General features: G+C 46.2%; 2 protein-coding genes and 1 long non-coding RNA gene across 4 annotated transcripts; 1 reads left to right on the forward strand and 2 right to left on the reverse strand.

Moving 5' to 3' along the window:
* Window positions 1–16482: 16482 nt before the first annotated feature.
* On the reverse strand, window positions 16483–61301 carry LOC142587578 (uncharacterized). 2 transcript variants are annotated; one of them, XR_012829578.1, is made up of 5 exons: window positions 61126–61301; window positions 43211–43347; window positions 43067–43134; window positions 37915–38001; window positions 16483–16931 (listed from the first exon to the last, which is right to left on the reverse strand). It is a non-coding gene; the product is annotated as an uncharacterized LOC142587578 (long non-coding RNA). The 2 variants fall into 2 exon arrangements; XR_012829579.1 differs by lacking the exons at window positions 43067–43134; window positions 43211–43347 and having other exon boundaries at window positions 16485–16931; window positions 61126–61283.
* Window positions 61302–76612: 15311 nt separating this feature from the next.
* On the forward strand, window positions 76613–85657 carry LOC142588199 (uncharacterized). The gene is made up of 3 exons (XM_075699726.1): window positions 76613–76911; window positions 82693–82752; window positions 85488–85657. The coding sequence occupies exons 1-3, from the start codon at window positions 76737–76739 to the stop codon at window positions 85655–85657; spliced, it is 405 nt and encodes a 134-aa protein (XP_075555841.1). The 5' UTR covers window positions 76613–76736.
* LOC142587577 (uncharacterized) lies at window positions 80242–82431 on the reverse strand. The gene is made up of 3 exons (XM_075698692.1): window positions 81810–82431; window positions 80922–81084; window positions 80242–80562 (listed from the first exon to the last, which is right to left on the reverse strand). Exons 1-3 carry the CDS (start codon window positions 82052–82054, stop codon window positions 80257–80259), a joined length of 714 nt encoding a protein of 237 aa, XP_075554807.1. The 5' UTR covers window positions 82055–82431; the 3' UTR covers window positions 80242–80256.
* Window positions 85658–104770: the final 19113 nt, after the last annotated feature.

Below are 104770 nucleotides of genomic sequence, written 5' to 3' on the forward strand. Positions count from 1 at the left end.
GGCAGTGCTCTAGAACACAAACTAAAACAGAAGTAAGTACTCTCACGCGAGCCGGACACATGCGAATTACAGCTGGTGTTCCACCGACGGTGACTTGGACCACAGGCGACGGGGCAGGAGTAAGGACTTTCTTGAGACGATTCCGAAGCTGAGCATTCATCACAGATATGAGCGCGCCAGTGTCAATCAGAGCCGTAACAGGTACACCATCCACGTTCACTTTAATGAGGTTCCGATGTGTGGGCAAGGTCAGAAGAGGATTTTTGCGTCGGGTCGGTTTGGCAGCATCACCTCCAAGTGCTGCACCCGTTAGTTTTCCGGAAAGGTGCGCCGGAAGGGGCTAGGGGGCGGTGATCGGCGAGATGGGGGCGGTCCCGAGAAGCGGCGACGTGGCGAAGGAGAGCGGCGAGAGCGGGTAGGTCGAGAAGTGTCGCCAGAATTTGCTGGCTACGTTTGCGGGGCGAACTGAGGAGCAGCATGGGGGCCGTGGGGTGGGTGGTTGGACCAGGGGGTTGAATTTCACGAAGAATGGCAGTGACGTGAAATATGGCCGATACGGCCACAAGGGAAGCATATAGGCCTGTCGTCTGGAGTGCGCCATTCGGCCGGATTGCGATACCGCGTTGCGGCATTGAGGCTGCGGGTGCGTATGACAGTGCTGGACGGAGTGCAGTCAGGTCGATAACCTGAGCAGACGTTGGTCAAGCCAGTGTTGGCCAATTCCTGGCACACGACGGACTGTATCAGTGAGACGGTCTCCTGGCAATTGTCGGGGCCATGGGTTGGGGTTGTGACGGGGCATGCGGCTTTTATTTCACGTCGGATGATATGTAGCACGTCGTCAGAGCTATCGGGCGTGGGCGGACTGCGGAGGACTTCGCAGGTGGACGTAGCAGCCGTGTTGGGAAGGCGGGGAAATGGCTGCGCAATGCGGTGACTCTTGACTTCTTCAAACCGCCGGTATTCGGTAATAATGGCTCACACAGTGGAATAATTCTTGAAAGCAAGAAGGTGGCAGGCATCATCTGCTATGCCCTTAATGACATGTCCAACTTTATCAGGTTCGGACATCTTCGAATCCACTTTGCGGCACAGGGCGAGCACGTCATGGATGTACGTGAGATAGGATTCAGTGCATGTCTCGACACGCGAAGCGAGGTCTTTTTGGGCAGCGCGCTGACGCCAAGCAGGCTTGCGAAACAAATCTTTCAGCTTCTGTTTAGAAGTGTCCAAGCTGGTAAGTTGCTCCTCGTGGGTCTGAAACCAAAGGCGTGCCGTGACCGCGAGGTAAAATATCAAATTAGCGAACATGATGGTCTGATCCCAGTGGTTGCTGGAGCTCACCCGCTCATATAGTTGAAGCCAGACTTCAGCATCAGTGTCGTCGGTGCCAGAAAAGGTTCCTGGGTCGCGGGGTTGTGCTATAATGTCGGTGGGCGTGGGTGCCGACGGACTCAGAGCATCCTCGCTTTGTGCTGGCATTACAGATGCAGCCAAGGAGCGCCCGCTGCTTAAATACCATCTTGATAATGACCCCGCTACCTCCACCAAAAATGTTATGGGGTTAACAACAGTCACACGTATATTTAAAGGATATTTACAATAAACGTAGTGACTGACAAGATGGTAGACAGCGCGCGCATTCTCAGAGTGTCGTCTTCTTCCGACCAAGCTGACATCTTCTTTGTCAGCGTGTCACAAAATGGGTAGGATTGTATATGCTGTTTTCAGTTTATCGGCCCAGTAGTGGAAGTCTCACTGATAGCATTTTAATTTGGACTTGCCGGTTGAACATATTATTGCCTGAACAACGCAAAGCGTAATGAATAAAATACTGCTCACTGTGCTAAGCAGATACGTAGCATGAAACAAAAAACAAGGAGCGAGATCTAACACATTAGAAATATTTCTTGGCTGCTGTAGAATTAGTGCCAGTGCTAAGTAGAATGTTCTACGAGGTGTTTTTGAAACCAAATTCGTTCGATGAGCAACACTGCAATAGCCAGCAAACCCCATAGCAAGAGCAACCAGAGAATTAGCCATATGTACAAAATTGTGGGCTTCGTTATTGAGAGATCCAGCAATCAATGATGTGGTTTAGGCTCTATTGGCTTGTAGATAAGAATGCTGTACCTGGTCACAGACTAGCAAACGCTACAATGCCTACTTCCACGAATGAGTACAGCCTGTGATAGAAAATATACTACACAGCCGGACATTTTAGGTCTACTTTTATATATAACAGCAGAAGGTTGACATGGCGTCTAATAAAACAAATGAGCAGCAAGTTGAATAATGTTGCATATATATTAAGCCTAATTAGTAAGCTGTGTTAAGAAATATACTAATAAACTTTTGCACGAATGATACCGAGACCCTGCTTCTTGGAAAACGTACACTTCCGGACCATCCAGATTATGCGTCGTGCTGCTGCAGCCACAGTGAAAGGGTTCCAGAATTTCTGGGGGCTCCTCCGTTATGTGAGCACCATTGTAGGTCGTGGTCTAAAGAAGTTGCGTGTTAATTTATGGCAGTGGTGCATTAAAGCTATCATATTATGAACACATGCAAGGAGCAGCCAAAATAGTCAGGAATACATTATTTACATATGTGACGGGTGGCAAATAGTTCAAGGTAGAGGTTATTCATTAATGTCATTATAATAGGCACCCTTCATCACAGTAAAATTTTAACACACATGCAACAACAGCACATTAAACATCTTTGTTTAGGTAACAGTTATTTTTTTCATGGAAGCTTAGGAAATTTTTTTGTCACGTTAAGTTCAAATTTTTGTCGACACACAAAGTCAGCTGAACTAGTAGCAATCTATTATTGCCTGTGTTTTTCGCCTAAAACTGCTCGTAAACCGAAAACCTTGTCAGCTAAGATCATTTACAACGTGGAAGCAACCATAAGCGAGTCAAAATCATTCCACCAAAAATCGGTGAAAAGACAGATGAGTCGTTATGCTGGAGTACACCCTCGGACACACATTACCAGCATGATTATTTCCAAACGTAATCTTTCTGATCAAAAGAAGGCGTTTATCAAGATTTTCAATTTGGCGTTGAAGAAATAAATTTGCGTAACTCAATTCACATGACCAGCGCTCAGCAAGCGCTCGTTTCACTGTTTACGTGGGAGTTCTATTTCGTAAGTGCGCAAGGCAGTCTATGCAGACACGAAAGCACGCACAACACGCATGTGGCTATCAAGCACGATTCCTTGCCGTTTTGAGTAGTACGACACGCTCGAAAAGCGCCCTCCAAGTTGCCGGTGCTGCAATGTTATTTCAAGCATACATGCCGTTGCGCAACTGACGATCACATTATGCATTTCTTTTCGGCCTCCACCCAACAGCCACAGTATGGCCACACATACTTATTGTTAAGAATATCGCAATGAAGCTGCATAGGGTCTTTCCACAAGAGGGCCCTCCTGCAGCAATTTATTCGCTCACACCCAGAGAAACCGCACGTTGTTCTCCTCCAAGAAATACTATCCCAAAACGTCGCGCTACCCGGCCCCCAGTCCGTCACGAAGCGCGTAGTAGGAAGAGGCGTTGCTGTCCTGATAAACAAAAAGCTGACGCGCGTCAACCACAAGCTCTAAATCAGGTCTAGCAGCATCGAATACATCCTGATCGAGATCAATCCCGGACCCGCCAGCGGAGGCAGCCTCTTCTCGTTTAACGTCTACAGCAGCCCAGAGGACCTGAGACAGCGAAACAGGAGCCTCGTCTCCAGACCAGCGCAACTCTCCAGGAACTCCCCCCTCGTCATTGCTGGTGACTTTAACACACCCTATCACACCTGAAGCTACCGTAGGACAGCCCCAAAGGGGACAACCTGTGGAGAAAGGCGCTCAACTGGGACCTGATGCTCGTCACCGACCCGTCACTCCCTACTAAATTCGGTACGTCTGCCAGCAGGGATGCCACTCAGGGCCTCACCTTTGTCATGGGGGCGGCGGAAGCTAAGTGGGCCAACTCAGCATAGACCTGGGCAGCGACCGCAACATACTGGCCACGGCCCTCTGCGGGTAGAGCAGAGAAGAGTGCGCAAGTTCAGGGTCACCGAGTGGGACAAGTTTCGCAAAATTAGGGATGAATATGCGGAAACATGGAGGGGAAGCCCGATCTCGAACGCTTGACTCAACAGATCGGAAGAGATATCGAGGCCGCCAAGGAAGTTAGCACAGATCTCCTGTTTGATGAGATGGATAGCAAGCTTGCGCATATGCTCGAAACCAAGCAGTCCCTGCTGTCCAGGTGAAAGACGCATCGTCTCAACAGAAGGCTCTGAAAAAGAATGCCGAAGTCACCAAGAAAATAGAGGAGCATTGCAAGGTCCTCTCCCGACAGCAGTAGGACGATGTCTGCAATTCGATATATGGTAAGATGCACAAAGGGGATCTTGGAACCACCTCAAGCACTTTCTGGACTAGACGAATACTAAGTAGAACTAACAAAGCACGGTGGCACGCATATTGCACGCAGCCAGGCAGAAATCGTCAGGTGACGGAGTTCTAGGGAAACTGGTCAACAAGTACCTACCGGTGGTTTTTCCGGTCAACTGACTACCTCACTCAATGATTGCAAGTGCTCCAACTGTCCGGAGCTAGACGCAGAGTTTGGGATTGAAGAAGTCAAGACAGGCCCTACACGACTTAAACGGCAGATCGACTTCCGACCCGGGCAAGATCCCGAACAAGGCACTGATGAATCTGGACGACGAATTAATAGAGTACCTGAACGAGATCCTCAACCATACATGCAGCAGCAGCAAGGTTCTGGTAATGTGGAAGGAAGCTACGACCATCCTCATTTCCATGCATGCCCGGCAATCCGGCCAGTCGGGACAGTGTAAGGCCTATCTCGCTCACTTCGTGTGTGCGGAAGGTGGCTGAGTGCATAATCCACAACAGGGTCTCCCATTACTTGGAAGAGAAGGACGCCTAGTCCCACAACATGATAGGCTTGAGAACAGGCTTTTAGATGGAAGACGCCATGAGGCTGATCAATGATGAGGTCATCGATGGCAACAAGAGACACAGGAGAGCCATACTTGGTCTGGACCTGGAGAAAGCCTTCGACAACATCCTCCATTCTTTTGTCTTGGGAACGATCTCGAGCCTTGGGTTGGGCAAACACTTTAAAGACTTCATGCGATTTTTTCTGGTGGACAGACAATCCATCCTCCAAATGGGAGACCACGCGTCAGACCCTGTCAGGCTCGGTTCCAGAAGGAGACCACAGGGGTTTCATATCCCCGACGCTCTTTCACCTCACAATGATCTGTCTATCGAGGAAACTCTCCGTAGTCGATGGCATTAACCATACGATATATACAGACGACGTCACGATATGCTGCACCGGTGGCAGCCATGGACGCTGAGAGCGTGCGCTTCAAGAAGACACCTAGGTCAAAGAAGATTACCTGCGAAAAACCAGCCTCCGATGTTCACCGCGGAAATCAGAGCTACTACTATAGAAACGCCAGCACAGGAACCCCGAACCTAAAGGCTGGGGGCCTGTAGAGAACATCGGCATTGCTTTAAGGACAAGTGAGGGCTCTTTCATCTCCAGGGTGGACTTTCTCCGGGTTCTAGGTATGGTAATCGAATCGAACGTCTCCAATAACTAGTCGGTACTGAAGCTCACAGAGAAAACGGAAAATTTTATCAGGTTGATAAGAGGGTTTCCTCATCCGGTTGGTCCAGGCTGTCATTATGTGTCACTTTACCTACGTCGTGGCCATGTACAAGGTTGGAACGGCACAAGCTGAACGCTTTGATCTGAAAAGGGGACACAAGAGCCCTCGCGCTTCTCATGCACAGGAGCTCGGACCAACTGCTCCACCTTGACATGCACAACACGCTAGAAGAGATAGCGGAGTCACAGGAGAAGGTGCAGGTTACCAGACTGCTTACGACTAGTCCCGGGAGAAACGTCCTGAGAGAGCTTCGAGTTTCCCCGACGGAGATCGAGACCAGCTGCTGCAGCATACCACGCATAGACAGCTCCTAACCGTTGCCCTCATTCCTCGGAATGTCCACCCCGAGTACAAAGTGCGCAGACGGAGGGCTAGGGCTAAGGCCCTCCTGGAAGAGGACGGCGCGCGCCCGGAGTTGCTGTTTCGTCGATGCATCCCGGTAGCCTGACAGAAAGGCGTTCGCTACAGTAAGCGTCGATCAAGAAGGGATAATTAAAAAAAACTCCTAGATGGTCCGCACGACAGCGGGCAATGTTGCGGAACAGACCGCAATATCGTTGGCTCTGCTAGATAACGGGAGAACGATGATGTACAGCGACTCAAGACCGGCGGTCCGAGCATTCGCCAAGGGCGCCGTCTCGAAACTGGTCTTGCGGATCCTACAGAACAAGAGAATGAAGCAACACACGAGCGTCTGGTTCTTCGCTCAAATGGGACAGATCAAGGGCACCCCGTCCAACCTCATCGAATGAGCCCACAGAGCTGCGCGAGGGGTCGTCGACCGCACAGCTTTCGTGTGGTGCAGTGCTGAGGTTCCGGACAATAGGGATCCCCCAGCCTCGTATAACGAACTCACAAAGTAATTTTATCTGGGGAGGCGGAAGCATCCGCGGTCGCACAGTAAATTGAACGGGCCTCAGGCATTGACACTGAGAGTCTTGCAAGTCGGGGTATAGCCTTGCCGCGCGCTCTTACGCCGAATCTATTCCGGTAATCCAAAGGTCAAATACTTGCACGCTTTGCTCGAACTTCACCAACTTATAGCACATGTTCTGGCGGTGCCCCGCATTATGGAGCGAAGAAGATGTTACGTCGTCCAAGTGCGAGGCAGCCCTACGTAGTCTTGATTTGGAAGCTCATCTATGGGCCGTCCAAAGGGCCACCGACATAGCGGAGAGGCTAGGTCTTTCTGTCTCAACGTGGGAGCGGCCCGCTAAGTGCTAGTGCACGTTCCGCTGGACCTCAATAAATGTTTTCCATTCATCATTCCATCCACGCAACTTTCCGCGACAACCAGAGACAAAGGTCCACAGCATAAAAATTAGAACACATTTGCGTGCACGCCAAGCATACGGCGATTTTCCAGGAAGACACAATGTATTTTCTGGCACTTTTGTGTGCGCGAACTAAGTCATATCCCAATATAAAAATCCCAAACCACGCGATTAGGCATACACGTCGCATCAGTTCGCACAACGCAAAATCAACCGGCACGTTGAAAACAGGCATCTTGATAGATGAATGTACGCTATGGCGGTCTCCTTTGAAACGGGCTGGTAGGTGGTGCCACAAACACGTTGCATGGGGCGAACGTAGACGTATGCCATTGTTGTGAACTCCGTGATGCTTAAAATATTAACCAGTTCACTCTCGTTTTCTCTCGTGTTACGCAAACTACTTACGCTGTTGCGATAAGAAAATGACCATCGAATGGTCTATTTCTCCGCTATACCTTAGAGAAGTGACCAATTCTACGAGGCATTACTGATCTTCAATAACTTGTGCCGAATGGAGCCAGAAAAAGCATAGCCTTCGAGATCGGGTTGCGTTATTCTGAGAAAGCCGTCGCCGGGGCACGATTTTAACGATTTGACTTTGGTAAAGAGGGAATGTTAGTCTTAAAACCCCACCTTGACGTTTTGCCCTTCTGCCTGTGTTACCTGTGCCATCACTTCGTGTCAAACGACAGTCTGCAGCTGACGTCAACATCAGCCTCTCAAATTCTAAGAATGATCTAAGATTTACACCTGTAGTGTATGCGATGTTTCTGTGCGCGTTTTAACTGGTTCGGTTGGAAAGCATGAAATCAACGATTGTTCACCGCTCGTGTGGTGCAGGTTACACCCATGTAGTCCACATTTACTTTCGTGTCGGTATGTTGAATCTATGAGGGTTGCACTCCTGTCGTCTGTGCCTTGTGTTTATCGTGCGGCCCATTACGACCCTAAAGAGACATGTCTCTGCAGTGTGCATGTGTCCCATCTGTTTTGTTCCACATTTTCGCGGTGGTGTACGACGTGTTTGCAGCCAAGTGCTGCAGCACATTCCAGTGAGTAGACGAAGCCGGTTACACACGGTTTTTTGAGTTTCTTCATTATCTTGGCGCTTTATCAGCATCTGAGATAGAAACCACAACGCGTTTCTATGACCTTGTATTGTGAATATGCAATTTTGCGCATTGTTCACCTTGTTCAATGAATGTCCTTTTAATACGTCTTTGCTTCATGGTACAAATGTCTGTAAGGGGGTTAAATTATTGTGACTCTTTATTAAGTGAGAATTGCAGCGAGTAGTAATTCGGAAGAGCTTAGTAATACAGCCCTGCATATCGGCCTATAAAACAAAATATCTAATCTTCTTCCAGCACGTGTACGTTTTATGTTGTGTCAATATCTTACCGTGTTGTCAGTGCCGAGGGCCTAGCAGTACGTTAAAGAGAAAGGTAAATGTCTACTCATCTGAAGTAGAGTATGTCGTTTTTTCATATAATTTCTTTCGAAGTACAATATTTTCGTGGGTGCACTGCTGTCTTTTTGAGTTAGACACTTTGCAATACTATTGAAGAGTATGTGATGCAGTATTCTGTCATAAAATCACGAGTATTAATATTTTGCCATGCATAGTTACTACATACGAGTATCTATATGAGTACACGATATGTGATTCTTCCATCGCACGCAGTTTGTAATTTACGAAAGAAAAAAACGATGCAGGCCTCTGACGAAAGAATCTTATTCCACACAATATGGTTGGTTTGGTAGTTGGCTTTGAAACTAAATTATTGTGTGTGTAGGATGTTTATTTGCATTTGACTGGACAATGGGACAGAACGTGGTACGAGCAGCAATCAGATCGCAAGAAAATAACCTCCTACGTCATACTACTCCTCAAACGGCATATTTACTGATGAAACGTGTATGGTTTTCTGATTTACACATGTCAAACCATCTGGAAGCAAACTGTTTATGCTTAGAAAATATGAGTCCATTCGAACCGTCACTTTGCAGAATTCTTTTCTGCTTCTGACATAATGTCCATTATAACCTAACATGAGTAAAAGCAAGCCTAAAATACATAGAGCTATTTGTCTGCCAATAATTATTTATAATGGAACTCCTGCATGTGCCAGAGAAAACACTGACCATAGACGTTTTCGTTCTTGTCGTAAAGGTTGAATTGTGGGGGATCTGAGCATTAAAATTTAATTGTAAATTGGCATACCCTAAAACACAAACAAACACACACACACGCACGCACACACACACACACACACACATGTTGTCATGTATCCTGCAATTGTGCAAGTAAATGCCCAACTTAGCGGTCAATGAAACTTCTTGTGTTCAAGTATGCAATGTCATAAGTATGCTTACGCTTTCTCTCGTAAGTTTGAGGCGCAGCTCTCATGCCATTGGTTCCAATGTAACAGGTCCCATCCTTGAAATCCTCAGCTTGTCACTCGGTCTTTCTGACGCCACAGTGAGTCAGCGGAGTTTTTCCATGCTATGATTACCTATGCACAATTTCTTTTACATAGCAGCTTCATCACAACTGGTGGACTTAAACTGACTTGACAGCATGCTGACTGAATGTGTTTCCTCATCACCAGATAAAGACATTTAAAGTATTTTTGTCCAGACTATAGAACTGTGGAATGCTTTACCCCGTCATATTCGTTCTTTGCCACCATGATGAATTCTTCGATCTTGTATATGTTAAGTGCTGAATCCACATTGTATCTTAATTTCTTTTTTTGTTTCGCGTTTTTATTCTTTACTAAATTTGGATTCTGTACTCCCTATTCCTGCAATGGCCGTTCGGCGCTACAGTATGTTGGAATAAAAGAAATAAATTGGTGTGTGATAGCTGTGCTAACTAGAAGGCAGCCAATTTAAAATTGAGAAAACCTTAATCGTACACAAACCAGAAAAAACTTCATAAAGCAAGGCAGGTGCGCGAAAACTAAGTTTACATCACAGCATATCAGCACGTGCACCAGACAGCGCAATCCTACAGTTATGTACCCACAAAGCAACACTCGACTACACTGTGGTGTGCACACCAGACAACCCTGTAGTGCACATGAGGTAGTATTAAGAACCCTGGTTTGCACACCGGATGACTCCAGACTACTCTGATGGGCATTCTAGAAAAAAAACAAGCCACTGTGGTGTGTTAGCAGAACACACCAGGCCACTCTGCTGTGCATACCAGTTAACACCACTCCATGCTTGTGTTTACACTAGAAAACACCAGAACACACCAAACCGGTCTGGTGTATTTTTTAAACTGGGGGTGATATATAAACGGGTAACTTCTGCGAAATAGTTCCATGTTCCGAAACAACGCGGCTCAAATCCTCATAAATGACGATGCTCTCGAGAATCACGCAAACGTCTTCTTCCACAGCTGCATAGAAAAAGAAGTTAACTGGATTAGCACAGCAAGCTGAGCGAGTTGCTGGCAAAATATTTGCTTAGTTTTTTTTTCTCAGGTCGTGTGGAGTCATCGATGTCTATTTCGGGCAAGCAGCAGCACAGAACTTCCAACTAGTGTAAACTAGAGCTGGTCCAACTAGAAATTCTCCTAGCACATCTCGAGGTGAATCGGCTGTTTTCTTATGCTTAAGTGTCCTTTGTCTGTATTGCGAGATTCTGCTGCCTATTGACGGTCTCGTCATCGTGGCCGTGTGACTGAAGAATCAAGCCCAAGATTCTAATTTGCTCGACTATTGTTACATCCTTACCCGCCACGTTAATTTTGATCTCCGGTGGCGCCTTGAACCTTAAGTGTTTCCGATTGCATATAAACAATTCTGATTTCTGCGGCGAGCATCTCGGCCGCGTAATCGACTATGATGTCGGCGACGGCCTGGAGCAGGCTTTCGGCGGCGGAATCACTTCCCCGGTTGACCCAGAGGGTGATATCATCCGCATATATACTAAATGTTAATCCCTCGAGCTTTGCCAATTGCTTGGGGAGTTCCCTCATAGCCACTTTGAAGAGTAGGGGAGACAGCACTGATCCCGGGAGCGTACCCTTATTCCCTAGCTCAATTCTGGGGCATTCCAGCTTTTGGAATCTCATGCAGGCAGTTCTTCCCGACAGGAAGTCCCTGATTTATCGATATGTCCTCGTACCTACATTATTCTTGTTCAGCCCTACCAGGACCACCCCATTCTTTAAGTTGTCAAAAGCCTTCGTGAGGTCCAGCCCCAGAATCGCTTTTGCATCTTTAGAACTTGAGTCCATTATATCATGCTTGATTTGGAGCATGACGTCCTGCGTACACAAGTGAGTACGGAACCCGACCATCTCATGTGGCCACAGATCGCCCTGCTCCATGAAGCCTGTCAGTCTGGTCTGGACGATGTGCTCCATCAATATCCCCACGCACGAAGTTAAGGAAATTAGCCGTAAGTTTGCCAAACGTGGAGGCTTCCCGGGTTTCGGTATTAAAACAATCCTTGCCGTCTTCCACTGTTGCGAGAGCTCCCCTTTATCCCATCATTCCTGCATGTACTTTGTTAGATAACTAATGGAATCACCGTCTAACTTCCTGAGCATTTTGTTTGTTACCCCTTCAGGGACCGGAGCCAACTTCGTTCCGAGTCACAATCTCTGCCCTCACTTCTACTTCTGCGACGGGGGTGTCCAACACCTCGTTAGGCGCACCACCATAGTCGGGATGTGGAATTCGCGATGTTTCCCCCACGAACGCCTCAATTAATTTCTTCAGGAAATAGTCATCGTTCTCTTCGAAAGCGTGCATCGCTTTTACCAATCTTATACCGGATTGAGTCTTCGAGCTTGCGGGGTCCAACAAGTATCGCAGGATGTTGTACGTCCTGGAGAGGTTCATGCTCCCCTCCATTTCGTCACACTTGTTGGCCCAATGTTGTTCGCATAATGTAAAGGTATAATCTTCGATATCCTTACAATGCCTAGCGATCCTTCTTCTGAGGTTGCGGTTCCATTTCTGATTTTTGAGATGACGCTCCATGTTTTGCTTAGCTTCCCACATATGCAGAAGACGGCTGTCCGCTATCTCAGGGGCGTTATTCCCTTCGAGCGTGTTTGTAGTCTCTCTAACGTCCAATTTGTGTGCCGTCGCCCATTCCTCGATGTTTCTGATGGGCCCCCGTTCCTGCGCCCTCCTGATATTTCTAAACTTATCCCACTGAACGACGGCCGGCGTGCGAGCCCTGCGCGTGTGAAGGCCCTATTTCAGTATAGAAACCATTATGTTGTGGTCGCTGCCGTAATTTTGATCTGAATTATGCCAGTCTAGATCATTTACGTTTTTCGAGATTGTCAGATCTGGAGATGTATCCTTACTAACGCTATTGCCCACCCTCGTTGGACTCTCAGGGTCCGTGTGCAGAGTGAGTCCGTGTGCAGAGAGAGAGTCCTGTATTATGCGTATCTTCCCCCAGCTGTCTGCATTTTGGGCTTTGGTGCGGGTGCCCCCATTCCTGGTGATGTGAAATAGAGGGCCCCTCTATCAACAGTGGCTGGTTGCTTGAAATTTTGAGGGCCTTGCGAAGCAGAGCCCTGAACCTCACCTTCCTTTGCCTGGGTGAGCTGTATAAGTTTAGAAGGAATAGACTAGGGCCCTTCCGTTTTCCGGTTAGAATTTCGACAAAGACGTTCTCGATTTCCCTCGACTCTAGATAGTGTTCAATGGCCGCGATATTTATTTCCACGAGCGCTGTGACCTATGATTTCTCCCCCTGCCACTATGAAATGCCTGATAGCCTGACAGTGTTGCGGGTCCTCCAGTTTCCTGGAGGGCATTTGCCAAAGGAGCCTCATCTAATAGCGGAAGGTACTGTTGCAGGATCGGCCGTTTGCACCTCAAGCCGCGACAGTTAAAACTTCGTGCACTGGGTATGTGCCAGTGGGGCGGTGCTTGTATTCAATGAACCAGTCTAATACCAGTATAGGTCACTGGGTATGTGCCAGTAGGCACGTTTAAACAAAGCAAAATGTACGATGGAACCAATTTGACGATGACTATTGACGGTAATCCGCTTACCGTTGTCTCAATACAGCGGCACAATGCTTTCGAAGTAAGTTATGTATGAGGCGTGCACTGCAGTGGGATTCCTATTTCGCGCTGACCTCAGAACCCTTGGCGCGATTTTACCACGCCTGGGTGTGGCCTCCAAAATGCTTGGAGCTACGGTGCATGGCAAACACTGAGACCCATAGGGAACGGCAACCGGTCTCCTCTCTCGCGCTTTTTCTAGGCACGCGCGCCATCATGTGGCACTACAAAAAAGTGCGTGCCTGGCCTCCGAGACAAGAAGCTTGGTGAACCCATTCCTGTAAGCTCTGATACTCGTGCACTCGGTTGCCTGCGCTCACTCGCATATACTCAGTGACCGAAAGTAACGAAATGTTCGTTGAAGAGCAGCACATACACGGTGCATTAACGCGCAGTTTGCGTAGTCGCTGGCTTAAAACCGTTCATAGAAAAGCGGCACACACCCGATTCATTTAAATTTACGCACCCTGCTAATGCACGGGGTTGGTATTCTTAAGGAACTCTTATGACGTAGACATGCTTCTGCTCCGCATCGGAGAAACTTGAGGAATTTTTTGTCGTTGTAGATCGCACATTCGCTGTGGCACATACGTAGATACTCAACCTGGCGTCAAACGCGAGAGGCACACACCCACTGGCAGATGACCATTGGCCCAAGTTATCATGAAAGAGGTTCGTTGACGACCAGCACAAACCGAGTGGCACATGCCCAGTGCTCCAAGTCAGCGTCAAGGAGTTTTTTTTCTCCAACAGTGGTACCTTTATGTTTCCATGATGCTGTGCAGAATCAAACCAACATTATACGTCTTTTTCAATGACAACAACCCAATTGCAATAGCAGGCTGCACAAAATTCAATAGATTGGGTACGTAATGAAACAGGGGAGGAAAAATAGGGGTCCTGCTACAGTAGACGCCTCATCACTCGTTTCGGTGGTGGCAATATGTAATGTCATTATAATGATTCAATGCTAATTGAAGTAACACTGACTGTCATCGTGGTATAATTTCTGTCGAATTTTATTAAGTGACTGTTAATCTATTCCGTGAGAATCCGACTAGTCACCGAGCAACCGTCCCAGGCGAAACCATGGAATCGTAGGTAAAGACAACTTTTCGTTTAAAAGGAAGAACCGCAGGATAACACAAGTGATGCTGCCTTTCAATTTGAGGCCCGAGATGGCTGCCTAAGGAGCAACTCAGCATATTTTAATGAATTGTGAAGGCGCACACCTTTACTCGCTGCCTAATAACTAAGCACATAATACCTTAAATGTAGAGGTACTCGCCCAGCGAAACCTGTAGTTAATGCGCACATTCCTGAAGGGCTGGGGTTTCAAGCGGACGAAGATCAAAACGATCAGCAGTCGAGATGAGCAAAATTGGTTTTGGGTATTGGTAGAAAAACAGTAGACAAGAGGATGATAGGGCCGAATGTCTTGCAGGCTTGTGTAAGTGTGCTAGTTAGACAAGCGATCTGAAGAAAGGAGCAGCGTTGATGAAAAATATAAGACTGACTAGGCGACTATTTATCACCGTGTTGGTTCAAAGGAGATGCCAATAAATCATCGTCATCATAGACGTCGTCACGTAGATAGTGAGACATTTACGTTACGATGTGGCGTTGTTGACGGAGCTGATGCGTTTGCACAACAGAACGCGCGATCCCTCTCCTAAAGATATGTATGACCAAGAGGAATATTACCGTGGGAGTTGCTTTAGCTTTTGTTAGCAACCACAACAGCGGTATTGGTGAGGTTTGTTTCATTGGAAAGGAAAAATTAACATGCCATAGGTGAAAGTACTAACTTTTTTTCATTTACGACGTCAGTATACTTAAAATAGGTAAAGAAAATTCCAAATTATATAACTATCAAATGTCAGTTTTACAGCAAGTTCGCACAGGGACAAGAAACAATATCACCAATCTGCAAACTACACTTGATAAGTAATCTAAAGCGGACAAATTGCATGTATCATACGCCTCTGCAGTGTACCGCTAATGTTTAGTACAGCTTTTGCAATACCCTTGCACACACTGCAACAGTTCATGTGTACTACGTATTCATATATTCAATTGGTCCGCTCTAAATTCTCGGACAGCTGAAATTTATATAACTGCGCTATATTTTTTTGCGTGCGAAGTTGTACCTTTATCAGCATTGCGCTTCCATTTCTTGTTGCACTCACCTGATTTATGGAAAGTTTTTGAGAAAATTCAAGGCCCTAAAGGAAATTATCTTGAGTAAATTTTCATAGCAATTACCTTTCCCGCCTAAATAGAACAAATATTGCCAATACCAGTCCACCGGTAGTTGCACCGAAGCATTGCTGCGTTTTGCAAAAAAATCAGTTGGGAAATTGGCATTGGCTAACAGTTGAAGCTGATCTGCGTTTTGTGCGGCCACCTGCGTGCTATATTGACCTTTTACTGCTTGCTGCATTTGTACACTTCACGCTATCTCGTTTCCCTGACCACCCTTCTACTAACTCGGCACAACTTCTGTAAAACTGGGGTGTTAGCCTATGTCGAGTCTTCAAGTGCAGCGCCCATTGAACAGGGCGAGCTTTTGAACTGCGATAGTTTCCTTGTGAGCTCAGACGAGCGAGACCAGGTCTGGGCCGTCCAGCTAGGCGAAGCAGCCCCTGAGACGCAGGGAATCTTGGCCATCTGCTAGGTGGTTAGAGGCTACGTCCATCCTCGTGACTGCTGGCATCAATAAAAGTCACGGAGTAAGACATTTAGGAGGTGAAACTCCCGTCAGCGCGAGCGAACGCGGGCAACTAGATAAGGTCACAATTGTTGTATGCGCCGACGGGACCGTATACAGTGGCGGCGCCATGTGGCGCGTCGCAGAAGCCGCAGCGAAAAAAAAATGCAGCGCCCGGGCAGGCGGCTTCGGCGCGCTCTCAACGGCGGTAATTTCTTTCCAGGCCGCCAGGCGCCGCCAGCACGATAACGGCTCCGCGGGCATGCGGCTTTTTCTGGTCGCCGCAAACAGCGGAGTTTCCACTCCTAAAATGTTTCTTGCTCCGTGATAAAAGTTAACACACTCTCCCTCTCTCTTATTAGAACTGCTACTCGTTTTCTTGTAGCTTCGTGCAGCGTCGTGTGAGAATTCTTTCTTTTTATGAACGTCTGTCTGCCTTGAGATTTTTGCAGAATTGTTATTATAAAGGTCACCTAAATGGCATACTCCTATTTCGAAAACACACCATTGTAAAATTTTATTGGGAACATATTCCTGTCGTTGGCACTGCCTTAAGGGAAGGTTTCCCTGAGACGTGCAAAAGTACGACGCATAACTTATGCCGGCCTGTTATATTCACATTGCACGATGAAATATGCGAAGGGTCTACACCAGAAATTCTGTGTGATTTACTGTCCAGGAGAGATATTTGATCACTTAAGATTTTAGGCTGGATCCATATAATGATAATACAAAAAAATCTTGGTATCAATCTTTATTTGTTTTTAAGACGCTCTTTCACTTGCAACTCGTTGATTACAGACCAAAAACTACACTGTATAATATATCCATACTTAAATTTTATGTACCTAAAATACCACACTTAAATTTTGTCGCGTCTTAAAAAGTAGTCCTCGATTCGTTTCGCAATAAAGAAAAATAATCTATCACCAACTAGCCCCGTAACGTGTTTTATTTTTGCTTCCCATTTTCTATAACTTTGGCCGTGGGCTTGGTGCATTTTGCTGATTCAGCTGTGGCGATCTTGAACTCTTATGAAATATGCCCTTGCACAAGTTTTCGTAAATACAATGACTTTCGGGTTCCAGCTCTTTGAATTTTCCAAGACAGGGGCGAGCATTGCCGGCTACCGTTGTTGAGTTCCAAACTCGCAAGTCATACATGTGTAGCCCACCTAAAAAATAGAAAAGCGAAGCTGAGCCATGAAGAACTGATGTATGGGGTTCTAATGAAGTGATCTGCAATTGCAAAATGCAAAAGCTTACACACTTGATCAGCAATATTACATGAGTAAGCAATTTAGCAAAATAATTCCTTAGCTCATGGAGCAATATGTTACAATTGGCGGACTGCAATCGAATTGTTACAGTTCTAAAATAAGCAAGGACCTTATATAATTGTCTATCACTGCGAAAACAACATGTAAAGTTTACGTGCTAGCATTTCTCTCGTAGAACCCTGCTCGGGATATGGCAATAAACTGTAGCTTCATTCGATATATTAGAAAAAGAACACTGATGTAGGTAAGTTTAAAGTTATGCTTGGCATCTAGAAATCAAATGCACGTACAATTCAAGTCAGTGATGATTTTCTGCCAGAATTGTGCCTTGTTTTTAATAGCATATATTTTTCCCGCAGAATTAATGGGGAATGCACCCGAATTAGGCAAAAATATATCTGAACTTTACAATCATCCACAAAAATACCGGCCCCAGTTCTCTCCATTTATGGCTGTCTGGCGCTCATCGTAAGCCTGTATCGCCCGCACACCATAGTGTAAAAATAATGAAGCATAGTCACGAAGAGCAAAATTACGGGGATATGAACAGAAGATTACATCTACGGCGGCTCAAGATGTTGCTTCTGATGTTGCTCTTCAATTGTCACGTATCCAGATGTCAGCCATGTATACAGGACATGGAACAAGCAGACAAGCGAAGAAATATCGTCCTTAAAAACAACTGTCGTGTTTCAAGTTATTGTACACCTTTTATCCTGGCAAATTATCGTATCTTGTTAATTATTGCTAGAAGGTGGTTATATATATATATATATATATATATATATATATATATATATATATATATATATATATATATATATATATATATATATATGGCGGAAGAAATGACGCTGGCCCCGCTAGCAAAATGAAGACAAAGTGTACGACATATGCTGGGGGGGGGGGAGAATAAGCACTGTATATTTGACTGACGTTTCGGCTGGTCCACGAGCCGAAACGTATGCGTATTCAACGTATGTCGTGCTCTCTCTCTTCCTTATATATATATATATATATATATATATATATATATATATACATATATATATATATATATATATATATATATATATATATATATATATATATATATATATATATATATATATATATATATATATATGTATGTATATATTATGCGTACAAACGACACTTGGCTATATATGTCCAAAATATATACTAAGGGCAGGACCTAGGCATACAAGATTGCGCCCGTGCGCACGACTATCGCCGATCGACGTCTTCGTCAGTCCTCTCTTCATCGTTCGCTCGCTCGCACGGTCCGATGATATTACGGCCAAGCCTTCTGTCAACTTCCTTTCGTATAACTTGGCGCTCCGCGGAGGAGACATGATAGAGACTTCGGTGTATGCCGGGTGAAACCCGATGTTTGACAACTGTTGTTTGGCCGAGTGGATGGTCATTGAGCTCAAAAATATCCTGGTACGACAGGAGCAGGCCCCGAAGCGAGTGTAGTTGTGCGAGTGTAATCATCTTGGTTATGTTATCTAACATCGTGGGGTTCGAATCAATAGCAGCAGGAGGCGGTGCAGCAGGTTCAGTTAAGACGGAAACATGATAGTCGGTGGCTAGAGTTGGGGTTGCAAGGTTCTGGGGGCACTTGAGGGCATCGTCCCAAATTCACAGCAGGGAGACATGCGGCATCGCGCTTTATACTGATGAGCCAGTGCAGGAACATGACATTCTGCAAATAGAGCGATGGGCGACATGACGTATTCGCCATCGTTCACAGAGGGATCAGAAGAGACGTCGATGTACATCACGGCGAGATGTGATCGACGAATGTAATCGGCGGAACACAGCCGACTCTGCGCAGGATCAGAAGTCTCAACGGCATGAGTTAAGGCAAGCTGGATAACCCCTGCAGAGCAGTCAATAAGAGCCAAATCTACCAAGAAAAAATCAAGTGCTAAGATTATTTCACGTGGGCACTGATCCAAGTCGTAAAACAAAACTGAATCGTGGCATCCGGCAGCAGTGACGCGGGGCGGTACACAACCCAGCAACAGCCGGAGTCGCACCATCGGCTACGAGGACTACAGCGATCGGAGCACGGATAGGAACTTTCTTCAGGCAAATACGGAGGTTTGAGTTCATGATCGATATGTGCGCGCCGGTGTCAGTGAGTGCGATGACAGGTATACCGTCCACGCCTAAGTTGATGAGATTATGATGTGGAGGTAGTGTAGGCGGAGGAATTTAGGGTCGGGTCGTCGTGGCAGGCTCACCTTTCAAAGCTGCGCCCGTCAGTTTTCCGATGAGCGGGCGAGTAAAACGGAGAAGGAGAGCGACGACTCAGAGATGACCGGGGAAGGTGTCGGGAGGGCGAACAGGAGCCGTTTGATAGCGGTGCGATGATGGCGGAGCGCTGTCGTTGTCATTGTGTACCGGCACTCGGGAATTACCACCTGGACGTCGGATGCTTCGATAGCCCGGCCAAGGGTGCGAGTTCCAAGCGCTGTGACAATGGCAAGAAATGTGTCCAACGCCTCCACAACAGAAGCAGATGGGCCTGCCGTCGGAAGTGCACCATTCTGCGGAATTGTGATGAAGAAGACGAACGTTTGGGCGTCTGTATAACTCAGGGATGGCGGGTGGGTGGTAGTCAGGTCCGTTGACTGGGCAACGAGCCTGTAGTCCTGCGTTTGATAGTTCTTGTCGCACAACGGTTTTGGTAAGCGAAATGACTGCAACAGATTCGTCGGGGTTACACACCTGAAGGGGAACTTGGGAGGCAGCTTCAATCTTGCGGCGGATGATATGCACAATATTGTCTGATGCAGCACGAACGCGTGGAACGGGTGGGAGATGATGGTCTTCGCAGGTAGACGTCGCAGCAGTGTTCGGAAGACATGTGAAGTTCGGAGTAGCGCGGCGACTTTTTGCTTCTTCATAGCGTCGACAGTCATTGATGACGTCTTGAACTGTGGATAAGTTCTTAAAAACCAGAAGTGTAAACGCGGCATCCGTGGTAACATTGAGGATATGTGCAACTTTTTTTCGGTTCCGGCATCGTGTCATCGGCTTTTCAACAAAGCGCGAGCAAGTCCTTGGTGTACATCACATAGGACTCGTTGCAAATATAAGCTCGGCAAGCAAGTTCTTTCTGCGCAGCATGACGGCATCCGATGATGAGCTGGGAGGTATGAGCTTACATACATCCCAGCTCGTAAGTTCCTGCTCGTGGCTCAGAAACCACACTTGTGCCGGGGCCGCCATGTAAAATAAGATATACTTTGTAACTTTCTAGGCAGGATTGGGCTCTGAGTCCTGGAGGCGGCGTCCTACTTGCCATTTCTGACGACATTCCTTCTTCACGAATTTCTGTTGCTACAGACCTCGAAATCATCTGGGCTTCATTTAACATTCATCACCAGAAGGCAGTTATAGGTGCATCCTACCGATGTGTCTTTGCTCGCCCACATTCGTTATTGAATTGCATGGTGTAATTAATAACGTATCATCACGCTTTCCATCATCGCCCCTTTATTTATTAGGCGACTTAAACCTTCCGAACATTAAATGGAACACTCAGCCTCCTTCATTACTCCCTTTTTCTTCTCAGGGCAAGAAATTTTTATATTTATGTCCCACTTTTTTCCTTTTCGCAAGTGGTGACTCAACAAACTCGGAATACTGCCACTGCCTCAAACACTATCGAGTTAGTACTCACTACTGAACCCGAACTAACTGCCAATATTACCTTCCTTCCGCCTTTAAGTGACCATTTTGCTATGTATTTTACCATTAGTGCCAACCATGCGAAGCTTATCAAGAAAAAGAAAATACTCGACTATAGTAGAGCAAACTTCGAGGCCATCAATAGCGAGTTACATACGATTCTTGACACATTCCTGGTTAAGTTTGATGACCATTATGTGCAAAGTAATTGGGACCTGTTTTATCATAAAGTAAATGCATTAATGAAGAAATATTTTCCCAGCCGTATCTTAACTTCTAAGCCACAAGGCCCCTTGTGCAACACTCGCAATAAACGGCTTTCTAACAGTAAAAACCGCTCAGCTAGGTTGTACTCGAGTGCTTCTCATTGAATGACATACAAGGCGGCTTCTAACGAATATATTCAAGCAATAAAACTTGCTAAGCCTGCTTTTCTTGCTGTTATTCTCCCATCTATTCTTAAAACTAGCATTAGGACACTTTGGAAAAAGATTAGAGCTGTTTCTGATAACCTAATCTTATTACACGACTCTACTGGGTAGCCTGTTCCTAAATATGGCGCTGCAACTCACCTTAATGAAGCCTCTCTCAAGAATTTTTTGGGGGCTCTCAATAAGCAACATCCCGAGTTACGTAACTATGATTATCTACTCATGTTTCCAGTAAAAGTTCATACATCTGGTGTTGCTAAATCTTTAGACAAGCTCTACTGCAATTCTCCACCTGGGTTTGACTCAATTAGTAATAAGTACCTAAGGAGCATTTCCGTATACAGTTCTATTAAACTAACCAAAATGTTTCTGCAATCGCTCCACACAGGCGCTTTACCTTATCAATGGAAGGTCTGGAAGGTGGTTCCGCTGCACAAATCTGGTAACAATAATATAGCAATCAACTATCGCCCCATCTCACTTACCAGCACTTGCCTAAAATCTACGACACATAGTATTCACAAACCTCGTCGACTTTCTTGGAAATACCACTTTTTTTCACCTGCACAGCATGACTTTAGGAAATCATACTCAGGCGAGACTCAACTCACATCCTTCACTCACCAGTTGCATTGAATTCTTGATCATTCATCAACGACCGCATATTTTTAAGACTTCTCAAAAGGAATATTGATGCTAATCTTTTAAAATGGATCGAATGTTTTCTTGTTCATCGCTCACAATACGTCACTGCTAACGGCTGCAATTCACCAGTGTACTCTGTTGCTTCCGGAGTTCCCCAATGTTTGCTTCTCTGTCCTTTGTTGTTCTTAATATATATTAATGACCTCCCGTCACAAGACTCTTTTAATATTCATCTCTTCTTGGATGATTGTCTTATCATTAGAACAATAATTACATATTGTGATACTAACCGTCTTTAATCGGACCTTGATATAATATCTAACTTGTGCAGTTTATTGCTAATGGAATGAAATTTTAACAAGTGTAAAGCTATGCATGTATCTAGGACGCCTAACATCTCTCAGGTATACTTTGAATTGCCTTACTTTATAATAGGTAACTTTGTACAAGTACATAGGAATTCTTATTACATGCCACCTTACCTTGGCAACTCACATCACTAATATTGTGAAAAATGCTAACCGCGCTCTTCGTTACTTAAGGCGAACCTTTTTAAGTCTCCACACTCTTTGAAGTTATTGCTTCATAAAGCAATATTACGCCGGAAATTAAAATACGCTACATCAGTCTGGGGCTCTAGTAACCTAAACTTAATTAACGGATTAAAATTAGATCCGAATAACGCTTCTCGTTTCATTCTTTCGAATTATAACAGAAACGCCGGTGTAACAGTTATGAAAACTAGCCTTTCTCTTCCCTCGACGTAAAGTTTCCCGTTTATCACTATTTCAAAGAATTTTTCACCACACTACACTGCGTGATGTATTCATCCATATTTCACACTACGTATCTCGTCGCGTCGATCGTTCTCACAACGTTCACGCCCTTCAAGCAGCACAAATACATTTTCCCAGTCATTCGTACCTCAGACGTCACAAGAGTGGAACCACCTTCCGGCAAACATTGCATCCATCAGCAATAATCTTTAGTTTGGTGATGCCTTAACCAACATTACTTGCTAGAATGCGGTTTAATGTGCTTGTATAGATTGGTCTTTTTTGTAATAGCTTTTGTATTTGCTCATTGCATTCCTACTGAATTATTCATCAAATTCTATATTTATGTTGTATATTTTTCTCTTGGAAGACTTAATGTTTGAATTTACCTTTAACGCACTCCCCTCTGTAAAGCCTTACAGGCCTTGAGGGCATAAGTTAAATGAAATGAAATGTTCGCTAGCGTCAGAGTCGGGTCCCAGTTCTTGTTAGTGCTCATTCCTTTGTACAGTTGAAGCCAATCTTCGACGTCGGTGTTGTCAGAGCCGGGAAAGGTACCTGGGTCATGCGGTTGTTTGAAGACGACGGGACGTTTGGCGGCCGATCGTTGGGGCACGGTTGGTGTAGTGCTCAAAACATTGTTGCCCCAGCAATGCGTCGACATTGTAGATGGCACCAAAGAGCGTCCGCTGCGTAGATCCCTCTTGAAACATGAAAACCCCGCACTCTCCACCAAAATGTTATCGGGAGAAAAGACGCTGGACAATATATGTACGAGTTATACACAACGGGCGGGAGACAGTCACAGAAGCTGGAGCCCGTCCACACGAATAACGGCGATCCTCATATTCGTCAGCCCTCTCATCAAAGTTCGCGTCTACTCTAATTTTACTCTTTCTCTGCTCAAATTGAGGTGAATGCTAGCCCTCACTAACCTATGATTACTGCACTTTACCCAACATATCACTTCTACATTCTGCACTATGCTGGGATCGGCAGAAAGTATGAAATCAATTTCATACGTTGTTTCACCATTAAGACTTTTCAAGGTCCACTGCCTGTTGCTACGTTTCCTGAAAAGGTGTTTACAATTCACAGCTTACTAATTTCTGCGAGTTCTACCAGCACCTATCCTCTAGCGTTTGTAGAGTAGACCAGCATCTCTCCTCAAGCGTTTCTAGTTGCCGACTGCCTATTCACCCCTATATGCTTTCCCCCCACTTTTGCATTGAAGTCAACCATTACTACTGTAAGTCGAGTTTGCACTTTTCTCATCTCTAATTTGACATCTTCATAAAAGTGACCTACTTGCTCATCGTCGTGGCTGGACGTTGGAGCGTAGGCTTCTGCTACCTTTAATCTATACCTCTTATTAGGTTTGATTACGGCTACAGCTATCCGCTCAGTAATGCTGTAGAATTCTTCAATGTTGCCCGCTATGTCCTCGTAGATTAGGAATCCTGCCCAGTATTGCTTCTTATCAGGGAGACCTCTATAGCAGAGGACAACACCATTATTTATCAAGGTCTCACAATAAGTCTCACAAGTTCTAATCTCACTAAGAACGATAATATCCCAAACAACGTCTGATAGTTCCTCAAAAGTCCTGCTAAGCTAGGCTCATTCGACAGAGTTCGGCTCTAATAGGTTGACAGATCAGTTTCATTGGCGTCCTGTCCAGAGCCAGACATTCTTAGCACCCTCTGCGGCGTTACAGGTCTGAGCGCGACCTTGATCAGGTGTTCCGCAGCTGCTGGGGAGGGAGGGCCGTGGGTTAATTGTAGATACTGTCAGGGAGCTTGTGACCGAATGCAGCACTAGGGAAGCCAATTCCTCTTCTGGTGAGGCAGTGTCTTTGTTCAAGCTTAGTGGGCCTTGCTAATTTTGTTGCACCTGGGTTAGTATAGCACTATTCGCTCCAGCATGTTTCGCCGGTGTCAGGTGTTAGTCCACGCCTGCATAGGTAGTGCACTGGAGAATGTCAAATTCAGTTACACTATGTTTAAGAACACCTTGGGGAATTTGAACTTCCGACTATTGCAGCTTAGCATTCGACATCGCTCTGTAAGATATGCCCGCAGGCAGTTAGGCTACCTTGTCAACGTAATCTACGGCCCAGAAGGCCCTACATGCCTAAGAGATCCGCTGATTTGTCCGCCCTTTGCGGGTTGGCACGATACTCTGTCAATTTTCCGTCGTCCTAACCTCTTTGTTTCGCGAATCTCAAGTAGGCACGCGGTCGTGAGCGCACCTAGGTACACGATATATTTTCGCTGAATTTCAGCAGCCCTTAACACTTGTGCTTAAAAACAAAAAAAGGAAAAGTTTTCAACGCTTACCTAGAGGCCCTGAGTCGCGTATGATTCGCTCGTCGCGTCTGCTTATCCATTGGCGTCCGAAAACTGGTGCTTCCGGGTAGATATTTAGAATGGTCAGTCACGCCGCCGTCTAAATACCGCTCTGAGCGTCGCAGAAAGCAGGCGATCTTGAGAGCTCCCAGTGGCGTCTTCATCCTTTCTACAGCTTTGGACAGCGTTTATGCTTGAGCTGATGAGAAGGAGTAAATGGGGGGGGGCGGGTAACTGATCCCTTATTTTTTGGGAACGCTGCGGGCCTAAACGCTAGGGAGGTGGGAATTGCATGCCTTATTTAACGTACAGTGGTGCCTTCTTATATCTGTTAGACATTGTTTGAACGTTTCGCGCTTGTGAGCAACTGAGCGCTCTGCTACCGCCGCGGTCGCAATACAATTCTGGGAAATACAAACGAAGATAAGCAAGAAAGAATAACTGCAGATGTAAGAAATGTAAGAAATAAGGCGGCGCAAAACGTTATCCATCATCCTTTCGAATGTAGCAGGCGTGTTGCAAAGTGCGAAAGGCATGACGGTGAACTCATATTGGCCATCTGCTGTAACAAATGCAGTTTTAGGGTGGGTGGCCTCCGCCGTTGGGACCTGCCAGTAGCCTGACCACAAGTCCGATAAAGAGAAGGACTCGGCTACTTGTAAGCAGGCCAGAGCATCATCATTGCACGACGATAGGTAAACATCTTCCAGTGTAATTTTGTTTAGGCACCGAAAATCTACACAGAAGCCTATGCTACCGTCTTTCCTTGTGACAAGTACCACAGGAGAAGCCCATAGGCTCTGTGAAAGTTTAATCACGCCTCGACTGAATATGTAGTCGACCTGGTCGGCAATCACGCAGCGTTCCACAACGGATACGTGATACGCACGTAAGCGCAGCGGTGAGTGGAAGCTTATGTCGATGTGCGGCTCGCGTTTGATGTGTGGCCTAAGAATGCTTGTGCGACGTCGAAAGAAGTTCGGGAGTGCTACAAAATGGTAAGAAGCTGGAATCGCTACAAGGGGGGTCAGTTCGTCGGCGTTTAGTGGTGTGAAAAATCCCTAGATGTCCGATCAGGAGCAGAGAGGACGCTCACGTCAAGGACGGTCGTAGGAGACGCCTCGTCGGGGACGAATACAATCTGCATAGAATCGATGGTGTCGACATGACCAAGGTATCCGTGACGAAGAAATGTGAGCGAGGATGACAACGTGTTATAAACGGGCATTATGCTGAAACCGGCAGCGAGGTCAAGAGTAGAAAAATGCAGAGGAAAAGCTTTTTAGGCAACGAAGAGGTCGGACTGTGTGAAGAACAGCGTTCCATCGTATATAGCGCTACATGAGACTGATAAAAGTAGTGATGAGCGTGGCGGTATATTGGTGTCTTCCGTGACGACACGTTTAGCTGAAGAATGAGGATCAATGAAGGTGAGGTCACTGAGCAGGGTGAATTCAACTGCAGCACGAGCGGCAATCGATTATAGCTTTGTGGGAAGAGAGAAAATCCCATCCTACAATAATTGCGTGGGAGCCCGATGAAAACGCTACAAATTCTATAATGTACACAACGTCTTGAATCAGCACACCGGTTGTACAGGCTGCGATTTGTACGACGGGTTGAGCACTTGCAGTCCGAAGTGACAATCTAGAAAGAGGCGTCGTTACCTTACGATGTGATCTGCAAAATCTGGCATCCATAACAGAAACAGCTGCGCCGGTGTTAACAAGAGCGATTGTGGCAACACCTTCGACGCACACGTCAATAATATTAGCAAGCCACGTTCGAGGACTTCGGCATTTCGAAACTTGCGCAGTTCGTGCACCGCGAACTGCGTCGCCTAGTTTCCGTCGTTGTTAGAGACGGGCCGCCCACGCATCGGTGAATGCGGCCGACGACGTGGGGATGGCGAGCGGCGACGGTCGAAGAGAGGACGATCAATTAGAGTATGAAATTGCGGTGGGTCGGATGGAGTGTAGTTTGCATAGGAGTCGACCGGAGAATAAGGCACCCGGAGATTATTGTCGATTGATTGCACCCGGCGGCAGAACCTTGCGACGTGTCCGGGATAGCTACACCACAAATTATATAGGCCGATTGTCCTGCGTGCGCCATGGGTTGGCAACAGGAGGGCCGGCCCAGGAGGTCGGAGGAGACGGGTGGCGCACGGGCTGCTGAAAGCGTCGTATCGGCTCTTAGCGTAGCCTGGCAGCCAACACAGCATAAGTTAGCGGAGCAGCCAAAAGCGGCTGCTGGGGAGCCACCAGTAGTGCGTCAGCGACTTCGCCTTGAATGACGTTGTACAGAGCAGACGACAAAGGACTAGCAGGCACCTGGGTGAATGGTACCAGCGACCGCTCTCATGTGACTTCTTTGAGGACAAACGCCTTGATCTGCGTGATTAGCGACGCCTTGTGGGAACCAATGGTCAGGCTAGAGATCGACGCACCGGTTGTAGGGTGAGGCCTTGTCAAAGCTCGCTGTTTGAGTAGCTCGTCGTAGCTATGACAGAGGATGATAACGTCAGCAACTGTGTTCGGGTTCTTGGTCAGTAGCATTTGGAAAGCATCAACATTAATTGCTTTTATGATGCGCTTTATCCGGTCCGCTTCCGACATCGCGGCATTGACGCGTTTACATTGATCGACAACGTCATCTATGTAACTGGTGAATGTTTCACCAGTGTCCTATGCGCAAACGTTGCTCGACTCGGAGTTTGTGGACGGCGGGACGGTTAAATACATCTGTGACGGCCGCCTTAAACCAGACCACGTTCGCAAACCCGCCTCATGTTTGTTGAACCAGAGGGTTGCCACGCCCGCTAGATATAAAACTACGTTCGTCAACTTAGTCGAGTCATCCCATTTGTTACGAGCGCTCACTGAAAGCTCATAGGACGCAAGCCAATCTTCAAAGTCGTTGTCGTCCGTCCTGCTGAACATGGTAGGATCCCTCGTGCGAATAGCGCTAGCAGAGAGAACAGGCGCCGACGGCAGCGTCCGCTGGTCAGCGTCTCGTATGGCGGAAGGTAGCGTCCGAGTGCGGAGTTCCAAGATTGTAGAAGGGAAAGGGACCCACCACCTCCACCAAATATAAAGGAGGTTTATTACACGAGGGACCGATGACGGGTAGAGCACTACACCGAGCACAGCCTCTAAGCTCGAGCATCTGCGGCACGCGATGCTGTTGGCAGTCCTGTCCCCGCGTGCTTTTTCATAACAATATATATATATATATACAGATATATATATACATATATATATATATATATATATATATATATATATATATATATATATATATATATATATATATATATATATATATATATATATTGACACGTGCACTTATCTTTATTGCGCGACCACGTTTCGCCGCCTAACAAATGTTATCGCACAGCGCAGGACGCGCCTGCATGTAAAAGTTTCTGGAATGTTATCGATGGTTCCGTCCACTGTCTTTCACCGCAACTTATGTAACCTGATTGCATGTATGCGCGACGCGAATAGTGTAGAACTTTGTGGAAGACACGCGGGTCCCAGCGGTTAATCTGGAACATTCGACAACTGATCTATAAAAGCCGACGCGCTTGACCCGCTGATCAGATTTCTGAAGATCGCCGACCGTGTTCGCCGCTATCGTTGTGCTATAAGTGTAGCCTGTTTTTGTGGGCACAGGTTCGCCCAATAAAAGTTGGTTTTGTATTTCACCGTCACTACCCGTGACATCTGGTGGAGGTGCTAGTGCGTTCATGTACCGAACGCCCCCGCAAAGCCACGATCGAAGCCTGAAGCCCGAGGACAGAACCAACATCGCCCAAGACCAGTGTGCTAGGCACAGACTGCAAGGACTGCCTCCAGAGCATGGACTTCTACCTGAGACGATAAAGAAGATCGTGGTCAAGAGAACCCCAATGGCTGTCCCAGCGTCCCCCGTTATCCTACAACAACGTCGGGACCCACCAAGCTTCCATGGAGCAGCGACTGAAGACCCGGTATCATGGCTGGAGACCTACGAACGAATCGCGACATTCAACAACTGGGACTCCGACGACAAGCTGCGGTATGCCTACTTCGCCTTAGAAGACGTCGCCAGAACGTGGTTTGAGAACAGGGAGTCTACCTTGACAACGTGGGACCTGTTCCGTAGCGGCTTCCTGCGCACCTTTACAAGCGTCGTGCGCAAGGAAAGTGCCGAAGCTATGCTGGACGCCCGAGTGCAGCTACCAAATGAGAACGCTGCCATCTTTACGGAAGAAATGAGCCGTTTGTTCCGCCACGCTGACCCGGATATGGCCGAGGATAAGAAAGTCCGCCTACTGATGCGTGGTGTAAAGGAGGAACTTTCGCCGGTATTGTAAGAAGCCCACCGAAGACCGTTGAAGAGTTTCTTCGTGAGGCGACGAACATTGAGAAGACACTCGAGATCCGAAACCGGCCATTCGATCGCCGCACGAACTCTGCAAACTACGCCGGGGTTCAATCACTGGCTACCGACGATCTACGCAAGACTATCAGAGCGGTCGTACGGGAGGAGCTGCAGAAGTTCTACCCAAGGTAGCAGTCCCAAGTGAATCCAATCGCTGAAATCGTCAAAGAAGAGGTTCAGCGATCGCTTGGAGTCCCTGAGGTGCAACCACGATCACAGAAACCTCAGCCGGAAGCGATGACCTACGCCGCCGTCGCCCGCCGTCAAGGTCCCCCTCCGCGACAACGCCAGGGCCCTGTAACGCCGCAATTCCGCCGACCAACACCGCCGCCGCCAGCACGCCCACCCGTCGCCCAGCGCAGCTACCCGAGGAAGACAGACGTTTGGCGCGCTCCTGACCACCGCCCTCTCTGCTACCACTAAGAGAAGTGGGTTACGACTACCGACGATGCCCATACCGGGAGATGGGACTGCGGGGTTTCGCCGACAATGCTCCGCGCCCGCAGCAACGGGAACGCCCTCGCGATATCGCCGACTACCTCGCCGCTACTCAGGGGAGCTCTCGACGACCGTAGCGTTCACCATCATCAGGCCGCTACCTGTCGCCGCAGCGCCGACCATAAACTGGCCCAGCCCGAGGCCGGTCAGCGAGCCCATATCCGGAAAACTAAAAGCAGCAACCGATGGAGGTGCGGTTGCTGTTCGTCGAACTGACGAAGATCCTCCGCCGCCGACGAAGACGCCGAATAGACTACCTCGACGACATAACGACACGCCGCCGTCCCGACGAAGTGTGGAAGGAAAGAGTACGACAACGAAAGACAACCTGACGACGCCACGTACCTGTCACAGGTCAACGCGACGCAGCCGTGATCCGACGCCAAGGCCTAACTGTAACGCAACACAAAGAACCACCGACCTCGACGTGCTTCTCGACGGCCACGCAGTCACCGCCTTAGTGGACACAGGGGCTGATTACTCCGTAATGAGTGGCCACATCGCCGCCCAGTTGAGGAAAGTTAAGACTGCACGGGAAGGCCCTCAAATTCGAACCGCTGGAGGACACCTCATTACGCCGACTGGAATCTGCACGGCAAGAGTAACCGTTCATTACCGGACTTACCCTGCCACCTTCCTTATCCTCCAACAGTGTTCACGAGACGTCATTCTCGTGATGGACTTCCTGAACCACCTGAACCAACACGGCGCAATCATAGACCTGAAGTCAAAATTGATAACGCTGTCGGAAGATCAAGCGATACCGCCGGAGAGCTGTTGTAGTCACCACGCCTTTAGTGTTCTCGCAGATCAAGTGAGCATCCCGCCTCGCTCGAGCATTGTTATTTCGATCGGCACCGAAATACCCGCTGACGTAGAAGGCGTCATCGAAGGCGGCCAACGTCTACTGCTAGACCGTGAAATTTGCGTCACTAGAGGAATCGCTCGACTGCACGGAGGAAACACGAAAGTGTTGCTGACAAACTTCAGCCAGGAGTTCAAGCACATCAACTAGGGCACGACGATCGCATACATCGAGGAAATTCTGGAAAGAAGCAATGCGTTCGTCTTCTCGGATTCTGCCGCATGCACCCCGACGACCGCAGTTCCCCAACCGGACAGCAGCCCAACAAATGTTATCGCACAGTGCAGGATGCGCCTGCATGTAAAAGTTTCTGGAATTTTATCGATGGTTCCGTTCCACTGTCTTTCACCGCAACTTGTGTAATCTCATTGCGTGTATGCGCGACGCGAATACTGTAGAACTCGGTGGAAGGCACGCGGGTCCCAGAGGTTAATCTGGAACATTCGACAACTGATCTATAAAAGCCGACGCGCTTGACCCGCTGATCAGAGTTCCGACGATCGCCCACTTTGTTCGCCGCTATCGTTGTGCTATAAGTGTAGCCTGTATATGTGGGCACAGGTTCGCCCAATGAAAGTTAGTTTTGTATTTCACCGTATTCCTGCTTTCTTCGCCGTCACTACGCCTGACAATATATATATATATATATATATATATATATATATATATATATATATATATATATATATATATATATATATATATATATACATACATACATATTGCCCTCGCAAATGCAATGTATAAAAAATTAGGGGGTTTTACGTGCCAAAACCACTTTCTGATTATGAGGCACGCCGTAGTGGAGGACTGCGGAAATTTCGACCAGCTGGGGTTCTTTAACGTGCACCTAAATCTACGTACACGGGTGTCTTCGCATTTTGCCCCCACGGAAATGCGGCCGCCATGGCCGGGATTCGATCCCGCGACCTCGTGCTCAGCAGCGCAACACCATAGCGACTGAGCAACCACGGCGGGTGCTATGCAGAAGGAAGAAACAGAAAAAAATTAGCCCGACAAGAGCGACTAACGCAATTTCTGTTCCGAATCTCTGCAGCTTCTACTGTCTCTGGTGAGTTGGTCGAGGCTTCTGGATAGCGAAGGAGTGCGGCGAAGCGGACGCTTGCATCCACAGCGTCACAATGCGCGGAGGGTGGCCTGATAAGCCTAGCTTTTCAACGTTATACCTTTGCTCACGTACTTGCTCGTTGATGTTCGTGTCCGTCTATACCACATATTCTTTGCCAAAGTCCGATGGGATGCTGTAAACCATCCCTCACAAATGGTATGCGGTGCGTCTTGTTGCACCGGTATGCACGTATTCGCGTTTACCGTTGAGCACAAACTATACTCCGTTCTATAAATAGGAATAAACGCTATGGAAGCTACGCAAGAAGTTCGGTCAAGAAATGTTAGCACTCCGCACATTCCATTATTGCTTCGGTGGGCCATCGCTTCCGCTGGGCGTTCTGTCCATGCTTCGCTGCGCACCAACAGCGTTCACTCGCGCGAGGATACACGTGAAGCTCCTCGCTACGGGTTGCAAATAAATAACACAAAAATAACGAAAAGTTGTCTAACACAGCGCATTAGCAGACGTATAACGTGGTGTATTTGTTTCGAAGGATTAATATGTGTTTCATTCAATACTGAGCTTACACAAAAAGCATTGTCGCAGAATTGCAATCAAAGAACATCGAACACTACACAAGTGCGAAGGAAGCCACTGCAACAAGTCTCCAGCCTCCACAGCATTGACTGCCACACATGAAAAGAAGTATCGACAAGTTCGAAGGGGCAGAGAACGCGACACCTACACCGATACGTTTCCCAATCTTTTTCAACTTGTGAGTGATCTTGTGCAGGTAGGGAGAGACGATTACATTCTTCTTTTAACAGCGGAGCTATTTAAGCGTTTCTTCCGCCGTAGAGCGTGATCAGAAAAAACAGCCCAGCGGTGCGTCACCTCACGTTGCCTAGCAATCACATGCGTGAGCACCGAGCCACGTAACCTCCTCGTAATCCCCGCGTGTAAGGCGGAGTCGTGACGCCACAGACCAGTAGAACCTCGGGCCGGCGCGGTGGCACATCTCTCGCCTCCTCTACTACGTGCGTACGTGCTGCTCCCATGGGAATATCGAAGAAAGTCAGGAAGAAGAAGCGGCTTACCAGAAAGAGCGCCTACTGCCAAGCGAGAAGCAAAGCATCACCGTCGAGCTGATCAGGAACTCCGCGCTGAAGCTGCGGCTGAGAAGAGGCGACGCCGAGTTGAGGATCCCGAGTTTCAGTCCAGGGAACACGAGACTCGGCGCCTGAACACGCGACGTCACTGACAATGTGATCCCCGCCTGCGACTGCTCGAAACCTTTCAGCGACGAGCGCACCGAGATACGGGGGGTGCGAACGGCCAATTCCACCATGAATATCTCACCATAGACCATACAAGCTCAGTATGGCCATAGTGAAGCCATGCGTAACCTCGTAAGGCTTAGCAAAACTTCGCAACGGTTGGTATGAGCCTAGCCAAGCCGTGCATACCATCGCAGAACTTATCAAAACCTAGCAACTCGGTGTGAACCTAGAGTCTGGACACAGCTGTCGCGCCTGTGAACTACAAGGAAGCCAAGTGCGCGGTTCGGCGGGACTACAATCGACGAAGGAGAGTCGATCCTGCCCATCGCGCCGAGGCCGCCGCCGACAAACGCGGTCGCCGAGCCGACAATCCTTAGTTTCAGACAAGACACAACGAGCGCTGTCGATTGAATGCTCGACGTCATCCGGAGTAGGTTCGGGCAGGCGCGACAGCCAGAACCTTCAACGCCAAGCCTGCAAATCCATAGGAGGGGCGAACAGCCGCTCCCACAGCGAGTTCCTCGGCATAGACTTCAGGCACACCTGCCTATTACTATCACCAGCTCTGGTTCGACGTGAATCTCAGCACGGTGAGCTCGGTGCGGAACTTTGAACAGAAGAGCTCTGCCTTGCAAGTGCTTCGCGAAGCCTTCCCTGACGTCACCGACCACGACGACGACCACAACGACGGTCAGACGTCGAAGATGAGGACTGGATCGATGATGATGATGACTGCTATTGAAGCACGCTAAATAATAATTTGTGATGTCCGCACTGTGGCTTGTCTGCGTGTACCTTGCGGGGGCTTGTGTGGCTTACCAGCCTGGCCTTGTATAACCCCGCATAATGTTGGAGAAACTTAACAAATCTTGGCGAAGCTTAGTATGGCCATAGTGAAGGCATGCGTAACCACGTAAGACTTAGCACAACTTCGCAACGGTTGGTATGAGCCTAGCCGAGCCGTGCATACCATCGCAGAACTTATGAAAACCTAGCAACTCAATGTGAACCTAGCCAAGCCATGCATAACCTCGAAAAATTTACCGAAACCTAGCAATATTTCGCAAAAGCCGGTACTTTCTCCGCTATGACCCAGCCTTGCACCACTAGTGCAAACTGCTCACGTTCTTTTCTTTCGTCCCTTGCTCAGTGGCATTGGGAATTTCGATATTTCTTTTCTTTGGACTGTCAGTGCCTGCCACAGCGGACCATGCATGCAGCGGGCAACCGCTGTCTAACGGACGTGAGACTTGGTGCTCAAAATTTCTGTCAATCAAGTCAGGGCAGGAATTCAAAAGCGCGTTTTGGAAGTGCAAACTGATAATGCCTCACTTGACCACCTTTGAATGAGGTGATGAATATGCAAGGGTGTTTTTTTTTGGTTCAGGGCCTGTAGTACCAACACACCTTTTTACTAGCAATATGAGGTTGAGATCCAAAAATCTGATAGTCCCGTTAACGGGCGCTTCACACGTTGCTTCAAGTGACCTGATGAATTTATTAAAAAAACCGAGCAAAGAGCGGACGACGCCGTGGCAGGCAAACATTTGGCAGAGTCTAATAAAATGAAGTAGTCGCCAAAATACCGGTAAATTCTTGCTCATCTTAGTCCTTTTAGTCGAGAGTCGTTTGAATATGTAGGAACATATGCAAACGTCTGTCTTTTGCATGGAATTTGAATCACGCGAAGAGGCTAATGTCGAGGAAAGATAAAAAGCTGCTAAGGTCTTATAATTTCCCGGACGCAAGGCCTATCTCATTCTGGAAATTTGCTACACCATGATTGTAAATAGCGTTTTCCAAACATAAAAGGAGATCAGTTCGGAAATCAGAGAAAATGAATGAAGCGCTGGCATTGTCGTTTAAAAATTCTCTGGCTTTATTAGAACTGTTTAGCAGAAAAGGGTAATGAATTGTTAGCAGTTTCCATTTTGCCTGCAGGAAGAATGCTAATGGTTTTTGCCGGCAACTGCTTTCGGTTATGCACATTTGTCGTAAGGAATATTTTAAACTAAGGTTTTTGCTTTCGTCCAAATTGCGACGGAGCGAATCTAATTCTAGGCGTTCACACCCAACATGCGTTCTTCCTTCTTTAGTTTGGATAGACATACATCGCACCACTAAAGAAATGAAGAGTTTATACTGCCTTAGTATTCCATACATACCTCGGGAGAACAGTGAAGCAACCCTGTTCATCAGGTTGCGCCACTGACAACGAGTTTTTTCCTGGAGTAGGACACTGAGGAATTCACCCAGTTTAATTGAGTCTATTCCCAGAAAGCATGCGGTAGTGCAGGGTTTTAGTAAGGTGGTTCACTAAACAATCGCTCTTTTTGTACTATTATATATAAAGAATATATATATATATATATATGCGGCCGAGGAGTTCTCAACACATATTATGAATATGGGCTGTAGATCCGCAAATTTTGCCGTGCATTACGTAACATGTCAACAGACCGTTTCGCGCTTTGCAGAAAAAGAACATGTGGCGTGTGGGAAACTGTAACGTAAAACTATTGCAATGTGTTTCTATTTCATTTCAGTCATTACCCCTCCGAGATTGGTCCAAAATATTCGGGCTATGCTGACATCACCTGTCTGTCACGGGACTTCACAAAAAAACTGCAAAATTTCCCCATCTGATATGATGTGGGCCCAGGGAATGCGCATGATAAGGCGAAACAATTTTAAAGAGAACTTGTGTCCGATTCATCGCCTTTCTTTCTATAAGTCATTCGACTTGGTTCAAATATTTCTCGCATGCGCGCGATTCGCCTGCATGTCAAGTGAAGGCAAAACAAACCACTAACTGACTGCATCAAGGTGAGGTGAACGCAAAAAGAGGCATTACTGTGCCCGACAAAACTTAATTGGTTTTTGGAATAGGCGGAGGCTGCCCTTTTCCGAAAGGAATACAAGACGGCTAGAAGCCGATCACTCTGGCCATGGCTACTTGCAGCTGCCAGCGAGCATGGGTTTGTTTGCGTAGAATAATAAATCTTGCGTAGCAGTACAGCGTTGCGAAGCCCTCTCGGCACCTTTACTACATCACTATTTCGTCTTTTTTTCGCCGAGAATTCCCACTATCGGCCTTTTAACCTCCCCGTAGTGGGTCACCACAGTTTTGACCAGCAATGGCTAGCTTACGAAGGCGATGCCAACTGATCATGTACAGCAGGACCACTCTGCTCATCCAGTTACCTTCTTTCACTACACTAGCTAAGCCGAACCGATACCTTCTCCACTTGATTGCGGCCCTCACTTTTTGTCAGCCAGATTAGCCTAGGACTCTATGTTGAGGCGCGCGATGCTATTCGCTCTGAAAGTAAACAAAGAAGGCCTGCTGTACACGAGGCGATCGTTTGACCGGGCTGTACAAACAACGGCTGCGGATAACTGCCCGATCCTTGCGTCGACTATTACGAAGTTTTCACAATAAGAAAAATTACGTAATGCTTTCCGGAGTGTTCACGGGTTCAGCGGCTCTTATTCAATAAGGCTTCTAACATGAAATAAGCATGCCTTATATATGATTTGTACGTGGAGAAATTATGCAGATTGCACGCACCATGGGAATCGATGTAAGCTTTCTGTGCCGCTAGCTTTGATTGACATTAATTAGTGGTGGTGTTGACGGCGAAAGCTTCATTTTTTCAATGTTTAGTATAACACGAGAGTGGTGAGTTGATGTTAAACGTTAGATGGTGATCACCACTGTTTCTTGTGTGCATAGTACAAAGAACACACATATAGAGGTGTCTATTTGAGGCGTTGTTGTGTGCCGTATTTCGTAACCTCTGAGGGGGCTGTACATTGTCATTGCCTCACATGGCACATCACATCGTGACAGAAGTATCAAACTTGAATTGAATTATGGGGCTGTACGTGCCAAAACCACAATCGGATTATGAGGCACGACGTAGTGGCGGACTCCAGATTCATTTTGTGATAGTGCTGTCCTTTAGCGGGTCCCAAAATTATGCGTTTTCTATTTCACCCCCGTCGAAATAGCCGCAGTCGCGATTAAATCCACGACCTCAAGCAGTGCCGTATGCGCAAAGCTACGACCGTAGGCTCAAATCAACACAGAAGTGTTGATTTGACGAGCGACTGCTTCCGCTGTGTAGCCTGGACCCCGCGGTGCGCTTAAACTACAGCGGCTCTGCTTCTGCACATCCTGCGTAACTTCTTCTCTTGACATATTTGCATGGTATTAATTTTTAAGGAATAGCAGAAACGTACTCTGCCGTACCTTGAACTCAAGTTTCTTCAATTTCCCCGCAACAGCTGTCGTGTTTATAGTAGTAGCCTTTCTTTGCCTTCTCACGTCATATTTTCCTCCTCCCAGCCCTTGTATGGGAACTGCCTCTTGTTCCCCTCCTCTGTACAGTTCTATCTACGTCCCATTTGTACTCGCACGTTCGTAGAAAGCTAAGCGCTGCACTTTCTGCAACGCTTTTCCGGGGGTTCTCTAATCATTACAGCTGTCAACAGGCTAATGTAGCGACACCCAAGGAGCTCCTCAGGGCAGTGTGCACATTCGACGCGGTGGGTACAAACGAGTTTCGCGCATGCCCTTTCTTCTCTGCCTCACTACTGTCATGTATTCAGACGCTCTGAACTATTCCCCGACCCAGTGTGTCAGACAGCAGCAGCAGCAGTACTGGGAAAGGCGAAGGAAGAGGCAGAGAAAGCTGTGCTTTAAAAATTTTGCGTCATGACACAAAGTTCTTTCAAGGAGCAGCATTTCAATGAAATCCTCATGCAAGATTTCCTTATGAGTGAATATTGTATATTAGAATTGCAAAAAAAAATTTTTAAACCCACCGGTAATACGCATCGAGAACTTAATCACAGCACAGTGGTGTTTCTCATTGAAATATACGATTTCTTCTGTCATGTTGTACGAACCACCTGAAAAACAAGATATACTAGTTATTGGTTTTTGTATTGCATATATGGTCAGTTCTTCAGCTGCTTTGCATTAGAAGCCGCAGCATGCATTTGTAGTTCCAGATTTTTATCCTTGATTACTGCAGTACGTTGCGAAAGCAAATCGTCTAGCTTGGACAAACGATGTATGCGTAGTTGAAACTTCACAGGACATAGCATTCTTTAGGGCGCATATCAACGCGGTAATAGTTATCTTTACCGTGCGGCTCTTGCTGATCATCGATTCCGGCAACCATTTCTTAGGAGCCACATCATGAGAGCTAAGCAAATAATATTGAGTTTCGAGGGTGAGGGAAGATAGAACAAAAACATCGTCGTATCAGCTGGACAGGAACAGCAGCGTTGGTTGAGGCTTCAGATATAATAAATACGCAATGGAACAGCATCTGTAGGAGATTCTCCGAAGTTATGGCAGCTGAACGTTCTCGGAAAAGATTTGCATGCATTAGGGCTTATAGTTTCACTAGCAATTATTGATCGATGAGGTTGCGTGCACTTCCTCTCAACTTAAGTGTCCGATTCCATGGTGTCACACATCGCATGCGCCTATGAGTGGGAGCTAACATAGCAAGCTTAAATGACAGCACAAAGGAAATGCACATAATGGACATAAAAAGTACTGTTTAGGGGTGGGATATAGTATGAATGTGTAGAATTTGTCAGTGATGCTGACTGTAGAAATGGCTTCATCTGGCATTAGGAGGTCTTTGAGACCACGGTAAAAATAAGCGCAAAGTGGGCTTAGGAGGACCAAGGTAAAGAACAACGCCCGGGCCATTGTGCAATTACGGTGCCGAGACCTTTAACTGTGGAGCGCATGCTTTGTGGAACAAGTGAATGCTAGGGACGTTGGCAGCGCTGATTACGTTTCAGCAAAGCGCCATGCATATAACTGAGAACGTAACGCACGGAGAAATATTATCGCCTTGCTGATACCTTGAATAGACGAAGTCGCAATAAAATTCACCGAAGATTACGATAATCCCTAGTTAGAAATGTAGCGCAGCTCTATACCTGTTTTAATTTCGCGATATTTTGTCCGCCGTAAACAGTCTGGCTCATACGGCACGTTGCAAACGGGCCAAAGTGTGGCTCGACTGCCTCACTAATCAGGAGATAGCGAGAAGCTGCGCGTGGATGATGCGTAGCAGCCGCTGCAGTCACGCGTAAACGACGCGCTACCACAGACTCCACCGCAGATGAACTTCCCAGACAACGTGTGCTATTTTGGCGCCTTTTTGTAGCCCATCTTCGGCGCACTAAGCTGTTTTTATCACGCTTTCACCATACCCTCCTTCTCCCCTTTCCGCCTCGGGGTTCCTCTGCGCCCTATTCCTTCGCTTTCCTCGTCCCGTCTTTTATGCCAAGATGCACTCCGCATTCGCTCTGTCATCATTCCTTGTGTTTATTCTTATGGTTACCCGGACGCTTACACTCGTCGCAAGAACGATCGCCAAAAGCCTCAGTTATACTACGACGTAAAGAGGGGGGGGGGGGCGGGAGGCGCGTCGAGCTCTAGAACGGCACACTGGCTGACAACCGGCGGCTATATTTCAACTAAACGACGCAACTGGCGTTGCTGGAGCCGTCGGGCTTCTTCTAACGTTACTGCCACGTGAACAGCTTCGTTCCTATTTCCCGCTTGCCGTCCAGGCCATGGGCCGCGGGAGCCACGGCCATGGGAGCGCGCGAAAACCGGCCTCGGAAACTCCGCCGCTTCCGTGGCAGAGGTAATTGGCGCCATCCATCAGGAGGACGGGAAAGCAACTCTGCTTCCCTGGCACGGCCTCTTAGATTAGCGTGCGTCGCGCTCGCCGATCCCGGAGGCTGTGTCCTTTCGCCCCTCCTCTCAACTACTCTCCCATTGCCCTCCCACGTAATTCTCTCACTTTCGACTGTCTTCGCGCGCACCCGCATGCCCGGCGCGAGCTTAGCCCGCTGCATGAAGTTTCACGTTTCATTATCTGCTGTTATCGGGAAGCGTGCGCTGCTGTGCTTTGGCCGGTCTAGGCAGTTGCGTCAGTTTCGTGGTCCCAGATAGCGGTGTGCTTGTGTTCCGCGACATTAGAGCCGTTTCACGACTCGCACCGCTCGTGCATCGTGCACTGCTCGCGCATCGTGCGAAGACCCAAGGACATAAGAAGACGAATCTACACCCCTGAGCAAAAGTATACGGACCGCGGGAGTGCGTGCCAAACTGGATCGACGCGCCGTCTACCGACGCGGCGCCTGCTGTCGAGAGGGCCGCTAGAGCAGCGGTGCGCATGCGCGTCCCATCATATCTGCTGGCCTGACATGTAGCTTTGCCTGACGTCGCTGTGGTGCTCGTAGACTAAACGTCCATTGGGCATCGTTGTCGCTGCTCCATCGCATCTTGGCCATTGTTTTATGCAGCGGCTGCGGCTGGGCTGGCACGCGCGTCCGCCGCGCTTCGCTTTCATTCTTTCTTTGGGGGAGTTATCGCACGCCGCACTGTCTCCTCTGACGCCTTTAGATGACTCGCACAAAGTGGCCTTCTGCGGCTTTGTGTTATCTCGAACTGTTCCAATGCTTGCTGCCGCAGGTAGAAGCAAGGTTTTGCAATCGGTGTCCACCGTCGCGTTAATAAGTAGAACTGAGCTGCAGGGGCTACTATACTCCGAAAGCAGCAGGATGCTAAAAGGAGAAATTAGCGCAACCATACTGCCTTTATTTCTTCAAACCCTTCAACAAGGCTTAAAGAAGAAATGCACGCGAGGGTGCCACTACAGACAGCAGCGACAACGCTGACACGTGCGCGAGAATATAAAGTCAGGTGCAGCTGTGCGGTGCACGCTGCCGTGAAGTTCCAATTACGGTGGCTTCCTTGCGAATCGGGTCGATGTTACGGACCTGAATCACTGGTCGGGGTGACCATCGACAAACTGTGGTATTGAGGGCACTTAGGACGAGCCAATGTGTTGCTGTTATTTTCGTAGATTATAATTTTCACAACTGTATGCATGATTTCACTACGCTGTCAATTTTCCATGGGCGGCGATGACGCCTCGAAGGTGCCGTGGTATTCGCTCGTAACGCGATGCCATGAGGAGATCCCGACCAGTGATTCAGGTCCGTAACCTCGACCCGATTCGCAAGGAGGCAAGCGTAATTGGAACTTCACGGCAGCGTGCACCTGATTTTATATTCACGCGCATGTGTCAGCGTTGTCGTTGCTGTCTGTAGTGGCACCCTCGCGTGCGTTTTTTCTTCAAGCCTTGTTGAAGGGTTTGAAGAAATAAAGGCAGTATGGTTCCGCTAATTTCTCCTTTTAGCATCCTGCTGCTTGCGGAGCATCGTAGCCCTTGCAGCTCAGTTCTACTTATTAACGTGACGGCGGACACCGATTGCAAAAGCTTGCTTCTACCTGCGCCAGCAAGCATTGGAACAGTTCGAGATAACACAAAACAAAGCCGCAGAAGGCCACTTTGTGCGAGTCATCTAAAGGCGTCAGAGAAGGCAGTGCGGCGTGCGATAATTCCCCCGAAGAAAGAATGAAAGCGAAGCGCGGCGGACGCGCGTGCCAGCCCAGCCGCAGCCGCTACGTGAAACAATGGCCCAGATGCGACGGAGCAGCGACAACGACGCCCAGTAGACGTTTAGTCTACGAGCACCACAGCGACGTCAGGCATAGCTACATGTCAGGCCAACAGATATGATGGGACGCGCATGCGCACCGCTGCTCTAGCAGCCCTCTCGACAGCAGGCGCCGCGTTGGTAGACGGCGCGTTGATGCAGTTTGGCACGCGCTCCCGTGGTCCGTATACTTTTGCTCACGGGTGTACACGAACACGACTCTGCGCATGTGTGTGCTCCATGAGTATCCGGACTTCGTTGCGCCTTGATTGTGCTACACTTCCCTCTTACCGGTAGAGAAGGCTGACAAATAGATGTTGTCAAGTAGATGTTGACAATAGATGTCATTGTCACCTAGTCTATGACTTGTTTTTCTGTGCCAAGTCCGATTCTGCCACTTCAGTAACTTGCCCAGCATTCCATTCCGCCCTGACTGCTTTTTCTGTGTGTCACGTTCGACAAGCGTACTAACAGTTGAAAAATTACTGTTAGGTTTTGTGTATTATCGCAGTAATCACCGATGGGAAAACCGCGTGAGCAACCTTAATGTGTACGCATGATACGCTTTTTTTTTCTTCCGGATAGCATGATCATTGCAAGTATCTTATGTGCAGATTTTTGCAGTTCGTGTTTATTACACAGAGGAGTGCCCAGTAGGTATCACTTAGTTCCTTAAGTGACGTAATTTTACAGCTAAGCACTGAATTCGCGGAAAAAGAAAAGACGTTATGCTGAGACACCTGCCACCCTCTCTGTAATGACCTACATAATAAGGGCGACAGCATTTGTTGAAAATAGCGTTGTTCTGTTATGCATAGTCCGCAGATTTTGAAACGCCATCCTGTTTCTGCATGGCGGCCAGTACAATTAGTGCTACGGGTACTGGGAACGAAAGGCTGGTGCATCATGGTGTACAAGGAAGACCAGGGACATTGTGACACCTTGCTGATGCATTTGATTCCGCAGCGATTACTCATGGCTTACTGGTGTGGCATAAAGCACCGGCCGTCCGGCGGTTGAGTAATGTAATTGCTTAGCCCTCTACACTTTAAAAAAATTTCGTGAAATTAGCTAAAATCGTGGGTGGCGAAGAGATACACATCGGTCCTGCAACGCCATAATGGTATAGGGGGGTGATTAAAGCTCCCGTCCCATCCCCTTTTGCCGAGTGCAACTTCGCAAAGAAACCCGACGGTTGGCGCGCTACCTAACACTTCTTGATTCGTTATATCTGCGTAGAATACGGCAACAAGAACGATCGATGGCCCAATGGCAAGATGTGACTACAAGAGAATACGCTGCATCTTCAACAAGGCCAAGTAGTGGATTGCAATCGAGAATAAATCATTGCCGGCGGAAGATGAGAACGAAAGACTGCATAGCCAGCTTTCTGCCAACAATTATCAACAGAGTATTGAACTTTTTGTTATACCTCTGGGAGAAACAGATATGCGATTCTTGTTGTGTTGATCAAATATGCCCACGAATGTAACATTCCGTCTGCAAAATAAATAAATAAATAAATAAATAAATGCAGCGTTTAGTGTTTAGTCTAGAAAAATATATGATACCGTACTTTACACCATTTTCGTAGAACAGATGATGGTAGACCATGGAAGTTTGGCTAATAGATGCCATTACGTCCACTATACACAAAGTATGTCCACCTTTCCTAGTCATATATGTCCATATGGGCTGATGAGTATTTAAAAACTGAAAGCAAAACGGAGTTGCACTTAGACCATAATAATACTCAAATTGTTGCTTTACAAACGGCACTTTTGCTCTTTAGCCCTGATAACTAACACAGGGCCCATTGTGCAGAGCTGAAGCATGGCTCTATGGCTCCTATGTTGATGGACCTCACTAAAATGCAAGATACTGACACCTTCGCTAGCAGAATATGGAAGCTCTCGTTCCACGAAGCAGTAGCGACCCCGCAGGTATAATGCTCAATAAGAGCATGAAAACAAAGTAGTTGTCTGTTCTCTCTGCTTAAAGTTACACTTTGTATGTTGTGGGCTTTTTAACTGAACGTGTTGTACACACTCATATGAACCGACAATTTAGAGCGTGAAGTCGTAGAGGAAATTGCCATGCTAATTGAAATGTAGATAATGTAATAGAAAATAGCAGTTGACGAAAAGATAAATTTGCGCAACTTTGTACCAAACACACACTTTTCCATATAGATTCGGCGCTTTACCAATTGTCCTAGTACGGCTGCTATTCCGCAGCCCACTTTCCTTCATCTTTGTAGTTCTGCACAAAATTAGCCTGGAGAGTGTTAGTCAACTCCACTCACGGCTGACTCTGCGTATGTGCGAGGCAATTTTAGCAGTATATGTGATTTAGAACGTGCACATAGGAAGGGCCAACCCTTACCCTGCAGCGTGCTTTTGTCGACCACCAAATCGAGCACACTCAGAACAGGTTACTTTTAGCCTTTTGTTAGGGAGACCAGGCATCTGCTCAACTACCAAAAATTTTCCACACAATAGTTGCATGGTTCTGCGCGGTTCGGCTACGAGAGGAAATTCAAGATCAGAAGTTCTGACAATGCAATTTCTGTGACTAAGCCAAAATTCTAAACAATTTTCAGTTATAATAAGAAAAATAGGTTTGCATTATGTCTGCTTTCTACACTAATACACACAGCAATATATTATTCTAGGTTTCGTGCACAAGCTACAGAAACATTCAGCATTTGCTCGCATACCACACTCATTAGGCTTTCAACGCCGTAGGCAAATTATTGAGTCATGCGCCAGAAAATTTGTCGTAATCGAAATGACGAAAGAAAGTGTAGGACGAAGGCAATCGAATTGTACAAATGGTGAAAGGGCAAGAACCAACGCCTCCTAGATAGCAGGCCTTTGCACTGTGCTTTATGACGTCATGACGCTTGGACCTATATTTCCACTGTTAAGCCCTATGTGACAAAAGCAATGACGTCAAAATTACCGCGGCTTACTCGAGAGTGTCCACATTAGATTCTATAGATGTCGAGCAACGTAGCATCACGTCACAGATCGAAGTGCACAGGCTTAGTGCTACCTAGGAGGAGCTGCAAAAGCCCTGGAATAAAATTGAGGTGATCTTCCCCATATGGGTAGTCGAAGGCGTTGAATAAGGAAAACAAGCCGTTCCAACCGGCACTCATTCACTGTGAAGATCTTGCTCCAAGTTAGGAAAGGGAGGCGAACATATGTTTGCAGCATTTACATTGCTTTATAAAAAGGATTTTTGTACATTCACAGGTTAACATTCTCAAAAGGTTAACGTTGGTTCTTTTTCCAAGGTGATCATTGAACGAAGTCGCTCTTGAAGCATCTCACGAAGCATCAAAATCCACTCGTAGCTTTGTAGTGGTGGAGGACTCTTGGATAACCGAGCGATGCGGCATGTATTATGTATTAACGTTCGTTGTGTGAAATGGCGGCACAGACTCTGTATGACAATCATTTAGGTAATTCTTGAGGGCCACATTATTCTCATGTAGATGATCCTCATCTTCGCAACCGACGCAATAGACACTGCCGTATTTTTCTGACAAATCAGTTATCCTGCATGTCAACGTCAAGGGTTTTCAATGCATGGCATTGTGGCATGTGGCATTAATCTGGACTCCCGCGCATGCGGGCCTTGCCGGAAACGAGGCGGCTCATGCCAGTGCCCGAGGATTTACAGTCCAGGCTCAGGCATCACATGTGTCAGACTTCGCCACAAAGGAGGCGCCGTTTACAGCGCGGGATCGACTTATTACCTACCATGACATCTGCACACACTACCAATTACATCGTTTAACCTTTCTGCCGCTCATAGGCAAATCCCCGCGTAGGTGTGAAGTTCTGTGGCGACAGCTGCAGACTCGCACCTTTCCGTCCCCTTAGCTGCTCCACCGTATTGATCCCGCCATTTACCTTTCTCCATTCTGTGTCTCTGCCAAAGCAGACTTAAACCACATCATGTGGGGGTGCCCTAAGCACCCCCTTCCCCCTTTCCTCAAGCAATTAATATCAAGTGAGGAGCAGTGGGAGGCTGCCTTGCGCAGCTCGAGGCCCGATCTTCTGGAGGCCATCCTGGAGTGGGTTGAGAGGATAAAGGAGGCGTACTTCAAGTAGTTCCTCCCCCACCCTCTATTCCATTGCCCCCTTCCCTTTAAAGAGGGATAAATAAAGTTTTTCATCATCATCATCAATGCATAGCACACCTAATATGAGTGACCGTTGAATTTCATGCTATTGTTGAAACTCTTCGGAACCAGCATCGTCTGACGTAATCAATCTGCCTGTAATACCGGTATTGTCATGTTGCCAAAACTATTCAAATGATGTTGATAGGCCGTTTGACATGCATCAGGTTTTCCTAAGCAGACAATTATTTCTCAAACAGCACCGGCTTACGCATTTATCTTGAGTAACAAGCTCTTGCAAGATCTACCCGAGTATAGTGCTAGTGGCGACAAGTGCTTTGTTGTTTTCATCCCAAATTACAATTTTCCTCAGAATTTTCCGCTTTTTATCAGGGCCGATCAGGAAGCATTGTTCTGGGCTTAAAAGGCGACGCTGCATTCGCGATCATGTTAGATATGAGGTGGCTTCAATTCTGAATGTTATCTATGAAGCTATTCTCGCGTGGTAATTCCATGCTATTCTCACATGTGTACGAAATCTCTATAGCCTGGATTTTGTACGCCGTTCGATCAAGCTTACTGTACAGTTGTATCAGGACCAGTTTTCGTAGCACAGTGGGACTGGAGTTCTGTCTGCCGAATACATGAAGGCTAAGGTAAACTTCTACCTCTTTGAGGATTGGATTTTTACTAACTTCATCGCAAAGTAACACTGACAGCTGCTGCCTACCATTCCTGGCACGTAGCAGTAACGAATAGCCTCGTTAATCCAAGCTCGAAACATGTGAGGGAGAATGGCACTATCAGCCTTAAAAAGCCTTTTGCTGACCTGTTGTACAGCATGCATGAAAATATTACTGAGCGGCTGGTTCAATAACGGCCCATCGCACGGCAATTCGTCAGCTTTAGAACACATACATGAAGCGAGTGAGTTTTTGCAATGAGGAGAATTAACACTGCGATGGGTGATGGGAGTCCCTGCCATTGATGGCACACCTGAAGCTGCTGTCACATTCCTCCAATTTCCACCTTTTCCCGGGAGCATCTGTCGATAACATACAGTCCGAAGAGATGGGCACCTTTTCAGAAAACGCCCACATGACAGCTTCAATGTTTAGCTCAGTGGTATTGGATGTCCGTAACATTCAGTGCCTTGGTGAAGGCTTGCATTCACCGGCATTAGACGACGCTCGGTCCGCAGGAACATTGTTTTCTTGACCGAATCTCTCTTTCAAGGTGGTTGAATAAACCTTCCAGATCATTTTCTTGACTTAAACACTTCTTTTGTGTGGGGTTCCCGACTGAGGCTTCAGCGTCGATGATAGTCTACGAGGAATCGTTTTGAGTGAGATTTCGCGCAGCATGATTCGCATATGCCAACGCTGCAAATCCGAATCCCTTACATCCCCTAATATTAACTTGTAAATAGCCCTAAATAATTGTGTACTTCTGTCTTTGCAGGAGGAAGTAAGTCGTGTAAAACGTCCGCAGGCTCTTGAAGTACTTGAGGTCGATAACCTTGTGATGCCCGAAGCAGTCTTGAAGAATCCGAACTGGTCCGCGTAGTTAATTTAGGTTGTCAATATTTTAGCCACGGCCTTGGTCGCTGGTCTATACGGTAATAATAGCAGATACTGCAAACAGTCAATCTAGCTCAGTCGCGGATTTCCTTGTACTGTATGTCCTAGTGGGTCCAAAAATGGTTCCCACTGCCTGGGGGTCCCTTTGAGCGTAAAAAAACTGCAGTCCTTTCAGTCCAACTAATCGCCAATACCATGACTGGCGAATCTGCTCACGTCGCGGTAGCTGAATCCGCTGTTCCTGGCGCCGGCGCAATGTTGTGATCCGCACTAGGAGTCGATAGAGAGGACAATTTGAATATGTGATGCCTGAGCAGTCCAAGCACACCTGCAGCCGCGTATTCATAATCCTATATGCGGCCGCAAACTGGACAACATCGTCGTCCAGCATAGGGGCCGGCAGCGCGCCGTTGTGTTTATCGACCCTTCGGATTTTTACTCGTGGCATACCACAATGGCTTCAAATACAGCGACGTATAACCTCTTGAACGAGATGAGCTCGTTGCCTGTTGAATGAACGGTGCATTCTGTCCTCTTCGAGCAGTCTGCATGTTCCTCAGGCGTTTCATTGTGCTGTAGATTCGAAGTACCTGCATCCGGGTTTCAGCACAAAAACAGGTCGGAACACGGTGCCCGCGCCAGCACCAGTGAAGTCGGCTACCGAGACGTCAGTGTGTTCTCGAGTCAGTGATGTGGCCATATTTACCAATGTTTGGTTTATGTAGGGGTCACAGACACCTACGTGACAGTTTTGACAGATTGTTGCAACGAAACCAGGATCGGCGCCAGTCAGAAGAAGAGAATTTGAAGCGTTTAGGTGAAATCGCTTTCAATAGCCATCTACTTTGCGCATTGTTCCCTCTATAATAAAGAGTGTAAATAAATATCCATACATGACTTCTGCAACGTAAGAAATTGGTGAGAGGTGCGGGGAACCCACGAGAAACAACAAAAGAACACCGCAGAGGCCGTGACTTCGGACTGTTCACCATGACAAACGAAACAGGACCCAATATGGCGCGGCCCACACCAGCGCCTACGAGCGCGGCAGTTGTGCGGCCCCGACCACTTCGATGTAGAAGATTGGATTGACACGTATTTGCGTGTAAATGCCCGGATCAAATGGTATCTGACAATTACGTTGGCTAACTTAGTCTACTAGGCATGGCGAATGTGTGGCATGAGAACCACGAGGATGGGCTCAACGACTGGGACACGTGCAAACAAAAGCTGAGACACTTGTTCAGCCATCTGGCCCTGCGTACGAGCACTGCTAAGAAAGAACTAGCGACCCGCGCCCAGACGTCCACAGAATCATACGACTCCTGCATAAAGGACTTGCTGGCTCTGTGTCGTAAGGCCTACAGCGACGTGGCCTGGCCAGAAAAGCTTGGCAATGAACTGAAGGGTATAGCTGACACTGCTTTACTTCTAAGCATGTGTAGAAATTGCGAAACAGTACAGTACATCATAAAAGTGTGTCAAAGCTTTCAGCAGGACAAGAGCCGCCGCAATGCAACGCCATTCGCATGTTTGCCGAACACAGCTGCTGCATCCTCTTTTGACTAGAGGCTAGAGCGGGCAGTGACAGTCATTATCAGGTGACCTGACACCGATAGTTAGGCAAGAAACTGAAGCCATGGCTCTGGCAGCCCCTATCTTCCCGCCCCAGTCAGCCGAACAACTTGCCTACAGCACCATTTCTGCAGGCAATAGTCCGCCAAGAACTCACTAATCTGGGAGTTCATTATGTGTGTGCCGCTGCTGCTACACAGCTTCCTCATGCTTCAGGTGCATCGGCAGGTCCGCGGTATCCTGCGAGCTACCGAAATCAAGCCGAATGGCGAACCGCAGACGATCGGCCAATATATTTCCCCAGCCGGCGTATCGATCACGTTCCACGCCATTTTAACAAACGTAATGTCTCCTCCTTTCTGTGGCCGCCATTCACGAGCCATTATTATCCAGAACAGAGCGGGCGTCTTTACCAGCGTCCATTGCGCCGTAAGAACCACACAATGACACTCGTGCTCCTTGTAACCATCTCTCGTCGTCATTGCGACGTCACCATTTCTTTTCACCACCAGCTTGTCGACCACCGTCGCTATCGCCGTAGGCTCGTCGCCCACCATGACCGATGCAGCACCAACGCCCATCTCCGGAAAGAGGGAGAGAGAGAGAAAGGCACAGGAAAGACAGGCACGTTAACCAGAGTTTATCTCCGGTTGGCTACCCTGTACTGCGGAAGGGGCAAGGGGATGCGATAGATGAGAAATACAAGGACAAAAAATTAAAAGAAACCCTACACACGCACGTACACATGAACTGTTTCTGTGGGCCCTGTCACGCATCCTGCAGAGGCGTTCCTAGTATTACGCAGTGTCACCGTACAATTTTACGTCACACAGTCTACAGTCACAAATTTTCAGAAAGTCGCGTGTCTTTTAAGAACCGTAGCAGCGCCTTCATAGCGGATCGCGCTGATGTTCGCGTCGGCCAGTTTCCAAGTAGCTTGTTTGCTGTCATTGTGCGCTTGTCCAGTTTCTCTAGCCCATCCCCGGAAAACCGAGCGATGAAGCTCCTGGAAGCTCACGTCCATTCGGTGTAGTAATTAACAGGATACAGAGGTCCCTTCTATTACTAACGATGAAGTTAGAAGGTCCTCGCAAGACAGGAACCATGGAAAAGTGGCAAGAGGAGATAGAATAAGGCTCGATTTATTCAAAAAGGAGGAAATATCAAGCTTGATAAGCTTCCTGCCATTTATGCAAAATGTCTCACGACTTCGAGGGTACCACAGAACTAAAAGAATGCCAACATTACGCAAACTCACAAAGAGAAAACGTAAAAGAAGTAGAAATAATAGGCCCATTTGCTTACTTTCAGTATTTCCCCAATATCAGAAAGAATAAGCACAACACTTAGGTAACCCAAAAGAACAGGCAGGTGTCAGGAAGAGATAGTCTGCAATGGATGATATCCATGTCATTAATCACGTCATCACGAAATCTGCAAAGTAATGTCAAACTCCATATATGGCTTTAATATGTTACGGAAAGGTATTTGATTTAGTAGAGGATCAGCAGTCGTAGAGGCATTATAAAATCAACGAGTACAAGAGACGCACCGGAATATTTTAGCGAATACAAAGATTTTATAGCTACCATGATTCTCTGCAGAATAAGTGGAAAGGTACCTATAAAGAAAGGAGTGCGACTATAAGACACAATCTCTCCAATCCTATTGACTGCACTCTTGGAAGTATTAAAGCTATTAAACTGGTAATGCTTAGGAGTGAGGATCAAAGGCGAATCTCTCGCAACCTTCGGTTTGCAGATGATATTGCCGCGTTCGGCAACACTGTGGACAAATTGTAACAAATTATTGAAGACCTAAAATATTAAGTGTAATAGTGGGATTCAAAATTAATATGCATGCAACCAAATAATGCTTAGTAGCCTGGCAAGAAAACAAGAGTTTAGGACAGCCAAGCAGCATTTAGTCTTTCAATGAGTACGTTTGCCTAGGCGAAATAAAAACAGGGTACCCTGATCATGAGAAGGAAATTCACAGAACCATAAAAATGGTTTAGTATGCGTAAGGCAGACACCAGCAGGTGCTGATGGGAAGCTTAACTCTATCGTTGAAAAGAAAGCTGTGCCGTCAATGCGTTCTACCGGTGCTAACATGTGGGCTAGAGAACAAGCTAGAGAGCAGGGGCCCGAAAATTGCGATGGAACGAAGAACGCTAGGCCTAACGTGGAGAGACAGGAAGAGAGCGGTGTGTATGAGAGAGGAAACGGGAATAGCCGCTATTTTAATTCACGTTAGCAGAAAAAATGGAGCTGGGCAGGGCATGTATTGCGTAGGATAAATAAATAACCGGCGGATAATTAGTGTTACGCAATAGTTGCCAAGTGGAGGGAAGCGTAGTCCAGGATGGTAGAAAACTAGGTGGCTGATCAAATGGGAAATTCACAGGTGAAGTGGAAATCGGTTCGCGCTGGACAGGGGCTTTGGAGATCGCAAGTAGAAGCGCTGGTCCCGCTGTGGACATAAACTAGGCTGGTAATGATACTTCCAGTTACTTCACCTACTGCGGCCGAAACTGTTCCACCTGAAGATGTGGACTGGCGTGATGTAGCGGCTGTGTAACATACTTCCCGTTCTTTAATTGCTGCTATTGCTTCTGCATGGGAACAATGACGTTTCTCCGCGGTCTCATGCACCTGCATCCCATGGCCTCGCGCGCGGCACTGAGAGTCGTCGCATAAGCAACAACTTCGTGCGTTGTGAGGTGTGACAAGCGTAAAGAAACAAAGAAGATGAGGAGGAAGGAGTGAAGCGAGCGCGTGGGGCCGCCATCTTGGAGAAGGGGCGCGCGTAGGGAAGGACGTGGTGGCCGGGGCGCAGCGTTCCAGGAGAAGACGGCCGGAGATCGCCTCTCTGGGCCCTGCCCCAGTTTCTAGGCGACGCATCGACGTCCCGCCCGAGTACCAGGCTCGGCGAGCAGATGTCCGACGTCCCCGGAGCTACCGCTGGCCCGGACCTACCTGCCAAGACACGTCAGCGTTTGCGCCGCTGAACGTAGACGCGCGGAGGCTGGCTGCAGCCAGTCACCGTCCCGTCTAGAGAACTAAGCTGAGCCGGCGCGCACCGGGAGCGCCAGCCGGCACGAGTCGCGCTCTGCCGGAGCGCGACAACTCCTCAGCGACCGTGCCTTCGTCACGTCGGCCGGGGCATCGGTGACGCCGGACACCAGCAAAGACTGAAGACGACCAGATTACAACGACGGACCACAGACCGGGGGGACGCCGATACCTGCGTCGAACAGAACCGGGACTGTAAGCGCCCCTACTATAGCGTATAGATGATCGCCGGTTGTGCGTGCGTAAAGCTTAGCAAGGGAGGACGCATTCTGTGTGCAATAAGAGTCCAAAGTTACCGTATGTTCCTGTAGTTAAAAGTCCAAATGAATGAATGTTGTGTGTGCTGCACCTTGTGTTCATGTGTTCCTTCCGCCCGCTCAAGCAAGCGTACCAGGCGTGCACACATGCGTGACAACATTGGCGAGCCTGCCTGGATCCCTTTAACTTCGTCACGTGCCTCGGGGTGTCTTGAGTAGCGGAATGGACTTTGAACGTTTGTTGACGGATGGGAGTGCTGCGGGCATGTCGGCTGAGGCCATAATAGCACTGTATCACGAGGAACAGAAGCGATTAAGAGAAGAATGCGCAGAGGCGCGAGAGGCTGCGAAGCAAGAGGAAGAGAGAGCCAAGGCAGCTGAGGAGAGAGCGAAGGCTGCGGACGAGCGTGCATATAGGAACTTGATTTTGGAAAAAGAGCTTACAGAAAAGAAATTGCAGCTGCGCATGAGTAACAGCGGAGAAGAGGCAGGCAATAAATCAGACGTGCTACCTCAGAGAATAGCGACAGTGTGTCCCCAAAAGCGTATCGCACCTTTTGACGAAAGGCGAGATGACCTAGATGCCTACATGCAGCGTTTCGAGCGAATAGCAACTGGACAAGGCTGCCCGAAGAGTGACTGGGCGACGGGATTGAGTATGTGTCTCGTGGGGGAAGCGTTGGCCGTGTACAGTCGGATGGCAGCGACTGACGCACTAGATTACGACAAGGTGAAGAAGGCTCTCTTACAACGCTTGAGACTCACGGCCGAAGGTTTCAGGGATAAGTTCCGAAACTCTAAGCCATACGAAAATGAGACGGGGCCGCAATTTGCCGCTCGAATCTCCAACTACTTTGATCGTTGGTTAGAGATGGCTAACATAGAGAAGTCATTTGAAGACTTGAGGGACAGCATGATTGCAGAACAGTTCCTAGCATCATGTCGTCAGGGCGTGGCAATATTCCTTCAAGAGCACAACTTGAGGATGGTGGCTGAATTATCCGAACACGCCGACCGGTATTTAGAAGCCCAAGGCCAAAGAAACTTGGGAAAGGGAAAGAAGGTAAGAAGTTACCAGATGACAGAGGAAACACTCGGAGCACAATCAAATGTTTTATGTGTGACAGGATCGTACTTGTGTCGCACTCCCAGTTCGGCGTTGAAGTGCGAGGGGTGCGCACGGCATGGACATACAATACGAGCCTGCCGACCTGAGTCAGAAAATAGGACTGCCTGCATTGTTGCGAGCGAAAGTCCCATTGATGTTGTTAGGACGCAAATGGAACCTGAGTACAGCGACAAGGCTAGCGCTGTCACAACGGCTCCGAGATCAGAAGACCCGGAAACCTCGATGCCAGTAGTAGTGGGAATGCTGCAGGGACGAAAAGTGTCTGTACTCAGAGACACTGGGTCCAACATTGTTCTAGTAAGACAATCCATGGTGTCGGACAGAGATATCACCGGTACAGAAACACCAGTTCGATTGGCGGATGGTACAGTACGGCGAATGCCTGTGGCTCGTGTATTGCTTTTGACGCCTTATTACTGCGGTTGGATTGAAGCTCGGTGCGTCAAAGAACCACTTTACTATGTCATTCTTGGGAATGTGCCAGGAGTCAGAATAGTGGATGATCCAGATCCCCTCTGGAGTTTTTCCAATATCCCAATTACAAGTAGGACGGAGCATGAATCCACCGAAGCCGGTGGCAGAGATAACGAAAGAAGTGCGGATCCGTATAACGGAGAAGCTAGCATATTGTCAGTAGAGAAAAGCACAAGGAACCAGGATAGGAAAGATGTCCGTATAAAGAATACTTCAGGCACCGCCATCGATATAACCGCGACGGAAATCAGGAAAAGGCAAGAAGCGGACAGTACGCTGCGACATTATTTTGAAATGCTAGGGAAATGGATTCAGAATAAGAAGAACCCGGGTCGTACATAAGTTTGAGAAGGTTGGAGAAAAACTGTACCGAATAGCCAGAACCCATGATGGAAGAGAAACACGGCAGCTAGTAGTGCCAGTGAGTTTACGAAGAGCAGTCCTCGAGTTGGCGCACCACACTATAATGGCTGGCCATCAAGGAGTAAGGAAGACGACCAGCCGAGTACCAGAAGAATTCTTTTGGCCGTGTATGCAGAGTGACATTAAACGGTTTGTGCGATCTTGCGACATATGTCAGAGAACCAAACCAAAAGGGTTGATATCAAAGGTACCGCTAGGGACTACGCCTCTTTTTGAGCAACCGTTGCTCAATAAGGAATGGTCATCACACACACGAATGCACAGGTCATGCACAGGAATGGTCATCACAGAGCTGGTTGCTGAAAGTGCATACCAAGCAGACATCCCAGCAACAGAAATTACCCCTGAGAAGGCGAAGATAACAAGCATGATGTTTAAACCAAGCGTATGTGACAAAATACGGGCTCAAGACTTGAAGAGCAATGGACGCATCATCACTGTGTCCGACAAATTTGACAAGCCCAGGGCATGCAAGTCCGGGTCCCGCGACAACTCCTGGTGTCATTCAAATCATTCTGCCCGAGGTCATGTCTCGATGAAGCGCCGGCGTCAAGAGCCAGGACCAGTGCACAGCTTCCTGTCTGGCTCTATCCATGTCAGACAATAACCGGTAGCCAGGAGTTCGCGGACCACGTGAGCGAACGTGCCACGAAGGACATCACTGACTTTGTTGAATATGTTCGTTTTAGTTAATAACACTGAAGAAGCATACAATCATACGGAGGAACAGGTTGCTGCGCATGCATATAGTGTTTAGAGCTTCTGAGGAGGCTTCCTCAAACACTCGCGGAATACAATGCCTTGTGAATGGTGGTGTCGTTGACATTGACGTAGTGTTAAGACTCGGCAGAAACTTACGTGCTTACGTGATGTACGCGTGGGTGCAGTGACGTGCGGTGAAGTGTAGTGATGGTGTGAATATAACCAACCCTTATATATAGCTTTCATTGATTGCGAGAAAGCGTTTGATTCAGTCGAAACCTCAGCAGTCATGGAGGCATTACGGAATAAGGGTGTAGATGAGCCATATGTAAAAATACTGGAAGATATCTATAGCGGCTCCACAGCCACCGTAGTCCTCCATAAAGCAAGCAACAAAATCCCAATAAAGAAAGGCGTCAGGCAGGGAGATACGATATCTCCAATGCTATTCACAGCGTGTTTACAGGAGGTATTCAGAGACCTGGATTGGGAAGAATTGGGGATAAAAGTTAATGGAGAATACCTTAGTAACTTGCGATTCGCTGATGATATTACCTTGCTTAGTAACTCAGGGGACCAAATGCAATGCATGCTCACTGACCTGGAGAGGCAAAGCAGAAGAGTGGGTCTAAAAATTAATCTGCAGAAAACTAAAGTAATGCTTAACAGTCTCGGGAGAGAACAGCAATTTACAATAGGCAACGAGGCACTGGAAGTCGTAAGGGAATACATCTACTTAGGGCAGGTAGTGACGGCGGATCCGGATCATGAGACGGAAATAATCAGAAGAATAAGAATGGGCTGGGGTGCGTTTGGCAGGCATTCTCAAATCATGAACAGCAGGTTGCCATTATCCCTCAAGAGAAAAGTATGTAATAGCTGTGTATTACCAGTACTCACCTACGGGGCAGAAACCTGGAGGCTTACTAAAAGGGTTCTACTCAAATTGAGGACGACACAACGAGCTATGGAAAGAAGAATGATAGGTGTAACGTTAAGGGATAAGAAAAGAGCAGATTGGGTGAGGGAACAAACGCGAGTTAATGACATCTTAGTTGAAATCAAGAAAAAGAAATGGGCATGGGCAGGACATGTAATGAGGAGGGAAGATAACCGATGGTCATTAAGGGTTACGGACTGGATCCCAAGGGAAGGGACGCGTAGCAGGGGGCGGCAGAAAGTTAGGTGGGCGGATGAGATTAAGAAGTTTGCAGGGACGGCATGGCCACAATTAGTAAATGACCGGGGTTGTTGGAGAAGTATGGGAGAGGCCTTTGCCCTGCAGTGGGCGTAACCAGGCTGATGATGATGATGATGAATGAAGAAACGACGAAGTGAAGTTATATGTGGTGTAGTGCAGTGAAGTGCGGTAAAGTGCAGCGATGGGTGAACGAAGCGGCGAAGTGAAATTATATGTGGTGTAAGGAAGTGAAGTGCAGTGACCGTGTAAACCCAAGAGGTGACGAGCAGTGAGGGAAGCTTTTGCGGAGCGAAAACTCCGAAAACAGGGGTGCCATTGTCAGGAGTGACAAGCGTAAAGAAAGAAAGAAGATGAGGAAGAAGGAGTGAAGCGAGCGCGTGGGGCCGCCATCCTGGAGAAGGGGCGCGCGTAGGGAAGGACGTGGTGGCCGGGGCGCAGCGTTCCAGGAGAAGACGGCCGGAGATCGCCTCTCTGGGTCCTGCCCCAGTTTCTAGGCGACGCATCGACGTCCCGCCCGAGTACCAGGCTCGGCGAGCAGATGTCCGACGTCCCCAGAGCTACCGCTGGCCCGGACCTACCTGCCAGAACACGTCAGCGTTTGCGCCGCTGAACGTAGACGCGCGGAGGCTGGCTGCAGCCAGTCACCGTCCCGTCTAGAGAACTAAGCTGAGCCGGCGCGCACCAGGAGCGCCAGCCTACACGAGCCGCGCTCTGCCGGAGCGCGACAACTCTTCAGCGACCGTGCCTTCGTCACGTCGGCCGGGGCATCGGTGACGCCGGACACCAGCAAAGACTGAAGACGACCAGATTACATCGACGGACCACAGACCGAGGGGACGCCGATACCCGCGTCGAACAGAACCGGTACTGTAAGCGCCCCTACTATAGCGTATAGATGATCGCCGCACGGACGTTAGTAAACGCGGTTGTGCGTGTGCAAAGCTTAGCAAGGGAGGACGCATTCTGTGTGCAATAAGTGTCGAAAGTTACCATGTGTTACTGTAGTTAAAAGTCCAAATGAATGAATGTTGTGTGTGCTGCACCTTGCGTTCATGTGTTCCTTCCACCCGCTCAAGCAAGCGTACCAGGCGTTAACACACGCGTGACGTGCCTGTACGTTTCAGGCTGATGTGGAGTGAGAGCCTCTACAATTACACCATCTCACTGAAAATCTGTAAGTATTAGCACTGTGCCCAAATCTCCAACGGTTTCGGTGCTGCGGTGGTCTACGTGTCAATTCCCCCAAGCCTTCTATTGAGACAGGCGCGTTAAACCGGTGAACGAGACGATAACGCTTGAAGTTGGAACGCGGTTATCAGCTACTGACCTATTGGATCTGTAAGCAGAAACAATACCAACCAGAGAAAGCATCTTCAAGAAGGCCTACGGAGGGATCTTAGTGGTTTCCCCACGAATAATGCGCTTCACACATGCGAGATATGGATGCACGAAAGCACGCACCGAGAAGCTAGAGAAACTCATGTAAGTTAAGCAAATCGTTGAGGCACTGAACCTTAGATAACTTCCACAGAATGCCCGTCTTCGAAAATGCCTTGAAAATGACTCATCTTCGAGGTGTCAGTAAAGTGTTCGGTTATAATGCGCAGCTCCTTCTGGAAAATTTCTGATTAGGTAAACCAAATGGATCCACTATCTGTGGAAACCAACGCCATGAGCAGGGTATTTACTCGGTTCCAAAGAAAACACTCAAGGGCACCGACTCAGTGAGACAGCTAGCCGACAAGGGCGAGCCCCGGCAGGGACGGGAGACCGACATTCCCGTTTTCTAAAAAAAACACCTACACAAGAAACCAAGCACTACGTGCAGTTAAAACGCGGCCAATGCCGTTTCGGACACATGACAAAAGGATCACTTGGAATTTAGGCCAAGCCTTGCCGCGGCCAGTCCAGATCAGAAATACTGGTACTAACGGGAACACGCAACTATGGAATGAAATTCTTTGACGTCGACGTCAGGCGCTTTGTATTGTTCTTCAATGTACGCCTTTTATGCCTGCTTGCGTCACTAAGTTTGCGCTCGGTGTGTGCCTGTCTTCAATGAACGTCTTTATTGCCAATTTGGGCACTGATTATGTACCATCAGGTATTTGCTGGTCTTCGTTTAACCTTTTTGGTTCCAACTTGGGTCTTTGGGTGTGCCAGTAATTGTCTGCCGCTCCTAAATGTATGCCCGACTCAAACTGCGGTAACTATCTTTGTGCCAGTGAAAATGTAGCAATCTACAATGACGAACAGATCCTTCAAAGTTGTTTTTAGCTGTACTGTATAGAATCCTCGTCACAAGGCTTACGCAAGCACAGCAACAGATGCCTTGGTAGTCTGTGCCACAAATGCGATACGTATGTGGCACTTTGGATGAATATCTCTCATGCAAACGTTTAAGAGAGCTGCACCTTTAATGGAACTCAGTAAGTCCCACTCTTCAACGAAGCTCCCACGAACTTGGGTCACTGAGAATATGCCACGGCGTGTGTGGCAAGTAAGGGAACAATTGTTAGAGTTTGAGCCCCCTGGTGCACTACGCTTCTCGTCTCGGAGAAGAGCTGCCGCAGAAACACGCGTGTGGGTCTCTCGGCAGCACTACTTCATTGCGAAGCTTTTGCAAAAGTGCGAGAAAAGCCCAGTTGCCGCATGAGGAGCTAAGTAGCGTTCGCATGCACCAGTGCAGCGCGGATATCGCAGGCCACACGCCGTCTTCGCAACAGCACCGCTACATGGCGACGTCTGTTCTCATGGAAGTGCGAAAAAGGAGCGACACTGAAACACCCATCTAAAAAATATTAGACAATCATTTGTGAAGCATGCTTTATAAGAATGATGTCGCTAGCATTTCCTGAGTTGTTCTACGTCGTCTTTAAGTATGCTCGCTTGGTGCTAAACAGAAAATTTAGACCTTAACCAGAACAAATGGCCCTTGAATATAGCGATCAAGTGATGAAGATTGTAACTTTGTTCTTGTGCGCATATACAGTCTAAAAAAGTGGACTGATACGGAACGTCGCGCAATCTAAACATTCGCCTGAACCCTAAAATGATGTAGTGTGAGAATGATTGCCCTTGCCGCAGGTATATGCAGTCCAAACGAGTGGACCTACCCGAAAGATTGTGCAGTCGAAATATCATATAGTTGAACGTTCGTCCTGCTTCCCTTACGCGAGGGGTGACTAGATTGGTTCAAATGCCGGGCGCAGTACCTACATTGAATGATGTTTGAATCACATCCCACATTTTCTGCAGAAGACACGTATTACGCTCTCTCAAACGGCATCCCCTTTGAACTCCTCAAGGAATACCTCACAACACCTTTCAACAGTGTCCATTAAACATTTGCGCAGGGTCAGTGTTTTTGCTGCCGGAAGTTAATGTCGTGGCTCTACAAGCAAAAATAATGAAGACGTTTGTGTTTGTCTAAGAAGATGGGAAGTTTTGCCGACTATGCGCAATCCTTGCCATTAAGAAAGGATTGGTGATGACAGGTGCATGCACACAAAAGTACCATAGATGTTATGTATAAACCATATAATTGTTATATAAGAAATTGTTAATTCTTATTATTTATGGCTCTACTCGTTACAATGTAAACAATACAATATCACAGTAATATTACGACATTATCTAAGCTGCTATTATCATTTTATTATAATATACTACATGAATTACCTCTGCAGAGTACAGAACTGCGCATGAAAAACCTGCACTGCACAAGTACATTTATGTTTGCTGTGCGAAATATATTGTTGTCTAGGAAACAACCTGTTTGAGTAAACTTTGACGAACGAAGACGCTGTAATATTCATTCGAGAGGACCGTGAACAGTGTACTAGTTTAGGGAACGAGAGCAAACACACGGAAACACTGGAGAAGGTACTTGGACAATGCCTGAACTGTATTTGCTTAACATCACGTGAACAGTGCTTGCAGCACCCCTGCAGGTCGTTCTTGAGACTAACATATGGTACAAATACGAAGTACTTATTTACCTAGACCGTCACTTTACCAATTAGGAAATAATATCTAATCGATTGCCCCAATATTCGAGAAAATATTACGATGGATGGTGTTCTGAAATGAAAATATTGCATCGTCCTGCCGAGCACATACAATACACACAGACAAAGGGATTCTTTTTTACGTGGAAATCAATATATGTACCATTGCGCCATGATCTGGCGCTGTAGTCTGCGGAGTGACCAAATGATGGCACCAAAAATTGCCAACGACAAAGAGTAAATCACATCAAAGAACGCTCCAATTGACGTCAAGCTTCTCATGGGGTTCCTGTAAACAAAGTAAATTAATACCTTTGACGAGAAAATTAGGTAAACATCTAGGTCTGGGTAGGAATCCAACATTGGTCTTCAGGGTGCAAGACGAAATACGCTTCCCAGACGTCGGGGCCATGGTTCTGGTTGAATGAATCTGTGCCCTATAGTGCGTGTGTCGTTGTGCACCTGACGGCGCAGCGAATGGGTAGGACATGGCGCCACGTGGTCAGCGTATAAAATTAGTGCAAAAAATAAAAAGCATTGTCTTCCCATTGAACGTCGCTGAGCGCTCTTTCGAGTTATGAACTGGTCGCGGGCAACCGAGCGCGTTGAGACCCTTCGTGCATTTTCATTTGGCCTTGCCGAGGCGTAGTTAAAACGTAGGGTAGAGCTTGTGCGGACAAGGAATGTGCATTAAAAGAACATTTCATCAAATCAAATATAATGCTTTCGCATTCGCCACACGTAAGGAGTTTTAAGTGTCTCTGCCGAATTTTCCTGCTTGTCAACGAGAGCTACGCTTGCAACATAAAACAATTCTACCAGGCAAGCGTTAAACATATTTATTATCAAAATGTGTAAGGGCATTACATGTTATGCTACCCGCTTTTTGAATGAATGTCATTGAAACTTATTATGAGGAAATATATACTACCTTTCGCATGTTGTATGTCCTTGATAGACATTTGAAGCAGCATTCCAACGTGGTTAAATGAGCGCTGAGTAGAATGATGGTAAGCAGCTTCCTTTCTTCCATCTCTTCTCAAAAACAGCCCGCAAGAAAATACTAGACGCAGAAGCGCAAAAGGTTCCACATCACGTCATTGTATGCAGCAGATGGTGGGCACAACAATATTACGCAGTAGACGTTTCTTTTATTCCCTGTCGAGCGATTCCTTCGAAATTCAACTGCGTCCTTCTTCATTGTTTATAGCCGAAGTGAAAAAAAGAGTAGCAAAATTATACTTCGTGTGTATTTGTAGGTACATGTGCTTTAATACTTCTGCGAGTTGTTATCCTTATCCCTCTTCATAAAGTGAGTCAAATACTAGCGCCAGTTCTGTATGCCACTAGAATTATTTGAGAACTCCACCAAATTTGCGACATTCCTTTCTGTATGTCCTTTTGTGTGAGCTTGACCTCTTTGCTGCCAACTAGAGTCACTGGGTAGTTAATGTTACACAGGGTAAAACGGGCTGCTGCACAGACGAAAACGTCTTCAAAACGAACCAACCGACCAACTTGGGTCGCTGATTACGTGGCAGCAGGTACATGCCGCTGTTTTGTGAACCTCTTATATGCCAACTTTTATCTGACAGGGTAGTGTGGGGGTCACTAGGTAGGTGTCGCACTCGAATGAACCTGTTTACCGCTAACTTGGTTGACGGTGTATGTGCCACTGGGTTTGAGCCTAATTTCAAACTATCTTTTCAACATACGCATGTACAAATGCGCCACGCGCGGACTTCATGGTGGCTCGGCTAGATGGCATAGCGTGTCGAGAGGGAAGTGCGAGAAGGCTCGTTTCGGTGGTGGCAAAACGTTATATCGCTATGTTATTTCAATATCAATCGGGTTATCGTCGACGTTCATTGTTACAGGGGTTCTACCGTAGTTTTTAACCGCAACTTCAGGGATACGCTCCAGCGACACATATTACCCTTGAGCCAGTAATATGACACAGTAAAGGTACCTCAAGATCGCCATTGGTTCCCTTAAAAAGTACTTGGATGAATTTGTATTGTCAAAGGAAAAAGTTCAAACAATATTTCATCTTTGCAACCGTTCCATTAAACAAGATGGAATACAGCGCTAGAACTGGCGAAAATAGAAGCGCAAGATGACAAAGTTCTACGTATTCTTCTCGCGGATTTTGTACCCTACTTTCATCACGCCTTCCCACCAACAAGCTTAGCCAGCACCTTGCCCCTTTGCATTTAAATTTTACTAACATGGATTTACACCGCAGTCTCAAAAACATTGCATGTATATGATTCACCCATTGATTCATCCGTTTAACATACCCACATGTGACGGCCTTGAGCACTTGTTTTTAGAAATGTTTAGCAAAATTTATACTCCACCCACACAATATTTAAACTGGCTTGTAAATTAGTCCAAATTTCCCGCGATTTCAACCAAACGTTTTCTTCGATGATTCTTAAATATCTTCCAAAAAAGCATGGCAACTACTGCGTGGTTTCTAATACAGTTTTCTAACCTTGAGGAACACTTCAAAATTAATTCACCAAAAAGCTATATTTATTCTACGCGCTTTGAACTTTGCGTAATGTGTCACCCATAAGCTGCTGCAACTTGCCCAAATTATCAATGCGGTGATTCAATCAATCAGTCTTTACAAAGCTCTTCGAAAATTTTGGCGAATGATTGCGCTAGGTAACGCTCTGCATTACAGACCGCTACTAAATGATGAACAAATTTAGCTGTCTGATCACGAGAGTTTATCTGAGTTCAATGGGTTTTTTCGCCTGTATTTACAGTTGAAGACCATTACAAAGTGCCTACAATTTCTGATCATAAATTTCGACACATGGAGCCCACTAAATCACAATTGAAATAATCGCACGGCTCATTAAAAACCTTATTGTATCTTCCTTTGGTGGTGCCGATAACACTTGTTCTAAAATCTAAGTATGCACTGTCTATCTCTAGCAAAATATGTCAAATTTTGGTGTAATCTTTATCAGCAGGACATCTTCACCTTGACTGCAAAGTTGTAAAAGCAATTACACTGTTTCAAAGCGGTAACAGAAATACGGCGGCGAACTACCGCCCTATCTCGCAGACATGCATATGTAGCAAAATGCTTGAGCCTAACATTACATTAAATACTTATAATAACATCCAGTTTAACAACTTCACTATTTAATAATCAGCATGTGTTCCGAAAATATTTTTCTTGGGGAAGCTCAGTTGCTTAAATTCACTACTGACTTGCACTGTAACATGGATAATAACCGCCAAATTGATTGCATCTTTTTTGACAACTATAAAACATTTGATCGCCTAGCTCACTGCCTACTCATAACTAATCCATCTTAGGCCTTCTCACTAGCGCTAGCGTGGTTTTGTAATTTTCTCTCTTTTCGTAAGCATTTCACCGTCGTCATTAATTTTGCTTCTTTTCCTGACGTCACATCCCTCGTTCTACACGGTAGTGTGCTAGGCCCTTAACTTTTTCTAACGTACAATAATGACCTGCGTTGTAACATTTCCTCTTACGTGTGATTATTTGCTGACAACTGCGCCGTATGCCGCACTATTGAAACTCATGATGATTACCTCATCCTCCAAAAGGGCCTTGACCTTGCTTATGCCTGTTGTGGTAACTGGCTTATGACATTGAACTCGACTATGCGCAAAACAATTTCTTTTACTCGTAAACAGTCACCTTCTGATTTTAGGTATTCTATAAAGAACGGTTCACTCTCCCGTGTGGTGTAGTGTAAGCTTGTAGCTAGGCTTGCACTTAGCTTGCATCTACACTTAGCTAGGCTTGCATCTTACATCAAACCTTTCATGGAAATTCCATATCACAAAGATATGTGCTTAAGCGCCACTAACACTGGGTTTCTTACGTCAAAAATTCCGTCATTGCTCACCTCATACACGCAAATTGTCAGATTTAACGCTCGTCCGCCCACAACTTGAATTTGCTTTGCGAATCTGGGCGCCTCATTAAGAGTATTTAAGTGCTGTAAGCTGTACAAAATATAGCCGCTTTGTTCAATTCCCATAGATATAAGCACCATTCCAGTGTAGCAACAATAAGCTAGACATTCCACTCCAGATGCCAGATAATCGTCGTTCTTTTGATATTTAATACTTAATATGCAAATATATTTATAACGTAACGCCACATGACAAACCATTTCGCACATCCCAACGCCTTCACGGTCACCTCAGCATCAAACGCATATTTGGTAAAACTAAAGCTGTCAAATTTTCGGCTTTGCAAGAAGTCATTCATCTTTCGATACGACCTTCCTGATGCCATTGTTTCAACCACTGACCGCAAACTTTTCCGTGAGCATTTGCACCAATATTTTACGGTTGTAAAATGATGGCCCTTTTTTGCTTGTCATTATCGTTCTTTTTCCTTGTTAATGCTCAACATTTATCTCGTTGTATAATCCTTTACTACTCAATGCTCCCACCGGAGCCTGTGATGTACCTTTAAAAAATAAATTAAATTAATGACAAATAAATAAATAATACGTTGGCTACAGTTATATATGTTTCTAGGCAGATTTGATTAACGTTGAGCCTGCCCATTTTTATGAAATCAGAACTCGTTGTGACGTTCAGTTCTCTCAGAGTAGTGGGGAACATAGCAGCTAACGGCCGTATAACGCTCTTGAGGATATCCGTCACAAATGTTTTTTCAAAGGACCGTAATTTAACCACAACACGCAAATTTACAGGTGCATCAAATACAGTGTTTTCTGTTCGTGGCTAACTTCTTTGCCATGAAAAACTGCACACAAAAGCGGGCTCAATAGTACCAAATGTCGTACATACTACACTATAACACTCTGTAGCACTTGAATGAATTATTTAGTACAGAAGACCTAATATACCGCCTATTTTGCTCCTTTACATCTCTATTCTGGGGCGTTTCCACAATTAATTTATGGCCACAGCCTAAGTATACGGCAAATGACCATTGTTTTCGCACTTAATTGGCAACATCACCCTAATTTTCACCAACAATAAAAATGATGCGCCGGTTATTTTATCAAGGATACCGCTAAAATCTTGTGTCTCGTGGAAAGCATTAAAATATGGGTAACAAAATTTCCTAACTATTTAAAACTCTCATACTTATTCCAGAAACGCTAAACACTACGTATATCGTGCCTAACATGGCGCCACTCTATTGACGAATACGTATAAGGAGTATTATGCCGTCAGTGATTGTTTTATTCCGCAGAATCTAAATTTGTTCTAAGGCACCAATGTATCGGTCATATTATCATTGTACAGGAAACAGTAGACCGGGCTTCAGTCATCCGCAGCGCTAGAAATCTAGGGATGAATATAAGAATATAATTTTTCCTTTGCTTAAAGGGAAACTGCAAAGGTTTTAGACTTCTAAAAAAAGCGACGTTTCTCTGAATCGCAGACACTTGAAATCCTTGGTTCGAAGCCTTGTTTTTTGATCGTATAAGTAGCGGGGCCATACTGCAGAATTAAATTCGCAGCTGAGCTCCCACCGCGGCTCGCGGAGTCAGCCAGCGGCGGAGGCGGCGGAGGCAGCGGAGGTGGGAAAGCCAGCGAAGACGACTTCTATATGAGTCCAGGGCGCCCGCTCCAACATAGCGTGCAGGTTTTACTCATCAATCAGCTTGTATCCGTGTCCCTTTTGGCAAATAATCTTCGTCTCCACCCTACGTTTTCAGCGTGCGCTACAAAAGAACTGCTGCCGCATGAAGCACTTCGTATAAGAGGCATATATATATAGTATTGCTGCTGCTACTGCTGCTGCCGCCGCCACCGCCGCCACGGCCCACATCTGGACAATTAACACATGTTTTTGCGTTATTTCTTTGCTTGTCGGGTGTATAGAGGACTCTAAATTGCGCAGTTCTGAAGTTGCGCAGTTCTGATTGAACTTGCGTTGAAACAAAATCGATTCCGATTTATGACAAAATTGACTCGCTTTATTGGCTGGAAACGATAACCGAAGAACCATGCAGCGTCGAGTACAATCCACAGAAACATGATTTTATTATGAGGCATGCCGTAGCTGGGGACCTCCGGATTATTGAGGTAGCCTTAACTTAGTCACTTCTCTGGCGTTGCGCATGCCGCGATACTTGCTGCTCGTCCGACAACATTGTAGTAAAAATATAGAAGGCGGCTGCGTTAGAAGAATATATAGATAACAGTTAAGTATGTCGATAAATAAATCACTGATCTAAAGTTTCACAAGAAAGGAGTAACGATATGGGCGCAAAATAGGAAGCGTACAAGAAAAGTACCAGCTTTTTTCTTTACAGGTGAGCTGAAGTTTTGGCTGTTAATGTCGTCGTCTCGACGCACGCTTTGAGTATTCTGGGTAAGAATATTTGCTCGGCTTTAGCACTCGTTGGCTAGCTTGACGCCGGTTCACGTAAGCGTCGCTTCGCGCTTCACGGAAAGGTATTTCACAAAACACGTTGACCAACTATGTAACACTCATAGAAGCCTTAGCGCTCAGTAAGCGAAACATTCACGCCAGCGGAGTTCAGAAAGCCAGATGGTGGAAAACGACTAAACATTTTAGAGGGGGAAGTGGGGGGGACGGGACGTATTGTAGATGGCGCACCTAACAAGCGCACTTTTCCGCAATGGAGTGAGCGCTGCCTATTGCTCCTTAAACCTGGGAAGCATGCAGAAAATCCAGCGGTGCTTCGCGTAATTGTAATATGGGCGCACGTCACAAAAAGGGGAACACGGTAAGGGTTTGAGCGGTGGGAAGTCATTCAATGGTGCCATCATGTCGCCCACAGTTCGATTAAATTGTTGTGTACACCGTTTGTTTTTAGGATGGTAAAAAGTTCGGTTTCGTGAACATGGTGGCATTGCTTTAGAATTGATTCGACAACATCCAACAGAAACACACGTCATCAGTCGCAAAGCAACTCATGTGGTGAGCCATGCCGTAAAATAATGTTTTCTCAAATGAAAGGGGCAACGTCACATGTCAATGCAGGTAACAATGGCGAATTCTCTGCGTACTGCGTGGCGTGATCGATAGCAACGATTCTTCAGAGGTTGCCAGCTGTAGGGATGGGACAAGGTCCGTGCAAGTTGATGACGACGTGGTTTAAGTGGCGTGCAAGACACGGCAGTGGTTATAGGGGATCGCTTGAACGCCAAGGAGGCTTCTTTTGGTGCAGTGAAGCGAGACAAGGACAGATGTAGTGGCAAACAAAGCGGTACATCGTGTGCCACTGCAACGGGCACCGAAGACGGGTTTACGTCTTCTGTAAAAAAAAAGCAGGCCCGCGTGCTAATACTTAGTTTCATACTGACGTTATGCCTTGCGGCCACTCGAGCAGACAAAAAAGAACCTGCGATACTTCGGCATATCCTCACTATGAGTCGGCGTGTAAGGAAGCACATAGGTATAAGCTTAGACGGCGGTGAATAACCAAGAGCTTTTTGCGTCCTTCGGTTGCGTTGTCACGACGGGACGCGACAAGGAGTGAAAGTGCTCATGTAAGCAGCTCGGAAACCAGTGTCAATGGGGTGAATTAGAGTTGGAATGCGGTGTCAAGGACGTTGTAGGTAATCGAAACTCGCCCGAAAGCATTCAATTAACGATATGAGCTGTGCATATTGCTTCTCTGCCTCGTGAATGGGTGTTAGTAAAGGGTATTCGAAAGGTGGAATGGAAGCTGCAATGACTTAAATCTGAAGACAAGACGGTTCATCAGAGACAACGTCTGCAAAAAAAGGGATTAAGGGTGCTATGCAGAATGCGCCGGGTATCTCGTTCGCACCAATTTTACCCGAACTTCCTCGACGGCAGTCAATAAACAGAGGTAGCATGGAAGGCGCAAGAGCAGCAGACAAAAACTTATGTCAAAAAAGCCACGTATGACAAAATGAGCGCATTCTGCGCACACTGCTTCTGCGTTTCAAGCACAGAAGTTTGTGCGACACAAACGCGCCCGCTCTGCGTATTTTAATAAACGTATCATCCCTATTTAACAACACCGTGACTGCTCGGTCGTCTCTCTGCACACTTGGCGTGAGCCGCTTGTCCCAGAATTCTCGGGCACGTCAATGGCGTGCCTCCCGTTTCGAGAATTATCGTTCTATCTACCATCGAATGTGAACAGGGCACATGCAGCTCATTCATGCACCTACACTGTCCATTAATCGAATACATTCAAATGCAGCAGATAAAATAACAAACATTTTCTGTATTAAAGTATCTGTTTTCGGTTTTCAATGCTATAGATGTCTGATGAGACAGGGATATCGAGTGAATTAATAAGTTTTGCACTCTTTCCCGCGAATGGTGACACTGAGGCGAAAGCTTACAGGCGGATGCATTTTGGAGGGTTCCAGGCAAGGAGCGAGCTCAGATTGCGAATAGTCGCCAGAGGTGCTGCAGAGGTGCTATTCTAGATAAAGTCATTTATGACAATGTTGTGAACATTCTCTGTTTATTAGGAAAATGGCAACGAAGCGCGGCGGTGTGGCTGTTCGCAGCAGGCGCTTCACCGATAGTGGTGCTCAGGACATCACTGAAGACAGTGCGTTTTGCAAGTTTCATTTCGGTGAGCGAAAATGTTGATCCTTCTCAGCTGAGCACCGCATCGCTGTTCTCGAAAGATGAGTGGCGCGTGGACCAACCATGGTGAGTGAGCTCCCAAGGGTCACATGCCGCGCACGTGGCGCCACGTATACTTTTGATTGATAGGCGAATTTGTGCCAAACTCGTACGTCAAGAAATCCTCCCTAGTTGAGGTCGATAATATGGCGCCGGCATCAGCAGCCGGTAAGATCGCACCCAGCGGCAGCAAGTGTCAGTATGACTGTATATATATATATATATATATATATATATATATATATATATATATATAAACACAGAAACCTCCCCGCAGGGGGCGTCTGCGTCAGCAGGCGTTCGGTGTGTTTCCACACCACGTACCCGAGCACACGCGGGTTGGACCCACCCTCGCGTAGCCGTGCGCGGCTTAGCCGCATCCGGGGAAAAGGGGATCCTGGGGGTTGAGCCAATGCCGGGTGTTTGGACCTGTACGGCCCCCCGGCGGCGGCAAAACACCTCTTTGGCCTCGGCTTCACGTAAACGGCCCCCCGGACTGACCCACCCGGGGGAAATCGGTAGTTGCCTTTTCCTGTCCCCCTCTCCACTCTTCGTCTTTCTCTCTCACTTTGAATCTTTCCTGTCTTCTACTCACTTCAGTTTACTTCTCATTTTCCAGGCAGCAAGGGTTAACCGTGTGTATCTACCCAACCTTGGGTATATATATTAGGTTATAGCGGCGTAGTATAGCTGACGTATACAGGTATGTTCCTAACCTCGTAGCGTCCCCTTGTTGTGCTCGGTGGTGGGTGGCTACCATCACCGCTGAATATTCTAAGAATACATGGCAAATGCATTCCCCCTCCTTGCAGATCGTCCTAACAAAAGAGGGCGCACCGAAGCACTTTTGCATTTCACTTTGAAAACCAACGGAGAAACGTTCCCACGCTACCATGTGATCCACAGTGAAGGATCTCTGCCAATGAGGAAACTAACGCCATTCCTAATAGCAAAATGTCTAGTAGAGAAAATGGGAAAGCAATACAAAGCTTTAAAGATGTCAAGTGGGGACCTCCTCCTTGAACTCAAAACAAAAAACCAAGTCGCAAAGCTCGCTGATCTCACCAGTGTCGGTAACACCAAAGTCACAATCTCAGCACACCGTTCTCTCAACACAAGCAGGGGTGTAATATCAGAAGAAGATTTCTTAAACCTAAGCGATGAAGAACTCCTGGACGGTTTCCAAGAACAAAATGTAATCAAAGTTCAAAGAATAACCCTCCGAAGAAATGACGAAGAAATCCCGACCTAACACGTTATACTTACCTTTGGTACCAGTATTGTACCTACTACACTTGATGCAGGCTATGTTAAGATCAACGTAAGACCGTATATCCCAAACCCGAGGCGGTGTTTCAAGTGCCAGAGATTCGGACGTGAATCGCAATCATGCAGAGGTAAATCGACATGTGCAAAGTGTAGTGCCAATGACCATCAATCGGAAAACTGTAATGCTGCTCCACACTGTACAAACTGGAAAGGAGATCATCCAGCATATTCACGATCTCGCCCCTGCAGGAAGAAAGAGAAAGAGATAATTGCACTTACAGTGAAAGGGAAGATTTCCTTTTATGAAGCTAGAAAGAAACTAGCCCACTTACCTCAAACAACCTACGCCAGTGCGGTGTGGCAGGGGACAGCACCGCAGTGGTCTCAGGAGTCTACAGGGACCGCAGTCAGTGGCCCAGTAGTAACTCCATCCGTGGATGGTGGCAGCAGCCAGTGCTTCTCCATCATCATCATCACAGACGGGCCTGCAGACCCCGGTTCCCCAGGGCCCCAGACTAAATCGAACTCCCAGACCTGAGACACGCATCTCAGCGCCTGGTTCTCGATCATCCAGCGCCTTGGAGAAGGTTATGGATGTCGACACCAAAACTCCGGCGTCATCGACGCCAGAACATCAGCGCTCCCTGGAGCGCACTAAGAAAGACAAGCTTACAATAACTACGCGAACAAAAGGACCTGTAACCTGAACGGTTACCGTTCTTCCAATAGTACATTCCCACTAACAAATGTCATCTACAGTTACTTAGTACATATTTAAAAATTACCATTCTCAATTCTGCCACTATTGATTTTATCGTGCATTGGAATTGTAGAGGACTGATTGGCAATTTAAGTGACATTAAAGACATAACCAATAACTTTTCGCCAAGCGCATTTTGCCTACAAGAAACAAACTTAGGCCCTAAACACAGTCAATTCCTTAGAGGCTTCACCGTTGTCCGAAGGGATCGCGAATGTTCCAGCCGGGAGGAGTGGCTATAGTCTTACAGGGCGGCACTCCCACCCGAAATGTCCAATTAAGTACATCTCTAGAAGCCGTAGCTGTCACCATTCTATCCTACAAAACCATCACCATTTGCACACTATATATTCCACCCCACACACATTTTACTATTAAGAGGAAGCTTTAGCTCGGGCCCAACTCCGACGCGGCCTATTCAAATACATGTAAAACGCAAAAACGTTTTTATGAGGTAACCCCTGGAGCGATTTTAATGAAATTTGTTGCATTTGAAAGAGAAAGTTGAATTCTAGTGACTGTTGGAAGCGGAATTTCTATTTAGGGCTTGAATTTTCTTAAAACTATTTTCAAATATTTGACCGTTAGAAAAAAATAGAAGCACGAAGTTTACAAATTCATAGCTTTGCATCAAGAACTGATATCGCGGTTCTGTAAACGACATTCATTAGATCATTCAAAGCGGACAATTTCAATATGTCATTTTATATCTTACGTGAATTTGTTACGTTGGTTACAACGGTTTTGCACAAGTTGTATTTCCCTATGACAAATTTTTTTATACTCATGTGTAACATATCAATTTTGTCCGCTTTAGATGTACTATTGGATGCAATTCACAGAATTGTATTATCATTTTTAGTGGTTAAGTTACAGAGTAATAAACTTGATAGTTTCGTTTTTTGAAAATTTCCGATTTTCGCCAATTTTTAATAAAACATTGACAATCTAACTCAAAAATTCGAAACAAACAGTCACTAGATTTTAAGTTTTTCTTTTAAATGCAACAAACCTCGTCAAATTTGGTGCAGTGGTTGCCGAGAAAAACGAATTCTCCTTTTACATGTATTTAGATAGAAGCACTCGAGCTAAAGCTTCCTCTTAAAGACAGAAAAACTAACAGATCAGTTGCCGGAGCCATTCGCCCTGGTAGGAGATTTTAATGCTCATGGTACTTTGGGGCAGTGTCAAGACTGACCAAAGAGGACAACTCGTTGAAGATTTTATTCCATCAAATGATATCTGTCTTTTAAACCCAGGTGCGCCAACTTATTTCTCACCGACTTCCCGCAGATTTAGTTGTTTAGATTTAGCTTTTTGTTCGCCCTCTCTTTTTACTGATTTTAAATGGGAAGCTCTCAACACGTCATATGGTAGCGACCGCTTACCCGCACTCATCAAACTGCTACCATCACCACAAACTTTAGTAACTAGACCACGCCGATGGAAATTACAGCTCGCTGACTGGCAGGTTTTTACGGAGAACGCGAAACTTGAAAATGTCTTTTCGCCAGAGCTTAATATTGATGAACTTAATAAAAGAATCACTGACGTCATAATCACAGCGGCAGAAAAGGCGATACCCCTGTCATCGGGTACAGTGCATAAAAAGCTAAACCCCTGGCGGACGAAGGAGTGGACCGACGCTAAAAAAGAACAAAATAAGGCCTGGCGAATTCTACGGGGGTACCCCCACCTATAGCAACATGGTAAACTTCAAACGAGCCAAAGCCAACGCACGTTTCATTCGAAGACATGCTGAAAAATCATCATGGAAAAAATACATCTCTTCAATCAATAGTACGGTAACGTCGAAACGAATGTGGGACCAGGTTAGGAAGTTTAGAGGACTATACTCATCTTACACAATACTGTTACTTACAAGTCCAGGCACACAAACAACAATACAAGAACAGGCAGATATACTTGGAGAATATTTCCGCGATGTATAGAGTTCAGGGAATTATACAAAGGAATTTTTACAGTACAAACAGTCTGCTGAAAAACAGAAGCTGCCCACTACTGGCGCATCAAATGAACCGTACAATTCCCCCCTCACACAAGAAGTAAACAGAGATCTTTCTGCAGGAAAAAATACAGCGTCAGGTCATGACCGTATTCACTACGCCATGCTGGCTCATCTATCTCAAGCATCTGTAAACGCTCTCCTTAAATTTTAACTTAATCTGGGAATCTGGCATAATGCCCGAAGAATGGAAAAAGGCAATAGTAGTTCCATTTCTAAAAGCCGATAAATCTCCCACATCAGCAAGCAACTACAGACCTATTGCCCTCACAAGCTGTTGGCAAAATCATATGAAAGCATAATCACTATAAGACTTTCATTTATTTTAGAATCAAGAAACCTTATTGACCCCCATCAGTGTGGATATAAAAAAGGGTTGTTCAACCAGTGGCCATCTTGTCCGTCTAGAACATGAACTTCGGTATGCATTTTTACACAAACAACACTGTCTTGCAGTTTCCGTCGATTTAGAAAAAGCCTATGATACCACATGGAGATATGGAATCTTAAGAGACCTGGCTGACCTCGGCATCCGTGGTAAAATGCTAAATTGCCTAGCTGATTTTATGTCTAACAGAACATTTCAGGTACGTCTGGGTACAGTACATTCTCATACATTTACTCAGGAAAATGGCGTTCCGCAAGGCTGTGTTCTCAGCACGGCACTCTTTATAGTGAAAATGAACTCAGTTAATAAGATTATACCGCCGTCTCTTATGTACTCTGTTTACGTAGACGATCTCCAAGTGGCTTGCCGTGCCTCAAATTTGCCAACCTGTGAGAAACAGCTTCAAATGACAATAAATAAACTTACACAATGGGCTAACAAAAATGGCTTGAGCTTCTCAACACAGAAAACAGTTGCTGTTTTGTTCTCTCAGAAACGAGGGCTACACAGCGATCCAGTCCTAAAACTGAACGACACCATACTGGCGGTGAAACAAGACCATAAGTTTTTAGGAGTAACCTTTGACACCAAACTTAACTTCCTAACTCACATACAAGCACTAAAGATTAAAGCAAATAAAACTCTAAATATCCTTAAAATTTTGTCTCATAAGCACTGGGGTGCCGACCGAAGGTGCCTTTTACGTGTTTACCGGTCTCTTCTGTGTAGCCTTTTAGAGTACGGCTCCGCGGTTTACGGCTCAGCCAGACAGTCCTACATGCAACGACTTCATCCGGTACATAACCTTGGACGGCGACTGGCAAGTGGTGCCTACCAAACTTCACCTATTCCAAGTTTATACGTCGAGTGTAATGAACCCTCCTTACAGCAGCGCAGAGCATTCCTCACTTTTTCCTACGTTCTCAGAATTCAGTCTTCACCACAACACATATGCTACAACATCCTCGCACAATGCAACACACGCTTACACTACACAAATAAACCGAACACGATTAGGCCACTTGTCCTGCAGTATGAGCAATACTGTCGGGACTATGACATTCCCCACGAAGTCCTCCAGGTTGCCAAGAAACCACACCGGTTGGCCCCGTGGTATGATTTCACACACTTATGTGATTGGACGTTAACACATCTAAAGAAAAGAGACATCCCATGCGAACACATTATACAAGAATTCCGTGCGCTTCGGGACAAATATCAAAATAACATGCAATATTACACTGATGGCTCGAAAACAAAAGATCACGTGGGTGTGGGGGCCGTAACGGAAAATTGGGAAACAAGTATTCGATTACCACAACATGCCTCTGTCTACACAGCCGAAGTATACGCAATATGGACTGTAGTTAAAAAGAGCATCGCTGACAAACACGAAAACACAGTAATATACACTGATTCATTAAGCACTCTGAAGGCTCTACACGCGAAATCCGAATGTGAACCCCTGATAGGGGACATTTTAAACATGGTAACATTAAACAAATACGGCCGGTCGCTTAGGTTTTGCTGGGTACCAAGCCATGTCGGTATACCGGGAAATGAAGCAGCGGATAGGTGTGCATCAATGGCAGTGCACAAATACATAACAGACACGGCGCTTCCATATCGGGATAGTATCACGGCTATTAGGAAGGCCTTGACGTCCAAATGGCGACAGAAATGGGACCATTGCTTAAGCAACAAGCTACATCTTACTAAATCCGTAATTGGTGAGTGGAATTCATGCACTCACGAGCAACGGTTCTATGAGGTTATCCTGTGTCGACTTCGGATCGGACACACACATTTACCACACAACTTTCTCCTCCGTAAAGAAAACCCGCCGACTTGCAAAAAATGCATTCAACCTCTTACAGTAATACATATCCTTATAACATGTCCACAGTTTGAAACACAGCGACGGAAGCTTTTACACAACCTATATAATTTAAATATGCGTTTACACCCAGCCCTATTACTGGCAGATGACCCACTAGTGCCATTTACTAACCTATTCCACTTTTTAGAGACAACTGGTTATTTACGCGAACTATAATGCAATGCAGGTTTGCCTCCTTTAACCTTACGTTTCCTTTTGTCTTGTGACTGGCGGAGCATGGCCTCAGTTGCCTTTGTGCCATTAAACCTCAACTAACCAACAGCAACCTATAATGTAACTTTGGGGCGCGGGTAACTTATGAAATAAAGGTTACACGTTACAAGTGGTTTCTTTTCTTGTATTTTATATTTTTGTGCCTTCTAAAGGTTGCAACATCCAACGTGCAAGCAATCTATAGGTTACCATGACAAATGACGCCATGTAACCTTTGCGCCGTAACGTATGAGCAGCGTGGTAACTTATGTTTCTAGAAGCAAGGAGCTGCGCATACGCATAGAGAGGACGTTTGTTGCTTGAAGTGCGCAAATATATTTCAGAGGCAGCGCGTGTGTGGTTTTGGCCACAGGAAATGTTATTATACTGCAAATTCTGTGACAGTCTACCGCATGAGCTCAGTACTGTCGTTTTGGAGGGCATTTACAAGCAGAGTTGCGCGTGATTAAAAGTCTGACATCTGAGTCGAAAGAAGCTGCGACATGCAACGCAATGGTAGTATTTTGCGACTCGGTATGCTACAGCACAGCTTGATTATTCGGTCCATAAGTGAGTTGCAAAACGAGGTCCATGTGCTATTTATTCTAAGCCCGTTCTCACAGCGGGGCGAGATGATTTACCTCGCAAATAAATTTCATTTTTGCAGGAAGAAAAACTAGCGCAGAGGGCAGAGACACAGTAGACACATAAGACGGGAAGAAAAACAAACCGTCGTTCTCCGTTTTGCTATACTGTGTCTCCGTGCTCTGCGATCGTTTATATTCCTACAAATATGCATCAACTCGTCCAGCTCTCCACTTTAATTGACGTTAAATCACAATTCATTCAATTAACACGTGATATCCTTGTATGATACAATACAGCTTTTGTGTCTTCTTAGCCATGTAGGCCGAAATGCGTTCAACACCGTCGCAGTTAACGTTCTAATAGCACAGATGGAGAAGGGCAGCACCTGAGAGGGCGACAGAATATGTAACCGGATGTGGGAGGCCGCAAATCCACGGGCTGTTTTGTTCATTCCGCCGGCCCTTCCAATATTTCAGTCGACATAGCGACTCGGAATTAAGCTTCAATGGGAATAGCAAGCACGCGAGAAACGGTAACTGTAAGGAGAGGTGCTCAAAATATCGCACGACGGTCGCTCCGATACGCGCTAGATGCGCATGCGCAAAGAAACCACGGAAGTCTAAACGGCAGGAAGGCGCCACGGCGCAGGCGCCGCCCGTGCTGCTTCGTACGCGTCGTTTGAGCGGTTCACACCGCTCGGCTGAGCTGCGCCGCTTTCTGGCGGCGTTTCTTCTCTGGTTTGTTCGCCATTTTGAAGTCTTTTGGTTTTTGTGTGTGCGCGACGAAATCTTTAATGGCGCTAAGCAGCAGGGACTTGTGGGGTGTGCTGCGCGGCAGCTGCAACGAACCTTTTTGCGACTGTCGGCGGTACATCGTTGTCTGTTCGTCGGACGACCCAGCAGAAAACTCCAGCTGTTGCGACTATTGCAACCACTGTCCAGGTGCTCATGGCAGACTTACGGACTTGGGTAAGTGCCTTTGGTTTCAAAGCCGCATTTATGGCTTGCAAGGTCTTCGTTGGCTTAATGCTTCGCAAATCGAGTGTATGAGTTGCTTTCCGAATCGGGCTTGTTTGCAGAGCTCTTTTTGTGAGCGCATTTCGAACTTAGATGAGGTTTACTCTGTTTATACGAGTGCATGACTTACCTAGCTCGCGAGACATTGGTTCGATATATCTGCTTATCTGTGATATACTTCTTTTAGCCAAGTACTGCCTCAGCTGCCTAGTGTCGTCGCGTGCGTTCTCTGAACAATATGGTGGTAATCCACAGTTATTTATACATTTCCTGTGTGCGCACGTGGTGGTGGTGTGCGAGATTTCGTGCAGTGATAAATGCGCACGCTTTCACTGCACGACTGCAGTACTAGTGTTTTAAACCTGATTTCTAGAACACTGCGCGTAATTTCGCTGCTTCTGAATTGGTTTGTGTGCCGGGTACGATTGAATATAAGTGTGACACTACAGAGCCATCGTCCATGCTTTATGCAGCACGTAAGCAAACGTGCTGCATAAACTTAGGCTTCCGTGTAATATAGATGGAGTGCGGCGAACATGGATAGCCGGACAGAATTTCTCGTTATGCTGTGAAGAAATTCGATCCCGTGTTTTATTTAGTATTGTACCTAGGTGGTTAAGAACAAGGGAGTGGAGTTGCCGCAGTGCCGCATCAGAGTTCTCAGCTTGGCAGCACACCTGATAATATTATTATTCTGTGAAAATAAAAGGACACCTTGCACTTTTGTGAAACCATTGCCCCTCACTTTCCGGTATTGCCTGATTGCATGCGTGTGCGCTGCTGGTGATGTCTATGCTTTTGTACATTCACGAAGGCGCACGTTTTCAATGTAAGACTACTGTATTAGTATTAGTCGACCTGTTTTATAGAACTCTGCACGCATGTTCGCACCTTGTGTTCTGCAAGCTTTCAGTGCCACACTCCGGGCTCGTGTTCGTGTGGCTGTATACCGAACCGGTGTAGGCACACTACGTTCTTTATCCAAAACAAAAGCAAAACTGCTGGACTGAGGCGCCAGTGCCGCATGAACGGTATGACCACGGTGGAAGACGGAAGTTATACGACGGCTGTGCATGGTGCGGGTGGTTAGTGTTAATTAACGCGTTGACGTCATGGTATACGTCACTCTTCCAGTTGATATCACCTGCGAGTCCGGGGTTGAATCAGAGCGGCGGGAAAAACTTCAATATCTCTCAGGAATAATACCTCTGTCACACAAGCACGCAAAAACTCTTTTACCTAAGCGGTCCTTTACCGAGTTGAAAGACCTCTAATTAAAAGGAGTTGCGCTGCAGACACACGGCGCGGGCGATCTCCTTTTATCGTTTCCTTCCGAACACGCTATGGAAAGCATGGCGCTAGATTCTGAAACAAAACCAGTTAGAATAAACCAACGTATTTCAATATAGAAATTAGAAACGTACTATAATATGCTTGTTTTAGTGAATTTAGATACAGTTTATTCGAAAAGGTTAAATTAAAGAAGATTTAATAAGGTAGCTTCAAGAGTCTTCGCAGAAGTAGCAAATTTTACATGTTCGTCTAGCAACCTTGGGCCACTGTTTACATCGGAGTCAACATGGAGGTCGAGAATATGGGGGACTGCACGGACACGAAGGAAAAAGTCGAAATAGCATGCATTTTGGCAAGGATTCTTGCTGCAGAGAGCGAAGCAGACGCCGCAAAGGCAGTCAAAGACCGTATTAAGCGGCAGTTGCTACTCAACGGGTCTACATTTTATGCCTTGGCGCTTCCCACGAGAGTCTGCAACCGATCGACGTGGGCTTTCATCCGCCACGAAAAGTGGTTCGAGGAGACTGTGCCTCACCTCGGTGGCCACAACTTCAAGCAGTCGTTTCGAGTGAACCCCTCAACGTTCCGGTTTCTCGTGGAAAGTCTGCGCCATGTGCTCGAAAAACAAGTTACCAACATGCGTGACCCGATCACTGCGGAAAAGCGTGTCGCCATTGGCCTCTACAAATTGTGCTCTTCTGCCGAAGATAGAACTGTGGCAAACCTCTTCGGCGTTGGGCGCTCATCCGTCAACGTCATTTACAGAGAGTTTTGCGCAGCTGTTGTCTCTGTGCTCGAAAGTGACTGGATCAGAATGATTACTGAAGAGGAAATGCCTAGGCACATCCAAGAGTTCGAAGCCGTGTGCGATTTCCCTCAAGCTGTCGGTGCCCTTGATGGCTGCCATTTCCCTATTTCGCCTCCAAAGAAGTACGCCACCGACTACTACAACTACAAGGGTTGGTAAGTGGCCACGATTTAACTTATTTCATGTAAGTGTTCTGTTTGGGCCCATTTTTATAGTAGTAAAAAAAAGTAACTGACTGACCCATATTTTATTGCTAAGTAAAATGTTATTCAATTTTACCAGCAGCTCTTAAGAAAACGCGTAATTTGGTTCGCAGTCTTGCAGTGTTTAGCAGCGACAATTTTAATGCGACGACGAAAAGAGTTCTCCGCAGGACTGCAACTCCTATACGATGTAGAGTACGCTAACAGCGACCGGTTGTGGCATTATGTGAAATAATGTAATCCGAGCTGCACTCACAGCTATTAATAAAAGCAAACTGTAAAATCGCATCACAGTAACTAAAGGCAGTGAACTCAGCAGTGCCATGCTGCACTAACCTTTATTCACTTTGCACTTTGTTTTTTCTTGCAGGCACAGTATTATCCTACTAGCATTGGTCGACCACAAGTATCGATTCAGATACTGCAATGTCGGTGCCCCAGGACGCTGCCACGACGCACATGTGTTTGGTGTTTCACGGCTGTCGAAGATTGTCAACAGTCCCCTTTTCAAAGCACCTGTTGCCGCAGTGGGTACCACAGCAGTCCCACCGATAATATTATGCGATCAAGCATTTCCACTAACCCCAAACCTCATGAAGCCATTTGGACACCGAACTGTCATCAGTGAAGCTGAAAGGAATTTCAACTGTCATTTATCTGGAGCAAGGAGGATAGTTGAAAACGCATTCGGAAGGCTAAAGGCCCGGTTCCGTTTCATTGCGAAAAGAATGGAGTGTTCTGTTGGCAATGCCCGTTTGGCTATACGAGCATGCTGCGTGCTCAATAACATTTGCGAGCACTTCAACGACAGTGTCCACCCACAGTGGTTAAGTGAGGTGCAGCAGTCCAATGCTACATTTCCACAGCCATCACGCAGAACAGAAGCTGAAATTGGAAATGCATCCGCCATCAGGACAGCACTTGTGGAATATTACAAGCGAAGGAACTGAACGCAAGAGTCCCAAGAATCAGCAACAATTGTGGAACACCATGTCAGTTTTTACTAAAAAACTTCAACATTGCATCTACAAGTTTCTCTTGCAACTTGAGCCCCTCTTTACGGAGATCCATTTCCATTTTGTGCGCATCAGCAAACTGCTCTCTCTGCCGTCGCTGCTCCTCAAGCATCCTTTCTTGAAAGTCGCCAGCCGGTTGCCTTCTCTTCCTGCGGGCACATTCGGAACTGCCACTTGCGAGGTTCCTGGATTCAACCTGTTGTACTGGCGACTCGGAAGGTGAACAATCTTCGGCGACGTCTTCACAAGAAGCAGAGCCGGAATCAAGCATGTCGAAGATCAGCTGCGTTTGAAGAAGGGATCCGAAATACATTGACCACATTAGTTGATGTGTGAAGCGGTAAACAATTAGTTCAGGGTTTTTACTTGCAAGAGAGCTGCCTCTCCTTGCGTGTATGTATTCACGTTTTTTTATTTTAGAGTCTGCATTTTTTTTATTCTCCAAACAGCGCACTGCCAAGCTTGCAAAATGAACAGCGCGTGAGCACAAGCAGAAATGAACCACAGTATTAACAAGAGCAGTCCGCTACACTGCAGGGTTGTGCAGATTATGGGCTTGGCAGCACAGCTGATGCTACATTATGTCTTGAAATTTAGTTGACTGTAATAAAGCATATATAGTCTCCACTATGCATTTCTTACTTCTTCGACGGAGGCAGTGCTGCTTGTTGTGCTCTCGCTGCACCCAGCCTCTTCCATTAAAGATGTATCGTGAACAGGCAGGGATCCTAGAAACCTATGGACTTCGGAGAAGAATGGCCAGCTCGGCGGTGATGACCCTGTTGTCATGTGTTTCAGGCAGCTCCTGGATAAGAAAACGAAAGAACTAAAATTTTATATACTCAAAATGTAAAGATATACACAGAGCAAAACGTTTGCCGATAGATACAAACGCGACTTGATGGTACAGAAAGCCTGAGAAGCGAAGGTAACCCTTTTTACTCGAAAAAATTTAAAGTTTCTCATGTTTTCTTGTCTGAGAACAACGCTTGCGCATGGTCCGAGAAAAATGCAAACCGTAGTCACATCTGCAGAAATGAAAACATGCAGACGACTTCCTGCTTCGTATTATATGTTGCCGTGAGAAGGCGTACAATATAATGTGAAATGCGCCTGTCCATAAGTTAAGGTTCCCGTTATCTTGTGACGAACGAAATCATGCTATTGACGACCTGCGCGGGTTGTCATTCTTCGCCGCATGTGAAGGCGAATTTGCGTTTACTCAGACCGACTCGCACTGTAAAGGAATTGCAGAAACAGCCTTTAGCGCGTCGTCGACTTTCGTGTGTGCAGGGCGCAGTTCAGCCCTGCAAAATTCGACGCTAGCTGAAATGAAGGGTCTCTGCCTTAAAACCTTCGTTACTACGGCTCCGTCCGCTAGATTAGGGTTCCGTCGCTGCCTACTACGGAAACAACGTTCGATGCTGAGGTCGCGACACCACAAACGAGAGCTTGCAGCTTGCGACCACAGCCTGAAGCCGCTTCAAGGTAAATTTAGCGCTCACAGCTTACTGCTGTGCTTTGTCTTACCTGTAGGTCTGTCCCAGGTTCTCTATCTTGCTGTGCACTTGCGCCTTTGTGCGAGGTACACCCATGCTCGTCAATGCTTGTGCAATGCCATCGTAAACGCCTCCGTTGTGCTTCTGCGCACGCAGCGAGGGCAGGTTGTCTTCCCATAACTTGATTAACGCCCAGGTGTCTCTCTCCGACCACTGTACCCGCGGTTTTCTTTGGCGTGCCGGAGGCTGTTCGTCGGTACCGCTCGCCGTAGCCATGGTCGCAGAAAATGGCGCGAATTTGCATCGTCTGTTAGCGTCACGTGATATTTTCGAACTGCTTACGAGAGTGCCGTGCAAAAAGTGCAAAACTGCGCCTACTTAAGGTTCAACGAAAGACAAAACCCTTTTTTGTGATGTGTACACTTGAAATAAAAATGCACTTTTGCTTCGTTTCTTTATTGCATGATAATTACTGGTGCCCACTGCGTTGGAGGCTACGCCTTTCCAGCCGTAAAAGAGATCGGTGATCTCCGGTTTCGGAAAAGACCGCTTCTGAAAAAGAGATTAAACTTTGGCGTGTGTCTGCGGATGCAACTCCTTTGTGTGAGATGTCTTTTTCTTCAAATGCCTTTAAAGTGCTCGTGTGACAGGGGTATAAGTTCGTATTTAGGCTTCACGCAAGCGAGACAAAAAAGCTATGAAAGGCCTAATATGAGATTTTGGCAACGAAAAAAATGTGTTAAATTTTCCTCAGTGCCCCTTTAAGTGCCGCGCTCTCCCCACAGCGTAGCCGTGTCGTCGTAGCAGCTCACTTCCTTCCACCGCGGCAGCGACTCTAGATAGCATGGCATAATATCGCGCTTTGTTGTGGAATTACCCCATTTTTTACCCTGTATTCTCCCTTGGTAACACAGAGCAAAATACTGAAATGGCCGGAATACCCCAGCAGGGCTCACAGCCAGGATGCCCGAAAGGTTAGTGGTTTGAATACAAATGCAAATTTTGTAAAGGTTACTCGCCGATCACTTTGCATGTTTAGTGGTGCAGGTTGTTTCTAGACTGTTTCGTTTGCTGTAACGATGTGCAGGACATTCGTACACATAGGTCACCATGTGCTATTCAAGAATGCTCGGTGCGTAACAAGTGAATATTTGCCTCAGTATTTCTTATTGGAAAACATTGTGAGTGCATGTGTATGTCTCAGTGTTAGAAGAGCAGAGAAACACAGCCTTGTCTAATTCTCTACAGTAGGGAATGGAAGGTCACTGAGTTATAAAATTATCAACTGTGGAAAGAATACTTGGCATCAGGTCAACTGTTAGTGAAGTAATTGAAATTAATATTTCTATTGCTTTCAACGCTGATGGCACAAGGGGTATCGAAAGTTTGATTTTGCATTTAATGTTTTTGACAACGTTCGCTTCATAATACCTCCTTTTTCCAGTTCTGCATCGAAGTTGAACTCAAGCTTTAATGCAAGGTTGGTGACCTGGAAGAAAAACTGAAAGCAGTAGCAGAAGCGTTCTCATGCAAAGAGCGACCTGAGTGCACATTCATTGACATTGGCAAGCATCTACAAGGCCACTTAAAGCACGCACTCATTAGCGAGGTTTGTGGGACAATTTCGTAGGTATGTATCATTTGCTGTGGCAACATGTGCTTTGTCACGATTTAAAATTTATTTTTAGTTATATATGAATGTTCTGAAATTAACGTAGCATTTTCCATGACTTTATCTCACACTGGTGAGCATTTTTGCCATGGTATTTTGATGCATGTCCGCTCATGTCTCTAATATGACATTCCACAGACTGCTCTGCCTAATGAGCAGTAAATCATGGCACTTCATGTGTATGTCGCCTTTGCACACACTTGTGCTTATGCTGGAAGTGCTGATAAAATTATATGGATCACAAGTGGAACCATAGAGCGGGCCCTCATGTTCTGCCTGTTTATCTACTACATCAAAAACATTGAGTACCCGCCTGCATTCTCACCGACGCTTGTGCTGCTGCAAAAAAATACCCTGCCGGACGCAACAGTGCCTCGTGCACTGCTCACAAACCAGCTGAAGAATCTTCTCATACGCTTGAAAAAGAAGAATTTAGGTTAAGTTCAGGAAACAAACGTGCTAAGACAGGGTACGTCCCAAGATGCTGAAGTATGTTCTCAACGAATGGCTTCAGTCGTTTTCTCAACTTATGTGCATTTGTTTCATTTGTTGCATTGAGTGTTGTCAAACTTAAAATGCTATTTGAGTTACAAGATGATCTCATGTTTGCTCGAAGTGATAAGAGATGTTAGATTTTACTATGGTATTTAAGGTGCAGGTATATGTGGCTATACTGTAGGCGATTCGTGCTGCGTTTCCTAAAGTTGCATGCACCTGCATTTGCATTTCCGCATGCACCTGACATACATATGCATACATTTGCATTTCCGCATGCACCTGACATACATATAGGTTAGCATAGTTGTTTAAAATCACGGCCCTCTTCCATTTATTTTGTATTTGGCTACGAGCTTTGATGGGCTTTGTGCTTTCTGTGCTTATAGCACTATTTCTGAGCTTTCAACATTTGGATGCTTTAATGTCTCCTCAGAAATGTTATAAAATGTATAGTCACAATATTACATTGCCTCTTTTATACCAGTTGCATGTTTACTGCGGCATTCATAAAGAAGTCAATCTGACTTAATACCTCATTTTAAAGCATGGCTGTTCATTGTGTGCATATTATTGCACCATGATAGCAATGTCTACTTTTATTTATATTGTGAGGGGAGCAATGCGTTGTGTACTTTTAGGAAATTGTGATTTCATGTGAGAATTTTGCTTTATTACACGGCGGCTTCATATTGGTTCCTCTTTTTGCACTGCAAACAGGTATATAATATGAGCTCAGACCTATAGTGCATTATATGCAACACTTATTGCAATAGATATTTGCTCTAGTACCTGTTCACTACACAAGGAAACTACTTTACAAATATAGTGCCTTGACCATATATGTATCACCTGTGTAACGTAGGTTTTCTTTAATATTGCCTAGACTCAGGAAGTCAGGCTACATTGTGTAATAGTAAGCGTCGTTGCGGGAGGTACGCGTTGGTATTGTGTTTAGGGTACATTATGTATTTATGTCTGTCATCAGTGATAAAAAAGTCGGTGAGCTTTTTTGAATATCTTTGTCTTGTCTGTAGACCTCACTTTGCGATGGCTATTATTCGTGCACGTCAAATCGCAGTCCACGGGAGTTCTGTATTTCGTGACCCTGACACCAAGGACATTTTTACTAATGGATTTTACCAAAAGCATTGCGCCGTCCGAAGGGTACAGCTGCTCTAGCAAGTAACCTATGTTTTTTTGAAGGTTTTATTCCTCCGTCAAGGTTACATTCAAAAAGAAAAGCATGTAACCTATATAAATAAAAAAATAACGTTTTCATTTGTAACCTTTGCAAAGGTTAAAAATGTAAAGGTTACACTGTTCTAACTTTTATGTTACAGGCGCACAAAAATGTGAAAATGTGCATCTTTGCAAAAGTTACCGTGTTTAGAGTATACCTGTTCACCTACACGACCGACATGCAATTTCTCCGTCACTTCCCCTTTCCAAAACGTCAGTGCGCTGGCTGCGTGACTAGTTAGGCAAGGACCCTCGTTTGCAGAGACAGCGTGTGGAGCAAATGACTCTCTCCGAGCATAGACTGGTGTGACTGGGCTCCTGAAGGAGAAAGAGTTCGTGTGATCTTCTCGGCTCCATTCGGCTTCAAACGCTGTGCGTACACCAAGATCCAGCGCCAGGCTAGGTCCGGCGGCCTCATCAGAGTTCTGGGGTTCAACCCGGACAAACCAACGTGCGAAGTGGTCACATAGTATGGCAAAACTGAGAATGGACGCTGGGCTGCATTCCGGTGCAGCAGGTGCCGAAAGCGGTTGTCGCAAGTTACACAGTACTGCTTCATTGCATGGGCCGAGAGGGGAAGGAAGTTACTTGGTCCAACCCAGACGATATCGGCCGTCCATCTCACCAGGCGGCAAGTGATTTGGATAGGATACTGTGTTAGCAAAAATGTAGGCGTGTGACTCTCGAATTAGATGGCCGACGACAGTTCTTTCCTCTGTCGGCAGCAGCACGAGCTGCTGTCGCGACCTACACTTGGTGGCTCCAGGACGATAGGGCAAATTGTTGAGTGCCTTCTTCGTGGCAAGCGCAAGTACAGTTGAGGCCGCCTGATGACGGGCGACAAGGTTCCGCCGAGCCGCAAAAATTATGGAGGCATTGCAGATCGCGGACCATCGGCCTTCGGCATGATCTGAACGACCAGTAGTGAGCTGCGACTTTTCAAAGTTTACCAACGAGACGCCCCGAGGCTAGGCCCCATTATTGCAGTCAACGTTCTACTGGGGACTATTACTCACCGTGTCGAATGTGCCACATGCAACTGTATCCCAATTTTAGTGGATGCTATTAAGGCGGTACGGAATCTACATCGGGAGACAGTCAAGCACAGCCTGAACTTTGTGGACCCCATCATAGGCGCTCTGACGCAAAAAAATAGAAAGTCATTGCCAGAACGTGAAGCGCCACCTCGTCAGCGGTGGGCATAGGTAACCGCTGCTAGAGTCTCACCTGACGTGGATGTGGTGGCAGGTAAATAATGGCCACGTGCGCTGCAAAGATCCTTTCTTGCGTTTGTTAGAAGACATGGGTCCAATGGACGAAAGTTCCACTTCTGAGTCAATACCAGCATCCGGAACCTTTGGACGTCCCCGCAAGTACACAAACAAAGCCGATGCATGTGATGCGCAAATGATAAAGGCAACGTGAAAGAAGTATCATTACGTTTCCTAAAACCAGTCGTAATCGGGAAGACGTTGCAATGTTTTCGCATTCATCCGCGTAGGGATACATAAGTGCCCTCGACCTTTAGCTCTGTCCAACGAATTCACCAAAGAAAATGTTAAGAAGCTGTCCACCGAGGAATCCTTGCAGCCGCTCCCATATTGTGCTTTTCCTAGAGCCGCATAAGAAGTGTCTCTATCTTTCAAAACCTTCAACCAAATTAAGATGCGTGCCAAGTTGTCGAGTTCACACAACAGCAGAGCAAGCTCAGCGACCACCTAGCGGTTACGTTAACCAGTTACTCATTTGTTTATGTGTATATTTCTTTATTTCTTTGACATACTTTCCATGTTCGAGGGCCTTACATGAACGCGTGGTAGAATACAAACATTGTGCAGGTAAAGAGAAAGAAGAGGTAAACATAAATATGCAAGATTAGCAAAAAAAAAAAATTACAAAACGCCTCATAGATAGTGTCTTCCGTAGCCGCTGATGAGGTAGTAAGGAGTTTCCATTAAATGGTAGTGTCTAATGTACAAGGGCCTATATTTGGACTCCACATGAACCCTACATTTCAGATTGTTAACCAAGTCACACTCGTTTATTTACACTGCGGTCGAGTCTCCAGTTTGGTACACTATGTACTTCCTAGCCAAAGCCCACTATATCATGACTGTAGTGCATCTGTACGGCTAGGCGCATATGTAGTAATGCACATATTGTAAGGACTTCTTTTACTGAGACAGCATAATAGAGACATCTCTCAGACGTGTGACTCTAAATTATTGTCAGTGCTGGAAGCCGTTTCACGATTAGCAGATTGTCACTTCCGCGACCTTTCTGAGAAAAATGGCATAGAAGCGCTATGCCCTTGAAATACTGAAAGTGTTTGTTTTTATTCCTTACGACCCTGCTTTGTAGATCTTTCCCATGGTTTTCTTTGTAGATCTTTCCCATGGTTTCCCATGACACACTATATCCAGCTCCTGTTCGTCCTTTTTCTATACGCAAAAGATCGCGAATCTTTCGTTACAGAATGCTGTTCGCAGCATTGTCACTTCTCTAGAGTTTTCATGTAGCATTTGATTTACCTGATGCCATCTACGCCCTTACTTTGCAGTTCACGAAACACGTTTATTTATTTAGCTTCTGCTTTTTTTTAAAGAAACATATATGTGGTAATTCCTGAAACGAACACATTGCGAGTCCTATCGGGCAGCTAGCACACCCAACGCTCGTTCAAGATAAGCCAATTACTACAAGAAGGTATTTGGCTCGGACTGGAGTGAATTTCTGTATTAGGAGGGCAATATTTTACACATAAACAGAAGACAATGCACGCTTTCAAGTACACAGCACAGTTCATTGCTTCAGGGCCGGCTGGTTGCTGTTGACAAAGTTGTCGGTGCTTCATGCTCCTAAGAAAGAGTCCGCACGTTATTTGTGGGGCGGCAGCGAATCAATGAGCGCGCGAGAGAGGCAGATGGTATCACAGTGTTCCTGTCTGAACTTGTAGACCTGGATGATGTCAAATTCTTACAGCTTCAAGCTAGACCATCCAAGGTGGCCTCTAGCGTCCTTTATGTTTGTCAGTCACAATAATGCCAGGTGGTTACTTACGACTTTGAGTGGCCTGATGTATAGGTAACATCTTATTTTCCGCAGCCCAAATACAGCCAAGGCGCTCTTTTTTGTAAATTAATAACCATCTGCTTTCAATTGCATCCAGATAGCGCATACTGTGACCCTGTCAAATACTTCTTTTCTTTGAACTAGCACGACGAGGAGGCGTACACTACTTTCAACTTTGAACAGTTTACGATTGGCGTCGACATTGACGTGCGCGAGGACTGCTGGAATCGCGTGCACTTTTAAAATGTTTTGATTTGCTCTGTTTCCCACTTGATCTTGACGTGTCACAATCAGAAAAGTCCGAGGCGCGGCCGTGCGAGAGAAGTTATTGACATATCCCGATAGTTGGCAAAGAGTCCAAATAATCTATGCGCTGCCATCTTGTCGACGGCTTGCGGAAACTTTGCAACGACAGCGGTCTTCTGCGCTGTCAGAAAAGACAGCGAACTCACTCACGAGCGGCCCACGCAACAGGAACATTAGCTAAAAAACCTACCAAGCCATCTAAGTGTGCGAGACGGGTCCGCCACTTCAATCTTGCCATCGCCATGCCCATCACTTGCTGGAATGTTGTTTCTATCGAAAAGTGACCAACAGGCATAACCTTGTCATTTTCAAAAGGCTGTCTGGCGTGATAAGCCGTCTTCACTCGATGACTCTCCTTGACTTTTGTTTATCAGTAGTGGGCCTTCATATACACCAACGATAAATACATTGTATTTTAGAGCTCGTGCAACACGTCATCTATGCGAGGGATGAGGTATAGTCCCGTCTTGATTTTGTTCAGGCAAATATAATCGGCGTAAATATGCACCGTTTGATCTGTCTTCGTTATTAGTACACCAGGGGAGCTATAACGTAAAGCTATTCCAAACTGTTTTATTCCAGTTCAGCAATCAGCTCTCCTCAATCGGTTAAAAACTTTTATTGGACCACCCCCATTTCGCCTGTCTGTCATGCGACGTCACGAAAACCGCGATAGCTCCCAATCTGACATGACGTACACACACTGTTTATGCATGGTTCGGCCGAACAAAAGAAATATCATTATTTCTGATTTTATGACTTTTCGCCATTGACCCTTTGGTATCGGTCAGAAGGTTTCAGGCTGCATCTACATCCTCTGTCTGTCAATAGACGTCACAGCAGCGTGAAAACTCATTGCGCCAAATAGACGTTTACGCGCAAAAAAGAACTAATATGCCGAACAAAATTGAGTTTTTTTATAGCCTGAATGGTTCCCAAAGGAATAGAAGATGGTTCAGAAGAAAATCCCTTTTTATTCCATATATTATTGCATCTTTAACGCTTACGCGTCACTTTGCCGCGGTAAGTTTTTGCGGTTTAGTGACGTCGCGTGGCAGGCAGGTGAAGTGGGTGCACCAATAGCCGAGTGCATGCTAATGGCAAAAAAGGCGTGGAAGCAGAAATATCTATTTTCGTTTTGTCCGGCCAAATTATTCATAATCAGTGTTTACACGTCATATGAGATGGGAGCTATCGCGGTTTTTGTGACTTCGCGTGTCAGACAGGTGAAGTAAGCGGCGGTTCAAACACGTTTTTGACCAACCGCGGTTGCCTTATTGCAGAATTGGAATAGAAAAGTTTGGAATAGTTTTAAGTTATAGCGCCCCAAGTGTTGTTTGGGTAATTATCACACACCTGTTTTCCTTCGTACGTTGCGCGAACTAACGAGTGGGCATGCTGGTATCGCGTGCTACCAACTGAATAGTGAATTTTGCGGGCTCCTGACAACGGCGATGAAGGCAGCTTGTCAGCGGGTGGGGTAGGCTGTGGCTTCTGGTTGAAGCTGCAGTTCTGGAAATCCTAGTGGTTGCTGGATATTTTGGCGGATGATGTGGCGGATCGAAGCCATTTTAGTATGGACCGCAAGGAATATTTTACGGGGTTCTTAGCCCTCAATGGACCTGATGGTCTCTCTGAGCTGCTCGCAGCTTATTGCTTGGATATTTCGTACTCCAGTGTAAGCATTTGTTTGCTTATTTCAAGTCTTCGCGGAAGGCTTAGCGTTCAATAAGAATTCTGGCATTGTCATGCACCTGTTCGAAGTTAATTGAGCGAAGACTTCTTGTTTCATACCGCCGATCATGAAGGGAACAGTCTTCTCTTTCAATTCATAGCTGGACAAATGCCTCTAGGAGAGTTTCGGCTCTTTCATTACGCATTATGGTCGTGCAGGTGTTTAGGAATTGAACTGAATTGAATTGAATCTTTACTATCATGTGCTTTACATGCAGGATGGCGGGAGTAAAAGCTGCAAAAAAGCAGCTTGACTAGCTCCCACTACCTACAAAAGGGCCGCAAAGCAGTGACATCTAATACTAACCATAAGATACCTAACATGAGATCTGAAAATTATTACAACAATAATGCAGAATTATTGCGGAACAAATTTTGCCTGGATACAATAGTTAAGGCTAAAGCATAATAAAGTAGAGCGTGAAATATACACGCATGTTGAAAAGACATAGAATAGCATCACTGTTGTACAATTGGATAAATCACACGTAGGATGAATGGCTGATGTAAATTTATACGAATTTAATAAAACAATGCTGTAACATCTGTTAAGTCATATTTTATATTTTCACATCAATGCCAGTAAGATAATATAGCATCTTTGGAATAACGTTGCATAGCATTTTGTCGCCATACTTAGTGCGTGGTCGACGCACTAACCAGCGATTATGCTCCCGTCTATCATATTTATTTCCAGTGGGCTTAAGGTTGGCCAGTTCAGAAATGATTGTTCTTTGTTTAAGTTCGTTTTTTGTCGCCTTACAAATGTTATATTTGTAAAGATTCTGTATAGCTATAATTTATATTTTTCTTGTATATAACTAACAGAATGATTGTACTATAACACTTTTAGGAAATTTATTTTGAAGTTTTCTAAGCTTATCAATGTTTGCGTTGTGTCACCCCATACTAGGAAACAGTAATGAGCACAGGATAGAGTCAACGAATTGCAGATAATAAGAATTGTTTTCAACGAAAGTAGATAATGGTTGCGATAAATTAAACCACGTATACGTGCCGTTTTCGTTACTACCTGCTGTACATCTGTGTCTTATAACATTCTATTGGAAATTAACACACCTAAAGTTTTAACGCGAGCGACAATTTGGATAGTGTTATTATTGAGGTATAGAGAAGAGATTACATGCGCCTACTTGCCTTTTGTTAAAAAAACTGCCTTGGTCTTTTCTGCATTAATTGCTAGCCTATTTGAGCAAGCCCAGTTTGTGTAACCTCTCTAATATATGGTTTTCTTTTTCAAATAACTGGTGAATGTCTTCATGTGCAGGTTAAATGTAGCCAGCTAGTTTTGTTTTAAAATATTATTAGGCGGTCCGAGAAAACTGCGCGTGATGCAACATTCGCAATGTGATATGTGGTTTGGCGGGAATTGCCCTGCTCCAGCCTCCTCTGCAATGCCAGCCTGTATGCCGCGCCTTATTCATTGCCTGCAAGAGCTCTTCGCAGGCAGCAAATCCAATCTTCACATTCCAAACAGGAGATACCTGATAAACAAACGCGTCACTATGCAATCTCCGCAGACTCCACCACCCGTTTCTTATGAGCCATGTTAACTATGTAGCCTTCGCATTGCGTGGGTCTGAACGGGATGAGGCCAAAATGGACGCACTCATGCGCAAAAGCATCAAGCGCATGCTAGGTTTACCACTCACTACCAGCATTGCGCGTCTCATGCAAATAGGCATGCACAACGCCCTATCAGAGGCGATCGAGGCCCAACGAGTGGCCCAAATAATACGACTCTCATCATTGTGAGCGGGGAGACCCATCCTCGAATAAGTTGGATGCGGTCACCAAGAAATCACGGAGTGCAACACGACCCTATCACCCATGGTACGAGATACGTTCAAGGTATATCCCCCGCCACATAACGTCCACCCTCAATACAATGTAGGGCGCAGGGTAGCACAGGCTCGTTCCGTATTAAAAGTGGTTGCGGCCACCCCGAACCTTGCATGTTTCGTTGACGCCGTCCAGTACGGGCACTCTGATGACTATGCCGTAGTTTCGGTTGACTCGCTTCTCACCTTCCATGAAATCTTTGCACTTTATCAAGTTGCTCCGTGGGCCTTACCGCTACCACATCCTGAACTCAACAGACCACAATCGTCGGCATTTCACATGCTCCGAACGGCGTCATTCCCCTCTAGGGGCCAATTCAGTCGCTTCGCGCCTAATGTAGAACCCTACTGTCCAGACTGTGGGGAGGCGTACTGCTCTTTATCTCATATGCTCTGGCAATGCCCAGCGTTATGCAGCTTATCGCTTACCACTCTAACGGACTGGAAGGCAGCCCTTAAGAGCCGCCACCTCTCAGAACAACTACAGGCTTTTGCATAGGGCCTGCGACAGGGCGGAGGACCACGTTGTTTCGACCCCGACGTGGGTGCAGCTAGCGACTGCTATGGGGACTCCCTGAAAAGGGAGGTACCATAACGCCCGGTTCGTCAGGACCATAACTAAAGTTCATTGTCTGTCTGCTCCTCTCCACTTGGGACAGTGGGGATGGGTGTGTTCAAGTGCACGCCTCGGCACCCCTGGTATGCACGCTTATGCTGGTATATCATTGAAATAACGCGATCTTCAGCGAAGTACTCCGTAGTTCATAATAAGTGTTAAAAGCGGCCGGATTAGCCTTGTGTACCTCGTTTCCTACTGCAGCAAATTAAATGTAGGCAATTCCTCTTGCCCTACGTTGTTTCTATGAAGTTTAATATCAGCTTGCATGTAGATGCACACATGTTAACACACGTTCAAGAATGAGGATGCGCCAGAAAAACGTACAATGGGTAGTGGTTTGCACAAAAATGTGTTAATTGTAAGGAAATACGCAAGCATGAAATATGCAGCAAAATGTCAAGGGGGTATTCTCATAAAACCAGCAAAGCACTGAAGTAGCGAAAAAAGTAGGATATGCATACGCGACGCTACCCTTGCCATCAATTGCAAATATCATTCGGATTTCGTTACAATACACATATTCTGAAAGTAAGACATGACCTTTATATGGCCCTCTACAATCTTGTCATCATAATATATATAACGTATAGAAGTTGAAGCATAGAAGTTGCATGCCACCGTTGATCATTTGTGTGACGCACACAGCCATCAGCATAACGTGTTGAGGTAAATGTGAACATAAAAGTCGGACACATAAGAATAACTACGACTTGGAAAAAAATTACCAGTACCTTTCGGACACTATAAGTACATGTTCTGTTTTTTCGTCTGTAAATGAAGCTCAAAACAGAAAGACGGCAAGAGAAGTACGTTCACTTCTTTTGCTATTTTATCTTTCATCTAGCTGAAATATAAAACCCCTCGTGCAGCCACGGAATAATAATCAATTGCATGCGCCGCGAACAAGGGCACTGGCGTTGGCTGTGTATTGTGTAACATGCTGCTAGTATATCATTGTTTGTGACACAATGCTACTGCCCCTAGACCCTACTGTGTCTTCATGTCATCTTATATATTCAAAAACACGTGCACGAAGCTCAGCAACAAAGAAAAAAATTGAGCACAAAAAATAGGTTTGTCGGTTTGCTTCGTGGTCTTGTTTACTTTCTTTAAAAACGACTTGCATTTTCGTTACACAGGACATCTCTGCTATGATTTACTCGACCGTTCTAAAGTTTACTTGTCTGGCGTTACTGCAAGGCAAACATGGTGTTGTGTTCATGCAGCGTGTCAAGATGATTGATGCATGAGGGGCTTCTGGTAATCTGCGAATATCTATGGTGAAAGTGCAAGTACGGTTAAATCGGTATCGTCTGTAAGTCAGCAGCTGACCTATGACCATGTGCTCTAAATGGAATGTGTCTACGTGAAGCCAGTGTTTAGACATAGTTTCTGCTGTTTTCCTTCAGAGACACAACAGGACGTTAACCATTCCTGTTTTCGCAGAAGCGGCTACCGCGTGCTATTCTTTGTTCGATTATTATTCGTCACTTCATGCGTGTTTTATTCTGTGAACGTCTGCTTGTGTGCTTTATTTATTATCTTTGACAGTTTAAAAGCTGTCTAATCAGATGGTTATATAGGACTGAAAGACTGAAAATCTCCTCACTGTGTAAAACTTGAGCCGAAAATATTTGTGCGCTAGTTGGACCATTGCTCTTGCGTAGTGAAATCATCTTCGGTGGACAGTTTTCTCTGCGCACTTAAGCTTCATAGAGCCGGTTGCATACCAGTGTTTCGTCTCATGCAGCTGCTTCCACTGGCCCTTCTGACTACCGCACAGGGCCAGCTGGTTGGCCATGGCGTCCCCGTGCCACGGCCTGCGGCGCCCTTTCTTCGGGCGAAACTACAGCTTCCAGTGCCTTCCCGCTTAAACATCGTCAAATGGTCGCTCTTTCGACCTGCGATTCGCGGCTGCTAACACAGGGCACACCTTCGCTACAGCGTCACTGTCCCACATCGGACGGCTATTTGCCTAACGCGATTGTGGGCGTGTCAACCACTGCACCTGGAGCATCGAATCAGTCTCCTTTCCGCCACTTTTTTTGATAAAACGCATTCTCATCCAGTGAGAACCTTCAGTGGGCTTGGCGGTACGCACGCAACGACCTCAATTCCTCAAGGCAACCCGCTTCTTCTCATGCTGATGACATATTGTTACTGCCTCTTTTTCTAAGATATGTTCCTTTAATCGTGCTACCGGGCCCACGCACTGTTCTTGCCATTGTCCATGACTGCAGTTCCATTACGTCGCACCCGGCATTGCAGTAGGGTGTTGAGAAAGATCACGGACTTCCTAAGTACTCTCCTGCGGGCGATGAGCCCTCCGAGTCTGATTTATTAGGAGCCTTGGACCAACTGAAGCAAGGCCAAGCACACGTTCTTGCGGAAGTCAAACTAATCAGAGCTGAGAAGGCCAAAAATGACAAGGCATTAAACGACGTGCAACAAAGACTTTCCAAAATTGAGGAAGACTGCAGTTCGCTTGGCACAATAAATGGACTCCGGTAGCTAGCTGGGCGAGTCCAAGTACATCTGCAGTACTACTATTTACAGCGCGCAGTTCAAACACTGAGAAAAATGAGAGACGAAACAGGAGTGCCGACTCACGAAGAAAGGTTTATTGCTTACAAAGAGAAGTTTCATTTCTACTGAAATTAGGCTTTTTTATTTATATGAATGTTTCAGAGCAATCAACTTTTAGTCTTAAGTGAGGGGTCATGTATCGTCACTCTTAGTCTCTGTTTGAAATTCGCGCTGCAAGTAATAATGGCACAATCAAGGCTCAGGCAGAAAAGGCGTTAGCGTTCGCAGAGGGCAACACCTGCCAGTTGACTACTCTCGCGGCCCGTTTCGATGTTCCGGAAGGTGATGCACGTCGTTTTGTATATGGTGTTTTTCGGGCTAGAGGATGGGGGGGGCATGAAAAGTGGAGCCAATCTCAGAAAAATTATTAATGTTTGTAAAAGCCCTCTAAATAGCCAATCAAACCGAGGGAAACTGAAGGGGCCGCAGTAAGGAATCATTTGTCTTGAAACAAAGAGGCGCATTTTAATAAAAATGGCTCATTTTAGAGGCACACCAAGAATTCTTCTCTCTAGCAGAAAAAGCAAAGCTCCTGGCATTAATGTTAGCGAGGATTTCTCCCCTACTGCGGGAATGGCAAAGAAATGCCTGATAGAAAAAAAACAGCCTTTCGAATGGAAGATTCGTCATAACAAACTTACGGCTGTGAAGGATACATGCGTATTTTACCACGCTAAACAGGACCTTATGCTAAAGCAAACATAGCAGGTGAAGCAGCTGAAGAGCTATCGTGTGGACAGAGCCGTATCCTTTCCATTTACTAACATTAGGAGTATATTACCTAAGAGTGAAAAATTGTGCAGTGCCATCCAGTCATGTGGTTCCCAACTCTTAGTACTTACTGAAACATGGCTCCACGCATTCATCGGCAATTCTGACATCTTGCCTTCTCTTCCTCATTTTGATATATTTAGCCGCGATCGATGCAGGCTTGGAGTGACGCCTGTCACTGGCAAAAGACGCCGAGAGCGAGAGGGGCTATACTAAGCCAGGTACAACCAAATTAGGAAGGCATGCAAAGCTTCAACAACACACTCCCTCACCAGACCAGAAATTGGCTTTCCTGGTGGTGTATTCGGCCACCCCCTCCGAAATGGCTAACTCAATTACCCAATTGCCCTCAGTCTGCAGCAGCTACGGAGCAACTGACCAAGGCGGCGGTCAGACTTGTTACGCAGCAGAAGGTGCTAAGAACTTCTTCATCCGGACAGGCGGCCAATGGAAACTGACGATTGCAACGTTTAACACCCGAACCCTCTCAAGTGAGGCTACGTTAGCAGGAGTCTTTGAGGAACTATCAGACCTTGTTTGAGATGTCATCGGCCTTAGTGAGATTAGAAGAAGTGGTGAGGCTTATGCACTGCTGAATAACGGCCATGTCCTCTTGTATAGAGGTCTCCCAATAAGAAGCAATACGGGTGGGAATCCTAATTTATAAGGACAGAGCGGGCATCATTGACGGATTCTACAGCATTAATGAGAGGGTAGCTGTAGTCATAATTGGGATGACGTAACGTCAAGTGCATGCCGTGCTACTTCGTCATCACGTGCACTGGTATCAGCAGCAGCGGATAAGCAACCGCTGCCTATAGAAAGCGTGTCAAAAAGAATAAACGCTTATTCCTTGTCCTGCACCGGCCACGGTCGTTTTCTGAAGTACGGCTTCCCGGTTGCCGCACGCCACTACACTGACGACGAGGATTGGATCAGCTTCTTCGATTGCTGCTCAAGACGACTACCGCGGGGCCTCACTGCAATGATGAAGGTGGGAAAAACTGATAACTTTGACGAAGGGAGCGATAGCTTCGGGTCCTACTTGGAAAGATTTGAGCTTTACGTCTGGCATATGAGATAGTTGAAGGCAGGAAACTGGCTGTATTCCTGACGGTAGTGGGTCCTCGAGTGTATGAGGTATTGAAGAACCTGCTGATTCCACATTCCCCATCAAGCAAAACGTGTAACGAGGTAACGGTTCTGCTGAAAAGTCACTGCAGTCCCAGAAAGGCCATGATTGCGGAAAGCTGCGGATTTAACCACAGAATGCAACTTGAGCAAGAGACTGCAGCCGAATTTGTGGTTCAGCTGAAGCACCTGGCCAGAAGTTGGCAAATTTCTAGACGAAACACTTAGAGACAGGCTAGTTCATTCATTCATTCATTCTTTACAATATATTTTACAAAATACGAAAGCATTACTGGACCCGTAGCCATTGGCTAGTCCCGAGTCCATAGTGAACTTAGGCTATAAAACGCAACACGCGAGCACACAAAAGCAGCAGGCATAATACGTAATAGTAATATAAACATAGATAATCCAGACACGAAGGTAAATATAACTCAGTTTTCTTTTATCCTCAACGCGCGCGAGCAACAAAACAGACATAATACTTAACAATGACATCGACATGCACAACTTGAGCAATTGACATGTACAACTTAGACAGGAATCTAAATTTGAAGAAGTTTCTTTTCATCGACAGTATTTTCCAAAAGTATTTTCTCACAGCAGACCTAAAGTTACGGGCTTCTTTAATATGCATTGGCAAAGAATTCCAAATAAGTACGCCGTTAAATTCCACGAGCCTTTTCCCGTACAGATTCTGACATGGGGGCAAATTAAAACACTGATTAGTTGCAGCTCTTGTATTTCGTAATGGGATTTTAAACAAGGTAATTGGAAGTGGATTATTGTTTTCGATAATACTATGAATTACCTCAGCAATTTTCAATTCACACAAAGCCTGCACTGGGAACACATGCGATGAGCTATACAAGTACGTACTGGATTGTGTACACCTAGAAGAGGTGGTAATTCTTAATGCGCTTTTTTGCAGACGGAATACAGGTTCAAGGTAAGTTATAAAGGTGTTTCCCCTTGAGTCAATACAATACGATATGTGGCTCTGAATGAAGGAGAATTACAGAATACGTAGGACAGGATATCCGAAAATTCACGAGCCTTAAGAAGGATATAACATCCGTAAGCAAGCTTGGAACAAAGGTGTTTAATGTGAGTTTTGCAGTGCATGTCTGAATCAAAGAAAATGCCTAAATATTTGTAGGAGACAACTTGTAGTTTAGTGCCACGTAATGATATGTCCAGTATTTCAGTATTGAGCTTTTTGTTCCCGGAAATAAAAACTGTATACTTAGTCTTTCTAAGATTAAGGGTCAGTTCATTGGACGTGAACCACTTAAAAACATTATTTAATTCTGCATTTATTTTATCCTGTGTATCGGGCAGACTGCCTCCAGCAAATAGAAGAGCGGTGCCGTCAGCATACATCAAAGCCTGTGAATGCCTAAGCGTTGCAGGGAAATCATTTATGTAAAGTGAGAAAAGCATGGGCTCAAGAACAGAACCCTGTGGCACACCAGTTAATACAGTTTGTAAAGTAGACGTATAATTTTTAAGTATTACTTGCTGCTTGCGGTTACAGAGGTAGCTTTGAAGCAGGTTCAGGATTTTGCCCTAATCCCTAGATTGTTAATCTTGTTCAGTAATATCTTATGGTCAACTGTATCGAAGGCCTTTTTTATGTCGAGATAGACAACGGCCGCAATTTTATTCTGCTGGAGAGCCGTATTAAGTAGATGCGTCAGGGTGAAAACAGCAGAGGAAGTTGATTTCTGAGGTCTGAAACCGTGTTGGTGGGGGCTCAGTATATTGTGTTTGGATATGAATTTGTTTATGTGCACAGAGAGTATCTTTTCAAACACTGTGTTGATCACGCTAGTAATTGAAATCGGCCGATAACTTGATGGACTAGAGCAATCTCCGTCCTTATAAATCAGAATTACTTTTGCTATTTTTAATTCTCAAGGATATGTTTCCGAATCAAGGGAATGATTAAATGTGTGAAGGAGGGGACACGCTAATATCTCAATGTTGTCCTTAAGTAGCTTAACAGGTATTTGGTCAAGGCCAGCTGCCTTAGTTCTTAGCCCATTAACAACTGCTATTATTTCATCCACTGTGATATCCTCAATTACCATAGTATTCACCACTGATTGCATAGACTGCATACATTCGGTGACTTGAGGAAGTTGGTTTGCTAGTTGCGGTTCTATATTTACAAAATACTCGTTAAATTCATCAACTGCTTCCTGGTTAAGTACATCAGGCAATATACGCTGCTCTGAACGAAGCCCTACTGCACCTGTTACAATATTCCAAATTTTACCTGAGTTGCCTTCAGCATTAATGATAAGAGAAGAGTGGTATTCTTGTTTTCTTTTACGCAATAGAGACACCGACAGGTTCCTGAAACGCTTAAACTGGATTAGATAATAATTATTGGTTTTAGTACGTTTCTACTTTTCATGCCATTTTACTTTTTCTTTTAGTATGCGCAGGATGTCGCGAATCATCCATGGACATATAGGTGCAACATATCGACCAGAGAACTTCTCTATGGTGCTCTGCAAGACGGCACTCTGGACAACTGTAAAGAAGTTTGTATATTCTTTGTTTATGTCGGTATCATAGGTATCCAAGAAGTTTACTTGCCGCAGGTTCTCGCGAACTGATTGATAGTCAATCTTTTTCTGCCGTTCATGACCAGATATGTTCGCAGATATCTTTCCTTCGATTTAGACAGCAAAAAATATTGGCATATGATCGGCTATTGGATCTAGGTAAGTTCCACCCCATCTGTTACATGGGATGTTCGTAAGCGCATGATATATTAAAGTGCTGGAACTGCCTGGGATCCGCGTTGGCTCTGTTATAAGATTGCATATGGTATATGACTGTAGAAGTAACGTGTATTTGTTATTTTCTCCAGAAACATCTATATTAAAGTCTCCTACAATTACAACAAGGTTACTTTTTTTAGAGGTCAATATTTCGATAATTGATTGAAGTTTCTCAATAAAAATTGAAACAGCAGAACTGGGAGGCCCCGTACACGACACCGACCGTTACTCCACACTCAATTTTGATAAAGAGTGCCTCAATTGTAGGGTCACTGATAGTAAGGGCAGGAAGGACTTCAAAATCAATACTTTCTTTTATACAGAAAGCAACTTTCCTCTCTTGGCAGAGAGGAAAGTTTGTAGCCTGGTATAAATGGTGATTATCTTTGAGCCAGGTTTCCGTAATAGCGATCAAGTCGAAAATAGATGTGTGCTTTGATAGGTAGGTACTCAGTAAGTTCATATTTTTTTGGATACTGCGCACATTGCAATGAAAAACTGAGAACACATCTTGGTGTTTTATTAATTGATCAACTTGTTCCCAACTAAAAATCATGATGAACTGAAAGACAACGAGAAGATATGTACAAGAAAAAAAAAGAAACTATACAATTTAAGCCAGGTCGCTATCGCTGTCAATTCTCAATACAGTGGAGGTTTCTGTTTTCCTCATGAAGATCGTTCCTTGCGAAACCCAGGCAAACTCTCTAGGCGCAGTGCTTTGCTCAACAGTATTTTGTTCTCAATACAGAGATGCTCATTAACATAAACCGGATTGCATTCTTCGAAGCCAAGAATTCTTGTGGTAAGCCTTTGCCTTTCTAGCTTCAGAGAAGAACTTATCCCGCACAGCACGAGTGGAAAAGCGCAACACAAGATTAGGTCTATCTTTGTCCTTTGAACGGACGCGGTGCACAACGTCAATGTCGTCTTCGGAGACATCGACACCCACAGATGTTGCTATTTTTTCCACTGACTTGCGCAGATTCTCATCAGGCACCACTGGTATGCCTTTTATATCTACGTTTTGGCTCCTGCTGTATTGCTTTAGCTCGATAATTTCTTTCTTAGCTTCTGCATCTGCTTAATTTCATACTGGCTTTGAGAATTCTGTGTTTTGACTTCGGTCACCTCGCGACGGAGCTCCACGACATTCTTCTTGAACTGCTCAAAACTCTCATCCATGGAATCCATAGCCCCTCGTACTCCCTCTAGTTCAGAATGGATATCAGTGTTTGTTGTTCGCACGGCTGCAATTTCGTTCTTCACGTCAGTTGCGAACTTGTCAAGCTTCGCTTGTACGTAGCCTAACACTTTCACAACCTCTTTTATGCTATTCGGTTGCTTTTCACCAAAAGCCGTGTGAACGTCCCCGAGAGTACCCGGTTTGCCATAATTCAAAGAACAGAGAGCACCAGAGAACCACGAATGTCCCGGCAAACACAAATTTGGTGACAAGCAGGCAATAAGCAATACACTCATTGCAGCAACAGCGGCGGCGCGGCGTAATATTTCCACAAATAGGAACGGAATTACCACCAACCTGCGGAAGGTAGATCAAGTTGGTTATGACGCGTCTGTACGCCGCCGCTGCTGCTGCCAAAGTGAATGCGGCACGCAGGAATGCCGCCCCCTCGATGAAGCCGATAAGCCCAGGAGCAGTCTCCGGTCAGGGAAAATAGATCTCAGCAGGCGTGAGTCCTGTTGCACTTGAAGTACTGGGCTTTCTTCAGGATTAGGGACTTTCAGGATTTCAGGACTTCAGGATTGGGGACTTGAAGTACTGGACTTTCTTCCGCAGATAGGGTTCTTAACGTGCTACAAAGCAGAAGTTTATTTGAAGCCAAATAGCACGCCAGTATATTTCAAGGCACGTCCTGCGCCTTTTGCATTGAAGCAAGCCGGACTACGATGCGCCGATACGCAACGGGAGCTGTTTACAGCTGAAGACTTGACATTCTAAGAGGCGTGAAAAATCGCGTTAAACCGTGAACTATCATCCACACAGACTCGGCAAATGGCATGAGAAGAGCACCAAGGTAATTCAGGAAGGCATTCCAGATTAGAAGTTGATGTTCTAAGGCAAGGCAGTGAAACTAGAACCGCTATCGACTCAAGAATGAGTGCCTAAAATGTTTCCGTTGCGGTAAACGTCACACGGCGGAAAGTTACCGGTACCGCAAGTATAAGTGCCATAACTGCGATGAGCAAGGCCACTCGAGAACAATGTGCAGTCAGCGCCCAGGCAGAACAAAGGCATTGAATGCAATCGATAGCCCGGGAGACGATTCGGACGAAGAGCAAGAAATATACAGTAAGACAAATAATTATTCAGCGTACTATGTCACTGTTGGAATGAAAGGACAAACCCTAAAGATGCAGGTAGACACACAGGCTTCCGTAACCGTCATGCCTAAGTCAGTATTTCAGCACAAATTTCGCCAACAAACTATTAAGAAAGCGACTGTTCCTTTAAGAACATATACGGGTGAGCTGCTGCCAGTTGTAGGATAAGTGAACGTGCGAGTCGAGCACGGTGATCAAACTGATATTTTAACGGCGCTGACAGCAGATCACGGGGGAAAAGGCTGCCATGTCTGCTTGGTCGCAACTGGCAGACAAAGCTTAAATTAAACCGGGAAGAACTTCGACCTGTAGAGCAAAACGATGCCGCTGATGAACTAAAGAAGAAATCTCAGGCAGTGTTTTCACCGCAGATAGGGCTCATAACGGGCTACAAAGCAGTTCATTTGAAGCCAAACAGCACGCCAGTATATTGTAAGGCCCGTCCTGCGCCTTTTGCATTGAAGCAAGCTGTGTCTGAAGAACCGGATACCTTAGAACGGACTGGGGCATTGAAAAAAGTCACCAGAAGCGATTCGGCAACCCCGTTGGTAGCAGTACCCACGGATGGCGGAGCAAAAGTGCGGCTCTGTAGCGACTACAAGGTCATGTGAACCCTGCGCTTCTGACTGAGAATTACCCTTTTCCGTTGCCAGCAGATTTGTTCGCAACGTTAGCAGGTTCAAGGGTATTCTGTGTGTTTGGCCTTGTTACCGCTTACCAGCAAGTACAACTTAACGAAGCTGCGAAAGCAATTTTAACTGTCAACACACACCAAGATCTTTACCGATACCAGCATCGCCCTTATGACATCGCAAGTGCTCCTGCCATATTCTAGTCTCTCATGGACAGGATTCTGAAAGGCGTCCCTCAAGTGGGGTGTTGCATTGATGATGTCATAATTGGGGGTACGAGTGCTGATGACTGTTGGAAAAAGCTGTAAGAGGTGTTAACACGATTACAGAATCACAATGTGACGCTGCGCATGGTAAAGTGCAAGCTCTTTTGCAGCGAAGTTCAGTACCTGGGCCACGGAATTTCAGCAGAGGGAATCAAGCCATTGGAATCGAAAGTAAGGGCGATAAAGGATGCACCTGACCCCCCCCCCCCCCGCTCATGAATGGTACAGAACTGAAGTCTTTTCTTGGAATGGTAACATTTCACGCTAAGTTCCTATCGGACTTGGCAACCGTAGCTGCGTGGCTCTACGAGCTGTTCAAGAAGGGCAAGCGTTGGAACAGGACAAGTAAATGCACTCTCGCGTTTCGAGAAACGAAGAACTTGCTCACGACCAGTCCGGTACTTGCTTGCTATGATCCAAAGCAACTCTTGGCGCCAAGCTCTAATGCACCGCAGTATGGGCTCGGTGCGGTTCTTTTTCATATACTTCCAAATAGTATAGAAAAAACCATTGCTTTTGCGTCCAGCACCCTATAACAAGCTGAGCGCAGCTATACACAGATCGAGCGAGAAGCGTCGGCCATAATCTTCATCCTCAAGAAACTTCATCGCTATCTGTATGGGCGTACATTCACGAAGTTCACAGACCATCAACCGCTGATACGCATCTTAGGGCCATGGAAGCAGGTTAAATCTTTGGCAGCCGCTCGCATGCAACGATGGGCTTTAATACTGGCTTCTTATCGCTACGACTTGAGATACAGAAGGGGCTCTCAAATGCAAGTTGCCGATGCACTGTCCAGACTGCCTGTTTTAAGTGGAACCGGTATAGAGGAGACAGATACCCTCGCTGAGTTTGAAACTACGCCACTGACGGCAATGTATGTTGCTAAAGCGACCAAGTATGACGGCACGCTAAGCAAGGTTTACCGGCATACACTGAAGGACGGCCAGCACAAGTGAAAGACGCTGAACTGGTACCGTACTATAGCAGACGCGCGCAGCTATCATTAGGAGCGGGATGCGTCACGTGGCGAAGTCGTGTTATTGTGCCAACAGCGTTGCAAGGGGCCGTGCTGGGACTGTTGCACGCAGAACACCCTGGAGCATCACGCATGAAGATGCTCGCTCGTAGCCTGCTATGGTGGCCAGGGCTAGATGCAGACATAGGAAGGGCGGTAAAAAGGTGCGGCATCTGCCACGCGATGCAAAACAGTGCTCCCCGTTCACAGCTCGAGCCATGGCCATTTCCCGCCCGATGCTGGCAGCGAGTGCATTTGGATTTTTTTTTTTAATTTGAAAAAACGACATTCCTTTTGTGTGTTGACTCGTTTTCAAAGCAGATTGAGGATTGATTCCCTATAAGCTCAACTACAGCGGCGAAGACTATCGAGCGTTTTGCGGAGTCTATTTGCTTCTTACGGATTCCCCAAACAAATAATTTCTGATTATGATCCACAGTTT

Source organism: Dermacentor variabilis, chromosome 7, assembly GCF_050947875.1.
Source record: "Dermacentor variabilis isolate Ectoservices chromosome 7, ASM5094787v1, whole genome shotgun sequence".
In the NCBI taxonomy this organism is placed as follows: Eukaryota; Metazoa; Arthropoda; class Arachnida; order Ixodida; family Ixodidae; genus Dermacentor; species Dermacentor variabilis.

Excerpts from the sequence above, each read along its gene's own strand:
- LOC142587577 (XM_075698692.1), bottom strand. The coding sequence starts at position 82,054 with ATGGCTACGGCGAGCGGTACCGACGAACAGCCTCCGGCACGCCAAAGA. Across the intron at positions 81,085-81,809 it reads AACCTGGGACAGACCTACAG|GAGCTGCCTGAAACACATGA; the intron begins GTAAGACAAAGC and ends TTTCTTATCCAG. Across the intron at positions 80,563-80,921 it reads GCACTGCCTCCGTCGAAGAA|CTGATCTTCGACATGCTTGA; the intron begins GTAAGAAATGCA and ends CTTCAAACGCAG.
- LOC142588199 (XM_075699726.1), top strand. The coding sequence starts at position 76,737 with ATGGCGCTAAGCAGCAGGGACTTGTGGGGTGTGCTGCGCGGCAGCTGC. Across the intron at positions 76,912-82,692 it reads TGGCAGACTTACGGACTTGG|AGCAAAATACTGAAATGGCC; the intron begins GTAAGTGCCTTT and ends TTGGTAACACAG. Across the intron at positions 82,753-85,487 it reads ACAGCCAGGATGCCCGAAAG|ACTGGTGTGACTGGGCTCCT; the intron begins GTTAGTGGTTTG and ends CTCCGAGCATAG.